The sequence below is a fragment of the Ursus americanus genome, chromosome X (genome assembly GCF_024610735.1).
Source record: "Ursus americanus isolate L20-20 chromosome X, mUrsAme1.1.p, whole genome shotgun sequence".
In the NCBI taxonomy this organism is placed as follows: Eukaryota; Metazoa; Chordata; class Mammalia; order Carnivora; family Ursidae; genus Ursus; species Ursus americanus.
In genome coordinates, this window is record NC_142164.1 from 7,873,850 (window position 1) to 8,018,028 (window position 144,179).

At 39.2% G+C, this 144,179-nt stretch overlaps 1 long non-coding RNA gene and 1 pseudogene across 1 annotated transcript; both read left to right on the plus strand.

The window, feature by feature from the left end:
* The first annotated feature begins 6,621 nt into the window (after positions 1–6,621).
* On the plus strand, positions 6,622–15,351 carry LOC148106812 (small ribosomal subunit protein eS6-like; annotated as a pseudogene).
* A 23,526-nt stretch (positions 15,352–38,877) lies between these two features.
* Positions 38,878–117,694, plus strand: LOC148106813 (uncharacterized). The gene is made up of 5 exons (XR_015723362.1): positions 38,878–39,113; positions 43,261–43,385; positions 94,148–94,287; positions 97,257–97,363; positions 117,552–117,694. It is a non-coding gene; the product is annotated as an uncharacterized LOC148106813 (long non-coding RNA).
* The last annotated feature ends 26,485 nt before the right edge of the window (positions 117,695–144,179 follow it).

Genomic DNA, 144,179 nt, shown 5'->3' on the forward strand with positions numbered 1-144,179 from the left:
CCCAAATTAAAAATTTTCCCTTTAGTACAAATAGTTTCATGTTACTATAAAAACGTCACAACTGACAGCCTCTTATTAGGGTGTGTGCAGTAGGTGAAGAGGTGTTAAACCCATTCAGTTGTAGTTCTGACCAACATGCTATGTTACTGACAGTTGTTTGCCTGGGCCAATGGTTTCAGGTCGCGGCCAAAGAACTAACTGAACTAAATGGCCCCATCTGCATTATACTCATACTCCTCAACTCGCAGGCCCAGATTGTGTTAGAATTCCATTTTTAATTATATGTAAATCTTCTTTTCGGGTAACAGATAATTCTAGGAACCTCTGCTCCCAGAAGATGACTTTGAATGTGGAGATAAAGGGCTGGCACCGTGACCATAAATAGATTTTAAAAACCCAAAAAAACAAAGCACAGCTTCCATTTAACGTATGCAACCTTGCATAGTGCAAGTCCAAATGAGCAAATCTCCCAAACAGGTAATTTTTCTCTAGATGATAGTGTGTGAGTAGGGAGAGGCCTTAGTAAATGTCCATGTATATTGGATAGCATTTATAGATCACATGAGAAGGCTCATCTTAATAGTTGCCTTTTCATTTTCTTCCATAAAATTGAAGGGCAAGCATACTTTTTTTGTCACGTGGCAGAATTAATGGCTTTTAACAATGGCTTTTTGATTTGCACTAAGCCTAATCTTTTTCTGAGGAGTGCAATTATCAAGGACATTGTCCCTGTTGTATTGTCCTTGAGTACTCAGTGGTGAATTTGAAGATGCTAGAAAGCTTTCTTTGCATGAAATCAAGTCTCTTGAACAGATAGCAGGCAACTGGTAGTGAAATGGAGACTACGGTCTTCTGCAACTGTTATATTCTTCCTTCATTACCACTTTATAATGGAATGCGTGAACACTGCTTTATAGTCTATGCTGAGAACAGCATGCATTGGCCTCTTGTCAGTACTTCAGTCTAGTGTTCTCAGTTTACTGTTGAGATATAGTATGGCTATTGACAAGCAAAAGGAACTGCCAGAGATAGAGCATATATTATTAAAGCAGTTCATTTTCTCATCAACAGTTTATGTCTTGCTTTGGATAATTACTGAGGTCTTGGAAGGAATTAGTATGGTATTTGGGAATGTGTGCGCCAAGAGAATATACATACACTGAATTAGAAAAGAAATGTACTCATTTACGAGGGGACTGAGCAATGTGAATGGCATGCCCATAGAAACTGAACTCTGAGATCATTCACATGGTTTTCCCATTATGCACATATAATTGTCCCATTTATTGCTTTTTGTCTATAAGACTGACCCAGGGTCATTATGTTTCTAATGTTATACCACTGCATATATCCAAAACTACTTCTTCATTCACCCACCATTACCCTGCATAAACTGAAGAGAAAGACTCTATTCTCACTCAGCAGCCTGGGGATATGTCTACCAGAGGATATAATTGACCAAATGAACTCATTCCATTTACATAGTCAAAATGTGTGCATGAACAGCTAGAACTCCAGGAACGAATCCAGATATGCTATCTCTAGATGATCTCAAGCATCTAGATATTCATATGAAACTTAGGCATCCCAGTATTCTATCCCTGGTATGTGTTGTTCAAGGCTAGGTTTCGACCTAATTCCGTCTTCAAGTGTAGGTATTCACCAAGGTGGCTGAGGATAACGGACTGTCACATTTTATATGGATGTGTTGCATTCTGTGGTTATGGTCTATTGCATCCCTCAGTACACTTAGGTTTCTGTCTTTCTGAAATGATTATTTCCATTGTATTTTGTATAATCATGTTTCTAGGAGGAAATAACCTTCCCCTTAGGTGGCTCAAGTGAAACCACTTTTTTTGAAGATTTATTTATTTATGAGAGATACATAGATAGATAGAGAACAAGCAGAAGGGGCAGAGGGAGAGAGAGAGAGAATCCCAAGCAGACTCCATGCTGAGCGGAGACCCCTACGCGTGGCTCAGTCCTATGACCAGGATATCATGATCTGCGCCGAAACCAAGAGTCGAATGTCTAGCTGACTGTGCCCCCCAGGCACCCCAAGTGAAACCACTTTAATGAATAGATTTCCTAGAGATGTGAGGCAGGATTAAGAGGACTGACAATGGATGTTGAGGCCCCAGAGGCTAGCAACAGCAGGAAACCATTACCATCGCTAGGGCTAGAGGAGTGAAGGGAGGTAAGGGTGCTTCTAGACAAAATAACTTGCACAATGTCACACAGCTAAGAAATGACTAAGCTGGGATTTAAATGGAGGTAGACTGGCACCCAAGTTTACATGATTTACTAACCTGAACTAGTTCTTTTGCTGCTTTCTTGCTTTATATTAATAGCATGATGCACTTAATAATCTAGGTCGAGATTTATTTGAATCACAAACTTGCATGCATAATCATAACTGCTTCAGGAAAGGGGACAAAGTATTTTATTTCAAATGACTGGCACTTGTAAAGGCTTGGGGAGCTGAGAGGACCTATGGAGGAGAGGTCACCCAGCAAGAGGTGTCACTGTGAAGGAATACAACTATAGCAGAGAAGCGGTGCAGAGGCAGGAGCTGGGGAGAAATATTATCCTTACCTTTCTCTCCTCCCGTCCTGCAGTGTCCTGTTGGTGCCTCCAACAGGCTAAAACCCGTCCAGCAGCCAGCCAGCAAGGGAGCAGGGCTCCATCTGCAGTAGACAGAACAGGCAGAAACAAGTGTAACGCGGACCTGCAGACAGTGGAGTGGAGGAATGGAGCACGAATCAGCATACACTTGGGGTTACTGCTTTTGCATGGTATGAAGTGGCACTCAAAGCCTTTGAGACTATTCCAGGTCATCATCATCCTTTGGTTGGACAAGCGCAATTTTATTCTAACCAGTCTCCCTATAGTCACACGTGTGTCTCCATCCAATCAGAACACCATAGAGGCCAGAGAAATCAGTTCAAAACAAAACAGATGAAGCAGCAAACACACAACAGCAGAAACAGACCTATAAATACAGAGAACAAACTGACGGTTGCCAGGGGCAAAGGGGTGGGGAGGCCAGAAAAATGGGTGACAGGCAGGGGGAGATACAGGCTTCCAGTTATAGAAGGAATAAGTCAGAGGAAGAAGAGGGGCAGCATAGGGAATATAGTCAACGGTAGGGTAATAGCGCTGCACGGTGACCGATGGTAGCTATGTTTGCGGTGAGTGCAGCATAATGCGTAGACTTGCCCAATCACTATGTTGTACTCCTGAAACTCATGTAACGTGGTGTGTCAACTATACTTCAATTTCAAAAAAAAGAAAAAAGTGGCGTCAGTAAAGGTAACTGCATGGGGAAAAAACCATCTGCTTTCCCTGCCTCCTGTTGCTCCCTCGCCTCTGGACTGAACCTCTCCATAGATTCCATTGCTTTTGGGACAGAAACTTCGGTCCTTACCAGGGCCTGTAGTGTCCTACCTGGTCTAGTCCCAGCCTAACCCTTCTGTTTCGCCTGCATTCAGCTCCCTCTAGCATGACTGGCTTCTTTGTTTTCTGCCTGACTCTGAATGTTTGAAATGTTGCTCCTTCCTCCTGGAATATTATTCCCCCTTTTCCCTGTCCCTTAGTCAATGCTTCTTCATTCCTCAGATTTCATTTCAAAAGGCACATCCGCATGGAAGCCTTCACAAAATTGCTAGATCCAGTTAGCTACCAAGTTTTATATATTTTGCTTATCTCATGTACATTTTCTTCATTGAATCTTCTCAGTTTAAAATTCTGCTCTTATCCATTTGATGATTTGCTTGATTTCCATCACTTCTACTAGATGATAAGCACTGTGAAGCAAGGAATTTGTCTGGTTTTATTCACTATTGCACCGCAGGCCCTAACTCAGCACCTGCCTGTGATAGGCTTTCAACAAATAGCCACAAACAGTGTTATATTAGTTAATATAACACTGTGCTTTAACTCTACTGGAATTAACAATTTTTTTTTAAGAGACACTGTGGGGGCACCTGGGTGACTCAGTCTGCTAAGTGCCTGACTCTTGATCTCAGCCCAGGTCTATGATCTCAGCCGTGAGTTCAAGCCCTGTGTTGGGCTCCACGCTGGGTGTGAAGCCTACTTAAAGAAAAAAAACAACAACCTACAAAAGACACACTGTGTCCCTCAACTGCAGCTCAGGATGTTAATACCAGATAAGACACACGCATTAGAATGTGTGGGTATTTGATCAGTTGTGAATTTATTATTCGGTTCTCTGTGCAGAAAAACATACAACAGTATAGCCGCAGTTTATATTGGCTCTTCATGTATCTTGCAAGTAAAGCAATCTTTTTTTTTTTTGTATTTTCAGGTTATGTCCTTGAAATGCCTGAACTAAAAATCACTGGTGGCATTATCATGCATCATAGAAATTGTGTTTCTAAGAAATAAAAAATAAATGTCTCTGAAAACTATGTTTAAAAACCACCCTTTTACTATCTTGCATTTTTCTTCCTATAAAACTCACATTTTCCTGGTCATGAAAAAGAACGCAGTTGCCAGGGAAAAGGTGTGAGCATGAATACATAATATTTAAAATTATTCAAAGTAAATGTTCTTTCAGAGAGGAAAATTGTTATATCAGGAGAAATGCTGTCTGCTTCCTAAGAGACCATTCTAAACAAATAATTATAAACCACATTTTTGATGTGGCCTATGAAGCTCTGGATGGCAGCATATTTTTGTAATTGGCTTAGCTATGTTCGGGGAGACAGGACTTCAGCCCTTTGCCGCATCCCTTATTAAGGCTGTTTCTACACAGGCAACAGGGAATATATGTGAGGGAAATACCTTATAATTTTGTTGAATTAATCTAGTCAGTGCCAGTTATTTTTAACATTCCGAGAAGCAAAGAGAAAGGCGTAACTCCTTCAGCACGCCTATTGGAATGGGGAGTAAGGTGGCGCATGCAAATGAGAGAATGTGCAGGAAGTGCCTAGCTTGGTGAGAATAAATACTATGTAATATCACACAGTAGACACTTTGTAAATATGAGTTCCCTTTCTCTCCATTTATTGAGGTACTCAAATTGTCAGGGAAACACTGATTACAAAAGTACCGTCACACAGTTGGAAGGACGTTTCATAGGGAAAGGTAGTGTATTGGCTTTACTTGTATTTCTTCTTAAGTGGGCACGAAGGAGACAGGACAAAAGGATTAAAGGTTCAAAATGAGAAGGTCCACTGGGGTATAAGAAGCCGTGGGGGAGAGAGAGAAAGGTGAGTGCAGCGAAGACAAACAGCAGCATCACTCTTACAGAGGCAGGTAGTGAGAAGGCAGTAGCGCGCAGCTTGCAACTTTTAAAGCAGGAGTAGCTGATTTTCCACTGGAATCTTAGCCAGGATGGTAATATATTAAAAAGATAAAAGAGAGCAGCACCACGGCCAGAGGGGACTGATAGCCAGGCTCTAAGGAAAACTGAGAGGTTGAGATAGTTTTCATCTGAAGTTTAGGAGAAGAAGGTACTTAATTTGGACCTGGGAATGTTTTGCTTTAAAATTGTATCTTTCATTCATTGCTGATTCCAAAGTTGGCAGTAATTACTGCTTAGGCAATGTCAGCGCTTTTTGTTAAATATTTTATTTTATAGGAAAAAGACGAGATCATTTGTTAAATTATTTATTTTATTGAAAAAAAAAATGAACAGATCCTGAAATTGCTGACTTGAGATAACCAGAAAAGAGATGGTATATAAATTTAAATCTTGGCTTTGAGATCGATGGGTTTATACTACGTTTGCTAAAGAGCAAAGTTGCTTTAAAAATATGAGAAGAAATTAAGGAAATAGTGTGTTGTGCTGTTTATTTTATGCAACTTCTATTTGTATTGACAAAGGTCGTAATTTCAACTTGACTGTCAGTGACTGTCACTGAATGGGATCCCCAAATATAGCATTATCAATGAATCCCATCCCAAAAAGATAAAAACAAAACCAAAACCAAAGCAAGCCCACCTTTTCCAATCCCGAGGGATGAATGCTTTGCTGGTGCGGGCTTAGTTGAGAACCTGCAGTCAATATAAGCCTATAGTTAAGAAGCAAAGATGGGAATAAAAGCTATCAGCCAAGAGGGGCACCTGGGTGGTGCAGTCGTTAAGCGTCTGCCTTCGGCTCAGGGCGTGATCCCGGCGTTCCGGGATCGAGCCCCACGTCAGGCTCCTCCACTAGGAGCCTGCTTCTTCCTCTCCCACTCCCCCTGCTTGTGTTCCCTCTCTCACTGCCTGTCTCTCTCTGTCTAATAAATAAATAAATCTTTAAAAAAAAAAAGCTATCAGCCAAGAAATGCTTTGTTTTCCCACTACCAAATCTACACTCTTTTCTATGTGTACCTATATATTTTGCCTCCTACTTCTCACTAAAATGGAAGACATGACTGCAATGAATTAGCACTGTATGTTGAGTTCTGGCCATCAGAATGTGACCAATGGGCTATGGACCAAGGCAGTTAGAAGTCTGTACATTCTCCATGTGCCTTCTCTCTCCAATCTCTATGGCTGTAAGTGGCACACTTGCAGATGGCATCGGTACAAGTTGCGAAGAGCATAGATCCCGAGTCACTGATTGGAGGTCATCTGATCCTGTTATGTTACTATACGTGTTACTACGACATGCGGGACAAGCCTCTGTTGCGTAAGGCCAGTGAGTATTCATTACCACAGCCTAGGTTCTACCATTCTAGCCTATTCTAACTAATAGAGCTGGCAAAGGGTTTTGTCAGGTTTTCAAGGAGACATAAAGTTTCAAGAACTACTATATGTTGCACACTTGGCTCTGCTGTTCTGTATGGTAACTTTTCCTTATTTTTAGCTCTGCATTTCTCTCTATATTGATCAAGAGATCATATCCTTAAAAAAAAGGTAATGGCATAGAAAATAATTTAATTTGGTTCTAATCCAGCATTTTCCAAAGTGTTTTTCAAGAAGCATTACTTTTGGGAGATATTAATACGTATACCTGAACAGAATTTCCAAGCTTATGTAATTTTGGAAAATGCTACATTCTATAGATCTGTCTTGGAGACACATGACATAGATTATCATTATAAAGTATCTGAGCAGAACTGTAAGAAAGAAGCCAAAGTTACCTTTTCCCAGGTGTCTCCACATTTATCTGACCATTACTTTTTTCCTGCAAACATTTCCTAGAAGTAGTTCCACTCGTTGGATGCCTGGCTGGTTCAGTCAGTAGAGCACGTGACTCTTGATCTCAGGATTTTGAGTTCCAGCCCCACACTGTGTGTAGAGATAACTTAAAAAAAACTTTTTGAAAATGATTTATTTATTTTAATCTAGAGAGGGGGAAGGGGCAGAGGAAGAGGGAGAATCTTAAGCGGACTCTCTGCTGAGCGCACAACCATTGTGGGGCTCAATCTCACAACCCTGAGAGCATGACCTGAGCTGAAACCAAGAGTCAGATGGTCAACTGACTGAGCCACCCAGAAGCCCCTTAAAAATAAAGAATCTTAAAAAACAAAGCAGTTCCATTTGTGCAAAAGTACTAATGGAGTTAGCCTGAGGGGGAAAAAAAGTCCTGTAATTTCACTTAGAAAGATAAATTTTCACCAAATGAGCATTGTATAAGTCAGAAGTCTACCAAAGAAACAGAACCAGTAGTTAAATAGGTGTTTTAGTTTCCTAGGGTCGTTGTAAAAGGGACCACAAAATGAATGGCTTAAAAAAGCAAAAACTTAGTGTTTTCACACTTCTGGAGGCTAGAGGTTCAAATCCAAGGTGTCAGCAGGGCCATACTCCCTCTAAAGGCTATAGAGAAGACTCCTTCCTTGGCTCTCCTGACTTCTGGTGGTTGCTGACAATCCTTGATATTCCTTGGCTTTCTTCTCTGTGTCTCTTCTGTGTCTTCGAATCTCCCTCTCCTCACAGGGGCATTGGTCATTGACTTTAAGGCCCACCTTAATTCAATATGACCTCATCTTAATTTAATTACATCAGCAAAGACCCTAGTTCTGAATAACTTCAATTCAGAGTGTCTGAGATTGGAAATTAGGACTCCAACATATCATTTTGGGGACACAATTCAAGCTCCAATAGTAGGAAATATTTTTCATCTAAATATCTATCAATCAAAAAATTGGCTTATGCAATTGTAGCATCTGGCTAGGCAAGTCAGAAATATACAGGGCAGGCCAGCAGGCTGGAAATTCTCAGGCAGGAGCTGAAACTGTCATCCACAGGCAAAATTTCTTCTTCATGGAAACCCCAGTTTTATTCATATAGCCTTTTAACTGATTGCATGAGGCCCCACACACTATCGAGGGTAATTCACTTTATTGCAAGTCAATTGATTGCAGATGTTAACCACATCTATAAAATGTCTTCACAGCAACATCCAGCTTAGTGTTGGAATAACTAGGTACTATAGCTTAGCCACGTCGACACAGAAAACTAACCATCAAACATAAAATTAAATTGTCAGGTCGAGAACCTTCTGATATTCTAGCACATTCTAAAGCTCTCAGGCACACAAAAGCTTTTTTTCTTCTTAATTAACAAAATTTTCTTGGGTTATCTTGATCAGCCACGAGGTAGTCATTATGAATCCTGTCTCTGAATGAAAGGGAAAATTGATGTGATCCAATTTAATTGTTCAGATATTTTAGGAACTAAAACATAAAGCCTATTTAGCTGTCTTGAAATCTTTACTTTGAAGTGAACTTAGAAAGTACCTACGCTATCATTCTTACTTTCTCTCAATGGGCGAACTGGGCCCAGAGTGGGTAAGCACCTTGCTCCTCTGTTTGCTGGCAGGTTCCGACCTCACCTGAGGTAACAGCCCAGTCCAGTTCTCTTTTCACGGTGGCTCTCAGACAGCTGTCAGAAGGGCACACTAGGCTATACTGAGGAAACAGAGAAACTCTCCGGCTTTCTTCTTCCAGTCATACTGCTGTGGGAACACGTGCGTGCTGAGAATTCTGTGCCCCTCTCCCAGGACCCGCAGCCCAGCTGCCAGGTGCTGTCCATGTTGCTGGAGAGGAAGGGTACGTGGGCAGGAGGGCACGTCACCCGGCAGAATGCTTTTCTTGCCGCGGACCTCTCAGGACCCCCTTTAAGCGTGGCTCGTGTCTTTTATCGGCGTCATGTTTGGAACTCAATTTTAGTCACTCTGGGTACACAAGGTTGGCTTGCCTCTGCATGTCGATGACACTGTATGTTTTGATATCCTAGGTGACATGTCTGCATAAATACATGAAGACAGCAATAGCAAAGGTCATAACTTTTCCTATTACTGAAGATAAAATTTAATGAGCTAGATCACAGGCTGCTTTAAGAACGGCCGTGCCAGGTTAATGGGGCTCTGCCACTAAAGCCAATTACACTGGGTACAATTACATCCTATTCTAATAGCTGTAAGTCAGGGTTACACAAAGATTCTGTCTCTGGGTAATTACTAGCTAGGAAGCAGGTGAGGGGAAACTAAGCAAATTGTCACTGATCATACAAGAGACACACAGAAAGCACAGAGCTTGTAGCTATTCCGGGTGCGTGTGGGTCATCTGTTGCTAAGAAGGAGCTGGCTTCGCAGTCAGAAAGCCCTCTTCTTCTAGCACTGACCAAAAGGATATGTGATTTCAAAGACGCTTTTAGAAAAGTAGCTGAAAAGTGAATAGTAGCAGAGGGGGGGGGGAAGAACTCAGAAAGCCCTTCTCTATTGAAACAGTTTCCCTGAGGATTGTGAAAGATTTCGTGGGCTGATATTATTAATTTCTTCCAACCTAAATACAGGGGAGTGTTACCAAAACCCAAAACGATATTGTAAAATTTGAACGAACAGACCCCAAAGATTGACTTAATAAAAGACCTCCTTGAAATGCTCCGCTAGCCTCACCCTGACGGCTATTTACAGGTCCTTTCCTGACAATTGAAGATCCTTCAGAAATATAGATGAAAACACTTTGAAATTTCAAAGTAACAGAATTTTCCTAGGATCTCATGGATCAATTTGCACACTATTGATTTTTGAAAAGCCTTCGAGGAACCAACACACCTTCTCCGAGGGAAACACATGTGTTCAGGTTATCAGTGAATAAATATTTTAAGATCCAAGGGACTGGGGGGGGGGTAATGTTTCCTTTCTGAAAGCATCACTGACATTTATTGGAACTGTGGGAAAGTCATTGCAGACAAGGGCAGCTGTATTTCTGCGTGCTGCTTTTCGAGTAGAATGATGTTTATAAGGGAATGAGTATTAAATAAATGACACAAAATGTTCTTTGTTTCCAAGAGGTTAAAGATTAAAAAAAGTAATTCCTAATATTGGTTGTTCAGACCACAATTGGAAAGACTTCCAGAATGACTCAAGATTTTTAAAAGATCCTTTCAAAGTAATGAAGTAATCTGTGGTAGAGTAGAAACAAGGAGATGAGAAGAAGTAGGTGGTACAGCATGGAGTCAGAGCCTGTCCTCTTGCTGCTGCTTGCCCTGAGATAAAAGGTTGGTGATATTGCTCTTTTTGTCGTTAGAAGAGAAGGAGGAGGTTTTTTGTAATTGTATATTCATTCTGTCCCTTTTCTCTCTCTAAACGAAGCTCATATCTCCAAATCTTTCAGGGTTTTTTTTTTTTTTTACAGCCTCCAAAATATCATTTGTTTTTACTCCTAATTTTAGATTGCTATCATTTTCTTGGTTATCTTCCTCAGAGACTCCCCTTAAAGAATTGAATTATGCAAGTATGCTTAATCATTTGGAAGAAGCTTCCGTCATCCCTATCAAAACGGCCTTGTAGAATTGCCCTTTGGTGACAAGCCCCCCCCCCAAGAGCCCTAAATCAATCAAAGGACAGAATACTCTCCCATTTTTATTCTAGTTCTTTCACTATGCAGTTGTACGTAACATCTCAATAAGGAAGTGTGGGAATCCACAGTGCCTGGGTAGACAAAATCTGACTTGTAGATGCCTTCCTGGATGAGACTAATTGAAAAGCAAAGAAGGAATGCCTGGAATGCCGGGCCTCCTTTGAAGTTTCTTGGCTGAAAATGGCCAGATTCTTAATGCGGCTCAAGGTTCTCATCTAGGGAGCCACTGTTTAAATTTTGAAGAAAATCAGGCACCTGTGGTGGTCACGTACTTCACGGTCTCCCCTCCTTGCCCTTATCACACGCTGCCCATATATTATCATCCTGACCATGAAGGTTACACTCTCCTCCTTGCTTTGCACCTGTGACTGGTGTATTGCTAAGACCCCAATAATAGTGGAGACAAAGCTTGGCACAGGGCCTTTCGCCACTAGAGCGTCTGGTCCCCAGGCCTCTCCTGTCTCCTACTAAGGTGTCTGGAGTCATCTTTTCATTCGCCTTCTCGGGGTTTGCTCGCCAAACCCAATAAGGGAGAAAGCCCCACTGAAAGTATATTACATTTCGGGGTTACCCAAGAAATGATGCAGCCATCCTTTCTACTAAGTAGACCCAATGCCGATCTATCTTGGATAACTGCGGTGTTCTGAATGTGTAGATTTTCTATGAAGGCAAACAGATATTCTTCTTTAATATTTATATCGACTGTGGCTGTTCAGAGAACATAATGGCCCACCCTATCATTCTCATGAGTGCTGGGCAGTAGAGGAGAGAAAATAGGAGAAGATCTACTCGGAGGTGAGAAGCAAAAAGGTGCATCTAATGAGGAGCAATACATCCAGCACCATACATTGCATCCACCCACCTAGAACCGGAACACTCCAAGAATGAGAAACCCCCAAGGTTCAGACACATTAAAAAAAAAACAAACCCAGATATATTGGTGGTTTACTCTAATACCAACAGGTCCACATCAGAGACAAAACAAAGCAGTCACAAAGGAGTTATCTTGTCCCTGGCAGAATTAAACTTTCTTAAAGTGGACGTCAGGAATGACCCAGATCAATTTCTATCCTGCACTCTCCTTACTCAAGCGTGGTCCACAAGCCAGCAGTATCAGTATTACTTGGGAGCTTGTTAGAAAGGCAAAATTTCGGGGCACCTGGGTGGTACAGTCAGTTAAGCATCTGACTTCAGGTCGGGTCATGATCTCAGGGACCTGGGATTGAGCCCTGCTTCGGTGGGGAGTCTGCTTCTACCTCTTCCTCTGCCCCTTGCCCCCGTTCATTCTCTCTCTCTTTCAAATAAAGAAAATCTTTTTTTAAAAAAAGGCAAAATTTCAAGCTTCACCTCAGACCTACTGAATCAGAATCTGCATTTTATCAAGTTATTTGTAAGTATATTAAAGCTTAAAAAACACTGCCCCAAACACAATAGACCATGAGGTTCTAGGGTCTACTTCCATTATAATTTCTCTAAAACATTCCAGACTTTCCAGATCCAGTTCCAGATTCAGTTTCGTGAATCTTCCAATAGGTCCATACTCCAGTTTGTCTCTATATTATGAGCAATGAAAGCCATTAGTAGTAAATGATGATACTAAGGACAGCATGGCCTTAGTGGAATGAACACTAAGCTTGGCGTCAAAGAGAACTACGCTCAATTCCTGACTCACCACTAGCTGTGTGAACTTGAACAGGATGCTTTAGCTCTTTAGTTGTCATTTCTTTCACGTACAAAATTGGGTTAATACTACCCAAGCCACAGCATTGTTAAGAGAATGGGCTGAGATGATGTAAGCAGAGTGCTTAACTAAATCTAAGTTTGATCTCTTGCCTGAGGACCATCTCTGCATTTCCTCCCAGAACCTCAATCTGAATTTCCCTTCTCTGGTTCATTCTGTAGTTTGTTGCCTCAAAGGTATTAGGCAACTTTACATCAGTTATATTCTTACATTTGAGGCTCTCAGTTCCTCAAAGCAACACCCTCTTAGGCCTCATCACAAACTCAACATGATAATTCAGGTGAAACAATTTTTCCCAGGCCTCATTGCAATTAGAGAACCCCAGAGCTGTTTCATGACCATCTGTCAAACTGTGACTTGGGGAGTGCTGAATCCTATATCACAAACTAATTGATCCAGAGGGCTCGTCTCATTTCGATTGCTGGATGATTTGTCCTTGTTTGCCCAGCACAAGCCTAGTTTACTCTTGTTTATTCAGGTGTGATCATTAATACCCCCAATTTCACTTTAAAAGAGGTCTCCCAGCTTGTGTGAGAAATTACACAGTCAGCTATAAGCAGACGACTTTGGCTTTCCAATGTTAAACAGCAAGTGTAGAAGAAATGTTACACTTGTCCCTTGCTTTGCCTGAGCAGCTCTTCAAAAAGTTGCTTCTGGAACCTCCATACTGTTCCTCAAAAAGTTAAAAATAGAGCTACCCTATGACCCAGCAATTGCACTACTGGGTATTTACCCCAAAGATACAGATGTAGTAAAGAGAAGGGGCCATATGCACCCCAATGTTCATAGCAGCAATGTCCACAATAGCCAAACTGTGGAAGGAGCTGAGATGCCCTTCAACAGATAAATGGATAAAGATGTGGTTCATACATACAATGGAATATTACTCAGCCATCAGAAAGGATGAATACCCACCCCATTTGCACTGACATGGATGGAACTGGAGGGGATTATGCTAAATGAAATAAGTCAAGCAGAGAAAGACAATTATCATATGGTTTCACTCATATGTGGAACATAAGCAATAGCATGGAGGACCGTAGGGGAAGGGAGGGAAATCTGAAGGGGGGGAAACCAGAGGGGGAGACAAACCACGAGAGACTAGAGACTTTGGGAAACAATCTAAGGATTTTAGAGGGGAGGCGGGTGGGGGAATGGGGTAGCCCGGTAATGGGTATTAAGGAGGGCGTGTGTTGCAATGAGCACCGGGTGTTATACGCAAACAATGAGTCATGGAACACTACATCAAAAACTAAGGATGTACTGTATGGTGACTAACATAACTTAAGAAAATAAAAAGTTGCTTCTGATATAGAGCCCTATAAATTTCGTCAGGCCTCCCAGTACCATGCAGGGCCTGCTGACTCTCTGTTGGCATTCAGCACTCTTTCACACCCTGCTCCGTAGCCTCCCCTCTGTCGCCCAGGATGCAAACCTGGGACTCCCTTGCCAGACTTCCTTGCCAGCTGGGATCCACAGAGTCTGAGATTCCATGCTAGGATGCATTGGCATGAGGTTGGGGAGGCAAATGAGAAGCACAGATACATTTACTTCTTCTCCAAGTGGCAAGCGGACTCTGGAATCAAATTTGTGATCACTTTGTGATTTCAGAGGGTATTTTTTCATTGCACCCTCTGCATTCCCCAGCCGCTTAATCAGCTTTGAGGCTGAAGATCTGTCAGGTTGGCAGTGACTTCCTGCGGATCCCCGACCCTGGGCAGCAGCATCTTTGTAAGCCTCTGCTTGACTTGTCCCCTCTTTACTCCTGCCAGGGCTTTGTCATTTGCTTGCTTGTTGATGTTCTAACACATCTGTTGAGCTATAATTGATATAATTAACCCTCTCCCTCCTCTTTGTCCATCAGCCCCGGGCAGCTAATGATCTGCTTTCTGTCACTATGGATTAGTTTACATTTTTAAGTTTTATATAAATGGAATCTCACAGTACGTACTTCTGTTTTGTCTGGCTTCTTTCACTCATCTTAATGTTTTTTGAGATTCATCAATGTTGCTGCAGGCATCAGATTTCATTACTTTGCATAAGTGAATAGCATTCCATTCTATGGAAATACCTTATTCACCTACACACCCATTGATGGACATTTGCACTTGCTCGTTTCCAGTTTTAGTTATTACAAATGAAGTTACTATGAACATTCCTGCAAGTCTTTGTAGAGACATGTTTTCATTGCCCTTAAATAAATAACTGAAGAGTGCAATGGCTGTCTCTTTTTCGTGACACTTCAAAGGCAGCAGGCTGCTTTAGGACGAAGCTGAACATCTTTTCCCCAGCTACTGGCTGCCAGAAGCTCATTGAAGTGGACAATGAACACAAACTTTGTACCTTTTTTGAGAAGCATATGGCCACAGAAGTTGCTGTTGATGCTCTGGGAAGAATGGAGGGGTTATGTGGTCTGAATCGGTGGTGGCAATGACAACAAGGCTTCTGCACGAAGCAGGTTTCTTGAGCCATGGTCGTGTCTGGCTGTTGCTGAGTAATGGGCATTCCTGCTACAGACCAAGTACGGCTGGAGAAAGAAAGTGCAAATTTGTCTGGAGTTGCTCTACAGATGTCAGTCTCAGTGTTTTCAATTTGGTCATTGTAAAAAAAAAAGGGGGGGGCGAGAAGGATATTCCTGGACTCATGGATACTACTGTGCCTTGTCACCTGGGACCCAAAAGAGCCAGCAGAATCTGCAAACTTTCTGATCTCTCTAAAGAAGATGATGTCCATGAGTATGTTGTGATTTTTTTTTTTGATCTCAGGGTCCTGAGATCAAGCCCCTAATTGGACTCTGTGCTCAGTGGGGAGTCTGCTTCTCTCACTCTCCCTCTGTCCCTCCCCCCCTCTCTTCACTCCCTCAAATAAATCAATAAACCTTAAAAAGAGAGAGAGAGAGAGAGAGAAAGAAACATCTATTGAGTCTTCAGAGGCCCGGTTTCTGGGAAATGGCCAACCACAAAGAAGCTGAATCTCATACCAGCAGAGTAAACTGATGGCTATGATTAAAATCGAGTTGTAAAAAGATGAAATTCTGTGTGTCTCTGTGAATTCTCCATTGGTGGGGAGGGAAGCAGGAGCTGAGGCAGGTGTGTGAGAAGGGAGGGATGTGGTGTCCCGGATGGTTGGGGACAAGATCTGGGACACCACATCCCTCCCTTCTCACAGTTAGCCAGGTCCACAGTTGGCCAGACATTAGGGATAAGGACGGAGTTTCAGAACGGAGCACTGAAGATAAATTCCCCTCCTGAACACTTTATGACAGGGGCAAGGAATAAATGGATGTGGTGTTACTGCATTTGTTTGGAGTAGGGAACAACATTAGGGTCTAGATTGCCACAACCCAGATGGGAAGAGGGTTTGATGTGTGGACAGTGACTGTGACTATGATACTTTCCCAAGAAAGGCAAAATGAAGAAATCAATTCCTGGTCACCTACCTCAGAGTGGGGTTCAGTTCACCCCACCACCGTATGCTGTAAGCTAAAGGTGCTCAGAAATGCTCACTTTACGAAAAGTCACCATCAGCGTTCCCAAGGACTGGAATAATGTTTGGAGGGAACAAATCCAATACTGATTAGGTTCCTTTCTTGCTAAGAAACTAGGGTAAGGTGGTGGCAATAGTCTACTCCTGAGGCAGGTGATAAAGAGAACCTTGGTCTGGAGAGTTTTAATACAACTATCAAACCCAGTAAAAGCTGGTCTTTTAATTATCATCACACCCTAGCATTTCTAAATAACTACAGAGGTAAAACAGTCTTCCTCAATAAAGCCTTTTGTTAGTTCAAATTCTAAACGTTTTTGTGATTTAGATTTCAAAAGCATAGGTTTATTCTACAACTAAATTAAAAACTAAACTCGATTCAAGAATGGCCAAAGGATTTTTGTATATATTTCTCCAAAGAAGATATGCAAATGGCAAATAGATGCATGAAAAGATGCTCAACATCATTGGTCATTAGAGAAATGCAAGTGAAAACCATGAGATACCACTTCCTACCAGGATGGCTACTATGGAAAAAATTAAAACTAACAAGTGTTGGTGAGGATATGGAAAATGGTTTGGTGGTTCCTTAAAAAGTAAACATAGAATTACCATATGATCCAGCAGTTCCTCCTCTAATTATATACCCCCACCAAGTTGAAAACAGGTACTCAAACAAATGCTTGTATTCCAGTGTTCATTGCAACATTATTCACAATAGCTAAAAGGTGACAACAGCACAAGTGTCCATCAGCAGATGACTGAAACATGCTATATCCGCGCCAATGGCATATTATTCAGCCATAGAAGGAATGAAGTCCTGATCGATGCTACAACATGGATAAACCTTGAAAACATTATGTCAAGTGAAAGAAGCCAGAAACAAAAGGACAGATACTGTGTGATTCCCCTTATATGAGGTACCCGGACTAGGCAAATTCGTAGATACAGAAAACAGAATAGAAATTACCCAGGGCTTGAGGGGACGGCAGAGTGGGGAGTTCTTGCCTAAAGGGTACAGAGCTTCCGTATGGAATGATGAAAAAGTCCTAGAAATGGATAATGGTGATAGCTGTATTGTGAATGAACTTAATGCTACTGAACGGTACCCTTAGAAATGGCTAAAAGGGGGAATTTTGCTTTATGTACATTTCACTGCAATAAAACTGCAAAAAAATTCATGCAATATTCAAAACAGCACATTTTTAGTATTTTCCTTTAAAAAAATCATTGTCTCCTGCCGTGAAGTTCATGTGGAGAAGGCCCTGTTGTACCTTTGGTCCCAACACAGGCTGGCAGTTACCACTGCTCCTTCCTATAGAAAGTTCGTAATGGTTTGGAACTGTTTAGAGATGACTTCCAAAGCACTTGCAGCCTATAATCCCAGAGGTCATGTATGTAATACGTAATACACACATCCTACATTTAAATGGGAGATTCTAAATCCATGATGATACCACAAAGACTGTCAAGGTAAAGACACACTGGCTTAACTTGCTTCATGAGCTGCTAGGAAAGACTTCAATACTTTTGGGTGCTGTAAGCTTTGTTAGGTGGAATGAGAGTAATATTTAGTCTAGGGCTAATTTTGAGCCCCGGGGATTGTTCCTCCCAAACCTCTTGTTTCTGTACCACAACCTGCAAACTCAGTCCAGGCTGTAAGCGGGGTCCTCCTAAGCCTCACACCTTGTTTCTTTCCTGTCTCATGGATATCACTATCCTTCATTAGCCAATGTCCCATGTCTTGAAAGCCAATGGTCAATATACTTTGTTTTTTTAGTTGCTGCAGGCAGGAAGGTAAAGAAGTTCTTGTTACTTAATTTTTCTCAGAAGTAGAAGTCTTATCCTTTGTAATGGTTTTGTTTTTTTTTTTGTTGGTTTTTTTTTTAAAGATTTTATTTATTTATTTGACAGAGATAGAGACAGCCAGTGAGAGAGGGAACACAAGCAGGGGGAGTGGGAGAGGAAGAAGCAGGCTCATAGTGGAGGAGCCTGATGTGGGGCTCGATCCCATAACGCCGGGATCATGCCCTGAGCCGAAGGCAGACGCTTAACCGCTGTGCCACCCAGGCGCCCCCAGTAATGGTTTTGAAAAGAACTAATTTACTGTAAAACAAAACAAAACAAAACAAAAACAGAAAACCCTTCTTGTCTGAATAACTTTGACTTGTTCCTATTTTACTACTGGGACATTAACTACAGGTATGCCTAGAGTTTGAAATAAATGATGTAATAACAGAATTGGAAGCTAACATTTATTCAGCACTTACTGTTTATTGGGCAAATTACACATTTAGTAAAATGACTCAGTGGATATTAGCTGACTCTGAATATTACAGATTTTATTTAATATTTTAGTACATGTATATGTAATTCAATTACATTTATTTGAAACTATGCTTTATTAGTCTATAAGGAGTAGTGGTGCTAAACCAGGAACTAAACAAGTTCTAAACACTAGCAAATTTAAACAATGGACCTTTGACATTCAGTGGCTAAATAATTACATATGATTTCAGTGACTATTTACATAGATTGAGTCCTTACAATATTTCGCTTGCCTGGTATTTCTTTTTTTGGCTCACGCCCTGAGCCAAAGGCAGACGCTTAACGACTGCACTACCCAGGTGCCTTCAACTTGCCTAGTATTTCTAACACTCTCTAAAAGTAGGGTATTTCAGGACTACAGAATCTGATCATAACAGTGGAATTTTAGTTTTAAATCAGAATTATAAATTACAAACATAATGTGTTTTTTGTAAAATATTTTTAAAATACAGAAGCTTAAAGAAAAATGAAAATAATCAATAATCTCGTTGCCTATTGATAAGAATTCTCATGGTCAACTTTATATCTAACTAGTATTTATCTAAATACAACTTTGAATCTTCATCTGAATGTGTGTATATGTGTACATAAGTTTTTCATAAACTTATGTTGCTATCGTATTTGTAATGTGCTTTTCTAAACCATGAGGTTTTATATTTTATACTTCTTGTACCATTTTATAAAGACTGTTTTTGAGAAAATATAGACTTGTTATTCATGTACTTGCTTTGATTTTCAAATAGATATCCTTTTACTATTCTACACCATAATCATTTTGGTCTATCCTAAAAGATCTCTCTCTTTAGTTTAGAAGGTGCTTATAAAAAACATCACTTTAAAAAAAAATGATGGTACAGCCAGTGGTGTGCTGGAATCCTGCCATACTGCTTTGCAAGAGCCGATAATAAGCATTTCTTACTAATACTGCATTCAGTGATGTCACAGTTGCTGTTTGAATTCAGCCAATTTACAACACAGAAGTATCTACAATGCAGAAAAGGGAAAATGGTACAAATTAGGGCCTTTTTATTCTGGAGAACTAGTTATTAGATATTTACTAGAGCACCTCTGAGTAGAGCCATGGCATAGAAAACAAGGCTATTAAATGAAGATATAAATAGGTAAGGAAAAAGTCAAATATTGGAAAATATATATGTTCCTATTTCTGTTAATAAATTTATATGCATATGCAAAGAAAGAGGTCTTTTTTAATTTTTTTTAATTAATTTATTTTTTTAAAGATTATTTATTTATTTATTCTACAGAGATAGAGACAGCCAGCGAGAGAGGGAACACAAGCAGGAGGAGTGGGAGAGGAAGAAGCAGGCTCATAGCAGAGGAGCCTGATATGGGGCTCGATCCCATAACGCCGGGATGACGCCCTGAGCCGAAGGCAGACGCTTAACCACTGTGCCACCCAGGCGCCCCTGAGGTCTTTTTTTAAAAAAAGATTTTATTTATTTATTTATTTGAGAGAGAGAGAGAGCACAAGTTGGGTGAAGGGCAGAGGGAGAAGCAGACTCCCCACTGAGCAGGGAGCGCAATGCAGGACTCAATCCTGGGACTGAGCCACCCAGGAGCCCATAAAGAGGTCTTTAAGAACTAGGGTTACCTCTGAGAAATGTGATTAGAAAATGATCTGATTTTTTTTATTTTAAAAAATTTTTTAAAGATTTGAGAGACAGAGAGAGAGAGAGAGAGAGAGAGCGCGCAAGTGGGGGGAGGGGCAGAGAGAGAGGGAGAAGCAGACTCCCTGCTGAGCAGGGAGCCCATGCAGGGCTCCATCCCAGGACCCCAGGATCATGACTTGAGCTGAAGGCAGACGCTTAACCAACTGAGCCACCCAGGTGTCCCATGATTTTTTTAAAAAAACTTGTACACGTTTGTATTCATTTAGACTTTTATAATAAATATGCTTTACATATATTAAAATTAATGCAAATTTTTTCAGGAAAATAAATTTATTGTGCTGATACTATCTTGAAGGTATTAAGATAATAACAAACATGGGCGCCTGGGTGGCTCAGTTGGTTAAGCATCTGCCTTTGGCTCAGGGCATGATCCCAGAGTCCTGGGATTGAGCCCCCTGTCGGGCTCCCTGCTCAGCAGGGAGTCTGCTTCTCCCTCTCCCGCTGCCACTTCCCCCTGCTCATGCTCTCTTTCGCTCTCTCTCTTGCTCAAATAAATAAGGTCTTAAAAAAAAAAAGATAATAACAAACATCGTAAACCACTTATTTTCTGTTTATAATTTGTCAGATGTGATTTGTGCTAGGGTAGTTTTAATACATGATTATCCATCTAATCCATTCTGCATGGCTTGGATTTTATTGTCTTCATTTTTCAGAAGGGTCAATTGAGATGCATAGAAGTTATGTTATTTGCCCATAATCAAGCAGCCAACATGTGTGTGAATGCTTGGTTTTATTTATTTTTTATTTTTATTATTATTTTTTTTTCGAATGCTTGGTTTTAAAGCCAGTTTTTTGAGCCCTCTCTGCTGAATGGAGAGCTCCACTTGGTTGTTTTGGAACAACTCATTTGCAAGTTCCATCCTGGAATGAATGAGAAGATCTTAAGCATATTAGAAGAATGACAAATGCATGAATCCAGAACTTAGAGGCTATTAACCACAGAAGAACTGGAATGGTATTCTGTATAACACTATTCCCCACAGAAGGAAATTCTTTGAAGAGGTCACCCAGACTCCAAGTGAGATGAGCGAATCAATTCTATTACTTTCATCTTTCTGTGCCTCCGCTTTCCTATGTGTAAGCCAGGGCATCTCAAATACCTCCATAAATTGATGTGAAAATGAAATAACAGTGCACTAATTATTAGACTGGTAAAAATCAGAAAGCTGGGTACTATCAAGTCCTGGTTGAGTTGTTGGGACATTGCACTGTTGATAGGAAGGCATGTGGACTGGTACAACCATTATCGAGAGTAATCCAACACTAACTAGTCAATTAAATACATGCAAACCTTTCAACCCCATCATTCTGTGTGTGGGGATTTCTCCCAGAGAAATTTTCGCACAGCTCCATAAATTCTATATAATGTCTACATTATGGATGAAAAATATAACAGTGTGGTAAGAACCACACACATTGCTGAGGTTTATAGCTGAAATCATTCCCTGGTGACATCAGAAACTCTTTCCAGTTTCACATTCTAATTGCTTAATATAGCAAGCTACCTCCTGCGCTTATGAAGTCTTAAAGACAAGGTATTTATATGCTTTTGGACAGATATTTTATAAATAGTTTTAGAGTGTGGAATATTTAATTTGATGTTAACTTTCATTTTGAAATTTTTTAAAAAAGCGTAAAGGACATTTCAATCAAATAAACTGAAAACTCTTCTGGAGCACCCACTTAACACCAGGGCCTCTGCTAAGCTTTGCAGATATGGAGATATATAAGTAGAGTCCTTGACCTCAAGGAGCCTGCACGACCTCAGAAAACATTTTAGAAAAAACTAAAACATGGAGTTTTTTCACCCATCAGCATCAAAAGAGAAGTGCAGTTCAGATTTTAAGTCAATGATATGGTATCTTTTATCTAGATTGTGGCTCTCTAATTAAATCTTTCTGGCACTTTAACTCCAGGGAAACCCAGTTGATGATTCAAAGTCAGTCACTGAATGTGATTTAAAATCAATAAGAGTGAAAGACATCCTGGGTGTGCTGTCCTTTCAAAGGAAGTGGGAGCACTTTCATGCCTTATTTGTAGAAAATCGATTATCTCAAGCAGCTACCAGGCTGATATGGACACAGAGAGCTTAACTCTATGGATAGGCTAATGTTATTATTCCTGATCTGCATACATTATAACCATTTGACACTATTGCACTTTAATGCTCTGTTGTAGGACTTGCTGAAATGCTTGCTGTTACAGTGGATGGTAATAGATTTCTATGCCTCAAAAGCTGAGGCTGACCAAAAGCAAATGTTAGAATGCCTTGTTTCCCAAAAGAGCTCCAGTATATACTTAGATATGCATGGATACTTTGTCATATTCCATAAAGAACTGGTGATACTTGGAGTTAAAAAAAAAAGATACAAGGATACATAGGGTTAAAAAAGAAAAACATAAATAAGAAGCCACGAACAGAGAGAAAATATATCCAAATAGAACAACAATAACAAAAAAGATCAGTATCAAATGGGTGTAATTCCCCTTGAAAAGGATAACATATTCGACATGTCATTTCCTACTGCAAAAGCTGTTATTTGCTCTGTAGCACTTACCAAGTATAGTGCAAATTCTTTAGACTTACAGGAAAGATCCCCTATGAACAGGCTTCAACTTATCTTTCTAGCCACATCCATAACAACCTCTATTCAAGCAACTTACGCTCCAGAAAAGTTGACTAATGCAATGATTTCCCTAAGACCTCCCTGTTTTCCTCTTCACCTATATCCATGTTATCCTCTGTGACCCCAAACATAACATTCTTCAAAGCCCAAACTAACAGCTACCTCCCAAAGTCCTTTTCTCAATGACCCCACTAAGTATTAGTTTTTTAAAAATTCTCTCTACTCATTTATTTTACTATTTACTACATGCTGCCTATATGATAGTTATTTGAATATGTGTCTTATCAGAAAAACATGGCAGAGGGATAAATTTATTAAAAACACTGTGATGTAAATTATTATCAGAAGTAGAGTTATCTAGGAGTATAAGGGGGAGAGAATCACTCTATTCTGCAAACTACATTTAAGAATCTGTTTTGAAAATAAAATAAAAAACAGACAAACTGGAGTGTGGGTAGGAGTTGGAAGTTATCAATTAACTTAATTAATATTGAAATAAAGTTGACATAGAAGAGGTGGCAGCTATTTTAAACAGAAGTTTCTTTTACCAGAAGTCAAGAAGAACTCCATGTCCTTGTATTAACACCATTCCTTTGCAGATACCAAGAGCAGAAGCCAACAAAATGCTCATGGACTCACAATGCCAGTGCCATACTGCTAGTTCTGAGGCTTTTTCAGCAGAGGTCAAGAGGGAGCTTATGTGCTGAGGGTGATAACACCTCTCTGCAGGACTCTATCCATCCATCATCAGGGATCAAGTGGGAGCCCCAGAATTCTACCTGCTCCTGGCAAGTCCCCTCATCCCAGTTCCTTTCCTAAAGGCTTGTCACCTCTTCCTGCCTTGTGATTATCATGATTAAATTTCATCCTGTCCTCTCCTCAACTAGGGGTGTCAGGAAAATGGATATCCACGTGCAAAAGAATAAAGTTAGATGCGAATCTTATACCACACATGAAAATAAACTCAAAATTGATTAAAGATTTAAATGGAAGACATAAAACTATAAAACTCCTAGAAGAAAGCATAGGAGAAAAACTTCATAATGTTGGTCTTGGCAAAGATTTTTTGTATGTGACACCAAAAGCACAGGCAACAGAAGCAAAAATAGAAAAGTAGGACTACATCAAACTAAAAAGCTTCTGCACAGCAAAAGAAACAACAAAATGAAAAGGCAACCTGCAGAATGGAAGAAAATATTTGCAAGTCATATATCTCATGGGGGGTTAATATCCAAAATATATAAATAACTCATACAATTCAATAGCAAAAAAACGAAAACAAAAACAAGAAAAAATCCAATTTTAAAACGAGCAAAGGACCTGAGCAAACATTTTCCAAAGCAGACATACATATGGCCAACACGTACATGAAAAAATGTTCAATATGACTAGTCACCTGGAAAATGCAAATCAAAACCACAATGAGATAGTACATCACACTTGTTAGAATGGCTATGATCAAAAGGACAACAGTTAACAAATGCTAGAGAGAATGTGGAGAAAAGGTAACCCTTGTGTGTTGTTGGTGAGAATGTAAATTGGGACAGCCATTATGGGAAACAATATGGAGGTTCCTCAAAAATTAAAAATAGAACTACCATATGATCCAACAATTCCACTTCTGGGCATATATCTGAAGGAAATGAAATCCTGATCTTGAAGAGATATCTGAACTCCCATGTTAATTGCAACATTATTCACAGTAGCCAAGATATGGAAATATCCTAAGTGTTTGTCAACAGATGAATAGATAAAGAAGATGTTTCATATATAAATATATTTATGCTATATATTATATGTATTAATTATATGTTATACATGTTTTATATATGATATATATTTACATATGTTGATACATGTCATATATATGTTGCACGTATAATGGAATATCATTCAGCCATCAGAAAGAAGGAAATCCTGCCATTTGCAACAGCATGGGTAGAACTTGAGGGCATTAGTCTAAGTAAAATAAGTCAGAGAAAGACAAATACTGTATGATACCACTTATATGTGGAACCTAAAAATCCAAAACTCATGGAAACAGAGAGTGGGATGGTGGTTGCCAGGGGTTAGGGGTATGGGAAATGGGGAGATGTTGGTCTAAAGGTATGAACTTCAGGTATAAGATTAACAAGTTCTGGAAATCCGACATATGGTATGGTGATTATAGTTAATAGTATTACATTATATAAAAGCTGCTAAGACACTAGATCTTACAACATGGGCGAACTTCAAGGGCATTATGCTAAGTGAAATAAGACAGAGAAAGACAAATACTGTATGATATCTCTCACATATAGAATCTAACCAAACAAATAAACCAAGCTCATTGATACAGTGAAGAGATTGGTGCTGTCAGAGGCATGGCGCAGGGGATTAAGAAAAATAGATGAAGAGGGCCAAAAGGTAAAAACAAACAAACAAACAAACAAACAAACAAACAAACGAATAGTTCTTAGCAAAAAAAAAAAAAAAAAAGAAATGGTAATTGTGTAACATGATGTAGGTGCTAGCTAAGAGTATAGTGGTAATAATTTTGCAATATATATGTGTATCAAATTAATGCCATCTATACCTTAAATTTACACAATTCTATATATCAATTAGATCTCAATAAAGCTGGAAAAAAATTTAAAAACTGACCAAACGATGTAGGAGAAGATGCTCAACATCACTAATTATGAGGGAAATGCAAATCAAAACCACAATGAAGTATCACCTCATACCTGCAAGGATGGCCATTTAGACAGATAGATGGATAGTAGTTATGTAAATACATAAAATACATATCTTAAACAGAAAATAAAAGGTGTTGGCAAGGACATGGGAAAATTGGAACACTTGTGTGTGGTTGGTGGGAGTGTAAGTTGGTGCAGCCACTATGGAAAACAGGAAAACAATATGGAGATTACCCCCCAGATTAAAAATAGAACTATCATAGGATTCAGCAATCCAACTTCTGGGTATTTATCCAAAATAATTGAAATCAGGGTCCAAAAAGACATTTGCATGGAGCGCCTGGGTGGCTCAGTCATTAAGCGTCTGCCTTCGGCTCAGGGCGTGATCCCGGTGTTCTGGGATCGAGCCCCACATTGGGCTCCTCCGCTGGGAGCCTGCTTCTTCCTCTCCCACTCCCCCTGCTTGTGTTCCCTCTCTCGCTGTCTCTCTGTCAAATAAATGTTAAAAAATCTTAAAAAAAAGACATTTGCATTCCCATGTTCCTTGTAGCATTATTCACAATAGAACAGAGGTGAAAACAATCTAAATGTCCATGGATGGATGACTGTGTGAAGAAAGTGTGGTATATGCATACACTGGAATATGATTCAGCTTTTAAAAAGAAGGAAATCCAGTCATATGCTACAGTATGGATGAAACTTGAGGACATTATACTAAGTGAAATAAGCCAGTCACAGGACAAATACCTCATATAAGTGGAATCATGTAGTAATTCAAATAGTCAAACTCATAGAAGCAGAAAGTAAGAATAGTGGTCACCACGGACTGGGAGTAGTGTGAAATGGGAAGTTGATTTTGAAGAAGTATAGAGTTTCAGCCATGCAAGATGAAAAAGTTCTCAAAGTCTGTTGCACAAAAATGGACAAATAGTCAACAAGACTATAGAACACTTAAAAATTTGTTAAGAGGTTACATTTCATGTTAAAAATTTTACCACAATAAAAAATAGATTTCATCTTGTTTTTTATATATGTTGATGCCAGTTACCATAAGAAGCCAAGTCCTGAGTCATTCATCCTTTCTCTCCTGGACTCTAAAAGCCATATTGCATCTTTTTTTCTATTTCTCCTACCTCTCCTCAACTCCTGAAACTCATTCACTGGATACTCTGGAAATTATCACCACCGATATACACCCCACCATTTGCAAAAGATCTCATCTTTTCACAACATGGACCCCGTCATCCCTCATTTACAGACCCCTGGCTCCCTGTCACTCTCTCCGACTCTACTCCTGCCCTAATTCTGGGCAATTTCAATATTAACACAGATGGTCCTACCAGTCATCTCTCTTCTCAGTTCCTTTTCCTTTCCTCCAGTGAACTTGTTTTTCACTTCCTTATAGTCAGTCACTCCCATGGCCACATCCTAGACTTTATCATTTCCAATAACCACAACTCCTCCATGATCCCATTCCTTGACCATAGCCTTCTAACTTTCCAACTTGCTCTCTTTAGTACCACATCTAAGACATTTTTGACCACACTCTAGCATCTCTAATACATTGAACTTACATTCTTTTGATTTCTATCACCCACTTATACCCTCAGATTCCTCCTTATCCAGATTATATTATAGAGTCGATTATCAGAATCATTAATTGCATGCATGCCTCTTTCTAGCTACACTGCTGTACTTATTTGGGTTAATCATAACCATGATAGGTTAATATTTCAAAAGTTTGGCCAAGAGATCAGTAGTACATAAACTAAAGCATTATGGATATATTAGAGGGGGCACCCTTGAGTTATGGGAATGGAATTGACAAAACCTGTTGACAATGGGTGATTAGAGAGGGCAAGGAGCTAAGGATGGCTTCTATATCTCTCTTGGGAGATGGAGTATAGCGGGTGGAGATATTAACTGGTTTAGGCTAATACAAGGAGGGACACATGCATGGGGGAAGATAAATAAGTTGCTTCCAGTCCTACTGGAGTTTTTGTTGCCCCTGTGTCACCCAAGTGGAGACACATCCAGGTAGTAGTAGAAAAATATGGTCTCAGAGTTCAGAAGAAAACTCAGAATAGGAGTTATTGAAGTATGGTAAGAAGTTAAGTCCATGTGAGTGAAAGAAATCATTCAGGGGAAACCACATAAAACAAAACGGAACGTAAGAAGAAACTGCATCAAGAACAGAATAAAACCTGCTTTGGGAATGTTTGGTTTATTTTTGTTTCTAATATTTTTTGGTGTCCATCAGTGTGTAATCAACATACTATTATCTAACGCTCCCCCCAAAGAGGGAAATTATAGAAAAATAGAGATACATTTATCTCTATAATAACAAGTTACATAATTCTTCTAAATACATTATGCATAGTTTCAAAGGGATGCATTATTAGAAAAAAATGTTTTCTGATGAGAACATGACTTGTTATGATAAGAAAATACACAGTGTTATTTTATTCTCATATATTTTGGTCCTGAGGACTTCTTCCCTATGATTTAAGATCCACTATAAACAGTCAACTATTTATGTTAGGATCTCTGTAAACAAAGCCCTTTCCCAAATATTGGGTCAAGATGCCTGAACTATTTTGATTCTCATATAAACTCCAGCATCGGATGAGGTTATGTCTCTAAGTACTGGAAAAAAAGGGAGATTTATCAGAAATCAGCAAATGCTCATTAAATCCTAAAAGATTAAACTCTCAGGCTGGGGCTCAGTAGCTGTGCTTGGTCATTTTCCCGTTTGCTTTCAGAAACATTCTTCATTCAAATATAGCATCATCATTCCTGTAATAAGAACAATGCCATTTCCTGAAGTTATCCTGAAAGTCAAAGGCAAAATTGGGTTATAAACTTGGCCCAGCTTTTTGTTAGCCATGTGATGTTCACAAGTCACTTGACCTCTCTAGGACTCAGTTTCCTTATATAGAAAATATTTTTAAATACCTAAAATAATTATCAAGAGGATAATTATAAATAATATAAAGGACTGTTGAGTAACATGTAGGGTATTAACTCTCTCTAATGTAGTTCCATGAAAACAGTTTTTCTTTCTTGTGCTTGCTGATGTAAGTGCCCAGTAGAATATAAGGCACAAGAGAGGTATTCAACAAATATTTCTTGGACGAATTAATTTGACTTTATTTTATCTGACTTTAAAATCCTTCAAGTTGCATGCTAAATAAAAAGCAAAAAATAAGACATATGGGAAAATATTTACATCAAGAAAAATGGGCAAAAATACTTCATAGAAGCCATGAGATCACAATAAAGCTAGTTGTATGAATGGGAAACATCGAATCAGAACAAGCAGCAAATCTTGAAATACAAATGAGGTGAAACTCCCCATGCCATAAATTCTAGTCATCTCAGTTTTAGAATGAGCTTATAGTAAGAAACAAAAATAAAAATGAAATAATTTACCAGGAGATAGGATTTTTTAACAATTCTTTTTAATGCATTCTTAGGTGTATTTTCCAAATTCTATACTTTCTTCAGTTGCTTTCATGAGCTAAGAAACTGGTTTTGCCATTATCAAATATTTCCTACCTCTCAACTATACCACCTGTGATTGCTGTGCAGCAGATGGTTTTTAATTTGGGAGGCTTAGGTACTGGGGAATTTTTTCATTAGCGAATGTTGCAAATAAGCCTGTTTTTAAATTATCTGTGTATCAGACTGGAGATAATCAACATCATTTTATGAAGATATTTACTTTTCATAAATTTGTTTTCCCCTTGTTTTTGGTTAAATGTTAACTGCCTATCCTTTTTAACAGGTGTATCTGTTTTGGTGTTTCAGATATGTTTACTGGAGTTCATTTTAATTTTTCCTCTTCCATTGGAGTATACTACACTTTCTCAGTGTTACTTTTTTTATAGACAACATATAGCTGGGTCTTTTTTTTTTTTTATCCATTACGTCGGTATCTGTCTTTTAGTTGGTGTATTTAGACCATTTATATTTAGAGTGATTATTGCTTTTTTGATTAATACCTACCATGTTTGTAACTTTTCACTTTTGCACTTGTTTTTGTTGCTTTTTTCCCCCTTCCCATCTTGTTCTGCCTTCTCTGGTTTTACTTGAACATTTTATATGATTCCATTTTCTCTCCTCTCTTACCATATCAATTATACTTTTTAAAAAATTGTTTTCATTTTTACCCAAGAGTTTACAATATAAATTTACAACTGATCAAAGTCAACTTTCAAATAACATTCTATCACTTCATGGATAGTGAAGGTCACATAATAGAATGGTCTCAATTCCTCCCTCCTGTCCCTTATAACATTGCTGCCTTTCATTTTACTTATCCATATGTTGTAATTACCTAATATGTTGTTGAATTATTAGTTTGGACAGTTATAAAATAGATCAATTAAGAATAAGTAGAATAAAATTTTTTATTTTATTTCATATATTCTTTTTTTAAAAGATTTTATTTATTTATTTGACAGAGAGAGAAACAGCCAGCGAGAGAGGGAACACAAGCAGGGGGAGTGGGAGAGGAAGAAGCAGGCTCCCAGCAGAGGAGCCTGATGTGGGGCTCGATCCCAGAATGCCGGGATCACACCCTGAGCTGAAGGCAGACGCCTAACGACTGAGCCACCCAGGCGCCCCTTTACTTCATATATTCTTAAACTGCCTTAAAATACTTCAAGAAAATTCTATTTTATCAGTTTGAGTAGACATCTGGTATGGTTATAACAGACCTCTGGATCTCACTATCTGTGTTTCTCTTGATTCCATACTGTTTCCAGTGCTGGCTTCATCTTCAGGTTGGCTTTCTTCATACTCATAAGATAGTTGTGACTTGCAACTTGGGCTATATAATTTTTTTGTTAATTGCAAGGAGAGATGTTCTACTTCCCGTAATACAAAACGTATCTTCAGTTTTTTTCTGATTACTCTTAAACTCAATCACTTTGTTCAGGGAGTATTTCCATCACCTGATCCAGTTAAGCTTGGACTAGTGCCTATCCCTGTGGAATGTGGGGTGTAATTACTCAATTGTCTTAGTTTAGTATTCCTCCAAGGGAGTGCTACTACTGGCCACCTCTGAACTAATCACTGATTGGCCTAGGCCTGAATTAGGGGTCGGCGCCTGAATTAATCACCAAGGACAGAGGTGGAATTACCCTCTACAATGTAGACCAATCAGAGTCTACTCCTGGAGAAGGGGGGGGAGTCAATCCATTCCAAACCGTGTGAAAATTGGGAACAGGTGAAATTAATGTTACAGAAGCAAAAACAACGTTCAATGCCTAGACAAAATGCCAAAAGCTTTTTATAAGTAAAAAGTTATAAGTAAGGAAAAGACAAGCACAAAATGAGAAACAACAGACATAATCAAGAATTCACCAAAGAAGAAATACCAGTGATCAACATCAATAAAATATGAAAAATATTTTATCTCACTAGTAATCAAATATACATATATATTTTAATGTGAGGTTGCTTTTTCATATATATTTGCAAACATGAATACTACTGTTCCTATAAAGGGTTGGCAAGTACTTGAGGAAAATGGCATTCTCATCTATTTTCAGTCAGACTATGAATTGGCAATAAAAACTCTTCTGAAGGGCAGTTGCCAATTGATATAAAAAGCCCTAAAAAAGAACGTACATTTTTTACTTAGTGTTTTAACTTTTAGTCATTTAATCTAAACACATTACCAAAGAGTTTGCAAGCATATATGCACATATTTCTCCACAGCAGCATTGTTTATAATAGCAACGATTGTAAAGACACCTAAAAATCCACAATGAAGCACATTATTAAGGCTTTTTATGTTCTAGATGCTGCTAGATGCTAGGGACGCTACAATGAACACGACATGCATGGTCCCTATCTTCATGAAACTTGCATCCGGTATGGGGTTATTCAAGAATCTGGATGCTATATCAATCATTGGAAAGGTGACAGATATATATTTGTTGACATGAAAATATTTTCCCAAAACATTGTGTTGAAAGGAAGACTACAACACAGCATGTAGAGTTTGATTCAATTTCTACAAAATAAAAATGTATATTCATTTATGTATATGCACCCATCTAATTGTATATATTGTCTACATATAAACATTTAAGGTAGAACAATAAGCACCAAAATATTAACACGACATGTGTCTGAGATGGCATTATCAGCACTTTCTAATTCTCTTATTTATAGCTTTTCTTGCATTTTCAGATGATTTTGCACTGAGTATATACTTTTAATAAAGTTATTTCCAAGCAGAGTAATACAGCCATTAAATTAACATATTCCCAGGTGTCCCTTCAAGTTCTGACCTCTTTATATTTGCAGGGCCATCCTTCCCTGCAGTGCCCCCAACCTACCTTAGACTGTAGTCACATTCTACACGTGTACTCCTGAAGAACCAGTGTTTTCTTGGGTCTCCGTGCCTTTGCGAATTCCTCCCCCCTGGCTTTGCCTGGAAAACACTTTCCCACCCTTTCACTTGTTTACCGACTTCTCGTGGTTGAGGATTCACCTCAGGTGTCTTTACTTAAAAGCACCCCTCCCCATCTCCTGGCCTTCAGACTATGACAAATGCCTCTCCTCTTTACTACCACAGCACAGTACACTTTGTGCACTGTGAACCAATTCATCATGTAAATGGAAAAATAAATTTAATATTACTTTCCTCCTTTTCCTGCCTGCTGTGTCTCACCAGCAGCTCATCTCGTTCTACTCTCCTCCTCACTCACCTGGATCCATTTGCACCAGACTCATTGCCTTTTCAGACGGGCACAGACAATACCAATCTAGGGCTTTTGTCCTGGCTGTTTCTTCCACCTAGAATTTATTCCCCAAGATACCAGCAAAGTCATTCCCTCACTTTGTTAAGTCTTTGCTTAAATGCCCTAGATTAGTAAAGCCTTCCCTTACTGCCCTGGGGGCGGGGTGTAATTCCCCATTTCTCATCACCCATAACTTTCTCTCTATGCGGTATCATTGCACTATTTGGATGTTTCTGTTTCCCTTCTATCTTCCTTGACTAGAACATAAACCCCGTGAGGATAGGGATCTCCGTCTTTTGGTTTCTGATGTGTCCCTTGCACCCACAACAGTGCCTGAAACACAGTAGGGGTTTAATTAATATCTGTTAAATAGGAATAAACATTAAACTGCAGAATTCCTGTTCATTTTTACTGTCAAGTAAAAACATATAGCTTTATGTTAGAAGGAGCTTTATTCGAAAAGACCACAACAATAGAAAGAATGCTCTGACCGCAAGTTCTGCAAGTGTCTCAAAATTGAACAGAAAAATGTGTTTTTTTTTAACAGGGAAGGGTAAGCAGGAATAGCAGGAACTTTGTATGCGGGGGCAAGTGGTGGGAGTGAGCAGACAGCATGATGGGAACAGGAAAGATTTCTCTCTCTTTAGCTGATTCTCAGAATGAGCTGTTGAATGGGGGGGATTTCTGCATCTTGGTTCTTGCTTAAACCTGGGGGTGAGCCAAAGTTCAGGGGCCTGTGAGGAGAAAAGCCTAACTCAACTTTGGTTAAGCCAAGTCAGAGGGTATGTTATTGATAACTGTGAGCACTTGGTCAGTCCCTGTTGTTTAGGATAGGCAAAGACTGGGGGCTCCTGGGTGGCTCAGTCTGTTAGGCAACTGACTCTTGATTTTGGCTCAGGTCATGATCTCAGGGTCTTGAGATCAAGCCCCATCTCTGCTTGAGGTTACCTATCCCTGCTTGAGATTCTTTCCCTCTGCCCCTGTCCCTCCTAGAGTGTGTGTGTGCTCTCTCTCTTTCAAAAATAAAATAAAAATAGGGGTGCCTGGATGGCTCAGTTGGTTAAACATCTGCCTTTGGCTCAGGTCACGATCCCAGGGTCCTGCAATTGAGCTCCCCTGCTCCTCTGCCCACTCCGCTGCCCCCCTCCACCCTCCCTTCTCGTATGCTCCCTCTCTCTCTCTCTCAAATAAATAAATAAAATCTTAAATAAATAAATAAATAAATAAATAAATAAATAAATAAATAAATAAATAAATAAGATAGCCACAGACTGTCCTTACCACACTACCATGGATAGAATAAGAGTTGCTGTGAGGTCAAAGTTGGTCATAATACTTTTCAGGGGTGGGCTGGACTTCACATTCTTGTTGGCTTTGAAGTATTAGTTACATGTTGAGCATTTTGTCAACCAACAGCTGTTAGAAGGTCTTAGAGACAATGCACTGGTGAGGGGTATGCCTGGGAATATAATGAAAAGAATGATTAATCAAGGTTGAATATGGGAGTAAAACCAAAATTGAGGTTGGAAGGGAGCCTGCTGAGAGGATTCCAGGACATTGGACCCAAAGTGCCTTTAAATGGTAAAGTGAGGATAGCAGTGGCGATCTAATGGATTATCTGGTCTGTGATTTGAATATTTTTGGTGATGGCAAGACATCAGAGATGTTTTGGAGAACATATGCATTGCAGGCACTTCTGACCACTGACCACTGTGTAAGTAGCCCTTTGGGAAGCCAGAATCATGTTCAATGCCAGCTGACTTTGGAAGACCACTTGTTGAAACTGATGCAGTTCTATGGCGATCACGTTCGGGGTTTCAGTAAGATTGTCCACAGTCTTGGTTATTTCCCAGAGCAAAGCATGGAAATTACGGGGGTTTGTAAAGAACTTCTAACTTTTAAAAGTGAGAAGACTTTGGTTTCTTAATTAATCAAGGACATGATAAAATCAACATAAAAGCATAGGGAATTACTCTGATAAGATACAGTATTTTTGCCTTTTAGGCAAAGTACTTAGAAGTCAAAGAAAAACTTTTGTAATTTCTTATTAAGAGCAGATCTACCATCTAAGAAAATTTTGTTATTTAACAGAGAATAAAACCTGATTCCAGTTTTGAATTAGTATATTTGATACTAAATTTCCTTTTAAAAACTTAAAAATAAGTCCATTAATTCTTTGCCAGCTTTGACCACAACAAATAAAATCCCCCTTTATCATTGTTTATATCCACTTAAATTTTATCTTACATTTTCTTCTTTTTTATTCTGGAACAACCAGTCATTTAACTTTAGGACATAACTATTTTTCCCTTAATAAAAACATATCTTTTTTACTTTGAATACAAAGTTGTTCCTGTCTGCTATTATTGCTACTAGTAGAGTGTCACTCACATATATTGATTGCAACATTCATCCGCAGTAACTTTTATTTTAGAGAAAATTGGGAGGTGGATAATTGTGAACTGTCATACACCAGTATTTTGTAACAGATCACCAGAGCCTACGAATATACATCTCACAATTTTTATAGCCATAACTAACTCTTATAGTACAACTTTTCAGTGAGGCAAAAATGAAAATGTTCATTAACAGACCCAAACATATATAGCTTTAAAAGTATGCTTAGTAATTAATATTTCATATTTATCTTATTTAAAAATGATCTACTTATTTAATAAATATTCATTAATTACTTTAGCATAAGTCTGAGGTTTTAATTTACCAGCAGATTTTGAAAACTGTTTTCAAGTTGACATATTACAAAACATAATTAGTGTTAAAATAGAGTTTGTCAGGATAATGATTTAATTTGGTTAAACACAAAATTCCATTTTTTATAATCTTAAATATTTAACAGATGTAGTTTTAGTCTATTCAATCAGAAAACCTGTAGAAGTTTAGGAAGAATATTTCAAATAGAATAAAAGTCTGCTTATATTTTATCTAAACTTGATAACTCAGAAGACACCCAATTTTATTAAACCAATAATATTAAACTAGTCTTATTTGTCAAGATTTATTTGTGTGAACTTGAGTTTTAAAAATATTTGGGTTAGGGGTGCCTGGGTGGCTCAGTCAGTTAAGCATCTGCCTTTGGCTTGGGTCATGATCTCAGGGTCCTGGGATCGAGCCCCACATCAGGCTCCCTGCTCAGTGGAGAGCCTGCTTCTCCCTCTCCTCCCAGCTTGTGATCTCGCTCGCTATCTCTGTCTCTCTCTCACGTAAATGAATAAAATCTTTGAAAAAAAGATTTGGGGTTAGGGGTGCCTGGGTGGCTCAGTCAGTTAAGCATCTGCCTTTGGCTTGGGTCATGATCTCAGGGTCCTGGGATCGAGCCCCACATCAGGCTCCCTGCTCAGTGGAGAGCCTGCTTCTCCCTCTCCTCCCAGCTTGTGATCTCGCTCGCTATCTCTGTCTCTCTCTCACGTAAATGAATAAAATCTTTGAAAAAAAGATTTGGGGTTAGGGGTGCCTGGGTGGCTCAGTCAGTTAAGCTTCTGACTCTTGATTTCGGCTCAGGTCATGATTTTAGGGTGGTGAGATTGAGCCCTGCGGAGGGCACCAGGCTGGCTGTGGAGTCTGCTTAGGATTCTCTCTCTCCCTCTACCTCTCCTCACCCCCCTCCACATGTGTGCATGTGCGCTTTCTCTCTCAAACCACAAACAAATAAATAAATAAAAATATTTGGGTTAGCACCCAGTATTGTATGGAAATATTGAATCACTATATTGTACACCTGAAACTAATATTACTGTATGTTAACTAACTGGAATTTACATAAAAACTTAAAAAAATATTCATGTTAGTTTCTATAAGAATATTTTTTAAAATCCTAGATGTTAAATTTCTTTAATTTTTGAAAATTTTAGGAATATTTAGAGAAATGCTTATTTATCTCTAAGCCAATTAAAATAGAGTTCTTTAAGGCATTTTATAATCTGTTAATACTATCTGGGGGTAGAAAAAGAACAGAATACATACATATACAGCCAGACACAAATAGAAAACTAATAGCTTTAATTTAAAATGTTTAACTCATTGGTTAAAAAGAGTTGGCTCTTGCCCTTGGACACCTTTACATTTTTATAAAAATCAGGACTGCATTTCTGGTAGGTGGAGCAAGTGGAAGTTATCTACTTATAATAAGAGCTGAAGCACAACCAACAATATTACTGAAGGAGACCCTTAAAATTTTCTTTGCCCTGATGTGTAATCTTATGCAGGCTATGGATTAAATCTTGGGCAAGGGATTGAGGAGATACCAAGTGACTATCTGGGTATCTAAAGCTTATCTGAGTTGATAAAATATCCAGCCTGTTTCCAATTAGCTTTTTCAGTATTAGGTGTTTGCTCTTGGGGTCCCTGAGTCCCTCAAGAACTCCCAAGAGGGAGGGGGGCCTAGAGCTTAAGTGACTATAAGACGTTGAAGGGCCCAAGGGGGATGGAAAAAGTTCGGCAGAAGTAGATAGAGGGATAGAGGAGGTAGGAGTGTTAACGGGGGACAGACAGATCAAAGGATTCAAGAGAGCTAAAGGGAAGTTTGCAGGTCATGAAAAGGAAGAAGGAGGATGGGGGTCAGGTGATAGGAAGGAATAGGTCATTGATGGGTCAGTATGGGGAAATCCCATGTTTCCCCCAAGAGGCCATTGAAATTCTAAGCTGTCTGTAGTAAAATTTTGCCATTTTTTGAAGATACTGAACTGAATTAATGCCATAATGGTGGGGCATATAGTCAGCAGGGAAAGTAGAGGGAGAGTTACCCATGGCATTAGTCAATGAAATCAAAGACCTTAAAGAAGCCAGGAGAGAGTCCTGCTTGATTATTTCCCTGTACAGTTCTTGTCTGAAGGGCCAAAGAAATTCCATCCCCCTGTTCCCAAGGGAAAACGAAGGAGTCCTCACACAGAAGAGTAGGGAAGATTTCTTCTCAAGAGTTAGGGAATGAGACCCCACTCAAAACGCCAAAGAAAAAATCATTTGCCCAAACAATCAAAGTAACTCCTTACTGTGCATAGACATGATACCCAGAGCACTGGTTTGAGAATTGAATTTACCAAAGGATTACCAGATTGATGAACAAAAGAGGAGTTCATAGAATTTGCAAGGTGCCATTAGATATTGGGCAGGTATGACAAAGTTCTGTAAGTGAAGTCCAATCTTGTGTTGAGTCATAGCCCTATAAAACTCTCAAATAATAAAACAAATCCAGAGTTAGGTAAAGAAAGAATTTATTTGAAAAGACTGTTGCAATAGGAAGAATGTGCTGACCACAAGATCCACAGGCACCTCAAAATCGAACAGAAAGAGGCTTTTTTTTTTTTTTAAATACAGAAGGGTAAGCAGGGCTAGCAGGAACTTTGCCAGTGATGGGAAGCTGTAGGGGTGAGTGGCCTGGATGATTTGATGGGGATGGGAGTTGGGGGTTAACAGGAAATGTTTCTCTTGAGGACAGCCAGGAATGAGCTGCATCTCAATGCCTGCTTAAACTTGCAAGTGAGGCAAAATTTAGGGATCTGTGGAGAGAAGGGAAGTTATCAAACCAATGGGTTATTTATGAGTAACGGTGTACTTGATCATTACCATTCTGAAAACTCCCTGAATTCCCACTTTGCCTTTCTCTTCAAGTTGGTATGGCTCAGTGTTCTCAAGAATTAAGATTTAAAATATCATACTTTAGGGGTGCCCGTGTGGCCCATTCGGTTAAGCGACCGGCTTTTGGGTTCACTCAGGCAGTGATTTCAAGGGTGGTGAGATCGAGCCCCGCCTCGGGCTCTGTGCTCAGAGCGGAGTCTGGTTGAGTTTCTCTCTCCCTCTCCCTCTGCCCCTCCCTCCCTGCTCTCTCTTTCTCAAGTAAATAAATAAAATCTTTAAAAAAAATCATACTCCAAAAAGTGAAAGCCTCAGAGTAGCCAAGTTCCCAGTGAAACCATGTCCTCAGCTTCTCAGATTTCTGTGTTACCCGGTCAAACTAAATGAGATCCTAGCCTTTTCATATGTCACAGATACATTTCTCCAGAGCTATTTCTGCCACTGTCTTAGCATAACCATTATTAGTAGTTTTAATTAAATAGATATTTCACAACTGTTTTTCTGAGATAATCGCAACTCCCTTGCAGACCCTGTCACTGAGATTTCAGGTGAAATTATAACCACTTCCCAGCAAGAAGATGAAATCATGGTGTCCCAAACTTTTACTCAGGGTTCAGATGGCCCCTTTTCCACACCTGCTGACTGTGACCACGGCAGCCACTATCCCCGCAGGAAATGGCTCTTGGTAAGTCACCTTTTTTTCCAGGTAGGTCTCATATGTGTAAAATGAATAGATATATATCAGGATATGGAGTAAGACGTATCTGGATAAAACGGTGTTGCTAGCTAGTTTGGAACACAATTTCTAACTATACAAGCAGGGGAGATTTTTTTTTTTCCTGAGGGAACCGGAGGCAGGAGCCACCCTTGCCTACCTGCTTCAGGACCCCTTGGCATGCCTTCTCCGTCTTCGCAACCGTGGTCCTGTCTGAAGTCTTTTCTCTTGTCCCTGACTGAGAATACTGTATTGAATGAGTTAATGTTTATTAGCTCCCAGACCCTTGGCCTTTGCCAGGCGCTGGGGAACTACATCACCCAGAAGGCTCTCCTCCATGAGTAGTGGCGTCGCTGGCCAATGAAAAAGCTGGAGAGGGACGATTGCGCGCACTGCGTGCCACGTCGGGGCGGGACGTCTGGCACTGTTCACAGGGCGGTTATTTTATCTGTTCAGGCGCTGGAACGCTGTGTCACACCCGAGGTGACGGAAGAGAAAGTGTTGTGTGCTGTGGGGACTGCACAGAGCCGGGTCTGAGGCTCGGCAGTGTCGCTGCCTGGTGTCACCCGTCGCGGGGGCCGGGCTGGGGACCACGGAGTTCGGGTCCTCGCCGGTGTCTCCCGGCCACAGTCGGCCAGCAGGCTCTGATGGTGGCGGCCGCGCCGTTGGACCTGGCGCAGGTGGGTGCTGCCATTCCCAGGTGGTCACCCGCCCGACGCCACCTCCCGATCCTAAAGCTCCCAATGAGGGCGCCGGGTGAGGTCACCGAAGCCCGGGCGGCTGTGTCCAACACAGTGGGGTGCCCTGAGTGGGGTCCCCATTTCTGACAGCCCGTGGGAGAAGGTGTGGGGGCGTTGCAGGCAGAAGGACGAGCATGTGCAAAGGCTTGGATGTGCGACTGGGTAGGGAGCACTTGGGAAACCTCGAGGGAAGCCGAGCATCCGTGCGGTGTCTGCATAGAAGAGAGCGTGAGGGGCGGGTCACACCCGGGAAGGCACCTGAACAGCTGGGCCTTTCTTTTTAGGGCGCTACAAGCCATGGAGAGTTGTGAACACAATAGCGACACGATCTGCGTTAGGATTTAAGTTTCCCCAAAGGTTGCTCAGGGAAGATTGGAGGGAGGGGAGGGAGACCAATGAAACTGCTGCGGTAGAGTCCAGGAGCGTCAGGATGGGGTCCAGAGCAGTGATGGCAGTAGAGGAGGGCAAATTACCCTGAGGACAGATAGAAAGCTTAGGGATGGAGCCCTCTTCCTGCTGCATCAGGGGCTGTGAGGGAAAGTAGGGAGTGAAGGACCACCCCGAATTTTTTGTTTGTTTGTTTTTCTTTTCTTTTCTTTTTTCTCTCTCTGAAAATCTGGGAGAATGGAGATGAAGAAGTTGGGTGGAGGGAGCAGGTTGCGGGGTGGGGGGGAGATCAGAAGTTGCATTTTGGACTTGGTGATTCTGAGATGTTCCAGAAGAGTGTGTGTGGGGGGGGGGTGGAGAAAGAAAGAGAAAGAGATGGACAGATGGACAAGCAAGTCTGAAGTTCCAGGAGGGGTCTACCCTGGGGATGTCCAAGGGAGATTTAGATCTGGACCAGGACATAGCCCGGGGAGTGGACTTAGGAGAGGGAACCTTAAGGTTGTTATTTGAAATGGGCCTGAAGTGGGAGATGGAAGTGCTGGAGGGTAGGCACAGGGTTGGACATCCCTGAAGCTGCCTCCAGAGAGGAGGGGGCCTTCAGTCCCATCGGGTTCTGGCTGTTATCTGAGGAAGGGGAGGCCAGGGATAAGGAATAGTGAGTGGGTAAAGAACCAGGCAGGGATAGAGATGGAGCTGTGGGGGTAGTGTATATTTACTGCCCTGTGAGTTCAACAGGACCTTGTGTCTAATCCCTGTGAGCAAGGGAAGAGTTAGCTAGGCCAGTGAAACAGCCTAGGCCAGACCAGGGCAAGGGTGCGTCAGCTTCTCCAGCTCTTTTAGCCCCTCAGCAGGAGGGTTGGTCCAGTATTCTTTTTTTTTTTAAGATTTTATTTATTTATTTGATAGAGATAGAGACAGCCAGCGAGAGAGGGAACACAAGCAGGGGGAGCGGGAGAGGAAGAAGCAGGCTCATAGCAGAGGAGCCTGATGTGGGGCTCGATCCCATAACGCCGGGATCACGCCCTGAGCCGAAGGCAGACGCTTAACCGCTGTGCCACCCAGGCGCCCCTGGTCCAGTATTCTAATGGACATTTCCTTGAGCAGGTTCTCCTTCAGGAGACGACGCAGCACACACAGTCTGCATTGCTGAAAGAGCTAGTATCTCACTGGCCTGCTTAGAGCCCCTCCCCCAATTTATTTACTTATTTAGGAAATGATTGCTTCTTTAAACATTTCTTGAAATAGAAACACACAATAGAAATTTAAATTTACAGATTTAGCTATATAAATTCATACAAATTCTTACTGTTTGAAAAGTTACTATACCTCTAAACATTTGATTAAAATCAAAAGTCTTAACCATCACATCCTCTTAAATGCTCAAAAAGCAGGAAAGCCACCATTTTCAAAGGCTTATCACTTCATTGCACCATGATGTTAATCCTGTAGACGGTAAAAGCTGATACTCCACACCCGACATGTACTAAAGTGTTTGGTATCAACAACAGCCCTATGGGATGGGTACCATTGTTGTGCCCATTTGACAGATCAGGACATTTAGGCACAGGGAGGTTGAGTCCTATAAGTTTGTGCGGCTGGTATGAGGCAGTGCTATAGTTTGAACCCAGTTTCAGTTTATAGTTTGGATGTAAACATACACCAGGCCCATTCAGTTCTCTAGCAGCTATCCTATTTAATCTCATCACAGCCCTGATGGCTGTCAGGACTTGCCTTATTTTTTGCTTTTTGTCACATGGCTCGATCCAATCCCTCACTTCATTGCAGGCTTGACCCAGTGTCCCCTCCCCTGAGAGGCCCTTCCTTGGTTGCCCCATGGAAAGTTGCCCCCAGCCTCTTGTTTCCTTACTCTTATTTTGTTGTCTTTAGGATTCTCTTGATCTTTTGTTTAGTTCTTTGTGGATGATCTATCTCCAACCCTGGAGTGTAAGCTTCTCTTTGTGCTCTATCCCCAGGCCTAGAGCAGTGCTGGTTTGTAACAGGTGCTCAGTAAATGAGTGCACGATGCTACCCTTCACGGATTCCCTACCGTGCCTTCGAAAGTCCCATCCTTGGAGACCATCTCCGACCTTGTCCGCTTCCATTCTTCCCTTGCTTACTGCCATCCAGCCAGGCCAACCTGAATATGCCAAATTCTTTCCTACTTCCTCCCAGCTTTGGCCTTTGGAGTTGCCTCTGATGGGGACGCTGACCTTTCACATCCTTCCAGGATATCTCCTTGGCTGACCTTTCACATCCTTCCAGGCTCTGCTCAAATATCACCTCTTTGATGAGGCCTTTCCTGGCAGTTCTAGCTAAAATAGCCCCTGTCCCAGCCTGCTCTCATTTTGGCATTTTCGTGCAGGGAATCTGGCATAATTACAAAAGCAAAGATGCAGGCTATGTTGAGCTTTTCCAGGTTGTGCTGATGGAGTAAATAGGAAAAACAGCAGTAACAAAACAACCATAAAGTGTTGGCCTTCATTGAGCCCTTGATATGCACTGAGGGGCAGTTATTATGTACCACCTTATTTAACTCTCACCTCCTTAGAATTTGATTCTGTTCTTATTCTTACTTCACAGAAGAGAAACTTGAGGCTCAGAGAAGTCAAGTTACCAGCCCGAGGTCACACAGCTCTTAAATAGCTGAAACTCCTACTCAGTATGCCAACCACCAGAGCCTCCACTCCCAACCATGACTGTACCCATAGCAGGCTGGGGAGGCCTGGGGATGGCACCTGAAGTTAACTTTGCAGAATGGGTTTAGGCTTCCTAATGGGGAAGGCATAGATAGGGAGCATTTCAGGCAGAGGGAACCGCATGGGCAAAGGTAGGGATATGGGTTGTTCAATGAAGCATAAGAGGGCTGGTGTGGTTGCTGGGGGCCCCTTCCAGCTGCTGAGACATGTCCCAGTGGGCAAGATTGTACTGTTGTTATCGTTTGCTGCATGTTCATCGCACCCTCATTGTAGCGATGGAGGGGTATGGGGGTTACACACATAGACCCTGAGCCAGAGGGACCTGGGTTCAGGTCTCCACTTATTAGATATGCGACTCTGCTTGACTTGCTAGATCTCCCTGAGCCTCGGCACACTGGCTGTGACATGGAGATGATGACGGTGTTGACTTGGGCTGTGGGAAGATTAATACAAGTAGTAAAAACATAGCGAGTACAGACATGGGCCAGGCATTCCAGTGTCTGCCTTGTGAACATTTTCTCTTGCATTCTGACAACAGCTGGCTGAAGTGGGAATGATTAGTAATATTAAGGCAGAATTCACTGCTCAGAGAAATGAAGTGACTTCCCCAAGGTCACACAGCAGGCAAGTGGGCACTCAGCACAGAGCCAGGTGCACAGCGAGGACCAATGAGACTCAGCAGCTGCTGCCGTTACCATCATTGGTGTGAAGATTACTGTTATTATTTCCTCCTTTGACATCCTCGCGTGCATACTCTCTGCTCCTCTGAGGACACTGAGGTGTGTTATTGTCTTGTGTCATTCTCCCCTGGCTTCCCCCATAGCAGACTTTTCACTCTGACACAATTGCATCCTGTGCAAAGGCAGCATCTGCTGCCCCGCCTTGAGCCCAGCACAGAGCGAGGCCCTGAGGAGGTGCATAGTGATTTGGACCTTGGGTACCCCTGGATCTTTTGCAGTGAGAGAGTTACAGATTCTAATCCCTTCGTCTCTTTGACTTCCTAGGGATCAGCGACCTTTGAGGATGTGGCCATGACCTTCCCTTGGAAGTCCTGGCCCAAAAGACTGAGCCCCAAATGTCCCTGTACCAGGAGGTGAGGCTGCAGAGCTGGATGACCTTCTCTCACCGGGTAGGTTTTCACTTAAGGTGTCCACTGAGGGAGCCTGCAGCTTCCTTCGTTCTGCCCTTACACTTCAGGCCTGGCCAGGCCAGACAATATGGGGACCTTCCCTCTCTCCTCCTCACACCTCCCACCTTATTTGCGTTTCACATGCTGCCTGGTCTCCCTGTGTGTCTAGCAGGGATTGGTGGGGCCAGGGTCAGAGCCCCCTTCAAAATGGTTCAAAACACAGGGAGAATTTACTGGAAGGGAAGGGGGAGATACTGCAGAAGCCAAGGGCAGAATGTCCAGCTGGGCCCTGTGAGAGTCTGAAATCAGGAACTGAAAGGAACCACGATATGCCTTGGCCTCCGTGTCTCTTGTCATGGCTTCTGTGTTTCTTCTCTATGCAGCTGATTGGCTCTTTCTGCTGCAGATCACTCTCTGATGCCCCCAGATTCCTTGCCTCTACTTTTCTCTGCGAGTTCTACATCCTTATTCTCAGTCTCTCTCTGCAATTGGGCTTTCCTGCGTGGGCATCCTGGAAGCAGGAAAGGGCCATCCGAGTCTCTATTTCCCTCAGCTTTTCACTCCAGTGCCCATCATAGGCTGGCCTCAATCTGAGATCCTTATCCCAGATTTCCACAAGAAGGAAGCTGGCTGGCCCAGGGACCAAGGGGTCCTCAGAGCCCCCACAACAGAGGCCCTTAGTGATAAGCTATTTTCCAAGAAGAAAGGTGAGTCTGGCATTCAGAAGGCATTTATCATTACTGTCACCTGGTATCCTTTAGAGGAACACACAGTCTAAGTTAAAGGTTTAAAGCTCAGTTGTTCCCAGAGGCCTACCTCCCAGGGCTGTTCCTTGTTTCCTAAGGTATGGACAAGATCCTCCAGTTACATGAGATGACTGTAGAGGGGCATAGACCACTCATCATATGGCACTGGCAGCTGGAGAAAGCCGTTCCTTTCCCCCCTTCTCTCGTGGGTCAGTGCCAAGAGAAGCAACTACCATTCCTTGAGTGCAGCCCACGTGTCAGACCTGCCCCACTCACTTCATTATTCCAGCCTTTCAGGCTTTGGCAAGGAAGGAGAAGTTGGCCAATATGGTGAGTCTCAATTTAGAAGATAGTCCTTGACTTTGAGATGATATCCACTCATCCCCAATCTGCACTTCAAGGAGCAGTTTTCACTCTAGTCCCTCTGTCCCCTGCCTGAGCCTATCTTCCTGGATTTCCCTTTAAAGATGTCAGAAACCCAAGGATCAGAAAAGAAAGAAATTGCAAACAGAGGTTTCAGAAATGTCAAAACACAGCAGGCACAGAGACACTATTTTTATCTTCATTTCCCCCTCAAGTGGTAATTTTGCTTCTTCTCCATCTATCTCCTAATAGCCACCTTTTATATACAAGATTCCCTTTAGGCGACCAAGCAAAACCTGACACCACAGAGCCTACCACGCAGGAGCCTTGCTCCAAGGACAACTAACTCCAGGAGCCTCAGGGGGGTCCAGAGTGGGAGAGCCAAGGGTCAGCAAGGAAGGGCCTTCAGAAATGCAGGAAAGGTGCTTGAGAGCATGGCCAATCCTCCAGAAGGCTCTCCCTGGAAAATGAGCTTCGAATGCCACAGTCTGGGGACAGCTGATAGCACGGGCTCAAGGGTTTTATGGCAGTTGTTCTCTCCAGGACATTCTGCCTATGAACAGGGTTCATCCTGACCAAGTAAAGACCCCATGCTTCACCCAGGGAAGAATTCCTACAAATGCAAGGACTTTGGGGAAGGGGATAACAGGAATTTCCTCCTTGTTCAACATCAGCAGACTGACTCTGGAAAGAAGTCCTATGAGCACAAGTGCCACAAAGAGTTTCTCAACAGAGCACACCTCATTCGACACTCTTCCATACGAGGAAGAAGCCCAATGAGTGGAGTGAATGTGGAGAGGCCTTCACATGCCACTCTGCTTTTGTCCAGCATAAAATAATGCACACTAGAGAAAAACCCTTTGGGTACAGGGAATGCAGGAAAGCCTTTTGTGACAGCTCTTCCTTACCTTATTACACAAGGAGGACCCTGAAAAGCCCTCTGAGAGCAATGAGTGTGGAGCAGCCTCTATCCATGGGTCACACCTCGTGTGGCACCAGCACATTAATACTGGAGAGAAGCCCTATGGCTGCCAGGACAGATTCCCCCATCCAACATGACACCATCCACACTGGGGAAAAGCCATACAAGTGTATCAAGCATGAGAAAGCCTTCGAGTGCAGATCGCACCTCATGCGGCACCGGTGAATTCAGATAAACCTTCAGATAAACCCTGTGAGCACAAAAAATGTGGGAAGGCCTTCGCCCAGTGCTTCAGTTTTCTCTTGCATACCAACTCACATTGGAGAAAAACCCTTTGAGGGCACAGAAGGCAGGAGAGCCGTGAGGAACCACACTGGCGAGGAGCCTGAGGAGCATGTGGTATTAGAAAGCATTTAGCTGTGGCTCAGTCCTCATTGAGCGCCAGAGGGTTTGTGCTAGGCAGGGTGAGTGGAACAGATGTGGGAAGGCCTTGTGCTAGTGAGCCCTCCCCGCTTGACGTTAGAAAACTCACACTAGGGAAAGAATTTTGGAATGTAACTACCGTGGAAAGTCTTTTGGTCTAAGGAATCCTCTTGCCTGGCATCTGAAAATTCATGCTGAAGGGAAATCCCCTTAAAGTATCAATGCTGTGAGACAACTTCTTGTGACAGATCATTGCTTACTTTTAAAGAGTTTTATTAGAAAAGGACGTAGCCTAGAGCCTTTCTCTATATCTAAGAATTCATCCAGGAGAGAAACTTAGTGGTTATTGTGAACTTGGGAAAACCTTCATAGCTTGATCTTTAGTTTGCCCTGGAAAGCTCTCTTTAGAATATTAAACAACAAAGGAGGGAAAGATGTTGATGATAAAGAAAAAGAAACGCTTGCATGACTTCTTCCTGTCATTGCTGCCATGCCTTTGATGATTTATCATTGGTTATTTTTTCGAGAGGGTGTGCTAGGCAAATAATGCCCCCCCCATGTGTGTGTGTGTATCTTACTCCCTGGAACCTGTGAGTAGGTTACCTTACAAGGCAAAGGAGGATCAAGGTTGCTGATGGAATTAAGGCTGACTATCAAATAGAGAGGTTGTCCTAGATAATGTAGGTAGGCCCCAGTATAATCACAAGGGACCTTAAAAATGGAACCAGAAGAGCCAATGTCAGAGTGACGTCATGTGGGAAAGACTCAACAGGCCATTGCCGGCTCTGAATATGGAGGAAGGAAACTATAAGCCAAAGAATGCAGCTTCCAGAAGCCAGAAATGGCAAGAAAACAAGTTGTTCCTTACAGCCTTCAGAAGGGAACCTAGCCCTGCTGACAGCTTGGTTTCAACCCTGTGATACCCTGTTGGACTTCTGACCCACAGAGCTATATGATAATAAATTTGTGTTGTTTAAACCACTAAAGGTGTGGTAATTTGTTAGAGCAGCAATAGGAAACTAATATTGAGGATGGGGGTGGGGTGGTTGGGAGATGAAAAGGGCCTTTTCCCCTCTATCTTTTATAAATGTTTACTGCCATCCAGTGTCAGGTGTGGTACTTGAAGGTAGCTCTGCAAACATTTACTGAAAGCCTTCTTCCTTCTAAAACGTTGTCTCTACCCTTGAGGAGCATAACTCTTTGTAAGAAATATGAAGTCCTGACTTTTGAAATATTTGAAACTTGTAAGAAATCAGAATACTAAGTATAGTGTTTTATGAAGTTATCTTATTGTAGATATGGAGATAAGGATCCATATACAAATCAGCACATTGTTCTACACCACCGAAAGTGGTTGAGGGCTTTAATTTAAAAAAAAGTCAACAGTAGCTTTCTTTATGTGGTTTGGAATGCCCGTCACTCACTTTCTTTTGCTCCTGGTCCACTTGGTTGATTATTCTTCATCTTCTGTGTGGAATGGGGAGGATTGTGTAGCTGCGTGGGCTTCCCTGTTGATGCCTAATTCTTTCTGACAGGTGTTGCTCAGCTTCCTTAATCCTCTGTAGAGGGGCTTCTCTATGCCCAGCTCAGCAGTTATTTAGGGGTGGAAGTAGAAGTAAAACAAAATATTACAAACAACCAAGTTGAACTCATCATCAACTCAGAGAAAAAACACAGAGAAGAAATCTTACTACTTGATCTGGTAAAGGACTGTGAATGTCACTGTAAAGTGACTGGAATTTTTTAAAATCATTTTTCAAAGTTTTTATTTTAATTCCAGTTAGGGAATATACAGTGTTGTATTAGTTTCAGGTGTACCATATAGTAATTCACCACTTCCATATGTCACCCCATGCTCATAAGGACAAGTGTGCTCCTTAATCCCCATCACCTATTTCACCCATCCCCCCAACCCCCTCCCCTGGTAACCATCAGTTTGTTCTCTAGAGTTAAGTGTCTGTTTCTTGGTTTGCCCCCTCTCTTTTTCCTTTGCTCATTTGTTTTGTTTCTTGAACTCTACATATGAGTGAAGTCATATGGTATTTGTCTTTCTCCGACTGACTGACTTCACTTAGAATTATACTCTCTAGCTCCAACCACATTGTTGCAAATGGCAAGATTTCACTGTTTTATGGCTGAATAATATTCCATTGTATATATATACATCACATCTTCTTTATTCATGCATCAGTTGATGGACATTTGGGCTCTCTCCATAGTTTGGCTATTGTTGATAATGCTGCTGTAAACATCAGGGTGCATGTGCCCCTTCAGATCTGTATTTTCGTATCTTTTGGGTAAGTACCTAATAGTGCAATTGCTGGGTCATAGGGTAGCTCTATTTTTGAGGACCTTCCATACTGTTTTCCACAGTGGCCGCACCAGTTTGCATTCCCACCAACAGTGCACTAGTGTTCCTTTTTCTCCACATCCTCACCAACACCTGTTGTTTCTTGTGTTGTTGATTTTAGCCATTCTGACAGCTGTGAGGTGATATCTCATTGTAGTTTTGATTTGCATTTCCCTGATGATGAGTGACGTTGAGCATCTTTTCATGTGTCTGTTGGCCATCTGCATGTCTTCTTTGGAGAAATGTCTGTTCATGTCTTCTGCCCATTTTTAAACTGGATTATTTGTTTTTTGTGTGTTGAGTTTTATGATTTCTTTATATATTTTGGATACTAACCCTTTATCAGATATGTCATTTACAAATTATCTTCTCCCATTCCATAGGTTGCCTTTTAGTTTTGTTGATGGTATCCTTCACTGTGCAGAACTTTTTATTTTGATGAAGTCCCAATAGTTTATTTTTGCTTCTGTTACCCTTTCCTCAGGAGACAGATGTGGAAAAAAGTTGCTATAGCCAATGTCAGATAAGTTACTGCCTGTGTTCTCCTCTAGGCTTTTATGGTTTTAGGTCTCACATTTAGGTCTTTCATCCATTTTGAATTTATATTTGTGTATGGTGTTAGAAAGTGGTCTAGTTTCATTCTTTTGCATGTAGCTGTCCAGTTTTCCCAACACCAGTTTTTGAAGAGACTATCTTTTTCTCATTGCATATTCTTTCCTGCTTTGTTGAAGATTAATTGACCATATAATTGCAGGTTTACTTCTGGGTTTTCCATTCTGTTCCATTGATCTATGTGTCTATTTTTGTGCTAGTACCATGTTTTGATTACTATGGCTTTGTAATATAACTTGAAGTCCAGAATTGTGATGCCTCTAGCTTTGCTTTTCTTTTTCAAGATTGTTTTGGGAGGCACCTGGGTGACACAGTCGATTGAGCATCAAGCTCTTGGTTTTGGCTCAGGTCATGATCTCAGGGTTGTGGGATCACGCGTCACATTGCATCAGGCTTTGTGCTTAGTGGGGAGTATGCTTGAGATTCTCTTTCCCTCTCCCTCTGCCCCTCCTGCTTGTGTTCTCTCTCTTTCTCTCCCTCAAATAAATAAATAAATCTTTAAAAAAAAGATTGCTTTGGCTTTTCAGGGTCTTTTGTGGTTCCATACAAATTTTAGGGTTGTTTGTTCTAGTTCCGTAAAAATGCTATTGATATTTTGATAAGGATTGCATTGAATACGTGTAGATTGCTTTGGGTAGTATAGACATTTTAACAACATTTTTTCTTCCAATCCATGAGCATGGAATGTCTTCCCATTTCTTTGTGTTGAAGCCACTAGAATGTTCATAGGTGGACCAGAATGAACACATGCGGGTGTGTGTGGGTTTCAGAGTTATCACTATGGGTTTTTTCTAATGCTGCTGTCACTGGTTGGGGTGTTTTGGAATTCCTTTTCGTGGTTAACTTGAGGCTAATTTTCAGAGTATATGAGATAATCAGTGTTACCTCGGGTTAACAAATTTAGTGTGTAGAAAGGTATAAAAATAACCATGTCCTCACATTGAGCCCCCTTCAGAACTGGTTCAAGGATCACATACCAGTTTGATTACATTACCAGAGTGGACACATGCTGTTCCTGTGTCCTTTATCCTATCATTTGTCTGTACACGTATAATTTTGTAAAAACGAGGTGCAAAGTTTTCTCTTCGTGATAGACCAGTGCCTGTTCAGGGCCCTGCCCCTGCCCATCTTCCCCAGGAGCGCCTCTGTGCTGTGGCCGTGGCTGCGCTTGTAGCAGACCACCTGGGTGGGGGAGAGTTGAAGGCTGTGTCTCTCCTCAGCAGAGGATCCCTTCCAAGGAGGACACTGTCCAGAGCTTCCTGGGGCCTTGCAGCTCTCTGCTCACTTGAGGGTCAGGAGGAAGTACCTTCCTGGCTATGAGCCCTCTGCTCAGCACTCTGCTGTATCCTATTCTAGAAACAAAACAAAACAAAACAAAAAACCAAAACATCATGCCATCATCTGGACTACCTACCCCTTGGAAATGACTGCAGGAGGAACACCGGGAGGAGACGGATCTGGCGTGCAGATGCTGTGCTGGGAGCTCCTGGTGGGAAAGCTGCCCTTCAAGAATGCCTCACACAGTGAGACCCATAGACATGTCCTCTGAGAGCATGGACACACCTGAAGCATTTATGGGGGAGCTGCTCTAGAGTGGTTGCCAGGCTCAATCTATCTGGACGCAACCAGAGGGAGCCTGCACGGTCATGAGCAGAGGTCTGAATGGATCCGGGAAACCGGGAGGCACCGATAGAAGGAAACTATCACACTTGCCTGCTTCTTCCTGAGGCCTCATCAGTAGCTCTTTCATTTCCTCCAGCTCAATTTCATTGAGCCCAGACTCTGGCCTCAAGATTGCTCAGAGCCAAGGCCTCCAAGCAGCTGCCCCTGGCTGGGGGCTAGGGCATCCCTGAGTCCGGGCTTACTTCAAGAGGGTGCTGGTCCCTGGACTCAAATGGCTTTCTGAGCCCTATGTGTCCTGTTCTTTGTGTTTCTGCAGGGAGCTACTCTGGTTCTGCTACCTCATCTGTTAGGTCCTCGTTTACTAAAAACTGTTTAATAAAAGTGTTTCCATTTTGTATTGGTGTATGTGGGTGTGTATTTATGTCCCCAAGTAGAGTCACTGCTCATATAGGAAGCTCTTTTCCTGTGAAGACTAGAGATGGCTTTTCACTCTGGGTCCTAGGCTGGCTCCCTTTACGGCTCTCCTTGACACCATGGCTAATAATCAGCAGGGAGACTGTACTGTTCATTAGTTATTGGCCTTACTGTGCCAACTGAGAGATATGCTCGTATCAACCACTTTACAAACCCTTCCTAGTTTCTGTTTCCATTTTCCCAAGTCAACATTCATCCCTGGAACAATGCAACTGTATTTTATTTAATGTTTTGTCTCTTCTTCCTACCAGGTATTTCCTAAGGCCCAGGGGCTGCTGGCCAAGGTCATATCTGGCTTGTCACTCTGCACTCAACTGTGACAAAAGTCTTAGGTTGGAAATTGTCCTTTCTAATGTCCATCCTTAAAATTTTTCTCTCCCTTTCCTATTTGCTCTCCCATGGACACTGGAAACTGCATCTCCTGACATTTTCAGACTCCCATTTAATTCCTGCCTCATTAAAAAATGCCCAGCATCCTTGTAGCTCTCTCACCCTTGTAGCCTATGCCACAAGCCCGTACAAGACCATAACTCTAGTTACCGCTTCTGCAGTCATTACTGACATCTTGCTCAAATTTCCTCCTTCATTGGAGGCCTGGACTCTTGGCTCATGGCTTCTTTCTTTTCCCCTATTCCTGTTACCACCTGCCATGACTTAAGCATCTATGGTGGGTGACCCAATCAAAGCCCCATAACCTCAGTTTCTCACCCTCTTTACTTCTAATGATCTTTTTTCCCATTCCCATTCCACTGCAGCCAAGACTTCTGTGGTTCTACTCTGGATGTTGTCATCATGACATGTTGTCAGTATGAACATCCAAAGCATGCCTCCTTCTCTTATTACTCCCACTTAGTTGTTCACACTCTTAGCTTTGTGCCTCTACATTTCCAGATATTTTATAATCTAAACTTCTTAAAATTTTTTAAAGTTTTATTTAAATAGTCTCTGCACCCAACGTGGGGCACAAACTCACAACCCCAAAATTAAGAGTTGCACGCATTTCTGACTGTGCCAGCCAGGTGCCCCTATAATCTAAACTTCTAATCCACTGAAACCTTTATATCCTTATTCTCAGTGACTTCCTTCGCTCTATAGAAATCTTAGATTGCATATTTTGTTATTATTGCAAATCCCTTGAAAACATGATTGAATACTGCGTTGTCCTAAATGGTAGACGCATGTTGCTACTGAGCAATTGAAATGAGGCCAGTATGACTGAAGAGTTTAATTTTTATTTTTTTTACAAATAAAAATTATATATGTATATATTTAAGGTACAAAGTGATGCTTTGATATATGTACACATTGGGAAATGACTTTCACAATCAAGTTAATGAACACATCCATCACAGAATTAGTTGCCTTTTTCTTGGTGTGGTGAGAACACTTAGTATCTATTCTTAGCAAATTTCAAGTATATAATACATTATAAATTAAATATAGTCACCCTATTATACATCACATCTCTAGAACTTATTCATCTTATAGCTAAAAGTTTGTTTTATTTGACCAGTGTCTCACCATTTCCCCCAACCCCCGGTCTCTGGTAAATACTTTTCTTTTTTTTTTTTTTTAAATATTTTTTATTTATTTATTCGACAGAGATAGAGACAGCCAGAGAGAGAGGGAACACAAGCAGGGGGAGTGGGAGAGGAAGAAGCAGGCTCATAGTGGAGGAGCCTGATGTGGGGCTCGATCCCACAACACCGGGATCACGCCCTGAGCCGAAGGCAGACGCTTAACCACTGTGCCACCCAGGCGCCCTGGTAAATACTTTTCTACTCTCTGATTCTATGACCTTGACTTTTTAAATTCCAACATATAACTGAGATCATATAGTATTTGTCTTTCTCTGTCTGGTTTATTTCACTTATCATGATGTCCTCTAGGTTTACCCATGTTATTGCAAATGGCATGATTTCCTTCATTTTTTTTTTATGGCTGAGAAACATTTCTTTGTGTGCCTGTGTGTGTATATCACATTTTCTTTATTCGTTCGTCTGTTGACAGACAAGTTGTTTCCATATCTTGGCTATTGTGAATAATGCTGCAGCGAACATGGGAGTGCAGATTTCTCCTTGAGATCCTGTACTAATGTAAATTTCCACCAATAGTTGTACAAGGGTTTCCCTTTTCTCCACACCAACACTTGTTCTCTCTTGTCTTTTTCATGCTAGCCATTATAACAGGTATGAAAAGATTTCTCATTGTGGTTTTGATTTCCATTTCCCTGATGATTAGTGATGTTGAGAACTTTTTCATGTACTTTTGGCCATTTGTAGGTCTTTGATAAAATGTCTATTCAGGTCCTTTATCCATTTTTAATCATTATTTGTTTTTTTTTTTTTTTTTTTTTTTTTTGCTACTGAGTTGTATGATTTTCTTATGTATTTTGGATATTAAACCATTTTCAGAATATGGTTTGCAAATATATTCTCTTATTCTGTATGTTGCCTTTTCATTTTGTTGAATGTTTCCTTTGCTGTTCAGAAACTTTTTAGTTTGGTGTAGTCCCACTTGTTTATTTTTTGCTTTCACTGTCTGCACTTTGGTGTCAAATCCAAAAAAAAAATTGCCGGACCAATGTCAAGGAGGTTTTTCTCTGTCCTCCTCCCCCACTGCCATGGGAATTTTAAGTTTCAAGTCTTATATTTAAGTCTTTAATCCATTTTGATTTCTGTGGATGGTGTAAGAGAAGGGTCCAATATCATTCTTTTTCATGGGATTATCCAGTTTTCCCAACACCGTTTATTGAAGAGGTTATTGTTTCTCCATTGTGTATTCTCCATTGTCATAGAGTAGTTGACCACATATGTGTGGGTTTATTTTCAGTCTTTCTCTTCTGCTCTATTGGTCTATGTGTCTGTTTTTATGCCAGTACTATACTGTTCTGATTATTATAGTTTTCTAATATGGTTTGAAATCAGGAAGCGTGAGGTCTCCAGCTTTGTCTTCCTTCTCAAAATTGTTTTGCCTACTCCAGTCTTTTGTGGTTTCATATGAATTTTAGGATTATTTTTTCTATTTCTATAAAAAATGCCATTGGAATTTTGGTAGGGATTACACTGGATCTGTAGATAACTTAGGGTAGTATGGACATTTTAATAATGTTAATTCCTCCAATCCATGAACACAGATATCTTCCCATTTACTTGTGTCTTCTTTCAATTTCTTTCTTTCTTTCATCAACATCTTATAGTTTTCAGTGTATAGACCTTTTACCTCAGTTAAATTTATATTTATGGATTTTATTCTTTTTCATGCTATTGTAAATGGGATTGCATTCTTTATTTCTTTTTCATAGAGTTCATTGTTGGTGTATAGAAACACAATGGATTGTTAAACACTGATTTTGTGTCTTGCACATTTACTGAATTCATTTATTCTGAGTTTTTTTGTAGAGTCTTTGGGGTTTACTATATATAAGATCATGTCCTCTTCAACCAGAGACAATTTAACTTGTTCATTTTCAATTTGGATCCCTTTTATTTCTTTTGCTTAGACAATGTTTAGATTATACTTTAGGATAGATAGGAGTGCCTTGGTAATGGCTTTAAGCTCTAAGCAACTATTTTCTTCACAGGCAAAATAAAGTGAATGAAAGATTACAAAACATAGTGTAGTATAGGCACTGGGATGAAAACCTAGGAACCTGGACTCCGATTAACTACCAGTCTGTTGCTAAGCAAGAAATTTTACGGTTTTGCCCCTCTCTTTCCCGAGTTATTTGATAAATGGGTAAAATGTATTACATATATTTGGCATACTTTCAAACTCAGTTTTGCTTTCTATTTTACTGAAAATATCTACATGCTTCTTTATTAAAATTGCTCATTAATAAATGCTACTGACCTAATAGGTTATGATCTAAAGCAAGATTAAAAGAACCCACATATCTAAAGCCAATTTCATGTTTTGCTTGCTAATCCTACATATCAGCCACTACTTAATATAACCACTGTCTTTCCTAAATAGAACATTTCTTCTAAATCTACCCGTTTCCTTTAAATAATTTCAACTTTTTGCAAGAATGGTTTTAGTCCTGACATGTTTGGCTAATTTTCTGTGAAAAGCTTTTGTAGTTCAAAGATAGGTGTCAAGAGGTCCTCAGAACTGGTCCTGCTGAGGGATGCTACACTTGGGAAATTATTTCATTCACCTAGACTCTGAGTAAATAGGAGGGGGGCAGAGAGAGAGAGATTGTGTGTGTGTGTGTGTGTGTGTGTGTGTGTTAGTTGCTAGTACCTAGTGAATGGGCAGGCGTGGCTTGTGTTCAATCCTCAGAATACTTGCTAAGAATTGGGAGTTTATATAGAGCCTCTCTGAGATCAGGATGGGGCAAGACTCTTCTGCCAGTGGAATCTTCCTTATGTATAAGAAGTATCATTGCCTCCTGCACATCCCAGTCCCCTCAGAGATATTTCTTGGGCTCCTTCTCTCAATTATATGACTGTTCTCAGCTGTTGCCTGTGCAGGAGGAATCTTCCCTCTATTGATAAAGACCTCAGTTTCTCAAACAATCCATAACAAGATGCTGAGTTTCTTTCCCAAAGTTCAAAATTAGTTAGCTGAATGCTAAGCATACCTGATTCTTTATTTCAATTTGTCAAGAGAGGAAAAAAATACTCATTAGCACCATGCCTCTACACTCAACCCTGTGATCATCCTTTTACGTTCAGGAGGACATTTCCCAGCTGCCTGATTGCATCTCTTAACCTTAACTCTTTGTCAATTCAAGGTACAGCTTTGATAGTTCAAACACATATTGAATAGTCCCTTAGCAACCACTGAACTCACTGGGTTAGGTACTAAACTGTAATGTGGTAGAGAATGTCTCCTGAAACAGAAAAGCTTTGAATTACACAATCTAAACTTATTGGAAGCTAAATCAAAATATGCCACATTTAATTGGTGTAAGAAGGTTTTTCAAACAGATGGAATGTAGTGTCACTACAGCCTCCAGTAAGCTTAAAGTGGAAAATTCCTCCTTCTTTTCTTCACCTAAACTAAACCAGATTTGTGGTTCAGTGTCTCTCTGCTCTGCTTGAAATCGCCTTGCTTGTTTCAGCTCTGCTAGGGAAGTGCACACAACAGGCACTCTACCACTTAAGAATTCATTATTAAGGCAAGCAGAATCAGAAAGTCAACAATGCTCTGAAATTCAGGGAAAAAGCACAATTACTTTAGCATTTTGAGGATTTCCTCTTACATTTGTGAGACTGAGGATTTATTCATATGGAAATCCAGTAAAGAAAGCTATATAATTGGCATTCTACTCCCAGGAGGGCTTTGGTTGTCTTTTCTGTCCTGGAGCACTAATTTGGTAATCCCAAAAAGGTGGCTGCTAAACTTTAATGTGCAGAGGTGCCATGTTTTCATTTAAAATGCAGATTCCTCGGAGTCATATCTATTTTAGTTGCTCTGGCCTAGGGTGTCCAGGAATAGGCCTTTTAAAACAAGCATCCCAGGTGACTTGGTACAAGTCATACTTAGATTACAACATAAGGGAAACTGACCTAGACGACTTCCTAGAGTTTGGAGAAGTGAGCTGATGCCAATAGGCCCCATCCTGCTGCAAACACAGAAATGCCGGATAAGATTTAACAGAAATTGTTTAATATACAGCTAAGTTTAAAAGAAGGGGAAATGACCTCATGCCAGAAAGGGAGACATAAAAGCCAGAGAAATTATAAGTACCTTCCATCAAGATTTTGTTAATTCTCACAACAATTCTTCAAAGGACAACCAGTATGAAGGTACATGCTAGGGCTAACTACCATGATGAAATTGAGATCCAGAGATGTGCGATAACTTAAGATTATTCCATATATTCCATAGCTATAACTGAAACCAGGAAAGAAAGTTACCAACAAATTCAGTACTTCTAACCAGTCTACAATCTCAGGTAAGAAGAATAAGTAAGGTGTGTATTGTTTAGAAAGAAAGGAAGAAAGTTATCTCCAGATGATATGATTGTCTACATGGAAAATACAAAAACATCTACAAAATAAATTTTAAGGGGGTGCCTGGGTGGTTCAGTTGGTTAAGTGTCTGACTTCAGCTCAGGTCATGATCCCGGAGTGCTGGGATTGAGCCCTCCATGGGGCTTCCTGATCAGTGGGGAGTCTGCTTCTCCCTCTGACCCTCCCCGCTCTCATGCTCTCTCTCTCTCTCACTCTCTCTCTCAAATAAATAAATAAATAAATAAATAAATAAATAAATAAATCTTTTTTAAAGAAATAAATTTCAGGAAGAAGATTTTGTCAGCAATTTATACACACAAGATCAAGGCACCAAAACTGTTTCTATATAGCTACCACAGCCACTTAAACAAGGTAATAATGATTTAAAAATTCACAGTAGCAACCAAAACTATGCGTGTAGATGGTTAATTTTATATCTCACTCTCCCTGGGCTACAAGGTGCCCAGACATTTGGCCAAACATAATTCTGCATATGTCTCTGAGGGTGTACTTTGATTAGATGAACGTTTGAATTGGTAGACTGAGTAGAGCAACCTGCCCTCCATAATGTGGTTGGGCCTCATCCAATTACTGGAAGACTGTAATAGAACAAAAAAGGCTGAGTAAAACTCCTCCTGCCTGATTATTCATCTGGGACACTGCTCTTTATTGGTCTTCAGACTCAGACTGAAATCAGACTGAAATCTCTTCTTGGGTCTCCAGCCTGCTGGCTTTTTGAATGGAACTTACACCATTGGCTCTCCTGGTTCTCAGGCCATTGGACTCAGACTGGAAACTACACATCAGCTCACCTGTGTCTTCAGCTTACTGACTGCAGATCTTGGGACTTCTTAGCTTCCATAATTGTCTCAGCCAATTCCTTATAATGACTGCCTCTCTCTGTCTTTCTCCAGATGGATATATACACACATACACACACATCCTATTGGGTCTGTTTCTCTGGAGAACCCTTGACTAATACAGCGTATCCAGAAATTACTAAAATAATGTACAAGGCCTGCTCATGTATAGGAAGAAATTATATTGCTAGCTCTTCAAGGCGGAACCAACTGATAATCTCTGCCTGCAGGCTCAAGCCGACTTCATCTTCTGTTTGAATCCTGAATAAAGTAGGAAGCATGTCTACACCCTATATCTTGCTCTCTCCAGCCCCCATATACAAGGGCAGTGGTTCTCAAAGTATAGTGCATGGACCAGCAAAGCATAAGGATGAGCATCATATAAGAACTTACTAGAAATACTTCACCTCAGATGTATAAAATTATAAGCACTGGAGTTAGATGTCTAAATCTGTTTTTTAATATGTTAAAATGCAGATGCTGATTCAATAGGTCTGGGGTAGGCCTGAGACTCTGCATTTCTGATAAACTCCCCTGTGATGCTGCTGCTCCAGGCCTTGAGTAAAATAGGTCTGGGATTTACAATTAATCATCCTCCCATATCCAGGGTTCCAGTTAAGCTGGTTTTGCTTTCTCAGTGTTGACAACCAGACTTACACTAGGGCATTGTTCCTCAGAAACATTCCTAATCCCTCCCCTTCTTATTTCCAAAGTCACATTTCTTCCTCCCTATAATCAAAATACTTCTCTTTTTTAAAAAGATTTTGTTTATTTAGAGCAAATGCACAAGCTGGGGGAGGAACAGAGGGAGAGGAAGAGAGAGAATCCCAAGAAGTCTCCTCCCCCAGTACAGAGACTGATCCCACCACCCTGAGATCACTGCCTGAGCCAAAATTGAGTCAGACACTTAACCAACTGAGCCACCCGGGCACCCATCAAAATACTTCTTTGTACAAGTGTGTGTGCATGTGTGCACATGCACATCCTCACTCACTCTTTCATCCAGGCACCCCAGGGGGCTGGAGATGGTGATTGTACATCCCGGCCTCATACTTTTGACCAAAGTATCTATCCTGTGTACCATGCCCACAGGATATTGTAAGTCTACTCTGAATTTAAGTCTGATACATAATGTTCCATTTTTCTGATACCTAATGTCCCATTTTTCTGATTTGTTCATGATAATTCTTCCTCCTAGGCCAGGTGAGTGTTTTATAAACTTGGCAAGTTATCTCAATTCCCAAGAGTCTGTGAATCATAATTTGAGGAAAAAGTGCAATAGAATCTAAAGGATGTTACTTTAGCTGGTCTTTTAGTGCCCTTTAAACACAAATGGAAATGCAGGGACACTGGTGTATGGGCAGAATTCTTTCAAAGATAATAATACAAATAATTCATAATATGCTTTTATTAATATTTTTAAATTATTAACATGGAAATAAAACACTTAATCCTCATAGAGATCTCAGTATTAAAACAAAACAAAACAAAACAAAACACTGGCCTAGAGCAGTGAGTGCCTGTAGTCCCAGTATGGTGGGTCAGTACATCCAGAGGATGGTTACTCTAATGTCTGTGTCATGAGATGCACCACAGTATAATGGTTAACATTGTAGACTATTATTTTTCACAGAACTATAACAAAAAAATTCTAAAATTTATATGGAACCACAAAAGACCCCAACTAGCCAAAGCAATTCTGAAAAAGAAAAGCAAAGTTGGAGGTATCACAATTCCAGACTTAAAGCAATATTACAAAGCTGTAGTAATCAAAACAGTATGGTGCTGGTACAAAAATAGACACATAGATCGATGGAACACAAGAGAGAATCCAGAAATGAACCCACAATTATATGGTCAATTAATTTTCAACAAAGCAGGAAAGAATATGCAATGGGAAAAAAGACAGCCTTTTCAACAAACGGTGTTGGGAAAACTGGATAGCTACATGCAAAAGAATGAAACTGGACCGCTTTCTTTCACTATGCCCAAAAATAAACTCAAAATGTATTAAAGACGTAAATGTGAGACCTGAAGCCATAAAAACCCCAAAAGAGAGCACAGGCAGTAATTTCTCTGACTTTGGTTATAGCAACTTTTTTCTAGATCTGTCCTGAGGCAAGGGAAACAGAAGCAAAAATAAACTATTGGGACTACATCAAAACAAAAAGCTTTTGCACAGTGAAGGAAACAGTCAACAAAACTAAAAGGCAACCTACGGAATGGGAGAAGATATTTGCAAATGGCATATCCAATAAAGGGTTAGTATCCAAAATATATAAAGATCTTATAAAACTCAACACACAAAAACCAAATAATCCAATTTAAAAAATGGGCAGAAGATATGAACAGACATTTCTCCAGAGAAGACATCCCAATGGCCACCAGATGCATGAAAAGATGCTCAACATCACTCATCATCAGGGAAATACATACCAAAACTATAATGAGCTCTCAGAATGGCTAAAATCAACAACACAAGAAACCACAAGTGTTGGCGAGGATGTGGAGAAAAAGGAACCCTCGTGCACTGTTGGTGGGAATGCAAATTGGTGCAGCCACTGTGGAAAACAGTATGGAGGTTTCTCAAAAAGTTAAAAATATAACTAGCCCTACAATCCAGTAATTGCACTACTAGGTATTTACCCAAAGAGTACAGAAACACTAATGCAAAGGGATACATGCACCCCTATGTTTATAGCAGCATTATTTACAGTAGCCCAGATATGGAAACAGCTCAAATACCCATCAATTGATGAATGGATAAAGAAGATGTGATACACATACACACACACACACACACACACACACACACACACACACACACACATGTGCAATGGAATATTATTCAGCCATAAAAAAGAATGAAATCTTGCCATTTGAAAGAACGTGGATGGAGCTAAAGAGTATAATGCTAAGCTAAGTCAGTCGGACAGAGAAAGACAAATACCATATGATTTCACTCATGTGGAATTTAAGAAACAAAACAGTTGAGCAAAGGGAAAAAGAGAGGGGCAAACCAAGAAACAGACTCTTAACTATATACAGAGAAAAAACTGATGGTTACCAGAGGGGAGGGGTTTGGAGGGATGGGTGAACTAGGTAATGGGGATTAGGGAGAGTACTTGTCGTGATGAGCACTGGGTGATTTATGGAAGTGTTGAATCACTATATTGTATACCTGAAACTAATATAACACTGCATGTTATACTGGAATTTAAATAAAATTAAATTTAAAAACTTGTAGGCTGTTGAGCCAAGCTACCTGCATTTGCTTCCTGTTATTTGTTTTTAAGTAAGCTCTATGCCCAACTCTGGGGCTTGAGTCATGTGCTCTACTGACTGAGCCAGCCAGGCACCCCTCCTATTTTTTAATTATACTTCTTTCCTTTACTAGCTGTCTGACCTTGGACAAGTTATTTAATTGAATGTGGTGATCACTCAGTAAACATCATTTTATGCATACATGTGTATATGTACACACACACATATATACGGTCATTATGTGAGAGTGAAGAGGTTTAGATGCTTTCTAGATTGTTTTGTGAGAGGGCAGATTTCTGTATTGGGCATTAGTAATAATGTCAGTATGATGAGGAAGTTTATTTGGCTTATGCTCTTTTTTTTTCCCATCAGGGATGAAATTTTTGTACCATGTAACAGCCCCTGAGTGCACAGCAGTGAATCCAGCAAGCTGCAGAGGGGTCCATTACTGTATATTATGGGCTGAATTGTTCCCCCCCCCAAAAAAAAAATCATGTTGGAGTCTTAACCCCCAGTAGCTTACAATGTGAAACTTACTTGCAGACAGAGTGTTTACAGAGGTAATAAAGTAAGGTCATTAGGGTGGACCCTAATCCAATATGACTGATATCCGTATGAAAAGGGGAAATTTGGACACAGAGACACATGTAGAGGGAAGATGATATAAAGATGATATAAAGAGACAGGCGGCCATCTGCAAGCCAAGGAGAGAGGCCTGGAACAGATCCCACAGAGTCCTCAGAAAGAATCAACTCTGCCCACACCTTGATTTTGGACTTCTAGCCTTCAGAACTGAGAGACAATAAATCCTGTTGTTTAAGCCTTCCTGTTTGTGGCACTTTTTTATGGCAGCCCTACAGAACTAATGCACATGATGTCCATTCCCTACCTTGCTCTTCCTAATGGCTTAGACAACCTGCTCTGCTTGGAAGTGCTTATCAGTCCATTCTCTCAGATCTGTGTGCATTTTACCTTTGTCTGCATAACTCAGCAGTCCTAACCCTTCCACTGCCTTCCATCAAGTTGCCTTTGACCATTCTGGGTGAGATTAAAGTATATAGCTAATATAATGTTCTTTTATTTGTCAGCAGTTTACCCCATCTTTTAAAATTTCTCAGGATTTTGTTAGTTTTTGTTTGTGCTCTGTTTGCATTATCTGTTGCATGATTTTTTAAATGGTCTGTCACAACCCTATTTCCTCCATAAACCCTTTTATATTCTATGTATTAATTTACCAACTATGAGGTTTTCCAGAACACATATATTGCATTGTGTTAGTTTTCCTATTGCTGCCTAAGAAATTAGCACAAACTTGGTGTCTCAAACAACACACACATTTACTATCTCAGTTTCTGTGGACCAGGAGTCAGGCATGGGTTAGTTGGGTCCTCTCTTTCAGAGTCTCACAAAGCTGCAATCACAATGTTTGCTGAAGCCGAGATATCTTCAGAATCTTCAGAATTCACTTTCTTAAAATTATGCTATTACGAGCCCTGGATATTTAGATAGTAGATAGTAAATATCTATCAGCTGGAGGCTGTCTCCAGATCCTAGAGGCCAACTGTAGTTCTTCCCCACATGGGCTTCTTTAACATGGCTGCTTACTTCATGCCCACAAGGAGTCTCATTGAAGTCTGCTAAAATGGAGTCTTACATAAAGTAACAATTACAGCTGTGACATCCCATCACCTTTGCCATAATCTATTGGTTAGAAGCAAGTCACAGGTTCTGCTCACCCTCAAGGGATTATACAACGGCACGAATACCGGGAGGTGGGAATCATCAGAAGTATGGCAGGATTACATTTAATATAAAAGACCCTTGTATCCCGCCCCTGCCTAGTGTGTCACTTAGACTTCAAGAATGAGTCCTTGTAGCCAGACCACCCAGCCTTGGTGAACTGATGTCCAAGCGGGTCTCAACTCCATTTTCTTCCAGGTCTATACGTGTTTCAGGATTTAGACATATATTCTAGTATTCAAAAATTCATATCCAATATCTAACAGAAAAACTGCATGAATCCTATAAAACCAATGCCCCTTTCCATTTTCCTAGGCTTAATTTCTTTTTTCTTTTCCTAATGGAAGTTGGAGTTCCTAATTTCATAAACAGGGATGGAAAAAAGGAGGTCTGGCACCTGCTTCTTCCTTCATTCAGTGTTTTTGTTTTTGTTTTTGTTTTTGTTTTTGTTTTGTTTTGTTTTGTTTTGAACCTCCCCTACCCCGAATTTTTTCCAGGCCCCAATAGTTTGATACTCCATATATGGATTAGCCAGATTGCTCATTGTCTTAAACTGTGTACATTGATTTTTTCATGTCCTAAGGTGTTTAAAATGAAGGACACCCACATGATGCTTGTAAAAGCAGCATCTTGAAAGACATGTCTAGGAAAACGGAAATTAATTTCTTCAGAATATTTTATACAATATGACATTCTAAAAGTGCCCATTTTCAGAAAAGTCCTGCTGTTCTTCACAAAAGGAAAAACTGTAGCCTGTACAAATAAAACATTCAGTCTCTCATTTAGTCTTCCTTTCTAATCATCTAGTCTCGAATAGCTTTCCCATATGTCAAATTATTTTTAATGTTCAATGTATTAGTAAAATGGCTCAGTACTAACCACTTGGGTATTTTCAAATAGGAGAAGTATGGTTGAATCTCCCAAATTGCATTTACAGTGAAAGACGCTTCATGCCAGTGACTCAGATCTTGACAAACGAGGCACGACGTTCATTAGTTTAATGTTTTCCCCCTATTGTGATAGAAATACATAATGACACAGCCTAAGTAATGTGAAATTATTCAGCAATGTAAGAAAAATTTCAATAAGCACTGCCTACCAGTTACAGTTCTTAAGCTCATCTTCAGATTTCTTCAGTAGAAAATTACTTAGGAGATTCTGCAAAACTCGCTACCTTTTCTATTACAATCTTAGCTAAAATCATTATCCCTTATTTATTTTTCTCAGGTTTTCTCAAAACAGTCAAATTAATACAGTGAATTCTTAGCTTCCATGAGTCTTTAGGATAAAGGATACAAAGAGTCATGAGGAGGCTAAGATAGCTTATTGTGGTAAGCATTTCACAACTTACACAGATATCAAATTCTCACATTATACACCTTAAATGTATAATTTTTTTTTTTATCATTTACAGGTCAAAAAATCTGGGAAAAAAGAGGCTAAGATAATAGTGTTACTAGATATTAGTGTGTATAATCTTGTGGCAGGTATTTTAGAATCAGGGAATATATCTTAAAAGAATAAAGGCAATGTCAGGAGGTCATCTGTCCAATCATCTTGGCATTAGGCAGGACTACATCTAAACCCTCTGAAATTGCATGGTGTAATGTAAAGAATGATGGCTTAGATATCAGGAGACCTTTGCTCTAGTTCAGGCTGTGCTTTATAGTTTCTAGATCTCAGTCTCTTCATTTACAAAATTAAGTTATTGGACTCCTCTAGTCACTCAATGATAACGAAGTACCTTTTAAATAAATTTGCCTTACCCGGATAGATCCATCAGAGAGTTGTTTTCGTTTATTTTATATCATTCACATATTTTTCTATTTAAATACTATTTTCTCCTTAATCGTGAAGTCAAACAGTTGATTACTATTGTGTAGAGTTGTACATCTACTTCCCTGATACATAGGTGTTATTCGATCCATCAAATTGTGTTGTTCAGCAAGGATTCTCTGTGCTACAATATAATAAAGCAAGGATTCTCTGTGCTACAATATAATAAAGCACAGAAATTGTCGTTAGGTGACCTGGGTTCAACCCCTGGCTCCATACATTTGTAAGTTCATGACATTGGGTGTATCATTGACCTTCTATGAGACTGTTTATTCATCTGTAAAGTGGTCAATCATTATAATCACTACCATGCACACCCTCACGATTGCCTTGTTCCTCTCTCACTTTATTATACCTCTTTAGCAAAGCCACCCTTGGTTGAATAAAACTCTCTGGCTATTCCATATGTGTATGGTGGAGCTGAACATGGCTAGAAACAGAAAAAAATTGTTAGCTGATCTCGCTTGAAATTCTTTCTTTTTTAAAGATTTTATTTATTTATTTATTTAAGAGAGACAGAGAGAGTGAGAGAGCATGAGCAGGGTGAAGAGCAAAGGGAGAAGCAGACTCCCCGCTGAGCAGGGAGCTGGAGGCGGGGCTAGATCCGAGGACCCTGGGATCACAACCTGAGTGGAAGGCCGAGGCTTAACTGAGTCACCCAAGAGCCCCTACTTGAAATTCCTAATCACAAAGTGGGCTGTCAATGCCATTTAAAGCCATACATTTTTCCCCATTCAGTTTTCCTTTCCCACTTTTTTTTTTTTAAGATTTTATTTATTCATTCGACAGAGATAGAGACAGCCAGAGAGAGAGGGAACACAATCAGGGGGAGTGGGAGAGGAAGAAGCAGTCTCATAGCGGAGGAGCCTGATGTGGGGCTCGATCCCATAACGCCGGGATCACGCCCTGAGCTGAAGGTAGACGCTTAACCACTGTGCCACCCAGGCGCCCCATACTTTCCCACTCTTTTAAGTGACTATATTTTACCTTCTTTTTCCTAATGGCCTTCCAGCTCCTTTGCCTTAACTCTTAGGTGATGAGTGTTCAGGTAGGAGTGGCTTTGCCTTAAGTCTTAGATGATGAGTGTTCAGGTAGGAGTGGCCATGTTACTAATGTTGAGCTTTTGGAATGGGAATGGAAGTCATATGGTTGATTTCTGGATCATCTCAAAGAAAACAAACTTCAATGGCTATTTTTTTCTACCCATGAACTAGAACATGGACATAGAGCAACCTTGCTTTGACCATGCAGTTGAAGACAACTTTAGGGAATGTCAGAGCAAAAAGAACATGAATGTTGTTCCCTGAGTGACTACTTTGAGCAGAGTTCCTCCTCCAGTTCAGAACAACTGAACTGTTACATGAGAGAAAAATAAACTTTGGCTTTATGTAAGCCACTATATGTTGGTATTTCTTTGTTATATAGCCTCAACTCTAAGAATATATATTTAATGATTGAAATTTAAATTACATACAATCAAAAACTAGGGATGTACTGTATGGTGACTAACATAACATAATAAAAAATTATTATAAAAAAAAGAAAGAAAGAAAAAGCAAAGGCAAAACTTTCATTCAAAATAAGCCTATGTTTCTGGCGCCCGGGTGGGTCAGTTGGTTAAATGTCTGCCTTCGGCTCAGGTCATGATCCCAGGTTGCTGGGATCAAGATCTGCATCAGGCTCCCTGCTCTGAGGGGAGCCTGCTTCTCCCTCTGCCCCCCTCATTCTGTCTCTCACGTCTGTCTCTCATGAATAAATCTTTAAAAAAAGACCCCCCCCAAAATAAATTACATACAATAAAATGCATAGATCTTAAGTGTCCAATTCTTGTTCAAGTTTATAATCACATATACTCCCACCCCCCCCAAATATATATATAATATTTCTTTCATTCCGGAAATTTCCCTTGTCTTTTTCCCCCATCAATTCCCATAGGCAACGATTTTCTAATTTATGTCAGTATAGATTAGATTTGTCTCTTAAGGACTTGATACAATTGGGAAACCACAGTATGTACTGTTTGGTGTCTGGCTTCACTAAGCGTGTTTTTGAGATTCATCCATGTTACATGGAACAGTTCATTCTTATTTATTTTGGTTGTAATTTTAAATATTAATATACCATAATTCGTTTATACATTTCCCAACTGATTGACATTTGGGTTGTTCTCTGTTTTTGATGGTTATGAATAATGATGCTATGATCATTCTTATGGAAGTCTCTCTTCATACTAAACAATTTCTTGTACTGTGTCCAATCTGTTATTAATCCATGGGATAAGTTCTCCATTTCTGATTTTGTATTTTCTAATCCAAGCATTTTCATTTTGAAGGTTTTTTAATACTTACCATCTCTTTGGTGGAATTCTTCTTCTGTTATAGTATGTTGTTCACCTTTTCAAATAAATATTCTATACATTTATCATAGACATTGTAAAGCTCCTGCTTGATAATTTCAACCTCTAACCATTTCTGTGTGTGCTCCCTTTGCTATTTCCTCTCTTGATCATGGATTATAACTTATTGCTTTTAATATTTCTCAAAATTTATTGTGTTCTAGATATTGCATATAAAAAAACACAGTAGAAGGGTGCCTGGGTGGCTCAGTTGGTTAAGCATCTGACTCTTGATCTCATCTCAGGTCTTGATCTCAGGGTCATGCGTTCAAGCCCTGTGTTGGGGTCCACAGTGGGCATGGAGCCTACGTTAAAAAAAAATACAGTAGACTCTAAAGTAAATAATATTTTTCCCAGGAAGAGATCATATCTCTTCTTCCATTGAGTCATTAAATGTATTAGAGGTGGAGAATTAAGTCTTTCTAATCTATAGTTGACCTGAGTATGAGTTTCTTCTTTAATTTCAGTTAGATTTATTTCACCATTAATTTCAAATATTTCAAAGGTAGGGTCAGAACTTCCCCTTCAAAGGATATGAAAGTATCAGCAAGACACTAGAGAATATGCTTAATACTGCTGTCACCAACTTTCTAATCCATGGTGGGAAATCACTCTGCCTTACAAAATGGCTTGGCCAACAATGACTGGGTTGCCTTAGAATTCTCTTTGTTCTTTAATCTTTTCTCTGGACTTCTGGTCCTTGGCCGATCTCTTCTGAGTTGCCTGTGCTAAGCTTTTGGAGGGCCACTGCACTGCCCTTGATGAAGAGCCAGCTGTCCTGTCATATCTTCAGTCTTTGGCTTTTCACTGAATGCTCAATGTGTGCCTTAGTGGGGGATCTTTCTCAGCTCTCCTGCCTTCACTCAGTCTTTGCTGGACTACCCCTGTGATCTTGTTGAAGACCTATAGGAAAGAGTTGGCAGGCAGATACAGACTTGCTCGGAGGCGGGAGCTCTTAAGAAGTCTATTCTGGGGGCGCCTGGGTGGCTCAGTCTGTTAAGCATCTAACTCTTGATTCAGCTCAGGTCATAATCTCAGGGTCATGAGATCGAGCCCCGTGTCAGGCCCTGTGCTGAGTGTGGAGCCAGCTTAAGATTCTCTTTCCCTCTCTCTCTGCCCCTCCTCGCCCACTCATGCACGCTCTCTCTCTCTCTCTCAAAAAATAAAACAGAATTCTATTCTGTAACTCCAGGCCACCTGTAGCCATTAAATGTTTATTAAAAGTTTTGCTCTTTTCTCCTTACCTGCATATCTAAGGGATTTTTCTACCTCTTCCCACTTTGTCAAGGATGGAAGCAGCAGCAGTTCTCATATCACCTAGAAAGGGCTTGAAATCTATGTATTTTGTTCACTGAGACATTCCCAGCTCTCTGATGGGTTTTTTAAATTTATGACTTTGCATATTATCTAGGTTTTTCTCATTGATAGGGTGAGAAGGACAATTTCTTTTGACTTCCTATAACCTAACTGGAATTGAACTAATACAATTTTTATACATTATTAAATAGATTAGAACACAAAACACATTAAAGTTCTCTTTAAAAAAGATGTATTTATTTTAGAAAAAGAGAGAGAGAGCATGCAGGGGGAGGGGCAGAGGGAGAGAAAATCTTGAAGCAGACTCCCCAATGTGGGACTCAATCTCATGACTCCAAGATCATGACCTGAGCCGAAACCAAGAGTCAGATCCTTTACCAACTGCACCACCCAGGTACCCCAGAACACATTAAAGTTCTGAGTATATTAGCCAATACTATAAAATTAAAAAATGAGTGATAAACATGGAAGGAAGTTATAAAGTTAATATCATTTTAGGTAATATTCTCATCTACATAGAACATCAATGAGAATCTACTAACAAACAATTAGAGCTAGTAGGAAAGATCAGTAAAATGGCATTCAAGGTAGCAGCAAGAAAAACAAAAAATAAGAGCTTTCCCGTATACCTGCAACGTTATCTCTTCCACAAAAACCTTATCTAACCATCCTACACAGCATTAGAGCTAGGTGTTTCTGCACTGACAAAATTTCTTATACATTTAAATGACAAAATAACCTATTTTGAGTACTTTATATGTATCTCTGTCCCCAAATAGACTTTGAAAGCTTGAGGACAAGGGTAGTCCTATTAATATCTGCATCATGAACATTTAGCACAAATCCAGCAGGTAGAAGGAGCTCAGTAAGTAATGAACATTTGAATGAGTGAAAGACATTGAACTAAAAGATGCTTAAGGTACTTTTATAAATTATCTTTTTTTTTTTAAAGATTTTTTATTTATTTATTCGACAGAGATCGAGACAGCCAGCGAGAGAGGGAACACAAGCAGGGGGAGTGGGAGAGGAAGAAGCAGGCTCATAGCGGAGGAGCCTGATGTGGGGCTCGATCCCACAACGCCGGGATCACGCCCTGAGCCGAAGGCAGACGCCCAACCACTGTGCCACCCAGGCGCCCCTATAAATTATCTTTTTAAGGGTCTAAAAAAAAGTATGAAATGTTCACCCCCAAAACAATACTGCACATACTTAAACCTTTTGGTATGCTGTGGTTTTTGCAATTACAATACTTAAAAGTAATAGATGGTAAATCATTAGGTTAGTCAATGTTTCAAAGAAAGATGGAACAAATGAGTAATGTGATCAAGCTTTGTACATTGAGTGACCCTAAGAACTGACACTTCATTTGCTTGTTTGCAATTTCTTTAATGAACCGGAGCAGTTTTCTTAATTAGCAGGGGCCCATCTGTTTCAAGAACAAATGGCATTTAGTATAACAAAGGCTGAAACAACAAGACAGCTTAATTTTGGAGTACAAACGGCAATACCAAGTGACATAATTACTAGTTTGTGTTTTCCAGATATGGTTTAGTAGGTCTTCTAGAATAGAGGTCAATCTGGCCATCTTGTCCTCTAAATAATCCATAATTCACTGATTGCTATTTCTTTATAGAGGATCAATACTGTCTGTTAAAGGGCAAAATTAGGTATTTATGAAATAGCAAGATTCTTCTTTGGGTTTATAATTTGACATATACAATAAGGCTATCATTTCTGAGGCAAATATATTGCTTGTAAATTGTTTTCAATATTAGAGGTTTTCATAGGAGGAAATGTTTTTATTTTTGTAAAATTTTCATTATATTTACTATGTAATGAATATTTTATAGTCTTTTATAAGCTTATAGCTCTTTTATGCACTTACCAGATTCAAAGGTGATGCCGTTCTTTGGTTAGACCTAATTCTGTTCCCTTTAAAATAAGCAATGAAATAGAAATTTCAGGACCCAAAACCTTCTGTGTCTGCCACCCATCTCTCCACTCTTTGTAGGAAGCATAGAACTGTATAGACAATAGGAAAATAGAAAAATCTCAAAAGGAGAGGGCCCCAACTATCTGAATAGTATTTGTATAACATCTGAATGCTATTTAATATTATTTAAGGTAGAAGATAAAGGAGAAGAAAAGAATATTTAATGGGTTTATATGCCTTGATTCCTGTAATTTCTATCTCATTGCTTATTTTGAAGGGACCCATAAAATGAGACCTCCTCAGGCAGAAATGATTGGCTACAGTAGCAGCCAATCATAATTCAATTGTCGGGTTTGCCTCTTTTCTACTAACACTATTAAAAAGCAAACAAAAGAATGAGAAAATTGTGTTTCTTATAGAATCTTTAAGAGGATTTCATGTGATATGATTCAGTTATTAATTCAACTAAAATTTATTCAAAATCTACTGTGAGCCAAGCATTGTGCTACACAATGGAGATACAGCAGTCAAAGAAATAGTAAAAATCCCTGCCCTCAGGGGGCTTACATTCTAGTGAGGGGAGACAAATAATAAACAAAATAAATAAGTAATGATATAATGAGATTTCACATAATACTAAGTGTTTTGAGTTAACGAAGTAGGGTAAAGGAGGAGAAAATGACAGCAACAGGGCTGCCCTTAGCAGATGCTCATTAGTGGAGGAAATGAGTGGTGTGTCTGTATGGATATAAGTGGGTCTCAGGCAGAACAACCAGCTAAAGCAAAAATGATGATATTGAATCAGGAATAATGTGTTTGAGGAAAACAATTTAGCACATGTAGTTGGAGTTCAATGAAGGAATTGAAAAGTGGTGGAGTATGAGGTTGAAGAGGTAGGATAGATCAGGCAGCTGGAAGGTCCAGTAAGATGACAACTAAAAAATGACAACTGGATTTGGCAACTCAGAATTCATTGGCAACCCTGACAAATGTGTTTGTAGTGTAGTGTTACAGTACAGTGTTGAGGATGAGGGTGATTGTTCTGTGTTCAAGAGAGAATGAGAGATGAAGAAGTGAAGACAAGTATAACCATCTCTTCCAGTAAGGTTTGTTGTAAAAAGAAGCAAAAACATAATGTTAATTCATTATTTTTTTGGTAAAAGAAACAGCAAAAACAGCAAAATGTGATAGATAAGTACTATGCAATACTATGGAGCAGTGAGAAACAATGAACTAGGTAAACATATCAATATGGATATTTTAAAAAATTGTATAGTTGAGTGAAAGAATTAAGGAAGGTAATGGAATCTATACACAATACCATTTACATGAATTAAACTTTTTTTTTTGGAGAGAGAGGGTGTGGGAGGGGCAGAAGAAGAGGGAGAGAGAGAATCTCAAGAAAACTCCACACTCAGCACGGAGCCTGACGCAAGGCGCAATCTCACAACCCTGAGATCATGACCTGAGCCGAAATCTAGAGTCGAATGCTTAACCAACAGAGCCACCCAGGTGCCCCTACACGAATTAAAATATTGGTAGAGAAAAGACGTTACAGGGGAGCCTGGCTGGCTCAGTCGGTGGAGCATGTGCCTCTTGATTTTGGGGTTGTGAGTTCAAGCCCCATGTTGGGTGTAGAGATTACCTAAAAATAAAATCTTTGGGAAAAAAAAAAAAGAAAAGATGCTACATATTTCAGAAGCGAACATATGTTTAAGGACCTCTAGCAACCACAATATCAAGTTAATGAGTAAGAGCTGATGCTCTTGCTGAGGTGAGTGATGATTACTGCTGCAGTGGTAGTACTCATTATAGTAGCAGTAGTAAATTTACAAAAACAAAACAAATACATCCACAATTTAATACAGTTTTCAGAGAGAACAGACAAAAGATGTGGGCAATGATTTCTGAGAATTATCATAAATAAATACATGAGAAAAGTCCAGATTGTCAGGGTCAGGTCCATAACAGTAAAGAGGACAAAAAGAAAGATGATATTACTGGGAGCAATTGTGAAAGTAAAATAATCTAAAGAGGATAATTGAGAGACAAGTTTGGGGTGGGTTTATAAAGGGATAACGATCAACTTCCCAAGGCTCCAACTTTTGGTGCCTTTGGTCTGTAATGGGCTCATTAATACATTTTTTTTCAATTGCCGAGTCACATGTTGAGTGAAAGGCTCAAATATTGGCAAGCCATCCCGGCCAGAGCTCAGTAGGAAGCCAAGGAAGTGTATCAGTTTGAGACATTCATCCCAGCTTGACAATAAGCTATTAGATCCAAGTTGTTGAGGCACGGGGTCTGAGTGTAATGAATTCAGTGCTGAATTAGACTAACTTTTGAGGATAAAAACGTACTAACACGGCTAAAGAAGGATAATGACATAGGGTACATTAGCCAAGTTATTTCACTATGAAGCGAGGAAAATTTGAGACAGTGGAGGATACTGTTACTATGAAATGATGGTTACAGGAATCCTAAAGCAGAAGCTGGCAAAAATAGCGCATGAGGTGATACATACTTTGCATCCGTCAGAGCCAGAAAAGAGCTGACTGCTAATTTTAAGAGAAATGGCCTTGTAAGACAGAGGGAAGCAAGAAAGCCATTTTGAAAAATCAGTTTTGATCAGATAGATTATATCTTACCCCAGGCATTGAGATTTTAGTCAACCAACCCCCAATCCTGCTTGGTCTTTTCAACACCAAACTATATCAAACCAGACTTCCCTCCTCCTATACCTGTGTACAACTGGCCTTTTAAATGGAAATGCAAACCATCCCTGTTAAAAATTTCTCTAGTTTGTTAGACACTGTCATTTGCCCTCTTTGAAATATTGGAGTATAATATTTGACAGCGAGCTCACACAGATATGTATCTGTCTCAATGACTCTGCTTCCTGTACATACCCTTTCAATATAACTGTGGCTCATGGTTGTTGCTTCCATTTTCGTGACTTCATGCATGGCTTCTGGGTGATATTATCAGCATCCGTGTCTGAAAATACCATGTATTACTGATGCTTCTGTAAGAATCATCTCAATTCCAGAATTCTCTCCTGCATTCCAGAATCATATTTCCAACTGCTCACAACCAACTTTTCTTGACTTTCTCACAAGTTCAGCAAACTGCAAATTTCAAACTGAACTCCTATAACCTGTAGAGTGAGAATGAAGGCAGAGGGGAACAGTGGTTTCCCAGCACAGACTATAGTACTTGGGTCAAGGAGAGCTGTTAATTGAAGCCAGAGTTGTAGAGTAGCCATGGCTGAGTGTAGGACTTAGGCCAATGTATCTGAGCTTGCCTCACATACTTATCTGAAAACACTCAAGGTCCCAGGGTGGATCCTGAGGGTTCAGTGACTAGAGATCATGGCAGGACCAGAACCATCAGCATTAGAGAGTAAATTACAATGAAATTGACAGAAGAATATGCAGTATATCTCAGAGGAAGCCAGTGTAGACTTCTGATTATTGTGTACCTGATGGCCCAGCCCCCTCTGATTTCAAGACAAAAATACCTTCAATCCTCCTAGGGAGAAGGGAAGGGGAAAAGGAAAGGGGAAACTCCTGAATTGATTTTGCAAAAGAAACTAAGGTATAAGCTGGAAGTGACAAAGTTTATTTTGAATCACCTTAATAGTTTTACTATTGTTGAGCCCCAATGGAAGCTTCAGTTCCAGACAATTTTACTTTTTTGTACATCAGAAGACATGTCTGTGAAATGTAACTACATTAATTCAAAAACATTCAGTAAGGAAAATAGAATTTAATGTTTGTATATTTTACAATCACAATCTTAGAAAATTTCCTTAATAAAGATGTAAAGACTATTCAACGAGATGAATAAGGATATGTTAGCTTTATAATAGGAAATCTGGACACATTCAAAAAGAAACAAAGGCAGTATCCACCATTGATTGAGCTGGGACATGCTGTACTAGTAATAGTTAAGAGCATTTTCTTTAGAATTGGGCAGATGTAGTGTCTGTGCTTGGCTATACAACTCATTTGCTTTCACGATATTTAACCTCTCTAAGCCTTGGTTTTTTTTATTTGAAATTGAGGATAATTATGTCACCAAAGTAAGAAAGTTGTATATATTAAATGAGATATTCTGCATAAAGCACTCAACTTAGGGTCTGACAGATAATAATTCAATAAATATTAGATATTGAAAAAAATTGAACCCATTGTTTCCCCTCCCACAATGATCTCTGTCTTGGTTAATATTCTATCATCCACCTAGCGGCCCAAGTCAGAAATTTGGCCGTGATCCTAGATTTTTCTCCCTCTTGTCCCCAGCCACAACTATGACATTTATGCCATATGTCTTAAATCTGACCCTTTGTCTCCATCCCTACAGCCATTACCTTAGTTCAGACCCTTATCACATCTATCCTGGAAATATTACAAGAGCCACCTAATTAGTCTCCTGGAAGTCTTTTTTAGGTTCCATATTCCCTATCAGAGGATCTGATAGTAGACCCTTTTCTGTAAATATCTGAATATCCTTTCCCTAAAACTCAGACTACGTGTCTCACCACCAAATATGTGCCATTGTTTCAATTTTATAGATGATAAAAGAGGTTTACAGGAGACAAAGTAACTTACCCAAGGTCATAGTTATTACGTAGCAATGGAAGTATCATTAAGACGCTGTAGAAAATAAGAAAATTAAGGCAAAGAAGTGTTACTTAGAAGTAGAAGTGTTAGAGGAAATGTAATTTTGGAAAACAAATTTCTAAAGAGGAGTTCAAAAAATGACAGCACCCATTTGTTTGTAAAAGTTACAGGGTTTCAGTACAAAGCTATCGCTCATATTTCAATAATCATGCTTTTAAATTATATAGAACAGCTAAGACAGGTGTCACAAGGCTGGCAGTAATATCAACCCAGAGACACATGATACAAGTTCCTTTAATATAAGTAAAAATTACAACAAATGAACTGACCTAAAATGGCTATGTACTGAAAGAGAAGCAGTAACATTTTCCCAGTTGGAGTTGCAGCTCCTCTGGCCCCACACAAGGCCACACAAATGTCAGTGATACTGTGTGATCAGGATTAGGATTCCGTCAAGTCTTTCAAGAAGATGAGCCTAAGCACCCTCCCCCTTATCTTCTTTGTTGTTGTTTGGGAGAGGTCTCATTCCCCTGTGAAAACCTCTAATTGTTCTGAGAGGCATGAAGAAATTCTGATTCCACCAGCCTGCTGGCTTGATGTAGCCACGTATAAATCAATTGCATTAGGGTATTAATGCACCTCGTCCTTGAGTGTTCATATCCACTCACTTGCCTTATAAGTAAGAGAGCTAGTACAAGACACAGGCGCCTGGATGAAATCAGAGGCCAGTTCCAGGCATCTACCTCATTAGACGTAGGCTTCAGACCTGCCTGAAGTTTCAGCCTCGTATTGGTAAAGAGAACAGAAGAATAAGAACATAAAAGATGAAATATGAATTAATTAGATTTCTATGGAACTAATGTGTGGCAATTTTATTCTCTATGCAACAAAAATAAACGATGTCAAGTAGATTTTTAAGCATGTTTAATTTAATTCAACACTACCGAACACCTACATTTGCAAGAAAGGCTAGACACCATAGAAGATTAAAGATAAGAAGAGCAGCTTTGCTGCCACCAGGAACTGAGAGGCTAATATAGGGATAAGGGATAGGGAGAGCATTTTAGTAACTGATAAAAGGAATCTATAGTCCAGTTAGGCTAGAGTGCTTCGTTAGTGGGAAATGAAGTTATGGGATGCTTTGTGCTAGATACCTTTAGTAAAATTAAATTGACCTTTTACATTGCCTACCTACACACATGAGAACATTAAATAAGATACATGAGGTTGTCACTATCATTTTTAAAATTCAATAAATTGGAAAGAATAGATAATTCTATGATGGCTTCTTTCAAGTCAGCATAGTAAAGAACATACTTTATGAAGGAGAGACTGTGGATATTTGTTTCAGGTCTCTAAACCACATATTACACACCATATTACACATCCAAGAGTAAAAGCTCCAGAATTGTTCTATTTTGTTGAAGTTTTAAAATCACTTTTTGTTTCTTTAATATCACTCTGCACAGGACTCTGTCAGGTCAAAAAGGAGAGGCAATTTCTTGTTTTATACTCATAAGCTGCAGCTCAGCCAGCTGTCACTCTATCAACACACTGATGTGAGAAGAGACACTGGGAAGATACAGAGCACACATGAGACAACCATGGGCTCCCTGGATGAGACAGGGAAATATAGAAAGAAATTACTGAATTGTATTTGCTCCAGAGGCAATTCATTCAGCTAGGTAACTTAGACTCAAATAAAGAAAAAAATGAGTGAAAATGTAACTCCGGGGTTGTTATTAACACAGGCGAATTCTCCTTGTTTTGGTAACTCTGAGAAGTGCTTCTTCAAATAAACAAGACATATCACACCATAAACACCAGAAAACTGTCCCTGACACCAGTTTCAAGGTTAAGCCTGTGTTTACATCCACATCCTGGGCAGGACGTTTTGACATTTATGACCTCTGATGCAATCTCCATATGCTGAGGGGGAGAATGGTTTTGGTTACCTGTCAAGTCTCTGGTTTTCTTAACTGTCACTGAGTTTATTGTTCACTTTCTGGTCCAAATGACAAAGTAATTCAATTCAGTCAAAGCATTGAAATTCCCAATTGGTTTATGTTTCTAGCTATGCCAGAGGCAGGAACTGCACATAATATATGGCAAAATCTAGAAAATATCAGGAAATCAGGAAATAGATCAGATGTGAATTATCAAGCATCATATGGTTATGCACAGAAAAATGCTAGTATTTTCTCAACTGGTTCCAACATCTATCTTTAAATTTCCATTTTAGAATCTTAATGATACATATTTTAGAGTGTTGTATGCTTTTATAATTAGATCATATCTGCTAAATAATCTTTAGTGAAAGCATTATATCTACCAATTTAGGTTTGAAGGAAATAAGGTAGATGGATTTATATGAGTGAATAAAAGAGAGTACAGACTTCAAATTCCAACAATATGGCAGACTAGATATTCTGAAAACCCTTCAGCTAAACAGAAATACACCCCAAAATCCACCAAGAAATGCTGGATAAAATAAAGCATCATTTTAAATTGATATCTGAACTCACAATAAAATTAGGGAATTCCTCAGGGAAAAAAATGAAGAGAGAGAACAGAAACTCACAGCAATAAGTTGTTTTGGGGAAATTTTCTTATCTTAATAAGGAAAAGCTTGTATGTGAAAGGTCATATGACAACAGGAAAACTGGAACTCATAGAAAATAGGGATTTATATTTGAAATGCTTTTTAAAATTGGTTAACCCATGAGTTAATTGGTAATATATATTTTATTGTCTAAATATGGTGAGTATATTTTTAATTAACTTCTAATGTAATTGAAGTAAAATCTGAGATCACAGTTTGTATGACACCCAGTCTTTGAAATTTATTGAGGCTTTCTGTATGGCATGGCTTGGTACAAGTTTAATGTTTTATGTTCCATGTGTACTTGAGAAAAAGTGGATTTTCTAACTGCTGGAAGACTATCATCTATCTATCTATCTATCTATCTATCTATCTATCTATCTATCTATCTATCTATCATCTCTATCTATCTATCATCTATACATGTCCATATAGATATCCTAATTTCCACAATGCAGTATCCTAATATCCATTATGCAGTATCTGAATATTCATTAGGTGAAGCTTGTTAATCATATCATTCATCTTTTATATACCCTTTTTCCTGATTCACCTATGAATTGAGAGCTGTGTTGGACTTTTCAAAAGGAGATGGTTTCATCAACTTTTTGGAATTCTACTTCATGAATTTTAAGGCTATTTTAGTAGGTGCATACACATTTAACCATGTTCGATCTTCTTCTTGAATGTAGACATTTATAATGTGGTGACCTTAACCACCCCTAAATAATGCTTTTGTGCATGTGTGTTAATGTCTATTTTCTCTGATATTAATATAGCTACGTATTAATATGTATATAAATATAGCTACATATTAATATAGCTAAGCAAGCTATAACTTTCTTAGGATTTAGAGTTTTCTCATGGTCTTTTTCCATTATTTTACTTTGAATTTTTGCATATAGTTAGATGTACTTCTAGTAAACTGCATATATTTGCATTTTCCCCCAATTAGTCCATCTGTTGTCAGTAGCCAGTTTAATCCATTTGCATTCATTCTAATTATTGATATATTTAGACCTATTTCTATCATACTAATTTATTACTTCCATTTGTCCCATAATTTTTGTTTTATCTTTATCCTTTGTTACTTTTTTTCAAAAACGCTATCTTGACCCTTTAATAAAACAAGGATTTTTTTAAGATCACACATTCGTTGATCTCCCTAACTCCCAAATTCCATCATGTAAATATTATCTATAAGATTTAATTACAAGTAACTATAAATATGTTCTCTTTTTCTTAAATGATATCAATATATTTCACCAAGATATTTGATAACCTTAATTTTGTTCATCTCTTCCCCTTTATTGTCACTTATTTAAGCATGGCACACAAACTATTTACGGTGTGATGCCTTGTGTGGCAAAATTCTGAAGGCCTTGTATATTTGAGGATATGTTTATGAGTATATATTTGAAAGACAGTTATGTCCCTTCTTGTACTTCAAAAATTCTACTCCAGTGTTTTTGTAGGTCCAGTTTTACTGTTGAAAAAAATCTAAGGTCAATTTGATTTTTATTCCTCTATATGTGATCTTTTCTTTCTTAAAGATAAGATTTATCCTTTATCCCTTTATCCCTACTAGATTTATCCTTTATTTTTCTATTTTCTCCTTTCTGCTAATATTTTCCCCTCTAGATATGTCTAGGTGTATCTTTTCCCTATTCTTCCATGTTGGCCCCCTAGGGGGACGTTCACTCTGAGATCTTTCTTTCAGTTTTTGGGCAAATTTAATCTCTGTTACTGCTTCAAATTTTTCTATTTTTTTCCCCTGATATCCTGCCTACTTCTATCCTCTATATTTCTTAGCTTTTCTTTTATAGTTCCTACTTATTTTTTTCTTCTTTCTATGAGATTTCTTCAATCTGCTCAATAAATTTCCTAATGTCTTCTTCAGCTTTATCTATCTGCTCTTTATCTCATGTATTGCATAATTTCAATTATTATATTTGTGCTAACTAAAAGGATTTCTTCTTCATCTTCTTATGTTCTTGTTTCATACTGCTTATATCTTCCATTATCTATTTTAGTAGGTTTATTAGACTATATATTATTAGCCTCCCTGTTCTAATACTTTTGCCTTCATGGAATCTGTACCTAGAATGCTAGATTTTTTTTTTAGGTTTATGCTTCTTAAATACACTGTTATCTTTGCCTGTTTGCTCCTTTCCCCTTGAAGTATTGGCTCTGCTGTTAAGTAATGTCATGTCCCTTTGAAACACTCCTTAGAACCCAGCTGCCAAGCTGGGAGGAAGCCCAAACAATCTTTTGGGAACGCCCACATGGGAGAAACAAGGCCCCTGGCCAACGTCCCCAGCTGTGTTCCTAGACATCGGCCAGCTATATGAATGAATCCACTTTGGACATTCTAGCTGCCACAGTGCCCCAGCTGCCATCACCACATAAAGCAGAAGGACCAGCTAGCCAACTCATAAAATAGTGAGAAATAAGAAGTTGTTTTAAGCTATTAAATTTGGGGATGTTTTGTTACACAGCAACAGATAACCAAAACACAGGACTTTTCCATGTGTCTTTTCACAATATGGTAGCTGGGTTCCCAGAAGGAATGTTCTAAGAGGACAAACCTTAATTGCTAGTGCTTATCATGCTTCAACTTACATCATGATTGCTAATGTTCCATTATCTGTAGCTTATCACATGCCCAAACCCAGAGTTAATATAGTAGGGATATTATGGAAGGGAATGAATAAAGGGAACCGTGGTTCATTGACAGCAACCAAAGTAACAGTCTACCTTGATACATTTCAGAGAATACACATCTCATTCTCTGGCCATTAATAAGAAAAATATAAATTTTAAAAATCCAAAGAATGGAATTTTAAAAGACCATATCTAAAAAACTCATGGAACAAAGAACATATAAAAATGGAAATCAAGAAGCATTTAGAACTGAATGGTAGTGAAAATAACCATATCAGAACTCATGGGATTCTGCTGTCATACTTAAAATGAAATGTATAGCATTTAATTCTATATTTAAAAGAAGGAAAGACTGAAAGTTAACGATCCATGCCTTTAACTTGAGGAGTAAGAAAAAGAATGGAAGAGAGACTATGGACTCTGAGAAACAAACTGCGGGCTTCAGAGGGGAGGGGGATGGGGGAATGGGATAGGCTGGTGATGGGTAGTAAGGAGGGCACGTATTGCATGGTGCACTGGGTGTTATACACAACTAATGAGTCATCGAACTTTACATAAAAAACCAGGGATGTACTGTATGGTGACTAACATAATATAATAAAAAATATTTAAAAAAAGAAAAAAAAAGAATGGAAGAAATTGCTCTTTAAACAATGTAAACAACTTAAAATTGCATTGAATTATAATTTCTGAAAGAGCTTTCACATACATTATCTCATTTTATTCATATATATTTTATTTATAGCCCTTTGGCCATAAAAACCCAGTGGGTAGTCAGAGAAGGTGCTATTAAAGCCAATTTTAGAGATCATGGAATTGAGGTTCAGAGAACTTAGTGACTTATTGAATAACACATGGCTTGTACGTCATAGAGTAGTGATTCAAAACAAGGTTTAGGAACCTGAGTCTAGAGATCATTTCAATATATTATAGTGATATATTAGGGGGAAATATATCAAATGGATAAATATTATGACCACTATTGAACACTTTTGGGTGAACCACAGTATAAGATGCAACATATGTAACCACTGTGGCTTAAGCTTAAGAGAGAATTCTAGGAAACTGCCATTGTATCAGAGTGTGTAAGCTCTTGTGTTCCTCAGTAAGAAACTACAAGAGTTATTCAATGCTAAAAACAAATGTGCTATCAAGTCATGAAAAGACATGGAAGAACCTTAAATGCATATTACTAAGGGAAAAAGCCAATCTGTAAATCCTCCATACTCTATGGTTCCAACTATATGACATTCTGGAAAAGGCAAAACTATAGAGACAATAAAAAGATCAGTGGTTGCCAGGGATTGAAGTAGAGGGAAGGGATGAATAGGTGGAGTGCAGAGGATTTTTAGGGCAATGAAAATACTCTGAATGACACTATAATTATGGATAAATATCATTATACATTTATCCAGATCCATAGAATGTACAACACTAAAAGTGAACCCTAAATTAAACTATGGGTTTAATGAATGTGGGGAAGACACAACATTCATTATTCACTGAGTATTTGTGAAATGTCAAGGTAGGCTCATCAATTGTACCAAATGTACCACTCCAGTGGGGGATGTGGATAATGGGAGAAGCTATACCTGTCTTGGGGCAGGGGTATATGGGAAATTGCTCTATCTTCCCCTCAATTTTGCAGTAAATCTAAAACTACTCCAAAAAATTAAGTCTTAAAAAAAAACTACAAGGAAAAAAAAACTACAGGAGAGTGAGACATGCTAGATATCTTACATTTGTCCCTTTAAGTACTGCCCTTCACCCTGCCCCAGCCAGCTCAATGCCATGGTAGGCTGACCCATATGGATTGATAGCACCAGTGATTTCCCTTGACCTGTGGGGTCTGGTTGTGATCTGACCCAACATGGACAGAAGGAGAGAAATGAAGGCAGGGCTTTTATATCCATGCTTCCTACTCTTTTGGGTCACCATATTTGAATCCATCTATGGAAGCCCACAGCTCCTGCCAGGCAGCCCTCTCCATGTATCTACCTGCTAGGGTTTCAGTAAATGGTCCCTCCCTTTGTACTGTTAGGTCTTAGGGTCATAAGAGCTACCTGCTGGTGTTAGTCCTTGGATACCACACTCTCCGTCATTGGTTTCCATAAACCCTGAGCACACCTGTATTAATAGTCCCTTTACCAATTTATTTTCATATTACTCACTTTGAGCATGCCATAAATTTCTTCCCAGAGCACCAAAAGATAAAAAATGTTAAATAGGGGCGCCTGGGTGGCACAGCGGTTAAGCATCTGCCTTCAGCTCAGGGCGTGATCCCGGCGTTATGGGATCGAGCCCCACATCAGGCTCCTCTGCTGGACCCTGCTTCTTCCTCTCGCACTCCCCCTGCTTGTGTTCCCTCTCTCACTGGCTGTCTCTATCTCTGTAGAATAAATAAATAAAATCTTTAAAAAAAATGTTAAATAATAACTGCTGTAGCCCATGGTTGTTCACCTGAAAATCTAGAATGAATGACAGGCAATCTCTGTTAAGTAAGTCCTTTCTGACTTTAGCCAGTGTTATTGAGACTGCTGAAATTTCTATAATCATGAATTTTGCTGGACTAAAGCAGCACTTTTCTTTTTTTTAATAATAATTTTTTATGTTAGTCACCATACAGTACATCCTTAGTTTTTGATGTAGTATTCCATGATTCATTGTTTGCGTATAACACCCAGCATTCCATGCAATACGTGCCCTCCTTAATACCCATCACCGGCCTATCCCGACCCCCTCCCAAGCCCTCAGTTTGTTTCCCAGAGTCCACGGTCTCTCGTGGTTCATTCCCCCTTCTGTTTACCCCCTCCTTCATTCTTCTCTTCCTTCTCCTACCAATCTCCCTGCTATGTCTTATGTTCCATAAATGAGTGAAACCATTTGATAATTGTATTTCTCTGCTTGACTTATTTCACTTAGCATAATCTCCTCCAGTCCCGTCCATGTTGCTGCAAATGTTGGGTAATCGTTCTTTCTGATGGCTGAGTAATAGTCCATTGTATATATGGACCACATCTTCTTAAGCCAGTCATCTGTTGAAGGGCATCTCGGCTCCTTCCACAATTTAGATATTGTGGACAATGCTGCTATGAACATTGAGTACATATGGCCCTTCTCTTCAGTACGTCTGTATCTTTGGGGTAAATACCCAGTAGTGCAATTGCTGGATCATAGGGTATAAAGCAGCAGTTTTCTGCTGAAGCCACTTTCTAAAATTAATATAGGTATGCTGGTTAGGTAATCATGCAACATACTGGTTTGAATAGGGTTATCTAGGCAGAGCCAGTGGAATTGGGAGAACCCAGAAACTCAAGGGCTCTCCAAAGCACCTCTTGAACTATCTCTACTAAATAAAAATAAGTGATAATGGATATGTTGGAAGCCAACATTACATTCTGAGGAAGATTAGAGATGTCTCTCGACTCAACACACCAGGCTAATGGTTTTCTTATACAAACTGTGAGGCCAGACCATTAAGTAGGGAGCAAGAGAAAAAAAGCTTCGCATCCAGGAGAAAAAAAGAAGCCCTAGGGGGTTAGCACATCCTTGGTTTTTCCATTTACTCACTCAGGGATTCAAACAGCATGACCCAATGGTGCTATTGGCATTAGTTGCTATTAAATAGAATTTTCCAGAATGAATTTTCAGGGAGTCAACTGAAGTTTTATTTGATAAATAATTCTAGAAAAAAAAAATCTGTCAGTGACTTGTGGTTACTCAGTCTCTCAATCAATCCTAAATCCCTAAGGCCAGCACCAGGAAGTAATGGCTATCTGTTAGCAGAAACTCCCACCCTGGTCCAGCCATGGGGAAACCTTTACTAATTTGTGAATGGGATTGAGGGACATGTTAAATCTGAATAAGCAGAAGCAGAGATGGTTGGACTGGCCATATAAGGAACTCATTTCTTGTCCAGGAGATGCTCAAGAGAGTCACTGATTCAATCACTGAACATTCCATTCCTGTCCAGTATAATGCAATCACTCTTTGGAGCAGTGAATAATGTGGTGTCTTCCCCACAGCCTTTTAAAAAAGCTTTCCGTAAATATTTACTGATGACTATGACAAAAGCACTTGTATGTGATTTACTACTGAATATATGCACAGGATTATGGTTTTATTTTGAAGTTTTATTATGAGAATTTCAGACATACAAAACATGGAAAGTATAATATTATGAACACCAGCTTTCCCATGACCATGGTATAGAATAAAGCATTATGAAACAACAACAACAACAACAACAACAACAGCAACAACAACAACTCAAACTCACAGTAACAGATAGAATGGTGGTTACCAGGGGCATCTGGTTGGCTTAGTCAGTTGAGTGTCAGCTCTTGGTTTCTGCTCAGGTCTTAGGCTTGGGGTACTGGGATCGGCGTTCAGTACAGAGTCTGCTTGTCCCTCTCCCTCCCCCTGCTCCACTCTCTGTCTCTTTCTCAAATAGACAAATAAAATATTTTTTTAAAAAAGAATGATGGTTACCAGAGGCTTGGGGGAGGTTGGGGAAAAGGGGAGATAGTGATCAAACGGTACAAACTTTCAGCAATAAGATGAATAAGTTCTAGAAACCTAATTCACAGCATGTAACTATAGTTAATAGTAACTGTAGTTAATAATATATACTTGAAATTTGCTGAGAGATCTCAAGTGTTCTCACCACACACACACAGACACACACAAATGGTAACTGTAAGAGGTGATGGATCTGTTCATTAGTTTGTGGTAATTATTTCAGTGTATACATATATCAAAATATCATGCTGTATATCTTAAATATATGCAATTTTTACTTGCTCAAAATAAATAAAAATAAAAAAAGAATAAAGCATTACAAATGCAAGCCCCCTGAACTTTCTTCAAGTTCCACTCTTTCACCCTTCCACCTTCCCCGTGCTGATCACTATCCTGAATTTGGTATTTATCACTCACATACATGTCTTAATTAGTTTACTAATATGTAAGATTCCTAAATAATACATATATCACATATGATGTAAAATGTAACCTTACGCAACTTGTTTTTCACTATGCAATATGCTTTTAAGATGTATACACATTGATACTTCTCTAGTTCATTTACTTCTCCTGATGAAAATATTCCATTGCATGAATATATCATAGCTCATATATTATTAAAATTACTTGCTTTCTCATTAGACTCTAAGATTCATGAGAGTATGGTATGTTTATATCCATCACTAAATCCCAAATTCTAGCACAGGTCCCAGTAAATATTAGGCATTCAATAAACACTTGTTAACAAAAAGATTGCTTTCATAAATGTCGACTCTGCTCTTTTAGCTCACCTTCCCTAGAGGCACAGTTATGTGTAGCTATGTGATTGAATTCTAACCAAGGCAATGTGAGCCCAAATGAGTTGTGCACCTTAAGAAAGAAAACCCCTGTCCATTCCTCCCTGCTCTTCTGCCTTTGTAGGTGGATGAGATGTAGATGACACCTAGGGAAACCTTGAAAGCTAGAAATTCGATATAGCAGAACCTCTATTAGCCAGAGACTCCAAATGACTCTGTGGAGGAGGACAGCCCTATGAGCTGTTCACCCATGCTGTACTTTTATGGAAGAGATACATACACTTCTGTTGTGTTTGGGCCATTATACGTGTGCACCGTTGTTATAACCTTCAGCCTATCTGACCTAATAAACATTTCTATATGAATTTACCTCTGAGCTCTGATTGAGCTGGATCTTAAAGTTTCCTATATATAACATTTTCATTGTTATTTCCTGAGAGTCCAACATTTTAGTTGTGATTTGCTCTGTGAATCAAGTTGTTTTGTAAAGGATTTAATTTTTTTACTGCATTTAATTTTCCAGAGGGGATAAATATTTGCTTTTTTAGTTTGGTAATCAGTAAGTATTATTTTTCAGTTATAATGATCAGAAAATATTCCCTGCCCTGCTTCTAACTATTCAGAATGTATTAATTTTTATTTATGGTTAGTGTTGCAAATGTTTTATGTGTACTTGAATAGAGCATAGGGTTTAAGTTTTCGGGTTATAGAGTTTAACATACATAATTTAGCTCTACTTTATGTTAGTTATGTAATTCAGTCCTTTATCCTCATTATGGAAGACAGTATTTTCCAAAGATGGCAATAACAATGACTCTCATCTCCCATGCTCTCCTGCAATGAGACTTGCCCCTCTCCCTTCAAAAGAGCCTGCTTCTTGAAATAAGTCAGTTAGAGAAAGACAAATACCATAGGATTTCACTCATAAGTGGAATTTAAGAAACAAAACAAATGAGCAGAGGGGGAGAGAAAGAGAGAGAGAGGGAGAAAGAAACAGACTCTTAACTCTAGAGAACAAACTGCTGGTTACCGGAGGGGAGGTGTGTGGGAGGATGAGTGCAACAGGTGATGGGGATTAAGGAATGCACCTGTTGTGATGAGCACGGGTGATGCATGGAAGTGTTCAATCACTATATTATACACCTGAAACTAATATTACACTATATGCTAACTAACTGGAATTTAAATAAAAACTTAAAAAAAAAGAGCCTGCCTCTCCAACCCCTCGAAACTGGACAAGCCCCGTGACCATTTTGACCAATAAAATATTGCAGAAATGGCACTGTGCCATTTCCAGGCACAGCACAGAACAGACCTGGCAGCTTCCACCTTCTGTCTCTTGGAAGCCAGACACAAGTAAGAAGTGTGACTAACTTGAGAATGGCTTGCTGTGAGGAAGCCCTAAACCATGGAGAGAGACTGACAGCTCCCAGCTTTTCCAATCGCCCCAGCCCATGAGCCAGACATGCAAGTGAAGAAGCCTTCAGTTGATTCTATCCATGGCATTTGATGGAAACCTAGTGAGAACTGCTCACCTGTGCTCAGTCAGCACTAAGAACTGTGGGAAATCATAAATTATTTTTCCAACTCGAGGTCATGAGGTGTTTTGTCATGCAGCAGAAGTGAAAAGCTCTTATTCGTTTATGTGACATTTCAAGGGCAAAAGAAGTAAACCAAAGGATATCTCTATGAGCTCCTTCTATTTATTGCATGCCTTGTTTTAAGTAGTCACTCCACAGAAGTGGGATGGATCCTCTTACCCAGAATTTGGTCCAAACGACACGACACACGCACCAAAAGGGTTTGAAATGATTTACCACTCACATAATAAGGCTTTCCAGAGGGAGATGGGTGGCTCCCAAGGAGGTCTACAAATGGCTTGATAGGTCCAGGGACAGAGACTGGCTGGGGATTTTCATCATGGTTAGGGGCTGGGGCTGGAGTGGGTTTCTCCCTAGTGTGGGCCAGGGCTTGTGTGGTTTGAACTTCCCACCAGCGCCAAGGGCGGTGGCACCCAGACTTTCTCATCACCTTGCTCAGAGGTAAGGCCAGAGGAGGAGGAGGTGGAGGAGGAGGAGGACTACTGGGGCTGGAAAGCTGTCAGCAGGTAAACAACCACAAAGGATTCAGACCCTTTACAATACCTGTGGTAGGACCCTGCACATTTTGATGCTATATGATTGAGCACATAAAACTCATAACCTAAAATCTACTTTGCTAATTGCTCATGTCTCATCATGAGGTACCCTTTGTTGTGCTATTTAATACTTTTGTCTCTGAATTCAACATGTCTGATACCAATAACATAACCTATTGTTTTTAGAATTTTTGTTTTTATTCAGTTAAAATTTATGTAGTATGAAATACACAGATCGTAAATGTCAATGTGGTGAATTTTAATCAATGTATTTGTCCATGTAACTACCACCACATAGAGCATTTCCTTCACACCAGAATATTTCCTTTTACCCCTTTCATTCAATTCCCATCCCTACTGTCAGTCACTATTCTCATTTTTTGCCCCATACTTCTCACTGTTCTTGATCATCACAGAAATGGAATCTTATAGTATGTACACTTCTGTGTCTGTAATCTTTCACACAGCGTGGTTTTTTAAACACTGTATTAAGAAGCATTTCAAACGTATTAAAAAGTAACAAGAGTTAGAATGTGAAAATCCACATACCCACCAACTAGAGTCTACCACTCACCTTTTACCATATTTGCTTTCTCATATATGTCTATTCATCAATACATATTAGATTTTGATGCATACCAAACTTAGGTCACATATATAGTATAATGTTTTCTAAATACTTCATCATGCATATCTTTATAGTTGAACATGTTCGTATAGTTCCTTTTTTTCTTTTAGTGGTAAATTTCATGTATTATAAAATGTACAGATATTAGAAGTACTGTTGAACTTTGACAAATGCATACATCTCTGTTGCCTAAAGTTTCAAGGTATGGAATATTAGCATCATTCCAGAAAGCTTCCTCATGCCTGTTTTTAGTCAAACCTCACCTTTACTTTAGATTTCAAAGTACTGCTGTAGCTATATCCAACAAAATTTTGATAAACTTTATTTTAGAATAGCTTTAGAGTTACAGAATCATACAACAAATTGATAGGTTATGTTTTATTACCATTCATTTAAAAACATTTTCTAGTGTTACTTTTGATCACAATCGGCTTTGTGTGCTATGCTTCATGGATGCAGATTGTTTTTCTTCTACTTTGGTATTTTACAATGTGAAGATTCACATCATTTGTAGGTCATAGAATAAATTCAGTGGCCTGTAGCTGGCTAGCATTTAAAAAAATTAAATAATAGGTACCAAAGAGAAGGCAAGCATATAAGAAAGTTAACTATTGTTTTGTTACATTTTTGTTTCAATTGTGTATGCATGTGTGCACACGTGTGCTCAGCAGGTTCATGTGCATACATGCATGTGTACATACACCAGGTCTTGATACGCGAAGTATCGTTTCCTATAAAGTTGCAGTGAAAAAGACAGTAAAGCACTGCTATAGAAAATTGGGTCTCATGTATGGGAATAATATGATTACATTTGCATTTTAGAAATACAACTCTGGCAGCAGTTTGTTGAATTGATTACAGGTGGGCAAAAGTACATGTGAGGAGAACAGTTAGAAACTTACTACAACAGTCCAGACAACAGATGGTTAGAGCCCAACTAAAACATTAGCTTAAGGTTTAGAAAGAAAAGGGAAGATGTATCAGATAAAGAGACTTCATAATTGATTGAAATTGGAGTTGAATGAGAAGGCTAGGATGACTCACATATTTCTTTGATGTCTGCATAATGCCATTAATCAGATTAGAAAATAACAAAGAAGTAGCACATTTGCAAAGGGAAAACATTAGGTTTTTGCTGTATTTAGTGCAAGACTTCCGTCTTTGTCTGGGCTGCTATAACAAAAATACCCTAGACTGGGTGACTTATAAACAACAGAAGTTTATGTCTCACAGTGCTGGAGGCTGAAAAATTCAAGATCAAAGTGCCGGCAGATTTGGTGTCTGGTAGCCAGCTTCCTGGTTCATAGATGGCCTTCTTCTTGCTATGTCCTCACAGGGTAGAGAGAATGAGGGAGCTCTCTGGGATTTCTTTTATGAGGGTGCTAATGCCCTTATTATGGCTCCACTCTCATGACCTCATCACCTCCCAAAGCCACTCCCCCATACCATCACATTGGAGATTATGTTTCAACATGAATTTGGGGGGACACAAGCATTCAGTTTATGGCAGTTTGTAAAAGAGATCCACTTAAGGAGATTTACATATTTGCCTATATAATGCTAAGAGAGATATCCAGGCCGGAAATACAGATTTGCAAGTTATCAAACCATAAGGTGTTAAAATTTACTAGCAGTTGAGATTAATCAAAGAGTGAATATTATAAGAATAGAGACCTTAGAATAGAACTCCTTGGAATACCAATATTTGGGGTGCAGGAAATAGAAGAGATATCAAAATGAGGGACTTCGATTGAACTGTGATAAAAGCAAGGAACGAGTAAGTTCTGGAAGCTAAGAATACTTCACACACAAAGAGTTGTTCAAGTGCCAAATTCTGCAAAGAAATCAAATAAAGAAGAATTGAATTTAGCGACCAGGAGTTGGTGACTTTGGCAAAAGCAGTCTCATTCAATGTTGACAATATCATGACATTGAAAGCTCTGGTGATCTGAGAAATGATTAACCAGCTCCCTGAAAAAAAAGTATGTGTGATATACATATATTCTTAATGAAGTTCAATGATATTAAATATTGCGCAGCATGCAATTTACAAATACTAATATAATACACAATACTCTATTTTGTAAATTGTCAATTCTATTTAGTTAAGTTATCCTCACAGAATACTTTTGTTGATTTTTGCTAACTCCAATATTCTGGCCACAGCTGATGAATCAATGAATCTAGTTCTGATATCAATTTTGCTGGATATTTTCATTTACGTTAAGAAGATGAAAGTGAAACATCAAAGGTCAATGTCAAAACTTCACTCATTCTACCTAGAGCATAATGACTTTTTGCTAAATCCAATGTTTTGCTAAAACACTGGAAGAATATGTCATTTATTTCTGCTACTCACCACATAATGGTTACAGGTGTGGAACACTTTTACATTTCATCTTCATTATTAACACTTTTTCTATCACTTTATTAAATCTAGAAAAGCACCAGAACAATAAACCAAGCTCTGGTTTGTAGCATTTGCTGATTTCCATGGTCTAAATATTCCCACCATGACTGATTTCAAACTACCAACATATCACTGAATAGGGAGCTAGAAAGAGATACACAGCAGTGCACCACTGTGTATTGTTTCTACCATACAGATACAATAGATACAATAAGCTCAAGAATTCAGGTAATAAGGCATAAAAAAATAATTAGGAAGTTACGAGTTTTGAGTATTTATTACATTATAAAAATATAATTTATTCGCCTGTGGATTTATATAATTTTTTTCATAATGGCTTGAAACATCCTGAAAATTTAACGATTGTCCCTTGCACTCCAGCAAGCCACTGGAAGAAAAGGAGGATGGTCCCAGACATGAATCTGGTGACTGTGGTCTACCATTGGATCCAGCAAGTGTGATTTTGGTGAAGTAACTTTACTATTTGGAGTCTCAATTTCCTCATCTTCAAATTAAGGCTCCTAACATCTATTTTGCATGTTATTAGGATCCTTAGAGATAATGACTCTAATCACACATATTAGACCCTCAGTATATGGAAATCATTATCATTCTTTTCATTACTGCTAAACATTGGTGATCAGAGTTCCATGGGAATTTGTTGTTGTTGTTAATATATTTTTTAAGATTTTATTTTATTTATTTGACAGAGATAGAGACAGCCAGAGAGAGAGGGAACACAAGTAGGGGGAGTGGGAGAGGAAGAAGCAGGCTCATAGCGGAGGAGCCTGATGTGGGGCTCGATCCCATAACGCTGGGATCACGCCCTGAGCCGAAGGCAGACGCTTAACGACTGCACCACCCAGGCACCCCGGTTGTTAATATTTTTTAACTTTTCCATCTGATCTCCCTTGACTTGGAAGAGCCCAGTTGGTTTTGAGAGTATCTTCTTTCTTTTTAACTGCATTGCCCATTAAAGTTTCTAATACTGTAAGAGTCTTTACAAAATTAACTGCAATTCTCATGCTGCTTGACTAGTTAGGCATTTCCTTCTTTGAATTCTTAGCAGAAGAGTAAATAGGGAAGTATGATGCATTTCAGGAAGATCCTAGAAGTGCCATCTTATTAGGTGATGACTGATGTGAAGTAATATACCCAGCAATTATTCACATAGGCCTGGGGCATGGGGAAAAGGAGGAGATTCAACTATTCTAAGTCTCTAAACAAAAGCGAGTCTGTTCTCTAAAATAATCATCTTTCCCCTTTTCAGTTCTTTTTATTCTTTCCCACAGATGTGATACCCTTGACATCATCCAGAAATGGTTATATATACTAAGCATTTGAATGTCAGATGAATGGCCTTGAATACTGCTTTTGAGTCTTGTATTTCATTTAATCTATTTATAAGTTCTATTTTGCAAAAGAAAAATCTATTACCTTCTGAGGTCATATTAGTAACTACTTATCTGTGTGTTTGCATGACATTATGACTAATAGTTTAAGATTACTTCATTCCCCTTAGTATTTGTGATATCAAAATCAAGCTAGATAGCAATCTAGATTACTTCACAAATAAAAGAGAAACATTTATTTCTCAAGCCCAAGTTTTTAATTTAATATCACAAAATGACTATATTTTACCTTTTAAAAGTATTTTTATTGAAATAATTTCATAAAGAAACAAAAAATATTTAAAGTGTCCAATTTGCTACATATCATTTCTATTTTCAACACACAATTTAATGTGGTTAATGGGAATAAAAGATGAATACAGATGCTTTATATTAGACATCATTTTATATCATTAAAAAGACCTTAGACCTATAAAAATAATCAGGAGCTTCCAAATAAGATCATTCATTATAATGATATTTTAGCTAGGTTTAAAAACCACACTCATGTAAGGAAATTAATGTGAATGAAAATACTGGTAAAATGTGACCATGCTAAGAAAATGAGTGCCCAATGGAAGAACTTATACAGTAAATTATTGGTTTCATTATTCAATTTCCTTTTTTTTTTTTTAACTCTCTCTTTCCAGTCCCATGGCCCCCTTGTAGTTGGGTGAACTCACGTGGCTAGTGTGGACTAATGAGTTGTGAGCAAAAGTACCATGGTACAGTTGGGTCAGGACATTTAAACACCAGTGTGAGTCCATCCAGAGCCCCCTCTCCCCTCTTCTCCTTCCCCTCCCCCTTTTCTCCCCATCCCTCCTTCTACCCCTCTCTCCCTCTCCCTCTCTCCCCCTCTCTCTACCTGGGAGGTAGCCTCTAAAGCCTTGGGTCTTCTTCAGTGATAGAAGTGGCTTTGTTATTCATGTTGGGTCCCACATACTACACTTGATAGTTTATGCTAATGAGGTGACTTAGGTTGAGCCCCTAGATACATTTTACTAAAGAAATAATTTATGATGGGGCTGGCCATGTCAGAAAGACCAATCATGTGATTAAAGAGTTGATGACGGCCAACCTCTAGGGAGGGTAGGTTGAATTCAACCTCTTAACTAGTGATTCAATCAATCATGCCTACATAATGAAACACCAATAAAAAATCCCAGTGAAAGTCTTGACACCAAAGCCTGGGTAAGCTTCCCGGGTTAACAATACTCTGTGCTAGGAGGGTGACCGGTGCTAACTCCACAGGGAGGAGGCTGCCAAACCCTCTCATTTGGGGCACTCCCAGACCTTGCACTGTGCCTCTTCTTTTGGCTGGTTTTGATTTGTTTCTATGTCTTTCAAAGCGTGGGAGCAAAGCTTCTTTTTCATTGACTTTTATTCTTTGTGTCAATTTCCAACTCTACACACAAAAATTGTTTTTGCCAGCCTTCTTCCAACATCTACTGTTTTAGTAGAATCAGAACCACTTTGGCTACTTTTTCTCTGTCTCCTCTGTTGCTTCATCAACATCCTACACCCAAATGTAGCAGTCTTCCAAATGCGCATTCTAGGTTTTCTCTGCTTCTATTCTTATGCTCTATTCTGGGACATTATTGCCTCTAAGCTTATTTTCCTTGCATTTTTTTGATAGCTCTCCTTTTCTATTAGGGTCCAAATTTCCATTTCCAACTGCCTAGTCTATATCCTGTAAGGATGACTCACAAGTCCACCAAACTCATAGTCAAGAGCTATGTACAAACTTGACCTCAGGTTCCTCCTGGTCCTCCTCTTCTTTCTGCGCTCACTATTGCAGTGATTGGCCATAATGACAATTCTGTCATTACGTCTCACTGGGACACTTAAAAGCTTCCTAAACCACGCTAACTCTGTTTATATTTCCTTCTTAAAAATTATTCAGAATCCCAATTGCTAACATGATAAAATTTAAAATCCTTAGCCTGGTACTTAAGACTTTCAAGAATTCCATCTCAAACCACCCTTCCAACCTTATGTTCTATTTCTATCCTTCATACACTCAATGTTCCAGCCCAATTGATTTCGTTGTTATTCTCCGTTAACCTCCTCCATACTCCCCTCTCTGCTTTTGCTAATATAGGAACAAATAACTAAGGTTCTTCTCACATCTAACTCTGTATATCCACAATCTTACTACTCTTCCAGGCCCAACTCGAATCTTAAGCACACATTTTGGATTCATGCTGACTATAGCCACAGATGTCGTTTGAGAGATGTTCTTGATGCTGCCCTGGCCCAAGGCGACCCCTAGTGGAGAGACCTGCCCAGCTCACTTCCTGGTGAAGGTAATAGCTTCAAATCAGAGAAACACAAAATGAAATCAGAGGATAATTTTTCCACTTCTGTAGTAAGAAATTATATATGAAAATATGAAGTCAAGTAAGGTAACATATTGATTGAGACCTCACATTATGGTTTTCTAAGGGATACAAATAAACTGTGAGTTACTTAGTATATAAAGACTCCTATAGCCATGAGAATCATTTTCCTAGATAGAGCAGCCCCTAAAAAAACTAAAAAACTTGTTTGGGATTGTAGTAATTTGTATTCTCTTCCTTAACTAGATAAGCTTTCTTTTTTATGGTCTGTCTTAGCCCTATGCATCTCCTGCATCAGAGTTACAGAATTATAATTAAATAAAAAATTTGTCATGAAGGTTGGAGTTTGTCTGACCTGTTGACTTAGTGTAGTTCCTGCTACATAGTAGCAACTCACATATTTATAGAATGAATGACCTCTCCCCCACATAAGTAGGAACTCATATATTTGTTAAAGGAACAAACTTTCCCTGCGAAGATTTTGCGCACATTTCTCAGTGTTAGAAAGAAAATTCATGTTTGTATTCTATGTTCTCTAATCTGGTACTACCTTACTATGCAACTCTACTCCTTTTGCCTGGGCCTCAGTTTCTCCTGCCTGGGCCATCTGAGAAGGCTTCCAGCCAATTGTAACTCCTATTGTAGAAGTAAATATGATTTACAGAAAACCTCACATTTTCTAGTCTCTCACTTTTCTTCAAATAATACAGCTCAGATTTTTGTGAGTGACGCTGGCAACTTTTGAGCAAATTCCATCACTTAGGTGTAAGCTGACTGTCTGCAACATGCCTTTCTAATAGTGAAAACACTAGCTGTAATAGGATGCAATGTCATAGAAATGCTAAATCATTCCTTTGAAAAATGACAATGTTTTGAGGCCTGCTGAATGTAATTAAATCAATCTAAATTTGCAGAATGAAGAAGTACTTTCTCATAATTTTCCATTAGCTTATTTTGTTTTGTTTTCATTCACATGAAAAATTAGGAAAGAAATCTTCAATGACTCCCCATTATCTATGGATTAAAGTATGGGGGCTTCTTATTCTGGTATTAAAATTGACCACAGGGGCGCCTGGGTGGCTCAGTCGTTAAGCGTTTGCCTTCGGCTCAGGGCCTGATCCTAGGTTCCTGGGATCGAGCCCCACATCAGGCTCCTCCGCTGGGAGCCTGCTTCTTCCTCTCCCACTCCCCCTGCCTGTGTTCCCTCTCTCACTGGCTGTCTCTCCCTCTGTCAAATAAATAAATAAAATCTTTAAAAAAAAAAAAAAGATCGACCACAATTGTTACAATGGTTTGAGTAATTACCCTGAATGGATCAAACAGGCACACACAAGCATTGGCCCCAAGATGATAATCACATATAGCTATTACTTACTAACAGCTAAGTTGAGGCATTTTAACTTATTCTGAATTCTTACAGTGATCCTGAGGTAGGTATTATTTATACCCTTTCCACAGATTAGGAAACAGGCTCATAAATGAAGAATAATATAAAAGAGATCACAGGAAGTGTCTGAGCTAGAATTCTGCCCCAGCTGTGTCCTACTTCAAAGACTGTATTTATTTCATTGAATATACTGCTCCAAAATTACATTGTTGAATAAAAATCAGAGTTTCGGGGTGCCTGGATGGCTCAGTCGGTTAAATGTCTGCATTCGGCTCAGGTCATGATCCCAGGGTTCTGAGATTGAGTCCCACATCCAGCTCCCTGCTTGGCAGAGGGTCTCCTTCTCCCTCTATCCTTCCCCCCTGCTTGTGCTCTCTCTTGCTCATGCTCTCTCTCACTCTCTCTCTCTCAAATAAATAAAAGCTTTAAAAAAAAAAAAACATAACAGAGTCTATACCCCATGAGGACTGAGGCAGATTCCAAGTCTATCGCAGCCAACCTGTCTTAGCAGAGATGCATGTCTTAGGTCACATGCACACACACAGTGGCTCTGCCACAGCCATCCCTCCATAAGCTATATAGCCAAGAATCTTCAAGTATTTCAAGGCTTCGTTGACCGTCACCATAGTTTCTTTTTCCTAGTTGGCTGCTATTAATTTTGCCTATCCTAAAAAAGGGGTAGGGGCACATTTCAAACTCCCATTTCTCCTTTAACCGCTTCCTGGCATCCTGTGACATGGGCTTATCAACACGGGATACCCTAGGTAATTATGCTTCACTTAGGGATTCGGCCTCAGCTGTGTAACCCCAGTCCCTGGGAAGCTGGGATAAACCACTGAATGCAAGCAAGATAACATGACTACACTAGAGGACACATCCAGTGGCCTTGTATCCATCTATTTTCCAGGCCTCACCCTAGTCTTTTGTATCAGGACGTTGCTACTCTAGTTTCATTTATGCTGAAAGCCCAACCCTCTGTCTCCACAGTCCAGTTTATCACAGTGCATTCTATGATAGCAGATAGGATTCTTCTGTGTGGGGTAAAGTGAGGGAAAAGGGCTTGAACTTTGCTTGAGCACAAGTCTTAGAACTGGAATCTGGACAGTATGTCAAATTTTTATGTGGATCATAGTGTATATGTATTCAAAAACATTTGAGGGGGAAGGATCTGCTGCTTTCATCAGATTCTCAATGGGACCTTTGGACCCTCTCCCCAAATTGAGAACCACTGCCCTCAAGTTTAAGGTGTAGCCAATACTTCCCTGACTTTTATTCTTCTCTTGTCAACTCAGGGAGTTTGGCAGGCAGGCTGGTGGTCAAACAAATATATGGCTATCAATCTGGGTGGGGGTGGTATTAATGGAGTCTTAACGGGAAATATGCACTCTAGAACAGTCCATGAGTTTCAAAAAGCACGTGTAAAAATGTGAATAAGTCCTAGGAAGTAACAAAGTGTTGGGGTATATACCTTGGGCACCTAGTAAATTCTGCAGAGCATCCCCAGGAGAATTAACCACTCTTTTTGAATACTTAACTCTCTTCTCTGAAGCACTATAATCTCATCAAAACATCTGAAGACCCCCTCCTTCATCGTGTGCTGGAAGTTCAGAACACTACACACTGAAGGGAAGAAAAGAACAGAGACCTCTGCATCCTGTAAGTTTCTTTTGTCTCGGCAGTAATATTATAAAAGCATATTCATGTGATAAATGGGTTGCAATGGGTGAGTGAGGAAGCATGATTCCCTGCAATTCTATGAATGTACCGGGAGGACACAGTTAACCCTAGTCTACTCCCTAATAATACTGTGTATGCTCAAATTCCTATCACAAAGCTCTTAGCACTCTTATGTCTTATTGTGCTATTACTAGTTTCCACTTCACTTCATACCATAATACGTTTCATTTAAATCCTAGTCTATCAAATTCATCTTCACATTTATAATGCCACTTACTGTCTCATCTTTCTAGCTCAGAAGTTGCTTTTCTGCAGCATACGATAGTGCGGTGTTCTCATAGATGACATTTAGAATGTGGAATGCTCAATTGAAATTCACTAGCTTGCTTTCTCTCTCTCTCTCTCTCTCACACACACACACACACACACACACAATTTATTTAAAAACAAAAAAGTGGTTTTAGTAATACCCATGGTAAATTCAGTCGTGATTGTTTTGTTGACTTCTCTGTTATTATAAGAAAGACAATGAGATTTAACTAAAGGGTCCTTTCTATGTTTTGGACTATACCAATGAGGCGAAGGCAAAGAAACAGATGGGTGAAGGTCATGGAGCATTTGTAATAATTTTCATTTCTGATTGTAAAGGACATTCTCTCATGGCGGATAATTTGGGGAAAAAATATATATACATGTACATGCACATACCCACAGCCCACATGTGTTTATCTATATAAGGAAAAGGAAATGACCCATAAAGTATAATGATTTTTTAACATTTTGGTGCATTTCATTCTAGTTATCTTTCCCACATATTACATGCATACACACATGAATTCATGAACCATGGCCCTACTATTACTGGTTGTGTGATAACAATCAAATCATGCGACTTCAATAAGTCTCAGATTCCTCATTTTTAAAATGGGGAAAATAATTTTCCGTACCTCAGAGGGGAGTTGTGAGATTTAAATAAGTAAATGTAAAGCACTTGGCACAGTCCCTGGCACACGGTAAGTGCTCAATAAATGTCAGTTGTGATTGCTTTAATGTTATTATAATTTCCCTTTACATACAATATCCTAATAGGCTATCTAAGTGTATCTTTTGTTTAGAACTCAAAAATACTCTACTCAAGGATGCATTGTGATGTATCTGTCCCCTCTTTTGAGTCATTTAGATGGTTTGTAAATCTTTATACCTGACACTGTGATGAATATCTTTTTACAAACACATTTCCATTACTTAAAACAGATTCGTAGAAGTGGGATTCTTGTGTCTTAGATGGTTACAAATCGTAGTTACTGTATTGGGTTTACTTTATTTTCTTCTTATCTGATTTGGTGCTATTTTTCCGAAAAGTTTTCTTTTATGAAGAAACCCTTCTTGGGAGTAATCAACTTGTTATCTTAGAATGTCATTTAATATACACAGTGTGAAAATCATACTAGGATGACAAATAATAGTTCTTCCTTACATTACTCTCCCTGACGCTCCCTATTAATTATTACTGAATGTATTATTACTTCCCTACTCTTTTCTTTAAAAAACAAACTATTTATTTATTTATTTCAGAGAGAGAGAGAACGAGAGAGAGAGAGAGAGAGAGAGCAAGCAAGAGACAGTGCACAACCAGGGGGAGGGGCAGAGGGAGAGGGAGAGAGAATCTCAAGCAGACTCCCCTGCTGAGAGTAGAGCCTGATGCGGGCTCGATCTCACAACCCTGAGATCATGACGTGAACTAAAACCAAGAGTTGGACACTTAATCAACTGACCAACCCAGGCATCCCCCTTCCACTCCTTTCTTAAGTCCATAATTCTCCATATGTACTAAAGACATTGGTAATGTTAAATGCATTTGTACCCATAGCTTAGTCTACAAGGTGCTTACTCCTGGGATAAATAATTACTATTTTAACAGAAGGGAACCCTAATGGTTGGTTGTGATTTCCTGATCTTTAACCAAAATTGTAAAAAAAAAATGGGATTTTTTTTAAAATAAAAGAAAATGTCTATATTAAACTTCTGGTCAATATGTCTCAGTGAGTTTATTTTCACCTTCACACATATTTTCCAATCATATAGCAGTAACAGATTAAAACAAAAATTAGTCATGTCTATTCTCAAAAATATGGTACATATCTCTGAAGATCAGAAACACAATAGAATCACAAAGCCATAAACTTCCAGTGTTCTAAAACCAAAAATGGCATTGGAAGCTTGATAGAAGTTTGGGAGGATAAGGGAAAATACAAATATTCCACTTTGTAGAAAATAATACCAAGAAAAGAGAACAAAACAAATAAAACCCCAAACAAATAAAACCCAAACAGGCCTCGATAGTTTTAGTAATGACATGTACTGAATAGGCGAAGATAAAGTCCAAATTTATATGTTTTTCACAGGATCGAAAAAGAGGGGAGGAGAAGGGAGAGATGGAAAATTTATCAATGATGGCAATAATGACAACAAAAGAATAATAAAGTACAGAGATATATCCTAAAAGATATCAGGATATATTATTAAAAATTGTTATTTTCAGGGGCGCCTGGGTGGCACAGCAGTTAAGCGTCTGCCTTCGGCTCAGGGCGTGATCCCAGAGTCCTGAGATCAAGCCCCACATCAGGCTCCTCCACTATGAGCCTGCTTCTTCCTCTCCCACTCCCCCTGCTTGTGTTCCCTCTCTCGCTGGCTGTCTCTATCTCTATCGAATAAAAAAAAAAATCTTTAAAAAATTGTTATTTTCAGGGGCACCTGGGTGGCTTGGTTGGTTGAAGGTCTCACTCTTGCTTTCCTTGGGTAGTGATCTTGGGGTTGTGGTATCAAGCCCTTTGTCAGACTCCATGCTCAGCAGGGAGTCTGTTTGGGATTCTCTTCCTGTCCCTCCACCCCTCCTACCCACTCCATGTTGCACTCTCTCTAAAATAAATAAATAAATCTTTAAAATATTGTTATTTTCATAGAGAGATAAGCCATTAGAATAGAATTGGGAGCCCAAAAAAAGACACAAAAATACGTGAAAATGATATATAAAAGAGAGGTCAGCAAGTCAGTGGAGAAAAGATGGGCTACTCAATAAATGGTTCTGAGTAACTGGTTATCCATCTAAAATTAGATTTTCTCATCTATTACAAATATTAATTATTTATGGATTAGGTTTGTAAATGATAAAAACATGTCTTCAAAATTATTAAGTATTCAAGACAATGAAGTGATCTTGAGGTAAGGAATGGTTTCTTAAAGAAGATAAAGAAGATATAAACAAGATACAAAGAAACATGAATAGATGATAATAGTAATAAATTCATCTACAATAAATTAACATTTTTATATGCAAAAAGCATAAAGACAGAGACAAAGAGCGATGTCAGCATCATGGTGAAATAAAATGTCCCTCATTTTTGTCCTCTCCCCCAACAAAAATAATTTGGCATCCATCCACAGACAAAAGTGGCTTTGTGGGAACTATGGGATCCAGCAACATATACCAAGGGATTCTGGAGGAGTTTCACCCACCTGTGCATCAGATAATAGGCATAAAGACCTTGGTCCTGGCTGTCGACCCTGCAGTGGTCTGTGAACCAGTTCCATCCTCTCTCAGCTGGTCTGGAAAATCCTGTCTTAGACAATCAGCCACAATGGGAGAGCCCTTGTAGAAGTTTAGGTTTATAGAGGAAAAGTTGCAGCACACCACCAGAGCAAAAAATAGGAGTTTGGACATATTGAAGAGGGTGAAAGGAACAGCTTGACTTTACTCCATCACCCCTCCTCCAAGGCAGCACAGCTTAGGGCCAAGTGAGACATAGTTGGTCTATGATTTCTCTCCCTGGGAAAAGTGAGGGTGTGAATACCCAGCATTCCCAGCTATAAGGGATGCTGACAAAGAGTTTGATTAGTCTCTCACCCCACCCAGAATACAGAATTGAGAGCTGCATAAGTAGAGAGCAGGAAGAAGCGGGGACTCTTGAGGACGTTAAGGAGATGCTGATCCTGGGGCGCCTGGGTGGCAGAGGGGGTTAAGTGTCTGACTCTTGGTTTCAGCTCAGGTTGTGATCTCAGGTCATGAGATCAAACCCCACATGGAGCCCAGCATTAGGCTCTGTGCTCAGCAGGGAGTCTGCTTGAGTTTCTCTCTCTCTCCCTTTGCCTCTCCCCCACTCGCACTCTCTCTCTCTAAAATAAATAAATAAATCTTTATCAAAAAAGAAAAAAAAGAAAGCGAGAGAGACGCAGATCCTACTAACTACATCACGGACTCCATCAAGAAGACTGCCCAGGAGATTAAGGAGTGCACTTGTTGTAATGAGCACTGGATGATGTGTGGAATTGTTGATTCGCTTTATTATATACCTGAAACTAATGTAACACTGTATGTTAACCAACTGGAATTAAAATAAAAAACAAAGAAAAAAGAAGTCTGCCCAGGCGTTGCTGGGAACACCCCACCCACAGACCCCTCTAGTAGGCCCACGCGCACCCCCAGTGCTCAGAGTGCCTAGGAAGCATGTAACAGGTCTGAGAAGAAGAAGGTCTGAGAAAGCCTCAAAATCACTAGCAAGGCTGACAGAAGGTATTTCTTTCCTGGAGGAAATAAAAACTGTAAGAGGTGACTGCTACTTCAAATGTAGAGACAGCAACACAAAACTTCAAGGAATAAGAGAAATCAGGGGATCACAATAATCTTCCAGTAGCCAATCCCAAAGACATGAAGATCTGTGATTTACCTGATAAAGAAGTCAAAACAGCTGTTTTAAGAAAATTCAGTGAGTTACAAGAAAACACAGAAATACAGTTCAAAGAAATAAGGAAAACAATTCATGAATAAAATGAGAAGTTTATTTTTTTTTAAGATTTTACTTATTTGACAGAGAGAGAGACAGCCAGCGAGAGAGGGAACACAGGCAGGGGGAGTGGGAGAGGAAGAAGCAGGCTCCCAGCAGAAAAGCCTGATGTGGGGCTCGATCCCAGAATGCCGGGATCACGCCCTGAGCCAAAGGCAGACGCTTAATGACTGTGCTACCCAGGCGCCCCAAAATGAGAACTTTAACAAAGGAACAGAAATCATAAAAAAGAACCAAACAGAAATTCTGCAATAGAGGGCAAAAACAGCAGAACTGATCTAAAGAAAAAAAGAATCTGAGATAGAAGTAAGGAACTTTGAAATTATCCAGCAGAGTAGGACAAAGAAAAAAGAATGGAAAAAAGTAAAGAAAGCCTACTTCATGTGTGGAATACCATCATAATAACCGATTTGTGAGTTATTAGAGTTTCAAAAGGAAAAAAGAGGGAGAATGGTTAGAAAGCTTATTTAAAGAAATAATGGCTGAGCACACCCAAATATGCAGAGAGATTTGGATATCCAATTAATGAATCACATATGTCACCAAACAGACTCAACATAGAAAGATCCTCTCTAAGACACATTATAATAAAATTGTCAAAAATCAAAAGCAAAGAGAAATTTTAAGGAGCAAGAGAAAAGAAGCTTGAAACTTACAAGGGAATCCCATGAGACTGAGAGCAGATTTCTCAGCAGAAATCTTGCAGGCCAGGAAAAAGTGGGTTGATATAGTAGAGCTGAAAGAAAAAACTGTCAAGTAAGAATATTCTAAGAATTATCTGCCATAGTTATCCTTCAGAAATGAAGGGGAGATAAGGATTTTCCCAGACAAACAAAAGCTGAGGCAATTTATCACAACTGGACCTGCTTCACAAGAAATGTTGAAAGAAGTTATTCAAGTTGAAATGAGAGGATGCTAGTTAATAACATGAAAACACATAAAAACAACAACACACTGGTAAAGGTAGTATATAGTCAAATTCAGAATACTCATACTGCAATATGGTGCTATATGAACTACTTAACTCTAGTATAAAGATTAAAGGAAAGCAGTATTAAATTTAACAATACCTACAGTTATTTTTTTAATGAATATACAATTTAAAAAGAGATAAATTGTGAAATCAAGAACATAAAGAGGGAGAGAGTAAAAGGGCATAGTTTTGCATCAATTGAAAATAAGTTGTTATCAGCATAAAATAGATTGCTGTATATCTATTTCAGGTAAGCCTTATGGTGCCCACAAAACAAAAACCTATGGTAGATTTACAGGAGATAAAAGAAAGGAATCTAGACATACCACTAGGGAAAATCATCAACTCAAAAAGGAAGACAACAAGAGATGAAGAAATGAATAAAAAAACTACAAAACATGCAGAAAAAATTTAATATAATGGCATTAGTAAGTCCTTACCTATCATTAATTACCCAAATAAAAACACATTAAATTCTCCTATCCAATAGATAGTGTGGCTGGATGAAAAAAGAAAGAAAACCCAACTATATGCTTCCTATAAGGGACTCAATTCAGCTTTAGGGACACAAATAGGCTCCAAGAGAAGGGGTGGAAAAAGATATTCCATGCAAGTAGAAACTAAAAGAGAGCAGACAAAACAAACTTTAAGCCCAAAACAGAAACAAGAGACAAAGATTATTATATAATGATAAAGGAATCAATTCATCAAGAAGACATAACAATCATAAATGTATCTGCATACAGATTGGAGCACCTAAATATATTAAGCAAATACTAACAGGTATGAAGGGAGACAGACAGCACTACAATAATAAGAATAGATAGACCTACAATAATGGATAGGTCATCCAAACAGAAAGCCAACAAAGAATCTTTGGACTTGAACTATACTTCGGACTACAGGGACCTAACAGACTTATACAGTCTATTCCATCCAACAGCTTCAGAATACATTCTTCTCAAGCACACATGGAACATTCTCCAAGATACATCATATCAGAGGTCACAAAACAAGTCTTAGCAAATTTCAGAAGATTAAAATTATACCAACTATCTTTGTAAACCACAGTGGTATGAAACTAGAATCAGTAACATGAGAAAAGCAGGAAAATTCACAAATATGTGGAAATTAAACAATTAAACAGTACAATCCTGAACAATTATTGGGTCAAAGAAGAAATCAAAAGACAAATAAAAATATCTTGGTACAAGTTAAATTGGAAATATAACAAAACCTATGGGATGCAGCAAAAGCAGTTCTAAGGGGGACATTTAGAGTGATGAATGCCTACATCAAAAAACAAAACAAAACAAAACAAAACAAAAACAAAGAAAGATCTCAGATAAACAACCTAACTTTAAACCTCAATGAACTAAGGAAGCCAAGAACAAACTAAGCCCAAAGTGAGCATAAGGAAGGAAATAATAAAGATCAGAGCATAAATAAATAAAATAGCCAGAAAAACAATAGAAAATATCAATAAAACTAAGAGCTTGTTTTTTAAAAAGATAAAAATTTGACAAATCAATAGCTAGACTAAGAAAACCAGGACTAACTAAAATAAATAAAATCAGAAATAAAAGAGAAGACAAAATATATCTTTTCATGACAAAACACTCAGCAAATTGTGTATAGAGGGAACATACCTCAACATAATAAAGCCATATATGACAAACACAGAGCTGATATAGTAAATGGTGAAAGACTGAAAACTTTCCCTCTAAGATCAGGAACAAGACAAGGGTTCCAACTCTCACCACTCATATTCAACATAGTACTGGCTAAAGCAATCAGTCAAGAAAAAGGAGTAAAAGGCATCCAAATTAGGAAGAATTGAAATTATCTCTGTTTGCAAATGTTATGATCCTATAGAGAAGAAATCCTAATGAGCCCACCAAAAAATAGCCAACAAATTTAGTAAAGTTGTAGTATAGAAAACCAACAGATAGGGGCGCCTGGGTGGCTCAGTCGTTAAGCGTCTGCCTTCAGCTCAGGGCGTGATCCCAGTGTTCTGGGATCGAGCCCCACATCAGGCTCCTCGCTGGGAGCCTGCTTCTTCCTCTCCCACTCCCCCTGCCTGTGTTCCCTCGCTGCCTGTCTCTCTCTGTCAAATAAATGAATAAAATCTTAAAAAAAAAAAAAAGAAAAGCAACAGATAGAATTTGGTTGTTTCTATACATTAACAACAAAACATCTGAAATAGAATTAAAGAAGCAATCCCATTTGCAATAGCATCAGAAAAAAAAATACTTAGGAATGAATTTAACCAAGGAAATGAAAGATCTGTACACAGAAAATGACAAGACTTTGACGAAAGAAACTGAAGAAGCCACAAATAGAAAGATATTCCATGTTCATAGACTAGAAGAATTAATTTGTTAAGGTGTCCATACTATCAAAAGTCATCTATAGATTCAATGAAATCCTTTCCAAAATTCCAATGGTATTTTTCACAGTAATAGGAAAAAACTATCCTTAACTTTGTACAGAACCCCAAAAGATCCTGAATAGCCAAAGCAATCCTGAGAAAGAAGAACAAAGCTGGAGGCCTCACACTTCCTGATTTCAAACTATGCTACAAAACTAAAGTCATCAAAACAGTATGGTTCTGGCATAAACGTAGACACATAGACCAATGGAACAGAATCAAGAGCCTAGAATGAAATCTTTACATTATACAGTCAACTAATATTTTACAAGAGAGTTAAGAATACTTAATGCGGAGCCTGGGTGGCTCAGTTGGTTAAGGATCTGCCTTCAGTTCAGGTCATGATCCCAGGGTCCTGGGATTGAGCCTTGCTTCAGACTCCCTCCTCAGAGAGGAGTCTGCTTCTCCCTCTGCCCCTCCACCCCCACTTGTGCTCTCTCTTGCTCACTCTCTCTCAAATAAATAAATTAATTAATTAATTAATTAAATATTTTTAAAAAGAATATTTAATGGGAAAAGAATATTCTCTTCAATAAATGATGTTGAAAAACTGGATAACCATATTCAGAAGACTGAAACTGGACCCCTATCTTACACCACTCATGAAAATTAAATAGAAATAAATTAAAGACTTAAACATAAGACCTGATATCATACAACTTCTAGAAGAAAACCTGGGAGAAAACTTCCTTGACACTGGTCTTAGGCAATGACTCTTTTTGATATGAAACCAAAACCAAAGGCAAAAATTAATGTTAGGCTACAACAAAATAAAAAGCTTTTGCATAGCAAAAGAAACAATCAACAAAATGACAAGGTGACCTACTTAATCGAAGAATATATTTGTGAACCATATATCTGATAAGAGGTTAATATTAAAAAATGTAAAGAACTCAATAGCCAAAACAACAACAACAACAACAACAACAACAACCCACAATCTGATTTTTAAAATGGGCAAAGGACATGAATAGACATTTTTCCAAAGGAGACATGCAAATGGCCAAAAGGTTCATGAAGAGGTGCCTGATGTTTCTAATCACCAGGGAAATGTTAGAATGACAATCATCAAAAACAAAAGATAAAGGGTGCTGGCTGGTGAGGATGTGGAGAAAAGGGAACCCTTGTGTACCATTGGTGGGAATATAAATTGGTATAGCCACTATGGAAAACACTATGAAATTCTTCAAAAAATTAAAAAAAGAACACTCGGATCCAGAAATCCTACTTCTGGGTATATATTCAAAGGAAACAAAATCAGGACCTCAAAGAGATAGCTGCACTCCCATGTTGACTATGGCATTACTCACCATAGCCAAGATATGGAAACAACCTATGTGTCCATCTATAAAGATAGATGTGGTTTATATACAATGGAATATTATTCAGCCATAAGAAAGAGACAAATCCTAGCTTTTACGACAACACAGATAATTTTGAGGACATTATACAAAGGGAGGTAACTTAGACAGAGAAAGATAAATACTGTATGATCTCACTTATATGTGGAATCTAGAAAAGCCTAACTCTTAAGGGAGTTCCCAGAGTAGGAGGAGCCTAAGTTCAGCTCATCCCAGGCATACACCTAGATAACACCCACGTCAGTGTAAATAACGCAGAAAATGAGACGAAGACCGGCAGAACAGATTCTCCCCAGCTAAATGTAGAGAAGAGGCCACAGCAAAAAGTGTAGTAAGGGTGGAGACACAGTCGGGAACCAAACTAATCCGCAAGACTGTCCACAGGAGGGAGGCACACTACAGGCGCGAAGAAAGGAAAGGAACAAACTCCACCCCAGGCACCCCAAGCATGGGGGACCCACACCCGGAAGACAAGTCCCCATAACATTTGGCTTTGAAAACCAGAGAGACTTCACTTCATAAGTTCTTATAATCATTGCAGCTTGTCACCTGGAACTTTAAAAATCAGTGGGCTTAGCTCAGGGAGAGCTGGAGGGCTATAGGAAACTGAATTCCCACTCTTAAAGAGACCGCATAACAAAGCCCCACAGAAATACAGTATAGAAGCAAAAGAATACACTTTGAAAAGTGCCTGGGGGTATACAGGAAGATTTATTTACTAAACTAAGAATGTGTACTGAGGGGGCAGGGATCCTTGGGAGACTTCTCCAAGAACAAAAGAGCTGATAGGCAACATTTTCCCTCCCACCCTCCAGCCTAGAGAGATGTTGGAGGGGGACACTTGCAGGAACCAGAGCAGCTTGAACACTCTCCATCTAGCTTGCTAACAACACTCACGGCCCCCACGCTCTTCTGTGAACTTGCCCCCCTCAAACAGCCCTCAGCTGTTGCCCAAAGCTGCTACAGGCCTCTTCCATAACAGACCTGCACAAATGTTGCTAACACCACATGCCCCACTCCCACGTTTTCCTGCGGACCTGCCCCATCCAGCACACCCTTAACAGGGGTCCTTCCAAAGCAGTGCCATAAACATGGGAGCATGCAAGCAGCCCTGATGGGGGCAGCACCACTCCAAAGCTGACTCCTACTCTGGGGAGAGGGGAAGATGACCGCACACACCAGTTAGACTGCAGCCCCAGCAGTGGGCTGGGGGTAGACATCTGGTCTGACTGCAGGCCCTGTCCACCAATTAAAGCCTCCCAGGGGACAACACAGGGAGAGCACCCTGAAGTTCAGTTCTACTACAGCTCTGATAAATGCCTCTTCTGACCCAACTCTAGTCTAAGGTGGCCCTAGAATGGCCTATTAGCTACAGAGGGACAAAACCCTGCCCATAACAGGCAAAGAGAGCCACTGTAGTCAACTGGACTGAAGGCAAACATGGCTCAGCCACACTAGGGCACACACGACACACATAGGCAACACCCCTGAAGTGTAAGGTTCTGCTGAACAGGGGATGTTGTACTGCAGGGCATTACAAGACGTCTTCTTCATACGGCCATCGCTTTCAAGAGCAGGAGATGTAGTTGACCTTCCTAACACAAAGAAATATACACAGTTACACAAAAAAAGGAGATAGAGGAATATGTTACAAATGAAAGAACAAGACAAAATCACAGCAAGAGAGCTAAAATGGACATAAGTAATATGCTTGATAGGGAATTTAAAGTAGTGGTCATAAATATACTCACCGGACTTGCAAAAGGAGTGGAAGATCTCAGTAAGACCCTCAACAAAGGGATAGAAAACATAAAAAAAGAACTAATCAGAGATGAAGAACTCAATAACTGAAATTAAAAATATACTAGAGGGAGTAAATAGTAGACTAGAGGAAGCAGAATAGACCAGTGACCTGGAGGACAGAGTAATGGAAAGCAATCAAGCTGAACAGGAGAGAGGAAAAATAATAAAAAAAAGATGAGAATAGATTAAGGGAAATCAGCGACACCATCAAGCATAATAATATTTGCAGTACAGGGCCCCAGAAGGAGAAGAGACAGAAAAGATGGAGAAAATTTATTTAAAGAAATAATAGCTGAAAACTTCCCAAATCTAGGGAAGGAAACAGATATCCAGATCTGAGAGGTACAGAGAACTCCCAACAAAACCCAAGGATGTCCACACCAAGATACATCGTAATTAAAACAGCAAAAAGTAGAGATAACAAGAGAATTTTAAAAGCAGCAAGAAAAAGAAAACAGTTATATACAAGGGAAAACCCATAAGGCATGCAAACTGATTTTTCAGCAGAACCTTTGCAGGCCAGAAGGGAATAGCATTATACATACAAAGTGCTGAAAGAAAAAACCTGCAACCAAAAACACTTGGCCCAGCAAGGCTATCACTCAGAATAAGAGAAATAATTTCCCAGACAAACAAAAGTTAAAGGAATTTATCACCACTAAGCCAGCGTTACCAAGCATGTTAAAGTGGATTCTTTGAATGGAAAGGAAAGACCATAAGCAGGAGTAAGAAAAGTAGGAAGCACAAAGCAGTAAAATTAAGTACATCTATAAAAATCAGTCAAGGGACTCATAAAATAAAATGATGTAAAGTATGTTACAGTTCTACCAAAAATAATAATATATCTAGGAATAAACTTAACCAATGTGGTGAAAGACCTGTAGCTGAAAACTATGAAACACTGATGAAGGAAATTGAAACTGACACAAACAAATGGAAAGATATTCCATGCTTATGGAATGGGAGAACAAATATTGTTAAAATGTCTATCCTACCCAAAGCAATCTACACATTTAATGCACGCTCTATCAAAATGCCAACAACATTTTTCACAGGCCTAGAACAAAATAATCCCACAATTTGCATGGAACCACAAAAGACCCTGAATAATCAAAGCAATCTTGAAAAAGAAAAGCAAAGTTGGAGGCATCGCAATTCCAGACTTCAAGTTATATTACGAAGCTGTAGTAATCAAAACAGTATGGTACTGGCACAAAAATATAGACACATAGATCAATGGAACCGAATAGAAAATGCAAAAATAAGCCCACAAGTATTTGGTCAATTAATTTTCAACAAAGCAGGAAAGAATATGCAATGCGAAAAACACAGTCTCTTCAACAAACAGTGTTGGGAAAACTGGACAGTGACATGCAAAAGAATGAAACCGGACCACGTTCTTAAACCATACACAAAAAAATTCAAAATGGATGAAAAACCTAACTAAATGTGAGACAGGAAATCATCAAAATTCTAGAGAAGAACACAGACAGTAACTTCTTTGACATTGCCCGTAACAACTTCCTTCTAGATGTGTCTCCTGAGGCACGGGAATCAAAAGCAAAAGTAGACTTGGGACTACATCAGAATAAAAAGCTTCTGCATAGTTAAGGAAACAATCAACAAATCTAAAAGGCAACCTATGGAATGGGAGAAGATACTTGCAAATGACATATCTGATAAAGGGTTAGTATCCAAAATATATAAATAAACTACAAAACTCAACACTCCCAAAACAAATGACCCAATTAAAAAATTGGACAGAAGACATGAACAGACATTTCTCCCAAGAATACATCCCGATGGCCAACAGACACATGAAAAGTTGCTCATCATCACTCATCATCAGGGAAATACAAATCAAAACCACAATGAGACACCACCTCACACCCGTCAGAATGGCTGAAGAAACAACAGGTGTTGGCAAGGATGTGAAGAAAAAGGAACACGAGTGCACTGTCGGTGAGAATGCAAACTGGTGCAGCCACTGTGAAAGACAGTATAGAGGGTCCTCAAAAATAGAGCTACTCTATGATCCAGCAATCACATTACTGGGTATTGACTCAAAGCGTACAAGAACACTAAATCAAAGCGGATACATGCGCCCCTGTGTTTATAGCAGCATTATTTACGATAGCCGAGATATGGAAGCAGCTCAAGTATGTGTGTATATATACACACACACACAATGGAATATTTTTAGCCATAAAAAAGACTGAAATCTTGCCATTTGCAACAAAATGGATGGAGCTAGAGAGTACAATGCCAAGTGAAAAAGTCAGTCAGAGAAAGACAAATACCATAGGATTTCACTCGTATGTGGAATTTAAGAAACAAAATAAATGAGCAAAGGGGAAAAAAGAGAGAGAGAGAGAGAGAGAGAGAGAGAGTGACAAACCTAAACAGATTCTTAACTCTAGAGAACAAACTGAGGGTTACCGGAGGGGAGGGAGATGGAGGATGGGGGAGATAGGTGAAGGGCATTAAGGAGCGCACTTGTCATGAGCACCAGGTGATGTATAGAATTGCTGAATCACTATATTGTACACCTGAAACTAACAGAACAGTATGTTAACTAAGTGGAATTAAAATTAAAACTTTAAAAATGCAAGATGGTGCTGTGAATATAGGAAAGCATTTGGATGTCCTAGGGGTCAAGCAAGTGTTAATATTCTCACGCTCTATCACATCATACCACACTTTATCATGTTGTGTTGTTCCACATTATATTATGTTATTTAGTTGTATGTCAGAACGAGATATGAGAACATCCGACAGCTTTGCCTACCTTAAAATTTAAAACTTCTATTATATCAAAAGCTGGGAGAAATATTAACATTGCATAAAATAGGAAAAGGGCAATATTTCCAGTAGACAAAGAAGATTCAATCAAGAGTAAGAAAAAGACCAAAAACAGTAGAAAAAAATTTTAATATGTGAATGATTAATTCACAAAGAAAGATAAAGCTAGTATTTAATAAACCTAAGTATTCTACCCTATGAAAAGGGATCTTTGTCATTTTGTTTTTGTCATGTCACTCAATAAATATTTCTTGCATGAATGAACAAATAAATGAAAAGACGCTTGGTGTCACCAGCAGTCAGGACCACGCAAATTAAATAAGAATGAAATACAATTATCTTCAGTGGTACTGCACAGGTGAAGAGATCAACAAAATCTAATATAATAGGATGAGGATAATGGGTACTCTGATACGCGGCTCATGGGAATCTGAACTCATTGATGCTGTGTCAAAAACCAATGGAGAAAGGAAAGTTTATTCAAGAAAGGAAACTGAAAACATTAATTGGCAACTTGGGATATAGTAAACTCATACTCATATCAATCTAAATTCTTATATGGAGTCTAACATAAAATAATTACAAAATAAAAAGAAACAGAAACAAATGGTTTTCAAATCTATGGAGTGAGAAAAATCACTAAAAAATTAAATCCCTATATTTAACTAATTAAAAAGTAAAGTCAAACAATAAACAGAATACCACATGTAACATTAAATATTAAAGTAATTAATATGAATCCATAATAATATTCCATCTCTATTAGGATACGAATCAATAGAAAGGAAAAATACTTTATTAACAGAGCAATGGGGAAAATCATATCATTCCTAATAAAAACATACCTATGAAAGTAATAATTTTATCTTTCAAAATACTTATGATTACTTATGATTGATGATAGTGAAAGCTGGTAACAGAACATGGGTTATAGTGGGAACTGTTACAGACCTTTGGAAAATAATCTGATGCTACATTACAGCTTGAAATATCCATTTCTATTGGGGACTTCACCCAGCATCCAGAAAGAAGCTGCAGTTCAGTGGGAGGAATCCGATTAGCTGACAGCTTTTGGCTGCAGCGCTTTCACGATCTGCCGCAATCTTTGATCCAAGGCCATGCTCTTCCCTGGCAGTTGACAGCATACGGTAGGGGTACCAGGCTTGGCCATTTCTGCCTAACATAGGACACTTCTATGAACAATCACTACAATTCCTCTTTTGGGCCAGGAAAGACTTTCTCAGAATTGCACAACAGTCTGAGAATTTTCCCAAAAGCAGGCTTCTTTCCCTCTCTCCTTTCACAGGTGTCTGATCTATATTGTGATCTGAGGCTCTCCTTGCCTAATGCTATGCCCTCTAATGTGTATCTTTCACAGATATTTCCCTCAATAAATCTCCTGCACTTCTAATTCCCTCCTGGCATCTGATTCCCACAAGATCTAAAGTAACAAAACCATTGATTTTACTTTGGGGAATTTATACCAAGGAAGCATCTCCAAATATGAAACAAAGCTCTCTATATAAATATCCTCATCTAGCATTATAATATCCAAAAATATGAGGAAAAACCCAATAATTTCAATCACTGGAAAATGGTTAAGGAAAATTTCAGAACATTTTGTAGCTGTTAAATTCATACATACAGACTATTTGTAACAATGTAAAGAGTGTTTGTTATGTGAAATGGATAGGAAATACAATTGCACATATACTATTATCACAATTATAGAAGCAATTAAACCAAGAAAGAACTAAAACAAAATCACATTGAAAATTGACCCAACATGGGCCACCTGGGAGGCTCAGTCGGTTAAGCACCTGCCTTGGTTCAGGTCATGATCCCAGGGTCCTGTGATCAAGGCCCACATCAGGCTCCCTACTCAGCAGAGAGTCTGCTTCTCCCTCTCCCTCTGCCTGCCGCTCCCCCTGCTTGTGTTGTCTCTTTCTCTGTCAAATAAATAAAATCTTGAAAAAAAGGGGAAAAAAAAGAAAATCGACCCAACATAAGTTATGACATTCTAGATCTGAATAGTTAATAATAAAAAGTTATAGTATTTTAGGTATTTGTTGATAAACTGTATTTTAAAGATAGCAATATTATCTTTTTAAGGGCTAAAACTTAGTGACTCCGGTGTTTGATTTTAGAGACAATTAATGTGCTATAGTCCCTGTGAATAAATATAGCATATAGATGTCAAGAATGTATCCCTGAAACAAAATGATGGTTAGTGAAAAAGAAATAGGAAATGCTTTTGAAAATGAAAGCACTGGGTATTAAACGCAACTGATGAATCATTGAACACTACCTCTGAAACTAATGATGTACTATACGTTGGCTAATTGAATTTAAGTAAAAAAATGAAAGGCAAATTTATATCACATGGTATGTGAGGCATGCACTGATTGAGACCAGTAGGTGAACTTATCACAGTGCTCACAGTTGTAATACACATCTCCTGCCCACCGAGCAACCATATTGATATAGCTTTTGATTCTATGTATCCAACGCTTCTATTTGATGAGTCCTGGGACATTTCATATGTCTCTTTTCCAACTGCTCTCTCTCTTCATTGCACTTTCCTCATTTTTGGTATCATCTTAAAACTTTACTTTGGCTTTCTAGTATATTTAATCTCTTCTAATGTCATACTGTCATCATTTCTTCAACAACATCTCAGAGCAGTACACAACGTTGGCCACTGGAATTTCAAATCTTTTAGTAACTAAACAAATGCTCAAAAAGGATAAAGTTATCTGATTAAAGAATAAATTCAGGAATTCATGCCATTTTTATGAAGGTATTTATGTGCCAGAATCCATTCAAAGTAACTGAAATATTTTTAAAGTTACATTTTTTTAGATGTTTACACATTCTTGATATAATCCTTTGATGCCCTTTTAAAACTTAACCTGTAAAACAAAGGGTTCACATACATAACATGACATGACATAACATGACATGACATGATGTAACATAATAAAACATACATTAGAATCACCTGGAAGACTTGTTATGGATTTCTGAACACTGCCCCCAGAGTTAATGATCGGGGGTGGGGGGAGCAGAGAATCTGCACTTTTAACAAGCTCCTGTGTGTTGCTGATGTTGCTACTCTGGGAAACACACCTGAAGACCAGTGCTCTAGAATCTTATTTTCCACCCCTATTGCTTCACTGAAATTGCAGTTGCTAAGGTCAAGCAGCCCATCCCCATGTAGCCAAATCCAATGAGCACCTCTATTAACATCTAATTTTCCTAGCTTGACTTCTTGAAATAGTCTCCTCTGTTGATTTTCACATACTACTCCTCTCTATTGGTTTTTCTTCTTCCCCACTGGCCATTTTTTCCCTCGTTTTCTTTCAAAGATACTCCATCTCTAAACGGAAATGTTTCTCAAGTTTTGATTCTAGGCCTTCCTTTCTTCTCTATACCCTATTCCCAGGTGGGCTCATCTAGACCAAAATATTTAAATGCAATGGTTACGGTGATGATCACAAATTAATATCTCTACCCTTTGCTCTGAGTTTAAGACTCATTCTTCTCAACTACCTACTTGTTTCCATTTGGAGATTTCATAAATGTCACAAGCTTAACTTGTCTGTTATAGAACCCTTTTCGCTCCTAAACCAGTTTCCCATAGTATTCCCTATGTCATAAATAGGATCCAAATTGATCAAACTCTCAAGCTAGAAACCGAGTCATCTTTGAGTCGTCCTTTTTCTTCTCTCTCCCTTCCCTATCACCTCCTACTCCACATCCAATCAATAAGAATAGCTACTTCAACTTCCAAAATATATCTCAAATCTTTTCTCTCCATCATCACTGCCATCACCTTGTTCCAAGCTCAACACCTGTTGACTTTATTACTGTAGCAGTCTCCCAACAAAAACTTACATCATCCCCCACTAAACATTTTCTTCACTATAATTGGATCATATCAGCCCCCTTGCCTAAAGTTCACAATGGCTTCTAATTGTAATTAGAATAAATGCCAATTCGTTTTCATGCCCAATGAGACCCCTGATATGCTGTCGTCAGCCTACTTCTTCAGTCTCATTTGATACCACTCTCCCCTGTATTTCCTAAGTTCCAGCCAGGCTAATGTTCTTCCAGTTTCTTTGCAAAGAACAGTAAGTACTTTCCCACGTTAGAGTCTTTGCAAATTTCTTCCCTTTTGCCTGGGATGCTTTCCCCCAACTTTGTGTGGTTTTATTTCAAATATTCTCTATTCAGAGAGGCCTTTCCTGACTATTCTGCATAAATAGAGGATCACCTCTGTTACTCACCATATCAAGTCCATTGTTATTGCCCTCAGAGCACAATATATACTCCCTGCATGTTTCTATTTATTTGGTTACTGTCCATTTCTCTTCTAGAATGTCTATGAGAGAAGAGACTTTGTCTATTTCATTCCTTACCATATCCCTAGAATCTAGTTCAGCTCCTGGAAATTAATAGGCATTCAACAGTTATTTTACTGACTTCATAAATAATTTTTTAAGTAAGTAATTAAACACTTATAAATGTATCTTATAAAATTACTACCTGGCCATCCCAATGTGTAGTTATTGGTAGATTAATAAACATGGTTTTCCCATGATCACTGGATACCTCAGTATTCATTGGCTAGAGTAGTACAGTGAAATCCTGTCCAAGATGATGAAATTTTAAGAGTTCATACCTGAAATGCACACACACAAACACACACACTACACATACACACACAGGCACAAACACAGAAGTTGACCTTGCATATTGAGAGTATGGGTGCTTTTTCCCATTATTTCCTGTATGCTCTAAATATTCATATACAGTATGTACCAGATATTTTTTTCTATCTATGTACGAGATATTTTGCAAAGTGTTTCATGTGTATTACCTTATTTAACCATCCCCTAAACTCGTGAGATTGATAACATTATTTTTGCTATTTTAAAGATTTATTTATTTATTTGAATGAGAGAGAGAGAGAGAGAAAGAGAATGAGCAGGAGGGACAGAGATAGAGGGAGCCCAATATGGGCCTGGATCTCATGGCCCCGAGATCACAACGTGAGCTGAAACCAAGAACCTGATGCTCAGTCACCTGCACCATCCAGGCACCCCTATTTTTGTTATTTTATACATTAATGAAACTGAGGCACAGAGAGGTAGTTAATATTCCGATGGTCATACAACCATCATATGCAAGAGATGAGGATGATCCGACTTTGAAATCCATGCTCCCAAATTCTACATTATACTTTCTTTCTAAAGAACACACATTAAAAAAAAAAACTAGTACAAAAACTAATAAGCTTGTTACAATGCTTATATTTTATACATTGCTAGAATCTCATTTACATTTCTGGGTATTTATTGGAGAATATAGCTTTGACTGGACTTCTCTACAGAGATGAAATCATTTAAATTTTATAAACAATGTAAAAAAGGCTGTTTATTTGTGTCCAATGAATGTCTCTATGACAAATGAGAGGAAACTTGAAGCACAGATGGGTCTGGGAGAAATAGTCTAATGTAGGACACAAAAAAGAAAGAGGTTTCTTTTATGTCCTCTATTTTAACATTCATGTGCATTTTTAAAATTATTTTAAGTGTTTATTTTAATTCCACTGGGTTACCATACAGTGTTCTATTAGTTTCAGGTACACATGATGGTGATTCAACACTACCATGCATCACCTGGTGCTCATCACGATCATGCGCATTTTCTATTCCACAAAAATCCTACACCTTTTGAAATCTAAATATATTTTAAATTACCCATGAAATTGCTTTAAAACACCTCCCCCCTGAAATATTCAAGCAAACTGACTCAAAGAATGACATCATGTGTATCCTATTGCTTTGCAATCTATTTAGTACATGGCATAAATTTGAAAAAAAAAAGCGGTTGAAAAGATTCCCAAAATTTCCTTTCTTTTATGCTAAATAAAATGATTATCTGCTTTCAGGGCAACCTGCTCAGGGAAGGGGCAGAGGTGGTGACAGCAAACCCTCAGGCTCAATAAGAAATCACTGGTAAGAGCAACAGAGGAGAATGATTCCCTTGCCCAGGCCAGACTGAGTCTAGGGTACCTGGAGTACACCCCTGGCCTGCTCTCTGAGCAGCCATAACTCTTCTATGGCCTGTGCTTTTATGATGAGTAAATAAAAGAAATGATTTCTAAAATATTATATCTGCATATTTCAAGGTAAGATCATTATCTACAGGGCTACACTTTATATACTTTTAAAAAAAATAATGAGCAGAGGGAGGAGTTAAGATGGCGGAGGAGTAGGGGACCCCGTTTTCAGCCGGTCCCCTGAGTCGAGCTGGATAGGTACCAGACCAGCCTAAACATCCACAGAATCAGCCTGAGACGCAGGAAGATGCATCTGGATCTCTACAAATGAACATCTCCAGCGCTGAGTATTGAGGTACAAAGCGGGGAACCGTGAATCCGCACACAGATATCGGAAGATAAATGGAAGGGGGAGGGAGCCGCCGCGTTTGGGCACCGGGAAGCGGTAGCCACTTGCACGGGAGAGCGGGCGGGCTCGTGGTCGGCACCCACAAAACAGCAGACTGAGACCGTGAGCCGGGTGCGCGTGCCACCAGGCATCTCGCGGAACCCCGGAATCCCGGTGCGCTCACGGGATCCAGACTGAGACCGGGAGATCCGGGAGCGCGCGGGGGCGGCTGGCGGCTGGCGGCGTTAGAAACACAAAGGACAGAGACGCGCCGGCCCTGGAAGTGAGGGCTGGGACGCCGGGTGTGGGGCGCACATCCCGGGACGCTGCAGGGTTGAGCAGCACCAACAGAAACAGAGTTAAAGTGGCCAGAACATCAGGGAGAACAGTCCACGATCCCTCTGTTCTGAGACAGAGGCTGAGATTCGGCCACTGCTGCTCTGACTCTCAGAAGAGGCACAGCAAACTGCCAGGGAAAGCCGCCAGAGAACAAAAGCCTGGAAATACCGGCTCACAGCATGCCCATCCCCATCCCCCCTCGCAGGGGACACGGAGACTCTACCCAAACAGGGTTGCCAGAGTTTCGGCGCAGCAGGCCCCTCCCCCAGAAGGCAGGCTGAAAAATCAAGCAGCCCACATCCCTAAGATCCCTATAAAACAAGTGTGCACTGCCTGGGTCCCAGTCAACAATTTGGGCTCTGGACAACCCCACAACCTCTCCTCATCAGAATGAAGAGAAGGAGAAATCTGCCCCCCCAGCAAAGAAAAGACAATGAGTCTGTGGCCTCTGCCACAGAACTAATGGATATGGCTATAACCAAATTATCAGAAATGGAATTCAGAGTAACAATGATCAAGATGATGTGTAGACTTGAAAAAAGTATTAACGAAAATGTTAATGAGAATATAGAATCTCTAAGGGCAGAAATGAGAGCGAACCTGGCAGAAATTAAAAATTGTATGAATCAAATGCAGTCAAAACTAGAGGCTCTGACGTCCAGGGTGAATGATGCAGAAGAACGTATCAGCTAATTGGAGGATGGGTTAGTAGAAGAGAAAGCTAAAATAGAATCTGGGCTCAAAAAAATCAATTCTCAAGAATGTAGGTTATGGGAGATTACTGACTCAATGAAACATTCCAATGACAGAATCATCGGCATCCCCGAGGGGGTGGAGAAAAACAGAGGTCTAGAAGAGATATTTGAACAAATTGTAGCTGAAAACTTCCCTAATCTAGCAAAGGAAACAAGCATTCGTGTCCAAGAGGCAGAGAGGACCCCTCCCAAGCTCAACCACGACAAACCTACGCCACGTCACATCATAGTGCATTTCGCAAATATTAGATCCAAGGATACAGTATTAAAGTGGCCAGAGCAAAGAAATTTCTCACGTACCAAGGCAAAGGTATCAGAATTACGTCAGACCTGTCTACACAAACCTGGAATGAGAGAAAGGGTTAGGGGGGCATTTTTAAAGCTCTTTCAGAGAAAAACATGAAGCCAAGCATCCTTTATCCAGCAAGGCTGTCATTCAGAATTGATGGAGAAATAAAGACCTTCCAGAATCGCCAGTCATTGACCAATTTCGTAATGACAAAACCAACCCTACAGGAGATATAAAGGGGGGGGTTCTATAAAAGTAAAAAGGCCCCAAGAGTGATATAGAACAGAAAGTCAGTCTATAGAAACAAAGACTTTACTGGCAACATGGCATCATTAAAATCATATCTCTCAATAATCAGTCTCAATGTAAATGGCCTAAATGCTCCCATAATACACCACAGGGTGGCAGATTGGATAAAAGACATGACCCATCCATTTGCTGTCTACAAGAGACTCATTTTGAACCTAAAGATACATTCAGACTGAAAGTAAAGGGATGGAATACCATCTTTCATGCCAATGGACCTCAAAAGAAAGCTGGGGTAGCAATTCTCATATAAGACAGATTGGATTTTAAACTAAAGACTATAGTTAGAGACACAGAAGGGCACTATATTATTCTTAAAGGATGTATCCAACAAGTGGATATGACAATTATAAATATATATGCCCCCAACAGGGGAGCAGCATGATACACAAGCCAACTCTTAACCAGAATAAAGAGACATATAGATAAAAATACGTTAATAGTAGGGGACCTCAACACTCCACTATCAGCAATAGACAGAGCACCGGAGCAAAAAACCAACATAGAAACAAGAGCTTTGAATGCCATACTCGATGAAGTGGACCTCATAGATATATATAGAACACTACACCCCAGAACCAAAGAATACTCATTCTATTCCAATGCCCATGGAACATTCTCAAGAATAGACCATGTTCTGGGTCACAAAACAGGTCTCACCCAATACCAAAAGACTGAAATTATTCCCTGCATATTCTCAGACCACAATGCTTTGAAATTGGAACTCAACCACAGGAAAAATTTGGAAGAAACTCAAACACTTGGAGACTAAGAACCATCCTGCTCAGGAATGATTCGATAAACCAGGAAATCAAAAATCAATTTAAACAATTTATGGAGACCAACGAGAATGAAAACACAACAGTCCAAAACCTATGGGATACTGCAAAGGCAGTCCTAATGGGGAAATACATAGCCATCCAAGCCTCACTCAAAAGAATAGAAAAATCTAAAATGCAGTTTTTATATTCTCACCTCAAGAAGCTGGAACAGCAACAGAGGGACAGGCCTAATCCATGCACGAGAAAGCAGTTGACCAAGATTAGAGAAGAAATCAATGAATTAGAAACCAGGGGTACCATAGAGCAGATAAACAGAACTAGAAGCTCGTTCTTTGAAAGAATTAATAAAATTGACAGACCACTGGCAAGACTTATCCAAAAGAATAGAGAAAGGACCCAAATTAATAAAATTATGAATGAAAAAGGAGAGGTCACGACCAGCACCAATGAAATTGGAAGGATTATTAGAAACTTTTATCAACAGCTTTATGCCAATAAATTAAGCAATCTGGAAGAGATGGAGGACTTCCTGGAAACCTATAAACTACCAAGACTGAAACAGGAAGAAATTGATTTTTTAAACAGGCCAATTAATTATGAAGAGATTGAAACAGTGATAAACAATCTTCCAAAAAACAAAACACCAGGACCGGATGGTTTTCCTGGGGAATTCTACCAAACATTCAAAGAGGAAATAATACCTATTCTCCTAAAGCTATTTCAAAAAATAGAAACAGAAGGAAAGCTACTAAACTCATTCTATGAGGCCAATATTACCTTGATCCCCAAACCAGGCAAAGACCCCATCAAAAAGGAGAATTACAGACTGATTTCCCTAATGAATATGGACGCCAAAATTCTCAACAATATCCTGGCTAATAGAATCCAACAGTACATTAAAAGGATTATCCATCATGACCAAGTGGGATTCATCCCTGGGATGCAAGGTTCAACATTCACAAATCGATCAGTGTCTTAGATTTTATCCGGAAGGAAAAAGCCAAAAATCATATGATTCTCTCAATAGATGCAGAAAAAGCATTTGACAAAATACAGCATCCTTTCCTGATTAAAACCCTTCAGAGTGTAGGGATAGAGGGTACATTCCTTAATCTCACAAAAACCATCTATGAAAAGGCTACAGCAAATATCATTCTCAATGGGGAAAAGCTGGAAACCTTTCCCTTAAGATCAGGAACACGACAAGGATGCCCACTCTTGCCACTATTATTCAACATAGTACTAGAAGTCCTTGCAACAGCAATCAGGCGACAAAAAGGGATAAAAGGTATCCACATCGGTAAAGAAGAAGTCAAACTGTCTCTCTTCGCAGATGACATGATACTCTATATGGAAATCCCAAAAGAATCCACTCCCAAACTATTAGAAGTTATAGAGCAATTCAGTAATGTGGCGGGATACAAAATCAATGCTCAGAAATCAGTTGCATTTCTATACATGAATAATGAGACTGAAGAAAGAGAAATTAGGGAATCCATCCCATTTACAATAGCACCAAAAACCATACGTTACCTTGGAATTAACTTAACCAGAGATGTAAAGGATCTATATTCTAGAAACTATAAATCACTCTTGAAAGACATTGAGGAAGACACAGAAAGATGGAAAAAATATTCCATGCTCATGGATCAGAAGAATTAACATAGTTAAAATGTCCATGCTACCCAGAGCAATCTACACTTTCAATGCTATCCCGATCAAAATACCAATGACATTTTTCAAAGAACTGGAACAAACAGTCCTTAAATTTGTATGGAACCAGAAAAGGCCCTGAATCGCCAAGGAACTGTTGAAAAGGAAAAACAAAGCTGGGGGCATCAAAATGCCGGATTTCGAGCTGTACTACAAAGCTGTGATCACAAAGACAGCATGGTACTGGCACAAAAACAGATACATAGACCAATGGAACAGAACAGACAACCCAGAAATGGACCCTCGGCTCTTTGGGCAACTAATCTTTGATAAAGCAGGAAAAAACATCCAGTGGAAAAAAGACAGTCTCTTCAATAAATGGTGCTGGGAAAATTGGACAGCTACATGCAAAAGAATGAAACTTGACCACACCATACACAAAGATAAACTCCAAATGGATGAAAGACCTCAATGTGAGACAGGAATCCATCAAAATCCTAGAGGAGAACATAGGCAGCAACCTCTACGACATCGGCCAAAGCAACCTTTTTCATGACACATCTGCAAGCAAGAGAAACAAAAGATAAAATGAACTTGTGGGACTTCATCAAGATAAAAAGCTTCTGCACAGCCAAGGAAACAGTCAAAAAAACTAAGAGGCAGCCCACGGAATGGGAGAATATATTTGCAAATGACACTACAGATAAAAGACTGGTATCCAAGATCCACAAAGAACTTCTCAAACTCAATACGTGAGAAACAAATAAATCATAAAATGGGCAGAAGATATGAACAGACACTTTTCCAATGAAGACATACAAATGGCTAACAGACACAAGAAAAAATGTTCAAAATCATTAGCCATCAGGGAAATTCAAATCAAAACCATACTGAGATACCACCTTAACACCAGTTAGAATGGCAAAAATTGACAAGGCAAGAAACAACAATTGTTGGAGAGGATGTGGAGAAAGGGGATCCCTCCTACATTGTTGGTTGGAATGCAAGTTGGTACAGCCACTCTGGAAAACAGTGTGGAGGTCCCTTAAAAAGTTAAAAATTGAGCTACCCTATGACCCAGCCATTGCACTACTGGGTATTGACCCCAAAGATACAGACGTAGTGAAGAGAAGGGCCATATGCACCCCAATGTTCATAGCAGCATTGTCCACAATAGCTAAATCGTGGAAGGAACCGAGATGCCCTTCAACAGATGACTGGATTAAGAAGTTGTGGTCCATATACACAATGGAATATTACTCAGCTATCAAAAAGAACAATTTCTCAACATTTGCAGCAACATGGACGGCACTGGAGGAGATAATGCTAAGTGAAATAAGTCAAGCAGAGAAAGACAATTATCATATGATTTCTCTCATCTATGGAACGTAAGAACTAGGAAGATCGGTAGGGGAAGAAAGGGATAAAGAAATGGGGGGTAATCAGAAGGGGGAATGAAGCATGAGAGACTATGGACTCTGAGAAACAAACTGAGGGCTTCAGAGTGGAGGGAGGTGGGGGAATAGGATAGGCCGGTGATGGGTAGTAAGGAGGGCACGTATTGCATGGTGCACTGGGTGTTATACGCAACTAATGAATCATTGAACTTTACATCAAAAACCAGGGATGTACTGTATGGTGACTAACATAATAAAAAAACATTAAAAAAAAGAACACTGTTAGCATTCCATTTAAAAAAAAATAATGAGCAACCCTATAAAACTTTTCTTGATTTAGCCATAAGGAAAATGCTTGCCTTGTGGAAAAACTCTATGGTACACTATGATGTGTTCTTTTTTTCTGTTTTCAACTTTGTTGTGGAAGTTGTCACTTTTTCTATTGGGAAGTAAGATTAAATTTTTGCTTTGGTAATAATTACATCTCCAGATCATTTGTTTCATTTATCCCAGACAACTGTCTCTCCTTTTTCTCTCTATAATCTCTAAACTCTCATCTGATGTTTATCCTAAATTATCTGTTGTCTATGTATATGTTTAAAATTGAATATCTCCCCTCTGATACTCCTTGGAAGTGCCTAGATTACAATAATGAGACAAAACAAACACTTTAGAGCTATTTTAAAAACCTGAATGCGTACTATGTAGTTTTATAAATTACTGATGAACTCTGGGACCACAGAGGGATTAAACTCAACTAGTGCTTGGATCATTTTCATCTGGGAAATGCTCACTTCAATTTCAAGCTAATTTTGCTTCTAATGGTTTTGTATATGATGAAAAGGAAGTGTTTCTACTCTAAGAAGTTCACTGCATTTGGAATCATTACATACCTCAAGCTTCAGAATTGAGAAGGATTTTTTATTCTGACCTTTTTGGGCATGTGTATGGATTGGTTTTATGAGTTGTTCTTGAAGAGCTCACAATCTGGAACCCATTTGCCTATGTGTCTAATTCTAAACCAGACTCATATAAAAACAAAAATTCCCGTTAAGTTTGGAGACTTTCAAGTTATACTGCATTGTTTTTCCAGGTTTAGTTCCTGAAAGGGTGACCGTGTAGAACAATTTAAGAGACTGGATGAAGGTTTGTTGATTAGCAGTTCTGTTTTTTTCTCTCTGCATGGTATAGGAAATAAGTGCAAAGATACTGGAACCTGACAATTTTCTTGGCATCTGACAATAAAAACTCTGTATCACCATGTCAAGAGACAGAATAAACTTGTCTGCCCCCTTGAACCCCTACCACTAAGAGACTAGTTTGATTCTGACGATATCAGACATCCCCTCTTGTTTGTAGGGAAAGTTCATCTTACTATTAACAAGCAGATTCGATGGGGCCACTCTTCTGTGTTGTTAATGCATTTAATACAGAGCTCTGCATTTTAGTAACTTCTACCTTAGGAAGATCAATTGAATGGTATAGGTAAGAGTCTACAGTAAGACAAGAAATGAACAAATATGTGATTGGCTCAATAGTTTCTCTATTAAGTAATTTGATGTCTCTAAAACTATGAAGTTATTAAAGTTGTTTTTATAATAAGACTCTAAGTTTTTCTGATCACCATTTCCCTTTGCTAAAGCACAATAAGACAGTGAATTAAAGCATCGATTTTCCACGCTTTTCCATTTACCATAGTTTTGTCAGTAAGTATAGCCCAGTAAAAGGTCCCTCTAGGCTTCCACTATACCTCCATTCCTTTACCCACCTCAACCTCCATCCCCAGCCATATTGCTTACATATTGAAAAATCTGTATTTGCTTACTTGTGACTATTTCTAATTGATGAGTTGAGGCTATACACTTTTTCCTCTTTTGTGTCACTTTGAAGAACATATCCCTAGATGTATAAATGAATAGCAGCATTGTCAGGGAGGTTATCTGGTTAGATTTACTTCTTTGTTGTTTAAGATAATGTATATGGTAAAATAAAATGATGAGTCACTTCAACTTTCCATTTAAAATTTTCCTGTCTTATTTATATGTATAAAAAATGCCAAAAATTACTTGGACTAGTATGTTTCTCTTCTTCTACACACGAGTCAGTGTTCTGAGTGCTAGGGAGACAGTTGTAAATAAAAAACATAAGAATCTTTGTGTTTGTGAAGCTTACATTGTAGTAGAAGATATAGAAAATGGAGGATACAAATAAATAAAATATATAGTGTACTAGATAATGATAAATAATCAGAGGGAAAAATGGAAAAAGGGATATGAATGAGTGGGCACATTTTAATTAGGTTGGCCAGGGATATCCTCACTGAAAAGGTGAAATGTGAGTAAAGACTTGAAAGAAGTGAGGGATTAAGCCATGCATATATTGAAGGGAAGATCATCTCAGGCAAAAGATAACCGTAAGTGCAAACATCGACGCAGGATTATGGCATGTTCCAGGAATAACCAACCAGGAGGGCAGTGTGTCTATAACAAAGTGAATGAGGGGGATAGTAGGCAGAAAATGGGAGAAGAATCTGGGCCTTGAGGGACAGTGTATGAATTTGTACTATACTCTCAATGAGATCAGAAGTCATTATAAGGGTTTGAGCAGGGTGATTATATGATCTGACCTATATTCTCACAGAATTCCTCAAGTGTTATATTGATAATAGACTGAAGAGGCTAGGGAAGAAATTTATGAAATCAATTAGGAGACCATGGAAATGATGCAGGTGAGAGATGACAGCTGTCCGAAACCAAGCTATAGGAGGGGGAATAGTGAGAAGTGGTAAGATTCTGGATATGTTTTGACAGGGATTGCTGATGAAATGGTATATGAGAGGAAGAGAGGAGTCAAGAATGACCCCTATGTATGTATGTATCCTGAAGTACTAAAAGAATGGAGCTGCCATTTGTTGAGATATGAAAGATAATGGTAGGTTCAAGGAATAGAAATCAAGATTTGGGTACTGAGACATATTAAGTTCAAGCTGCCTATGACACACCTGAGTAAAGATGTTGAGTAGGTAGTTGAGTATTAGTCTGGAGTTTCTGAGAATGGTCTGGATTAGAAAAATGAATTTTATGATTGTAAACATAAATATAGTATTTAGATCCATGAGACTGGAGGAGATCGACAAACTAATGAGTGAGTATTGAAGATGGAGGACTGAGTGCTGAGGTACTGTTACATTAAAGGTCTGAAGAGAAGTAGAAGATCCAATATAGGAGACCATGAAAGAGCATCATTTATCATCATCTAGCACCCAGTTATATAAGAGGAAGACTAAGTGTGTGGCATACTGGAACCCAAGTGAAGATAGTGTATCAAAATAGGAGAGAGTGATAAACTGAGTCAAACACTGGTGATGGACCAAGTAAGGTGAAGACTGAGACATGATCAGTGCTTTTAGAAATGTTAAGATCATTAGGGCTGTTGATGAGAGTCATTTTGGTGAAATGATTCTAAGAGAGAATGGGGAATGGGAGTTGGAAACAGTGAATATAGACTCTGATTAGATATGAAGCCATTGGAGGATACTGATCATAGAAGCGACAGAACTTGGCTCATATGTTTTTTGGCTCATATTTTAATATGAGCATAACTATGGTTGCTGTGTAGAAAATGGACTAAAGAGAAAAAAGTGGAAGCAGGAAGTCAAGTTTAGAGGCTTACTAAGAATTCAGGTAAGAGAAGATGGTGGTTCCAACCAGGATGGTAGCAGTGGAAGTGTTGAGAAGTGGTTGGGTTCTGGATGTATTTTGAAAATAGAAACCCCACAATTTGCTGAGGGATTGGATGAAGACTATGAGAGAAACAGAGGAATCAATGGGAATTATGGAGTTACCGTTAGCTGAGAAAAGATTTAGGCAGAGGGTCATGGGGAAGGGTCAATACAAGTGTAAACACGATGAGCTGAGGTATGAATGTGAGGAAGCACAAAGACTGTACAGGGAATTATAAGTACTAGTGGTAGTACAGGGTAGTAACAAAAATGATTTTTCAGAGTGACAAGACAAAACTGGATTCGAATCCCAGCTTGGTAATGTTCTGTTTAATTATTTGAGGCACATTCCAGAGAAAGAAAAGAGCAGAGACTGTATAATTACTTGAGGTACATTCCAGAGAAAGAAAAGAGCAGAGACTGTAAAGACCTGAGGCAAGAGTGTGCCTGTTAGTGTACCACAGAGTACCTGGTGTCTTAGTGGAAAAGCCCAGATGCCTGTGTTGCTGGAGCAAAGTGAGCAAGAGAAAAATGAGTTGGAGATGCAATCAAAGAGGTCATAAGAAGTCTTTCCAAGAAAATACAAGCTTCAAGTTGGCTGGTACAGCTGCAGTCTAAGAAAGGTCTAGGGAAGGGTATGGTGGTATTCAGAAACCTACACATAATTAATAGCTACCAGAAATCTTCAGAGGAACCACAAAATCAAGTTTGCTGTTTTAGGATGATCATTCTGACATCACTGGAAAGGATGAGATAGGGATGAGAATAAATTCCAAGGGTCCCATACCTAGACTTGACAAGTATTGATATATATGACAGTATTTTCCTATACTCATTTAATCTTACACTGTATCTTCAACTTATTTGCTCTATTTCCCTTCCATGTACCAGATGGTAAAACTATATTTTGGTAAAAATCACTATATCTTATACACTATTTTGTCAGTCAAGGTCTATCTTAATTGCTTCTCTTCCAAACTCATCACTTGTTCCTTACCCTACCTGCCCCAATTCCAGATCCCAGCCGTTCAATGAACATATCATGCAATATTATGCCTCTTTGCTATTGTTATTTAAAAATGTACTTGAGATTTATTTTAATCAGGTATAATAAGACACACAGACATGGGAATGACTGTCATGAAGGGAGAGTTTACTCATAGTTCCCTAGAAACAGGAGGTATGGTATATATACCACATAGTGCCATATGGGGAAGCATCAGGGCCAATCAGGAATTAGAGAGAGTAGGGAAAACATAGACAAGGACCTTTATTGTTGTTTCTGTGGGAAAGGCAAGACAAAGCAGGGTAAGAAAGTTTAGAATTGGCTAGTTTGAATAATTTTAGTGGGCTCTGGGGTATAGGGGTTGTTCCTCTTTGTCTGGTATCTGGCCCTGGAGAGAGTAGGGCAAACGGACAGTGACCTAGAGTTCAAGAGCTAGATAAAGGAGGTAGTTGGGGAGTCTAGGCCTGGTTGGTTTGCATATAAAGGGTGAGCTGTTTTCTAGCTGTAGGAATTAGCTAATGCTAAAATGGCAGTCCCTCCCCCGTGGTTGGCAAGGCCCCAGATATCAGAGTGTCAAGAATACAGAAAAGAAGGAAATATAGTTAATACAATTTCCTCAGCCACTTTTCTTTACTATGAATGAATGAACTCATGATTCAAGGTTCAATTCAAATGTGTCTGCTTCTATCAAGTCCTTCCCAATCCCTGTAGTCAAAATTGTGTTCTCCTCTTCATGGCCAAAGTCTTTTGTTTAGAGTTCTTTTTAAGTACATACAACAGTTCTGATCTAATAATAAAGGTGTGTATGGGTTACTATTCTCCATTTAAAAAAAATAGAAAAGGTATTTTGGGTAACAAATATTTATAGTAAGGACCTAAACAACATAATGTGACATTATGAAGTGCACAAAAGTATTAAAGTAGCCTCAGAATGAGGAAGAATTACTGGCAGTTTCTTATTAATAAAACAAGATACTGAGTTTATACATAGAGAAGGAATCCAGTTTCTTTATATCTGTAAGTAGTAAATGGGGAAATATAAGCAAATAACGATAGAGTCAACAAAAAGTCTAGTTGAAAGTACAGGGGCACCTGGGTGGCTCAGTTGGTTAAGCGTCTGCCTTCGGCTCAGGTCATGATCCCAGGGTCCTGGGCTGGAGCCCCAAGTCAGGCTTCCTGCTCAGCGGGGAGCCTGCTTCTCCCTCTCCCTCTGTCGCTCCCCCTGCTTGTGCTCTCTCCCTCTCTGTGTCAAATAAATAAATAAAATCTTTAAAAAAAGAAAGTACAATGCCTATTTAGAAGTAAAAAATTAACTAAATAATTTTTTCCCAGTACTTATGACATCTAACCAGTGGCTTGACTGTTCTGTTTGTTCGCTTGTTAAATACCGAACTGAGCGATTTTGGCATTATAGGCACAGTCTTACCTGTGGACCATACTACACTTGAGATATGATCAACTCTTAAAGCAATGAATTGAACATCCTAGTAAATTAGATTAAAGAACTCTAAAAGGGGGTACCTGGGTGGCTCAGTCATTCAAGAGTCTGACTCTTGGTTTTGGTTCAGGTCATGATCCCAAGGCCCCTAGAATCAAACCCTGTGTCAGGCTTGAACTCAGCGGGGAGTCAACTTGAGGATTTTCTCTCTCTCTCTCTCTCTCCCTCTCTCTCTCTCCCTCTGCCCCTCCCCCACCTCTCTCAAAATAAATAATTAAATCTTTAAAAAAAGAACTCTAATAGTATTTACTAGCTGTGATTCTGGTCAAGGATTACAGCCTTTTGTATACTACTGAATAAAGAACATTCCTTCATCATGTGGGAAACCTGTCCTCTTTGATAACAAGGCTTCAGAAGGGATGTACATAGAATAGAGCTCACTAGTGTGACACATGAGGAAGACAACTCCCTACCCAGAGTTTGACCAGTGCTTTCTAATGAACCAATATATGACACTAAAATAAAATAGTATTAATAATTCCCACATACATCAATCTAGTCAGCTGTAAGGATAGAAACTTTCTATAAATAAATATTTATTGGATGTTAAGTCAAACCCTATATCTTATATATATGATCTAAAAATTAATACCAGCAGTTTATATATATAATGCAGTTTTTAACTTTTATAATCATTTTCATTATCTATTATTTTCCTTTTCAGTTGGCTGCACATAATAGTTAAGGATTTATGCCAATTAACCCTGGTCCAAATGGATGTCTTGATGCTCCATGTTTGTGAGTAAGTAGGGATCATGCATGATACACTGCAAGACATTTAATGGTAAATATGATCTGCCATTATAGCAATGGTTTCTTTTTGGTCAGAAGATAGGTACATGGAATATTCTTTCCTAATTCAAGGTGGTACAAAGGAGGCTATTGCCAAGAGACAGACTTAGCATGAGAATATGTGCTAGAGAAACAGGAATCTATATGATATGATTGGGTTTTTTTTTCATGGATTAAAAACACAAGTGATTCTTGGCCTGAAGGTGAGTCACAGATGGACAGGGCTCAGATGGCACATGAGGATACAGAAGTGAGTAAGATTCCCTAGTGAGAATTGAAAGTGCATCTTGGCAAAAGATGAATTTGTCCCCTATATAGTGGGGTCATTACACACAACCCTTGCCCATCCTTCCATCTGGTTTCTATGTCAAATAGCATTAATCCAGTGTTTAGTGGTCTGATTCTCAATCAGCTCAAACACAGCAAATATCCCAGACATATACTGAAATGTACGTGTATATGGTTCCATTTGTATGTAATTGTTTGAGAGTATGTAAGCGGTAATGCTCACATCAATGAAAAGAATAAATATGTGTAAAAAGAAATGTCATTCTTTAGAACTTTTCCCAGTATCCTTATTTTATCTTGAACACTGAACTCTTGTCATTGAAAGAATCACCTGCTTTAGTGAAATAATGCCTGCACAAGAGGGAGAAATTAAGAAGTGATTCAGTGTTTAAAAAAATATGACTGATGAATCACTGCTTAAAGGAACAATAGTTTACTTTCCTCTAATGGAAAAACCACCCAGAATTTAATAGTGACCATACTTTCTGTCCTTTAGATTGAGAGTTGATGTATAGCCATACTCAACCAAGGAATAATATCAAGGTCATGTTACCATTATTATTCCTAGATCATTAAAAAATGGAAGGTGATTAACCTAAAGGGATGTACTTTTTTGAGTTGTTTTCAGTCTCTGCTTTACTGTTGGATCAATTTAAAATGAGGCACAAATCCTCCGAAAGTCTCCTTGGATGTTTATCCCAAAGAAATAAGCAGCTACTTTAACGTTAGCTATATTGCTGATCAACCTGAAGGGGAAAATCAGCCCGAGATTTTGTATGTTTTATTAGTCATTTTGAAATTTTGGAGACAACCTAATAATTGCAAAGTATTATTGAAGTATCAATTAATTGACTATAGAAAGTTGTTCTTTGATAGCATCTCAGTGACTAAGCAAATTGTCCCCCTCTCCTCACAAACTGTACCAGTTGCACTCAGAAGCTAATACGCTAGGGAAAATTGGCTGACAGAATGCGTTATTTCACAATACGTGAATATACATGGGCTGCCAGGCATGAGCTTTTGTTGAGTTCCTATTATACAGAAAGCCTTGTGTGAGTTGCTATGGGGTGGTACGTGAAGTAGAAAATGTACTTCCTCTCCCTGACATGTCAGTCTCACTGAGTTTTATAAGAGCTCATATTCATGGGAAAAATAGACTTTGGAATTAATATCAAACAAAATATTAAAAGCAGGAAAGAAATGGTCCTCAATGAGAAAGAAAATGGCAAGACATACAGTAAGGAATGATCAACAGTGACTCAGCTTTTATTGAAAGTCTTTGGTACCTGTGCAGGAACTAAACCTTAAGTGGAGTATACTATAGTTCCATCAGTACTTTTGAGCAAATGGAAAGGAACAGCAGAAAGCTATGCTGGCAATCCTTCAAATGAAAATATGCTCACTGATGACATGGTCCACCTCATATCTAATGTGAACAGATTGTGGAAGGTCAGAGGAAAATAAAAAGGATGCACAGAGATAGAACCAGCTAGAGACCTTAATTAAAGCAATTCCACTTGGCTTTCTGTTAAAAAGAAAAAAAAGAAGCTTCCTAAAAGAAAAAAGATGCTTCTATAAGAATTCCTTTAAAAAATAACAACTTTACCAAGAATGTAATCTAACATTAGCCTAATAGCATAGAATTTTGTCATACAACAGTATATCCTTAACAGCAATTTTACTGAGAAACATGCTGATTTTTTGCTAACCGAATACAAATAATCACAAGCATAATGTTCTTCTAGAGTTGGTATGGTTTAAATAAATGCACTTGGTCAGTCATTTTCCCTTGTTAGCGTCATACTTCTGAACATAGACAATTGAGAATGGATGTAATTACAAACTATTCACATAGACTAGCTCTACAGAACTATTTTTAAGCGTTCATATTTCAATCAATAGTGCAGAAGGGAACTATGGTTGAAATATTTTCTATTCTGACTATATTTGCATATTTGTGTCAGTTGCTTGATTCAAACCAATTAGACTACAGTTATCTATGAAAACCATATGGTGCACAAATAAAGCATACAAGACCAGTTAAACATCAAGAGTGCATCATTTGCATAGTTAGAAAGGAACACTGACAAGGAATATATTTATTATTCAAGGACTATACTACCTAATAGAAAGTACAATCTTTGTATTTTAAATCTATATGTACTGAAGCAAGTGATTACTCTTCAAATATTTGTCAGTGTTGTACTAACCTGGGGCAAAGAGCATAGAAAATGAGTGATGTGAGGAACACGATTCAAGCAACTGTTTAAATAAGCTTGTGCAAATGGTGTTTTTCATAAGTAAATCAATGACGGAATGACCTTCTAACATTCTATTGGAATTTCTAGTTTAAACTTCTCCAGTAGGACTATTCTTTTCAACACATAAGGATAGAATTGTCACTAATTTATTTAATTATTCTCATGACATTTTACTTCTTAAAAAAGTTTGACCTAAAATAAACATATAGAGCTTATAACTTTCTTTACTTTGGTGGACTGTTTTTTTTTTTTAAAGACACACAACTACTACATTTAGGTCATCTTAGGCCAATGGAGACTGTGACAGAATACTAGTCCCCAAAGATGTCTATGTCCTAATCCTCAAAACTTGTGACTATGTTAATTTACACGGTAAAAGAGACTGCAGATGTGATTAAGGTTCAGGATCTCAAAATGGGTAAATTAACCTGGATTATGTGGGTGGGCCCAATGGAATCACTAGGGTCCTTTTAAGTGGGAGACTGGAGTCTCTGGAGTCCAGAGTAGGAGATGGGATGGTGGAAGCAGAGGGGGGTGTGTATGTCTATGGGGTGGAGGGAGAGATGGAGAGAGGAAGAAGAAGAGGGAAGAGTTGGGGGGTGGAAAGAGAGAAATATAAGGATGCTATCCTGATGTCTTTGAATATAGAGGAAGGGGCCATAAGTCAAGGAACATGGGCAGCCTCTAGTAGCTGGAAAAGGCAAGGAAATGGATTCGCCCCTCACACCCCTAGAAGGAACACAGCCTCGTAGACTCATTTTAAATTTCTGACCTCCTTAACTGTAAGATAACAAATTTGTGTTATTTTAAGCCAGTAAGTTTGCATCGATAGGAACTAATAGAGAATCTCTTCCCATGAAAGTTCTAAAGTACCACTTAAAACTTTTCTTGCCTCTTAAATTGTGCCCCTTTCGACAGACATATCATCAAGGGAGTGACTTGGTCACTTACACAACACTTTCATCATGGGGTATCCAGTACATCTATATATCCTCTGGTCCTACAGAGATGGTCATGCATATTTTTCAAATAAACTCTTCTTAATTTGTAATGTGTGCCACAATATACTGGATACACAAATATCATGCAAGACAGGATTGTTTTCAAATATTTCAGAATTTTGTTTTGCTTATGCCATAGTACGAGACAGATCATTTTATATGCATCTGGTTCAGGTAATGTTCATTAAAATGTGTATAATCAGACTTGTAAATTTGAATGTGATCTAGCTTTGAGTGGAGTTATATTTGGAGTTAAATTAATCCTTTAAAACACAGTTCCTCAATAACCAATGATAAATGTTCAAACAGTATTCTCCATCTCCCACAGTCTGGAGCACATAACAGAACTCATTAAATATTGGTTATAAATAATCAATGAAGTAATCTTGGAAACACAAATGGAAGGATTTTAAAAATCAAGGCATAACCTCTTTGGAATCATTTGGTGATCAAACTGCTTGTAAAATGTAAATAATACATAAAAATCCAACAGACATCATTTTTATTTTTAATTATACTATATTAATTTATAAAAATTTCTTCTGTTGTTCCCAAATTCATATAAACCTTAATCTTTCAATGTACTACTTGTATAAATGATGCTCACGAGCATTCTTGATGGATTTAGCTTTGGGGATTGAGTTCTGTCTTTATAAGGTTGGTAAGTGTGGACGGTCTTCCAATATTATTATGGGATGTCTAGTGCCTCACAAAGAATTAAGTCAGTGAGCTCTCTAATTACTGAAAGGGGTGAAGCAAAGGCTGGATACCACCCTGTCAACCATTTCGAAAAGGGATTTCTGAATTAGAAAGGAGACTGAATTAGAAATGGCCTCGTACATCCCTTCTAAACTTGAATAACTTAAGGATGGCCATCCACGTGTGTCAGAGCATCGTCAGCTTAGATTCCTTAGCTGCTGTTAATCACCATGGCTGAGCTATTTCTGTACCATCTTATCATCATATTCATGTCGGCCTGGCCTTGCAGAAGAAATATTCTCATCATGAATATATTCAAGTCAGAAGGGATTCCCTTCAATTTGCTCTCTAACTTTTGTAATAGTTTCAGAATTATGAAATTACATCAAGTGCTAGCAACAGAGTATTTTCCTGGGCAGAATGAAGAAAATGTGAGATCTCGGTCTTAGAGTGGGAACTCAAATTCAGCATTACAAAACCCTATGGAGTATGCAATTTGGGCTGTCATTCCCCTCTGGCCTCTATTCTTGCTCACAAGTACATTCCTTAAAGAACATGTCATTTCATAGAAAATACATCATTCTGAAATCACTGAATCAGAGAAAGTTAATGAACATTATCTTGGATCAAAACAATACAGCATTTCTCTCTGTTTTATGGTGGAAGTTCTCGGTAGAAAAAATATTCACGAAGAGGGGGGTAGTCTAAATTCAAGGAAAAGATGTTATTATACAAAGTATCCTCATTTGTAGTCAAGTCTAGAGGGCAGTTTAGGAAGAAGCTATAACCAAAGGTTGTCCTGTGTCTGAACCCAAAAACAGTTTCAGATGTTTTTAAGTTTAACCATCTTCATATAATTAATTTTTCTTCAGTACAGAACTGTCAAAAATGTTTACATAAATCAATGTACCCAAACCCTAAGTATTTCTCAGTTAATTACATTGATACAGCAAAAATCTGGGTTTTGTTAATACCCTGTCATTTTCCCCCAAAGTTGTCTAGGCTTTTGCCTCATGAAAGGTTATATTTCTCACTGGAAAGCAAAAAACAAAACAAAACAACCAACAAAAAAACCAAATTTAAAACTATAAACATAACTGAAACCTCTTTAGGATTATTTGAACGCTGAGACAGTATTAACTAAAATCCCTTCTAACTCCAACCACCTATGTGTGTGGGAAAGCTATCATTTAAATGTTTGGTTTGCTCTAAAATATTATTTATATTATATCATATCATATTAATTATTATTATAACTATCAGGGTGCCAAGTGCCGTGTCATCTCATAGTTAGTGCAGCTTTATTTTACCTTTCATTGCCGACACCAACTTAGATATATAAACCAGATATTAATATTAAATGTACTTAGCTTTGTAATGGGGACTTTTCCCATGCAAATTCAAATTGAAAGAGCCGCTCTGGAATAAAGAAGAAATGAGACTCTATTAGGTTGTTAATCCATTAGCCATTTCTCTACTAGGCTAAAGAAGGTCTGAGAACGCATATTCTGCCCGTACTGTATAATCGGCAGAGAGGGAAGCTAGCAGGTTTGGCCAGGTCTGATTGAGAAAGTCATGGTTGAGGAAAAAAACAGTGACTTCACAATCTAACAACTATTTTACATATGAATATATGCATATATATTTTTTCACTTTACTTCCATTTCAATAATTTCTTTATTATCCATACTATCATGGGATCAGGCACACAAACTGGTGAGTAGCAGAATTAGTATTTGAACGGAAGGACTTTCCAATTTAAAATCTCCTGCTGTATTCAAAACAGCACACCACCCATCTAGGGCCAGTTCAAGTTTTTAGTTATCATCTAATTTGCAGAGAGTAAGAGTCCCCTTCTGGTGTATGAGTTTTGACAAGTGCATAGAGCCGTCAGCACCACCACAAACATAGGGAACGGCTCTACAGCTCTCCTCAAATCCCCTCAAGGTGACTCTTTGGAAAGAAATCTTTCTCCCACCCTAATCATGGCAAAAAGAAAGAAACAGAAAGAGGAAGGAAGAAGGGAAAGAAGGAAGAAAGGAGGGAAGGGAGGAAGATTCTACTCCATTCCCCAGTTCTCAGGCTAATCTTTTTCTTGGTCCTCTGGCCACAAAGAGATTCCTCTAAGAGTTTTCTCTCTATGGATTTCTATGCCTTGCTCAAAGCCAGGAGATCAAAGAGGAAAACCGCAAACTACCAAAACAACAACAACAACAACAACAGGAAACAGCCCACCGTGCTTGACCTTCACATTTTGACTTCCCTCTCCAGACAGCCTGTTATTTGTACTTTTCAAATGTATTTGTACTTTTCCTCATGAAGAGCGAAACTGCCCAGAGCAGGCTCAGTCCAGGAGGCCCCAGAAGATGGAAAGTTACTAACAATAAGCTAGAGATAACCAGAAGCCCCACTGGGATCAAGAGACAACCAGCCATTTCTGCTTCTGTAAACAGGCTTCCCGCCACAGGCTCCCTGCACTACTGTTCCCACCTAAAGCAGCCCCCACTCCCCCAGACCCCCAGCTCAAACCCACCTACAGGCAGTCAGCATAGCCCTTGGAGCCTGACTGCCCGCAGTCCCCTATAAAAGCCCTGTAACCCTGTTGCCGGGGCCCAGAATTTGGAGCAGGAGCTCATCTGGGTCCGCTGACATCAAATAAACCCGAGCTCTCCTACTTCTCCGGGTGTCACTTGGTCTCTCCCCAGTCTGATTCTTATTTTTCCACAACATTCAGATAGTTGCTTTTTATATTCAGTCCCTAGTTTTTAAGTAGTAATCAGTGGGAGAGAGGGGCTGTAACGGGCTTACTCCAAGTTGACCAGCATGAGTTCAGTTTGAATTTAAGAAGGGAACATGGATTCCTTGGTGGAATAATTCAACTGCAAAGGTAAAATAAGCTCTACTACCATTTTGCCCAAAATAGCACAAAGAGATGCTCTGTTAGTGATACTTAAGGTAACACGGATATAAGCCTGAGCAGGTTAACCTTTATCCTGCAGCTAAATTTTAACGAGGATTATAAAGCTAAGATTAGTTTTGACATGTCTTGCCAGTAATGAATGAAAGATATCTTGGATTTGTCACTTCTTCTGAGGTAGGACGTTCAATGAATAAAAAACCAGGTTTCTGGCATATGCATGGGAAGTAGGATATCCTCAGGATGCCTAAGACCCCTGTTCTTCCATACTTAACTTCAAAGTTTTGGTCTACTCAATTATTTCTGCAGATTAATTTGTTATCTGTATAACCATACCTTTTTAATATCATATTAAAAAGAAAACTGAATTTCAGAGGATATGACTGCCCTCTAGTGGGGGCCACCCAAACTACAGACCACAATGACTGGTGTCTCCAGGAGGCTCTTAGGAAGAATCTGGCAAAATCAACGAGTGTTAACATCGACGACTCTATTGGTGTTCATCCTAATGACACAGAATTTTGCTGGATGTTTCATTTTCTATGGTTCATTCTTAATGCTACAAATATAGTAGTGACCTTCTTCAGATTTCCTAGTTCCAAATAGCAAGCACAAGTATATTTACAATAAGAAAATAGGGGTCGAGAAAGGCAGCCGGACACTAGGGGCAGTGAGGCGGGCAGGGCCGGGCTGGGTCGGGGGCTGGCCATTAGCCGTGCACTGCTGGGGTGCAGACCCGAAGTTTCTGAGCCAAGAAGAAATTCCTAGCTACCTTCAGAGCGCGGGCCTCTGGAGCAGCGTGGTGGCCATAGACAAGTTCGAGCCATGGATCTAGTGAAGAGTCGCCACTCCTGTGTGAGCCTTGAAGAGCCAGTTTCTGGAAGCCCAGGAGCACCTGGGTCCCCCGGGGTTTTACGGTGTAAGTGGCAACGCCACTAAACTTGTTCTACCTAGTTCTTTCTAGTTCGTTTTTGGTTCCCCAAGCGTCATCTCATGTGGAGAACTTTACACGGAGCATAGCTTGTGCCAAGAGATATCCTAAAGACACGGCCACCTGGGTCCACTCCAGTGACAGACCCCTGACAAAGAGCAGGTCTCTGGAGGCTAAGTTGCATGGGGCCTCGTCACCCCCAGCCAGTGAGCCTGTCATGCCACCGTGCCCTGGGGGCTTCCAGGGCCTGGGCAACTTAGCTGCAACTGGCAAAGAAGAAAGGTAGTGTGAGATGTGATGCCAGTCTACTCCAGAAAGCACAAGGAGTCTGTTTTTCATTTCCATGGGCATCTTCTGCAGCTTCACCGGACCACGACTGTTCCTATGAAGAAGCCACTTGTGTTCTGAGCAGAGGCAACTTCTCTCTCCTGCCCTGCCAGGGCCACAGATAGGAGAGATTGAGCCAAGTCAGCTTTTTGCATAGCCCAGTGTGGGATTACAGCTTTGGGATGACAGCTTAAGATGTTCTGTTTGGTTAGTATCGGCATAGATTTTCTATACAGACATACATGCGTATATAAACCCATAGGGCTAGATCTGTATCTTAGTGTAGCAATGGATACATATACACATACAGCTATGTGTTGAAGGGCCTAACTGGCTTTGGGAGTATCAACTGGTCACTTCTCTCTTAAGGCTAATTCTTTCACTGTGTTCATTAACAAAGTTGATCCAGTGTGTCCTTTATGTTAAGTAAGACTAAAGAGTAGAGGCAGGGAGGGGGCCAGCCCCTGAACTTGGCCACGGATGCCTTGCTGCTGCAGCCCTTGCCCCCTCTGACCCCTGAAGACATGTGAGGTCCTCTTTGGAATGCCAAACCCACCATTCACTGGTGCTGACTACATAGAATGGGGCTGAGAGAGGATCAGCTGGGACTTCACATTGCCATTCAAAACCTTTGCTTTTAATGCTGATGCAAAACTTTCAAGTGAACAGAATGATTGGCTTGCTGGTGTACCCTTAATGGACAAGGGATGGACAAGGGACGGCTTTGACCTGACAGTGTGTGGGTGATGGGCTCAGGGACCTTGTCTCTAGGGGGTTCTGTGGCAGTGAACCCTTTCCACTTTGTGACACCTCATCATGATGTATGGCTCCAGGATTTGGATTTTTCAAATGCAGCTTGAAATGTCAATGAACTTTGTTCTTTTTTTTTTTTTTTTAAATAAAACCAAAAGAAAACAAAAAGAAAAAGAAAATAGGGATCGAAAGAATTCAGAAAGTATTCTGAATGTTTCTCCAAAGGTTGGAGTTCTGGTTAGTGTCTACTTCCAAAAACATCAAGATATATTACCTTACTTAATAATTTGCTGTATTTTGTTATTGAAAATTAACTCACAAATATTTATTGAGAGCCTGTAATGTTCCATAAAAATAAAAGGAATGATGCATCAATGATATGTGTAACAATTATAAAGTATGAAGTATTATAAAGTAAAAAGTAACAATTATATATGTGAATGTGCCTTTGAAAAACATGGAGGGAAAAAAGTATAATTAGAAAGAGAAATAGACAAATTCACAAAGAGAGAGAGTTTAAGATTCTCACTAAGTAAGTGGTAGAACAGTTGGAAAAAGAAAGAGCTGGAGATGTAAGTGAAGTGCCTGCTCCTATAAACTGAATCAGAACCCTTTTATCTAACATGGTGTCCCTGTGGTCAGCTGCATAACACCTCTCTCAACATGTCCGTGCCCTAATCCCCAGAACCTGTTATGTTATATGGCAAAAGGGGTATTGCAGATATGGACTAAGGATTTTAAGATGGGGACATCATGCTCAATTATCCAGGTGGACCCTAAATGTAATCACAAGTGTCCTGATAAGAGGAAGGCAGAGGGAAATTTGACTACAAAAGCAATAAAGCTGATGCAATGACAGGAGCAGAGACTGCAGTGACGTACGTTGACGATGGAGGAAGAAGCCACAAGCCAATGAACAAAGGAGGCCTTAGAAGCTGAAAAAAGCAAGGAAATGGAGCCTTCATAAGGAAACAGCTCTGTCAACACCTTGACTTTTGCCAAGTGAAATTGATTTCAGACTTGTGATTCCCAGTACCGTATAAGGGAATAAATTTGTGTTCTTTTAAGCTTCTGAGTAGTATGGTAATTTGTTACAAGAGTAGTAGGGCACTAATATAATCTACAAAAGTAAGAAGATATGGGTCTGGGAGAAAGGAGGTGGAATTAGGGGTAACAATAATGACCATCACTCCTAATAAGTAATTAAAGGAGACTAAAGAGATACGTCAACTTAATGCAATGCCTGATTCTTTTTTTCTTAAGATTTATTTATTTATTTGAGAGAGAGAAAGAAAGAGAGCACCAGCAGGAGGGGCAGAGGGAGAGGGAGAGGGAATCCCAAGCAGACTCCGCACTGAGCATGGAGCCCCACTAGGGGCTTGATCCCATGACCCCAGGATCACAGCCTGAGCCAAAGCCAAGAGTCGATGCCCAACCGACTGCATCCCCCAGCACACCCCACCCAGGAGCCCCCACCCCTACCTGATTCTTTTTAAAATATCATTATTTTATTGTTTTCCAGCTTTACAGAGACATAACTGACCTATAACATTGTGTAAGTTTAAGATATATAATGTAATGATTTGATATTTTCATATTGTAAACTCATGACTACAGTAAGGTTAGTTAACATCTCCATAACCATGCATAATTACCATTTCTTTTTTAGGGTGAGAACATTTAAAATCTACTCTCTTAGCAACTTTCAAGTATATAGTACAGTAAATTATAGTCACCATGTTGTTCATTAGATCCCCAGAACTTATTCGTCTTATAACTGGAAGTTTATACCCTTTGACTGACATCTTCCCATTTTCCCAACCTCCTGCAACCAGTATTCTGTGTTTCTATGAATTAGATATTTTTATTTTTTTTAATTTTTTAAATTTTTTTTGTTTTTTTAAAGATTTTATTTATTATTTGACAGAGAGACAGCCAGCGAGAGAGGGAACACAAGCAGGGGCAGTGGGAGAGGAAGAAGCAGGCTCCCAGCGGAGCAGGGAGCCCGATGTGGGGCTCGATCCCAGGACCTTGGGATTGTGCCCTGGGCCGAATGCAGACACGTAACGACTGAGCCACCCAGGCGCCCCTGAATTAGATATTTTTAGATTCCATATGAGATCATACACAATTTTTCTTTCTCTGACTTATCACACAGCATAATACCCTCTAGCTCCAGTCACATTATCACAAAAGCCAGAGTTCCCTTCTTTCCCATGGCTGAGTAACATTGTATGTATGTGCGTATGTATATATGTACGTATGTATATATGTGCGTGTGTGTGTCTATCACATCTTCTTCATCTATTCATCCAGACATGGACACTTAGGCTGTTTCAATAGCTGTCTATTGTGAATAATGTTACAAAGAACATGGGAGTGCAGATAGCTCTTTGAGATCCTGATTTAATTTCCTCTGGATATATACACTCAGGAGAGGAATTCCTAGATCATATAGTAGTTCTATTTTTAATTTTTTTTAAAAATTAAATTCAGGGGCGCCTGGGTGGCACAGCGGTTAAGCGTCTGCCTTCAGCTCAGGGCGTGATCCCGGCGATCTGGGATCGAGCCCCACATCAGGCTCTTCTGCTATGAGCCTGCTTCTTCCTCTCCCACTCCCCCTGCTTGTGTTCCCTCTCTCGCTGGCTGTCTCTATCTCTGTCGAATAAATAAATAAAAAAATCTAAAAAAAAATTAAATTAAATTAAATTAACATATAGTGTATTATTAGTTTCAGGGGTAAAGTTTAGTGATTTATCACTTGCATATAACATCCAGTGCTCATTACATCACGTGACCTCCTTAATGCCCATCCCCCATCCCCCCTCCCACGTTCCCTTCAGCAACCTTCAGTTTGTTTCCTATAGTTAAGAGTCTTTAATGGTTTGTCTTCCTGATCTTAGAGGAAACATTTCCCATCTTTCACCAGTAAGTATGATGTTGGCTTTTGCCTTCTCATATATGGCTTTTATTATGTTGATGTTCATTTCTTCTATATCCAATTTATTGAAGTTTTTATCATGAAAGGATATTGTATTTTGTGAAATATTTTCTCTGCATGTATTGAGATGATCATGCTTTTTATCTTTCATTCTATTAGTGTGGTTTCATTAATTTGCATACGTTAAAACATCCCTGCTTGCCAGAAATAAATCCTACTCAGTCCTGAGGTATGATCTTTTAATGTACTGTAGAATTTGGTGTGCTAGTAGTTTGCTAAAATTTTTGCACTTATATTCATCAATGATATTGGCCTGTAGTTTTCTTTTTATTGTAGTGTCCTTCAGTGGCTTTGGTAGCAGGGTAATTCTGGCCCTGTAAAATGAGTTTGGAAGTGTTCCCTCCTCTTCCATATTTTGGCAGGTATGAGAAGTATTGGTGTTATTTTTACATGTTTGGTACACTTCACCAGGGAAACCATCTAGTCCTGGGTTCTCTTTGTTGACACACTTTGGTTTACTGATTCAATTTCTTACTCGTGATTGGTCTGTTCAGAGTTTCTATTTCTTCATGATTCAGTCCTGGTAGGTGCTATGTTTCTAGGAATTTTCCTTTTTCTAGGTTATCCAGTTTGTCAGTGTATTATTGTTCATAGTAGTCCTTTATGATCTTATGTATTTCTATATGTTCAGTTGTAATGCCACCTCTTTAATTTCTTATTTTAAGTCCTTTCTCTTTTTTTCTTAGCTAGTCTACCTAAAGGCTTGTCAATTTTGTTTATATTTTTTAAAAACCTGTTTTGGTTATCTTTTCTATTGATTTTCTGAGTCTCTATTTCATTCATTTCTGCTCTGATCTTTGTACTCTTTATTTTGTGACCTAATGTGGTCTCTCTTGGAGAATACTCTGCATGTGCTTGAGAATAAATGTCTACTCTGCTGGCATTGGATAGAATATCCTGTATGTCTGTTACGTCCATTTGGTCTAAACTGTAGTTCAAATCCAAAGTTTTCTTGTTGATTTTCTGTCTGATCTATCTATGGCTGCAAGTGGGATATTGAAACCCCCACTATCACTGCATTGTCTATTTCTCCCTTCAGCTCTGTTAGTATTTACTTAATATAGTTAGGTGCTCTATGTATTTATAATTGTTATATCTTCTTGATGAATCAATGGATTTATCATTATAATGCCTTCTTCGTCTCTTGTTATAGCTTTTGGCTTATAATCTAGTTGTCTGATGTAAGTACAGCTACCTCTGCTCTCTTTTGATTTCCACTTTCATGGAATATCTTTTTCCATCCCTTCAATTTGAGTTATGTGTGTCCCTAAGGCTGATGTGATTCTCTTGTAGGTAGCATATAATTTGGTCTTGTTTTTTTCTACATCCAGCCACTCTAAGTCTTTTAAGTGAAGAATTTAATCAATGTATATTGAGGGCAATTATTGATAGGTATGGACTTGCTAATGTCAT